Source organism: Equus przewalskii, chromosome X (genome assembly GCF_037783145.1).
Source record: "Equus przewalskii isolate Varuska chromosome X, EquPr2, whole genome shotgun sequence".
Taxonomy (NCBI): domain Eukaryota; kingdom Metazoa; phylum Chordata; class Mammalia; order Perissodactyla; family Equidae; genus Equus; species Equus przewalskii.
The window spans coordinates 83800800-83921539 of NC_091863.1; the positions used below are offsets into that span (position 1 = coordinate 83800800).

General features: G+C 41.1%; 4 protein-coding genes, 1 long non-coding RNA gene and 1 pseudogene across 6 annotated transcripts; 2 read left to right on the forward strand and 4 right to left on the reverse strand.

Moving 5' to 3' along the window:
• The first annotated feature begins 1192 nt into the window (after positions 1-1192).
• Positions 1193-1609, forward strand: LOC139081161 (histone H2B type W-T-like). Its single transcript, XM_070606124.1, has one exon. The coding sequence runs from the start codon at positions 1193-1195 to the stop codon at positions 1607-1609; it is 417 nt and encodes a 138-aa protein (XP_070462225.1).
• Positions 1610-28128: 26519 nt separating this feature from the next.
• Positions 28129-31082, reverse strand: TMSB15C (thymosin beta 15C). 2 transcript variants are annotated; one of them, XM_070606677.1, is made up of 3 exons: positions 30952-31082; positions 29492-29604; positions 28129-28580 (listed from the first exon to the last, which is right to left on the reverse strand). In XM_070606677.1, the coding sequence occupies exons 2-3, from the start codon at positions 29589-29591 to the stop codon at positions 28543-28545; spliced, it is 138 nt and encodes a 45-aa protein (XP_070462778.1). In that variant the 5' UTR covers positions 29592-29604; positions 30952-31082; the 3' UTR covers positions 28129-28542. The 2 variants fall into 2 exon arrangements, with proteins under 2 accessions (XP_070462778.1, XP_008540424.1); XM_008542202.2 differs by lacking the exon at positions 30952-31082 and adding an exon at positions 30157-30745.
• Positions 31083-49843: 18761 nt separating this feature from the next.
• SLC25A53 (solute carrier family 25 member 53) lies at positions 49844-59655 on the reverse strand. The gene is made up of 2 exons (XM_008542203.2): positions 59309-59655; positions 49844-52369 (listed from the first exon to the last, which is right to left on the reverse strand). Exon 2 carries the CDS (start codon positions 52336-52338, stop codon positions 51418-51420), a length of 921 nt encoding a protein of 306 aa, XP_008540425.2. The 5' UTR covers positions 52339-52369; positions 59309-59655; the 3' UTR covers positions 49844-51417.
• ZCCHC18 (zinc finger CCHC-type containing 18) lies at positions 59549-62444 on the forward strand. Its single transcript, XM_070606705.1, is given in 7 exon segments — positions 59549-59940; positions 60113-60226; positions 60869-61192; positions 61195-61358; positions 61360-61651; positions 61654-61836; positions 61839-62444. Coding segments are annotated over 5 exon segments (1203 nt in total). The 5' UTR covers positions 59549-59940; positions 60113-60226; positions 60869-60996; the 3' UTR covers positions 62207-62444.
• A 4886-nt stretch (positions 62445-67330) lies between these two features.
• Positions 67331-107922, reverse strand: LOC139081206 (uncharacterized). Its single transcript, XR_011536333.1, has 2 exons — positions 107742-107922; positions 67331-68819 (listed from the first exon to the last, which is right to left on the reverse strand). It is a non-coding gene; the product is annotated as an uncharacterized lncRNA (long non-coding RNA).
• Positions 81482-83147, reverse strand: LOC139081036 (macrophage migration inhibitory factor pseudogene; annotated as a pseudogene).
• Positions 107923-120740: the final 12818 nt, after the last annotated feature.

Consider the following 120740-nt stretch of genomic DNA (forward strand, 5'->3'; position numbering starts at 1 on the left):
TTTCAGATGTTATGTTGTAGGCAGATAGAAGCACAGCTGTCTTCTGTTTGTCGGTATTGTACCCTGCCACTTTACTGAATTGATTGAGTAGCTCAAACAGTTTTTTGGTGGAATCTTTAGGATTTTCTCTATAGAAGATCATATGATCTCCAGAGACAAGTGAACTTCTTTCTTTCCTCTTTGGATGCCTTTTATTTCTTTTTCCTGCCTGATTGCTCTGGCTAGGATTTCTAGTACTATGCTGAATAGGAGTGGTGAGAGTGGGCATCCTTTTCTCATTCCTGATCTTAGAGGAAAAGCTTTCAACCTTTCACCACTGAGCATCTTGAAAAGGGATATGCTATTAATTGTCAAGTCTTTCCCCTTTATGTTTTGTTTTTCTCCCCATGATAGTTTCTTAGAGAATTAATCATTTTTTTTAACCAACAGTTCTGCTATTAATCCACCAATCCAAGTATGTGGGATACATTTTGGGACCTAAGCAATGGCAAGAAAAGAATTTTAAAATTGGTGACTGTTTAAGTATTTTTCTAAGTATTCCATTTGTGTCTGTGTTCTGTGTTTGGAGACTGCAGTTGTCTTATTTCACCTTTTTCTGTCTCCCTGAGGGTTCTGATCAAATCCAGAGGCAGAAGTTGGCTAATTGCATCCCTTAATTTCCATGAAAACCCTGCTGCCCATGTCAGATATTTCCTGCTCTATCCAGAGTGGCATAGCCCAGGACAACAGGAGATTCCCACAGGGTTGGAGGGAAGGGACCCAAAGTGGCCAGAGTCATTCTGATGGCAACAGGGACTTGGGAGATGGAGGTCGCAGTCTCTCAAGGAGCTAAAACAAATTTCTACAATTTGGGTGCTTTTGGTACGATCTTTCCAAAGTTCCTCTTTTGGGGCATGAATCGGCTGACGTCATCAGATGATCTTTTGCCCTATACGGCATCTTTCAAAAACGTTCTGCTGAAGGTCACAGGTAGTTTAGAAGTTGACAGATTCCCACACTGGCTGGTGGGTGTGATGCCAAGCAGGAGGATGACCGGTCACATGTGACAGGGTGCCAGTTAGCGCGTTGCATTTCATCCAATCACATAGAGAGTTTGCCGATGACGTCAGAGAGGTAGCGCCATGAATGCGCCACCACCTCTCAGCGGCTGCCATTGTTCTTCCTTCAAAACTGCTGCAGCACCAACTCTGACATGGCTGAGCCCGGCTCTGAGCCTTCCTCTGAGGAAAGCCTCGGCACCACGGAACCCACGGAAGCCGACCCGAAGAGTCTGAAGCAGAAGCAGCCAAGGCGCCGCCGCCGCCGCCGCCGCCGCCGCCGCTGCCGCTGCCTCGACAGTTTCGCCACCTATTTCCCCAGGGTTCTGAGGCAGGTTCACGAGGGCCTGAGCCTGTCTCAGGAGGCCGTGAGCGTCCTGGATTCGTTCGCGAAGGACATCTTCGAGCGCATCGCCGACGAGGCCACGTGCCTGGTCCGCTCCACCAAGCGCTCCACCATCTCGTACGGAGAGATCCAGACCGCTGTGCGCCTGCTGCTGCCGGGAGACCTTGGCAAGCACGCCGTGGCCGAGGGCACCAAGGCCCTCATCAGATACATCAGCCGCCGCTGAGCTGCCTCAGGAGCGCCGGAGCATCGCAACCCAAAGGCTCTTTTCAGAGCCACCTCACTTGGCGGGAAAAGAGCTGTCGCCCGAAAAGGAGGGATCTACTCTAGTTTGGTGATCGTGTGGCATTCGGCTAAAAGGTAAAGTATTTTTACCATAAAGGAAATATTATTGGCTATACTTTATATATATTTGAGTACAGTTTATTCCACGGGAAATCCTGGATTTTCCTTGACCTTGTTACGTTTCCCGGCTTTCCTAAACCGTCGTTTCTCTTAGATGTTTCTCTAGGTCAGCCTTAAGGGGGAGTATTTTTGTTATAGTGATATTTTCCTTTTTCACTCTCATTCTCTCACAAACGTACGGTGCAATTTTCCCGAAGTTTGTTATGTGTGGTATACAACAGATAAGTGTAGAAGCAGATATGAGAATCCCTCTGACTTTGTTAGGCCAGTTTGTTAAGTTGATTTTCAAATATCTGAGACAATGCCCGTCCCTAATCATTTAAAAAATTATTTTGTATTTGAATTTGTAATTTCCGTTAATGTAATATAATGGTTCTTCATTATTTTTAAATGAATTTTAAAATAAATTCTTTAAAATTACTCTTTTAATATTTCGGGCAGTTAATACTGGCAGATATTACTGACATAGTAACTCCTGGTGTTTCTATTTATTTCTGAAAGTGTGAAGTTCCCTGAGGCTAAACTGTTGTAGAGTTTTAGTCATTTGCAGTATCATCTGGTCAACTGAAAATATTTAGACTCTTTTTCAGTGTTTAAACTTTTTAAAAATTTAATTGCCAAGTTTTCACAAATAGTTCTAAATCAAAATGCTGATAAAAAGCTTCCTTGTCACATTTCTGACTCTAATAGGAATGATAGTGGCATTTCATCAGCAAAGGTGATATTGGGATTTTGTTTGAGGTCTATGTGCTCAGAATAACAATTTCGGTTTTCTAGGTCTTTTAAATGACTTAATAGCTATCACAATGCCCTTTCAGTGGTTTTGGCAGCTTTGGGAACATTTTTTTCTCTTGGTTTATTTAAGTAAACTATAGTGATAGATTTTCCAATGTTAAATTCTCCTTTAATTTATGGACGGGAACCCCTTAATCGAGGCACTTGGAGGAATTATGTAGCCTAGAGGTACTGTGTGATCTTCTTGCTGAAGCCCTTTAGGCCTGCCTTCCAGTCAGAGGTGATCTGCAATCTATAAGTTTATCCGAGATCTTCCATTGCTCCTAATTTTATCAACATTCACAACTATTTCTGAACCTCATTTAAATGCAAGCCCTACACTAATCACCTTACTTCACTCTCCAGTTCATTCCTCCTTCTTGGAAAGGAGTTGTTGTCACAATACCTGAGTAATTGATTTTGCATCTTCTCACCAGAAGGGCTCCAAGATGCCCTGACTAAGATGAAGAATGTCAATGTGCTGCCTGGAGCTTTCTGCTCTACCTACCTCTAGAAGGTGCTGAAACAGGTTCGGCCCGATGACAGCATCTATTCGGAGGATATGACCCTCATGTGCCCCGCTGTTAGTGATATTCGCCCTCATTGAGTAAACTAGTTTGGGAGCACCCAGTCAGCAGATCGGAAGATTTTTCTTCAGAATCCTGTGAGCTTAGGAAATAAGAATATGGTCAATTAAAGTACTTGTTTTCATGGGAAGACTACTGGTGTGAGATCAAAGTTGACTTACCAGGTTGTTCCTTCTCTCTTTTCCATTTCATTATATGCGTGGTCTAGAATTTTCTTTTTTGACCAAATGTCCTGTGCTTTAATTAGTCTTAACTTGATTTCAGAAAGTTATTTGCTTTTAGATTTTTTTCTCACTTTATTTTACATTTTCATCACATTTTAAAATTCACAGATAACTTGCTTACTAACCTGTGTAACAGATCGTCACGTTCAATTCTTATTAGAACTGCTTAATACAGTCACTTGGGGACTTTGTTTTCCCTTGTTCGCTACTTCTGCATCGAGGCCTTCCTGACTTCCTAATCTAAAGCACTGCTCTCTCCCCCATTGCACACATATATTTTTTCTTCATAAGATTATTTTGTTCATATTTGTTTGCTTATTTATCTGTGAACTTCATGAGAAGACAGACCTTGTCTCATGTGCTGTCGTGTATCAGTGGTGGGAACTGTGTTTGGCACTTTAGCAGAGACTCAATATTTGTTGAGCAACTGTGTGAAGATTGAGGAGAGTGGATTTGCTGGCACCCCACAGCAGTCAGTGATGGGTTGGAGAAGAAAAGCCAAAGTGCAGTGGGTTGAGGAGTGAGTGGGAGGTGCGGAATGGAGATAGAAATAGAGTACTCTTTCACAGAAAAGGGTTACTACTGGTCAGTAAGTAGGAAGACAGAGATGCGGTATCACAGGAGAGTTTTGGGGGATTAGAGAGATCTGAGAATGTTTAGAGGTACTCGATAATCGTGGTGGAATCTCCCTTAATGCTATTGATGTTAGATTTCTATCATCACCACCATACCTCTGCCATACTAATTTCCGTAAAATACCACTTTCATCACCCCAGTGGATCGATTCTATATTCCTCCACCGTGGATGTAAGTCCTCCAGCAAAGTAGCATTCCATCTGGCTCTGTCATTTATAGGCTGGGTGACAATAGGCAGCTGGCTGAATTTCTCTGAAACTTAATTTCTTCATCTGTCAGTTGAAGGGACCCACACCTATCTTAACAGGATAGAGAACGGTAGCTGGGCCCTCTCTCCAACCCCATTCCTGGCAGTCCTTCAAGAAGGCTCAGCTTCCATCGGGCCCTGTTTTCTCCTTCCTACTGCAGAGAGGCTCTGGGCTCCGTCAGTTCTCTATGAGCGCTGACCAGTTAAATGCTCTTTCTGAATCAAATGCTCCTTGCAGATTTGTTGGTTCCAGGCATTGAGAATACAAAGCAACACCAATGGGTAACATTTCAAGAGGATTTACCAGGTGTTGGGAGCGTTATATACATTTAGTTTTAATCTAACAAACAGATAACACTTAATATACTGTAGGAATAGTTCTAAGCACTTCAAATGTGTTAGCTCATTTAACCCTCGTAACAATCCCATGCTACAGATGGGAAGACTAAGGCACGGAAATGTTAAGTATGTTGCTCGACGTCACTTAGCCAGTAAGTGGTAGAGCTGGGATTTGAAACGGGACACCTGCCTCTGGATTTTGTGCACCCCATCATTACACTGGAAAATCCCTCCCTTAAGCTTAACAAGAATCCAGTGAAGCAGGCACTATTGCTATCCTCCATTTTACCCTGAGGATCAGAGAAATTAGGTTACTATCCTGAAGTCACACAGCTAGTAAGTGGTAGACCAGATTTTGGCAAGGTTTGTCTGACTCCTAAGATGATAACTGTTTTGATGACGTGTAACTATTGCAATCATTCCTCTAACAGTTCATGCTTTTTCCATGAGTGCCTATCACCTATACGATTGTTTAAATACAGCTATTTTAATGAACTCGTTTTCAAGATGTTTTTGTATTTTCCTAGCCTTCACATCTACTGAATCACAGATAACAAGGTATTTATATGTTTGTAACTCCCATTAAACTGCATAACTGTTTAAAAAGTCTGTGTGCCACTTAACATCATCTCATGTGCCTGCTGAGGCATGTACACCACACTTTGGGATAGGTTACATTATGTAACACGCTTAACCCACAGTCTACCCTTCATCACCAAAGTTGTGTTCAAACTCCTTTTCCTAAAAAACGCGTGGGATGTAGGTTTCTTTCCTGGAGTCAGAGAGGTAAAATGCATTTAGTGATGTTCCTAGAGGAGTCCCGACTCAGTGGTCAGAACATGGCTTGCATTCCGGTGGATGCTGGTGATGCTTTGTGGGTGGAGGTGGAGAGGCAGTGTGGGAGAATCATTCATCCTGCACAGCAGAGCTGAGGAAAACATTGACCTACTCTCTAAGAATGTTTTACTTTTACTCCGACAGGCTGCTGTGTTAGAAAGAAGGGTAGCAGAGTGGGCTCTATATGTAAAAATGTGCTGGGGCTGGCCTGGTGACATAGTGGTTAAGTTCGCACGCTCTACTTCGGTGGCCCAGGCTTCACAGTTTCGGATCCCGGGCGCAGACCTAGAACTGCTGAAGCCACACTGTTGTGGCATCTCACATAAATCAGAGGAAGATCGGGACAGATGTTAGCTCAGCGACAGTCTTCCTCAAGCAAAATGAAGAAGATTGGCAACAGTGTTAGCGCAGGGCAAATCTTCCTCACACACACGCAAAAAATGTGCTGAAGAATATGAGGGGCCAAGGGGTTGAACACCTGCCTGAGATGTCAGGATAGTCTTGGATGATGCTTCAAAAAAATGACCAATTTCAAATCACCACAATTGGCAGTAAAACGTGTGGCAGGGGCCAGAAAAGCAAGCCCTGTCCAGTTGTTCTGCCAAGGCTAAACCCTCGCTAAAAAAGGGAATGACTGGGGGTGCTTAGCAGCCAACGGGGCCCTTTTTATATCCACTTCAGGTACACGGTTGAAGAAAATTAGCTTGTGGACAGGAAGGCCAGGGCTGGGAGAATGGGCTGACTTCTTGTGTTTGTGGGAGGAATGATACAGATCAAACTTACTGAGAGTTCATTACGTCTATTGTGTTAAGCATTGTGCTTCCATTATCTCATTTAATGCTCACAACAAGCCTGTGAGGTAGTACTGTTATCATTCCCTTTTTACAGATGAGAAAACACAGGCTCGGAGGGCTTCCCTAATGGCACACAACTGGTAAATGGTAAAGCTGGGATTTGTACCCAGGCCTGTCTGACTTCGAAGCGTGTAAAACCAGGCCATGGCCTGCCAGCTGAAATGTTTTGTTTGGCCTGCAATGTTTCCAATGAAACATTTAAAAATTGGGGGGTTTGACAATTAGAAATGTGTATTTCTAGCTTCTCTGGAAAAAACTCAGATGATCTGGCAACATTGGGCTCGTATTCTCCACAGGCTGCTAGAGCTGAGTAGAGACTGCCCTCCTTGGATGGGGCTTGTCTTCTCTAGTTCTTTATATATATTTTATTAAAATATATACATATTATTGAGGGACAATTCACATACAACATTATATTAGTTTCAGGTATATGACATAATGATTCGATATTTGTATATGTTGTGAAAAGATCAACACAACAGGTCCAGTCAACATCCATCACCATACGTAGTTACAGAATTTTTTTGTCTGTGAGGAGAACTTTTAAGATTACTCTCTTAGCAACTTTCATATAGCAAGACGGTATTATTAACTGTAGTTGCCATGCTGTACATTACATTCCCATTACTTGTTTATTTTATAACTGGAAGTTTGTACCTTTGACTCCCTTCACCCGTTTCGCCCACCCCTTACACCCCACCTACAGGAACCACAATTTTGTTCTCTGTATCTATGAGCTTGGCTTTTTTTCTGGATGCCGCAGATAAGGGAGATCATGCAGTGTTTGTTATTCTCTCTGACTTACCTCACTTAGCGTAATGTCCTCAAGATCCATCCATGTTGTTGCAAGTGGCAAGATTTCATTCTTTTTAGGGCTGAATAATATTCCATTGTGTGTATATATACATGCCACATCTTCTTTATTCATTCAACCATCAGTGGGCACTTAGGTCATTTCCACGTGTTAGCTATTGTAAATAATGCTGCAGTGCCCATGGGGGTGCATATATCTTTTTGAGTTATTGTTCTCATTTTTTTGCGTAAATACCCAGAAGTGGAATTGCTGGATCCTATGATAGTTCTATTTTTAATTTTTTGAGGGACCTCCATGTTAGTCGCTGCACCGATTTACATTCCCACCAGCAGTACACAAGGGTTCTCTTTTCTCCACATCCTCGCTGACGCTTGTTATTGCTTGTCTTTGTGATAATAGGCGTTTTAACAGATGTGAGGTGATATCTCATTGTGGTTTTGATTTGCATTGCCCTGAAGTGATGTTGAGCATCTTTTCATATACGTGTTGGTCATCTGTATGTCTTCTGTGGAAAAATATCTATTCAGATCTTCTGCTCATTTTTAAGTCAGAGGGGTTTTTTTTTTGCTATTGAGCTGTGTGAGCTCTTTATATATTTTGGATATTAACTCCTTGTCAGATGTATGCAAATATTTTCTCTCATTTCATTTTGTTGATGATTTCCTTCACTTTGTAGAAGTTTTTTAGTTTGATGTAGTCCCATTTGTTTATTTTTGCTTTTCTTGTCCTTGTTTTCGGTGTCAGATCCAAAAAGCCATCGCCAAGACTGATGTCATGGAGCTTGCTGCATATGTTTTCTTCTAAGAGTATAATGGTTTCAGGTCTCACATTCAAGTCTTTAATCCACTTTGAAGTGGTTTTTGTGTACAGTGTAAGACAGTGGTCCAGTTTCATTGTTTTGTGTAGGGCTGTCTAGTTTTCCCGACACCATTTATTGAAGAGACTGCCTTTTCCACATTGTATATTCTTGGCTCTTTTGTCATAAGTTAATTAACCATATATGTGTGGGTTTATTTCTGGGCTCTATATTTTGTTTCATAGATTTGCGTGTCTGTTTTTATGCCAATATCATACTGTTTTGGTTACTATAGCTTTTTAATATAGTTTGAAATCAGGGAGTGTGATGCCTCCAGCTTTGCTCTTCTTTCTCAATATTGCTTTGGCTACTTGGGGTCTTTTGTGGTTCCATACAAATTTTAGGATTGTTTGTTCTATTTCTGTGAAAATTGCCATTGGCGTTTTGTTAGAGATTGCATTGAATCTGTCGATTCCTTTGGATAGTATGGACATTTTAACAATATTAATTCTTTCCATTCATGAGCACAGAATATCTTTCCATTTGTTTGTGTTTTCCTTAATTTCTTTCATTAATGTCTTATAGTTTTCAGTGTACCAGTCTTTCACCTCTTTGGTTAAATTTATTCCTAGGTATTTTATTATTTTTGATGCAATTGTAAATGGGAGTTTTTTTCTTAATTTCTCTTTCTGTTAGTTCATTATTATTGTATAGAAATGGAACATATTTTTGTATATCAACTTTGTATCCTGCAATTTTACTGAATTCATTTATCACTTCTAACAGTTTTTTGGTGGAGTCTTTATGGTTTTCAATATATAATATTAGGTACCCTGCAAATAGTGACAGTTTCACTTCTTCCTTTACAATTTGAATGTCTTTTTATTTCTTTTTCTTGCCTAATTGCTCTGGCTAGGACTTTCAATATTATGTGTGATAAAAGTGACAAGAGTGGGCATTCTTGTGTTGTTCCTGATCTTAGAGGAAAAGCTTTCAGCTTTTTACCGTTGAGTATAAAATGTTAGCTTTGGACTTCTTATATACAGTCTTTGTTATATTGAGTTATGTTCCCTATATTCCCGCTTTGTTGAGAGTTTTTATCATAAGTGGATGTTGAATTTTGTGAAATGCTTTTTCTGCATATATAGAGATGATTTTATGCTTTTTATCCTTCATTTGTTAATATGGTGTATTACATTTTTTGATTTGTGTACATTGAACCATCCTTGTATCCCAGGGATAAATCCCACTTAATCATGATGAATGATCTTTTCAACGTGCTGTTGAATTCGGTTTGCTCATATTGTGTTGAGAATTTTTGCATCTATACTCGTCAGGGATATTGGTCTATACTTTTCTTTACTTGTAGTGTCCTTGTCTGGATTTGGCATCAGGGTAATGCTGGACTTATGAAATGAGTTTGGGAATGTTCCTTCTTCTTCAATTTTCTGGAGGAGTTTGGGAAGGATTGGCATTAATTCTTCTGTAAAAGTTTGGTAGACTTCACCAGTGAAACAATCTGATTTTGGGCTTTTCTTTTTTGGAAGATTTTTGATTACTGGTTAAATCTCCTTACTTGATATTGGTCTCTTCAGATTTTCTATTCTTTCATGAGTTAATCTTGGAAGGTTGTATGTTTTAGGAATTTATCCATTTCTTCTAGGTATTCTAGTTTGTTGGCACATGATTGTTCATAGTATAGTCTCTCATGATCCTTTGAATTTTTGTGGTATCAGCTATAACGTCTCCTCTTTCATTTCTTATTTTATGTATTTGAGTCCTCTTTCTGTTTTTTCTGAGTTAGTCTAGCTAAAGATTTGTCAATTTTATTTATCTTTTCAAAAAAACAGCTCTGAGTTTCACTGATCTTTTCCATGGTTTTTCTGGAATCTGTTTCGTTTATTTCTGCTCTGATCTTTGTTATTTCCTTCCTTCTGCTAACTTTTGCTTAGTTTTCTCTTCTTTTTCTAGTTCTTTATGGTGAAAAGTTAGATTGTTTGGTATCATTGTTGTTTCTTAATGTAGCTGTTTATCACTATAAACATCCCTCTTAGAACCACTTTTGCAGCAACCCATATGTTTTGATATGTTGTGCTTCCATTTTCATTGTTTCAAAATATTTCTTGATTTCTCTTTTGATTTTTCCTTTGACCCATTTGTTATCCAGGAGCATGTTGTTTAGTCTCCACACATTTGTGAATTTTCCAGCTTTCCTCTTGTGATTGATCTCTTGTTTCATACCATTGTAGTTAGAGTAGATACTTGGTATGATTTCAGTGTTCTTAGATTTGTTAAGATTTGTTTATGAACTGTTGTGTGTTCTATCCTGGAGAATGTTCCATGTGTACTTGAGAAGAAGGTGCATTCTGCTGCTGTTGAATGAAATGTTCTGTATGTGTCTGTTAGGTCCATTTGTCCAAAGTATGATTCAAGTTCATTATTGCCTTGTTGATTTTCTCTATGGATGATCTATCCAATGTTGAAAGTGGGGTATTGAAGTCTCCTACTATTATTGTATTGTTGTCTATTTCTCCTTTCAATTTTGTTAGGGTGCTCCAATGTTTGGTGCATATATATTTATGATTGTTATATATTCCTGAAGACTTGACCCCCTTATTATTATATAATGATCATCTTTGTCTCTTGTTACCATTTTTGGCTTAAAGCCTATTTTGTCTGACGTTAGTTTAGCTAACCCTGATCTCTTTCAGTTTCCACCTGCATGGAATATCTTTTGCCACCCCTTCACTTTGAATCTACATGTGTCCTTAGAGCTGAAGTGAGTCTCTTGTGGGTAGCATACAGTTGGATCTTGCTTTTTTATCTATCCGGTCACTGTGCCGTTTGATTGGAGAATTCAACCCATTAACAGAGTAATTATTGATAGGTAAGGACTTACTAATGCCATGTTATCATTTGTTTTCTGGCTGTTTTGTAGTTCCATTTTTCTCTTCCTTTCTTGATGCATTCCTTCATAAATCAAATATTTTCCATAGTGCTATACTTTGATTCCCCACTGTATCTTTCATGTATCTATTTCAGATTTTTGCTTTGTGGTTCCCATGAGGTTTACACAAAACATCTTATAGATATAACAGTCTATTTTATGCTGATAACAATTTACCATTGATTGCATAAAAAAATCTCTATCCTTTTATTCCCTCTCTTTTATATTTTGTATGCTAGCATTTACATTTTTAATTGTGTATCCATTAACAAATTGTTGAAACTATAGCTATTTTTAATACTTTTATCTGTTAACCTTTATTGTAGATTTATGTAGTTAATACATCACCATATTACAGTAATAGTGTATTTTGAATCTGACTATATGCTTGCCTTTATCAATGTGTTATATATTTTCATGGGTTTTTATTACAAATTAGGATCCTTTTGTTTTGGCTTGAAGACTCATTTCAGCATTTCCTATAATGCAGGTCTACTGGTAATGAGTTCCCTGAGCTTTTGTTTATTAGGGGAAGTCTTTCTTTCACCTTCAATTCTGAAAAACAACTTTTCTGGGTAAAGTATTCTTGATTGGCAGTTTCTTTCTTTTAGTGGTTTGAATATATCATCTCATTCTTTTCTGGCATTTAAGGTTTCTGCTAAAAAATCCACTGATGGGGCTGGCCCCGTGGCCGAGTGGTTAAGTTCGCGCGCTCCGCTGCAGGCAGCCCAGTGTTTCGTTGGTTCGAATCCTGGGCGCGGACATGGCACTGCTCGTCAGACCACGCTGAGGCAGCGTCCCACATGCCACAACTAGAGGAACCCACAACGAAGAATACACAACTATGTACCGGGGGGGTTTGGGGAGAAAAAGGAAAAAATAAAATCTTTAAAAAAAAAAAAAAAAATCCACTGATAGCTTCATGAGGATTTCCTTGTATGACAGACTTTTTTTTTCCTCTTGCTCATTTAAAAATTCTCTCTTTATCATTTGCTTCAGAAAATTTTATTATTATGTGTCTTGGAGAAGAATGTTTTGGATTGAAATTTTGAGGTGACCTATTAGCTTCATGAACTTGGATGTCTAAATCTCTCTTCATGTTTGGGACTTTCCAGCCATTATTTCTTTAAATAAGCTTTCTACTCATTTCTCCTTCCCTCCTTGAGTGTCAATAATTTATATATTATTTCTTCTGATGGTGTCCCAAAATTCCCATAAGCTTTCTTTATTGCTTTTCATTCTTTTTTCTTCTTGCTCTTCTAATTGTATGGTCTTGTTTGATATGTTTTCTGGTGGCTCACAGATTCTCTCTTCTGCTTGTCCAAGTCTTCCATTGAAGCTCTCTATTGAATTATTCAATTAAGTTATTGGATTTCTTCACCTCGAAAATTTCTGGTTTGTTCTTTTTTATGTTTCCCATCTCTTTGTTGAGCTTCTCATTTTGTTGTTGTATTGTTTTCCTATCGTTAATTTGTTTATCTGTGTTCTCCCGTAGCTCTCTGAGCATCTGTAGAACAATTATTTTGAACTCTTTGTCAGACAGTTTTTGAATTTCCATTTTTAGGGGGCCAGTTTCTGGAGGTTTACTGCATTCCTTTGGTGGAAACATGTTTCTCTGATTCTTCCTGATCACTGTAGCCTTGTGTAGGTGTCTGTGCATTTGAAGAAGCAGTCACCTCTTCCAGATTTCAGAAAGGGTAGCCTTTCACTTGTGGATGGAGGCACACTGGATTGTGCTATAACCTTGGGTCTACTGGTGCAGGGCACTAAGTGCAGGAGCATATGGTCATCCTGAGTACAAGGGGGTGTGATGTCTCTTTAGCTCAGGCGACTGGGGTCTGCAGTATCAACAACTGTGTTTCTTGGTGAGCACTGCAGGGGGAGCGCAGTGACTGCAAAGGCTGTTGGGCTCCAAAGCAGTGCCTCCAGGACTGGTGTCTAGGGACCAGGGCATGCAGCAGTGGTGGCCCAAGCCAGTGGTGTCACACTCTCAGCTGTAAGGGCCTACTGCAGGTGCTTGTGTAGTGGCAGAGACACTTGCAGACACACTTGTAGTGATGGGGCCTAGGGCACGTAGCAATGTTCGGGTCAAACTATGCACTCTTTGGCATCTGTGGAGGACCTGGATGTCTGTGTGCTCTCCTGTGGCTTAACACTCTACCACCAGGCATTCACACAGCAGTGGATGGCAGTAAGAGTGTGAGGTTGGGGGATATGCAGCTCCACATCTGAGGGACCAGCTCAGGTGGGAATGGTGTTGCTGGCCAGTGACAGAAGGCAGAATCTGATTCCTAACCACAAGGAACTGCACAGTGGCCCTTGGTGTGTTCACCCTTGGCTACATACTCTCCCTTCCATGCATGCATACTGTACTAGAGGATGATGATAAGCATCAGGCCATGGCATGCAGGTGCACAGCTGGAAGGGCTAGCCCCAAGTGCAGGCAAGCTGGTGGAATCAGCCAAGGGTGCTGGTGTCTTGCACTTACACAGCTGCTAGAAAACTGGGCTGGCTGCCAGCTTAACTCCTGGGTTGTGATGGAGGCATGGAGGGACCCAGGAGGCTAATGTCCTACACTTACACAGCCACAGAGAGCTTTGATGGCTACTTCTGAGGTTCCAGGCTCTGGCAAGTTGGGGAGGGGTAGGAAGGGGTGGGGAGGAAACAGTGAATGAGTGAGGCATAGCTGTCTTTAGCGAACTTAAATACCTCTGGGACAGCTGGTGGGATCTACACAGTCAGAAAGTGACTTTGTCAGTGGTGGAAGCTGCTGAGTTTGTCCACAGAAATGTCCCTGTGAACCATAATCACTCCTGTTTTGTCTTTGCTAATAATAGCCTTTGCTTTTCTCCCTTGTTCCTAGCCAACTTTCTTTGTCAAGCTGGGTGGGGTGAAACTGAAGCTGGACCTTCACACAGTGGCAGAAGATGCTAGAGGAGCTGGCCACCCACTCCACTTTTCCTTCCAGGGGGGAGAAATTCTTACTAGCTGGGACATTCTTTCCTTGCCATGAGCAATGCTTGCTTGGAGGATGGAATGATTCAGGGAAAGCAAACTTGTCTTCCTTCTCTTTTTGTTGAATTGTTCTCTGGGCTTTTGTGATTGTTGTTGTTGTTGTTCCAATGTATTAATAGAATTTCCTAAGTGGAATCTAGAAGTCTCCTGGAGTTGTTTTTGTTCATAGACAGCTGTCTAATCATTGATACTGTGAAAGAATGGGGAAACTGAGATCTCCTAAATCCCCATTTTCCCCCAAAGCTGGTATTAACCCATCTAAGGAAAGAATACTGGGTTTGTATAAAGGAAAGAATTCAGTATGCTAGTCCAAATACTATCATTGGCACAGTAATTGTGCACCCTATTTCTCCTTAAACAAAATTCCCAGTGGTGTATGACAAAATACCTGGATAAGCATCAAGGAGACCCAAAATCATATGGTCTTTGTGTAACTACATCCGCCATGGATTGACATTGTGCACCATGGCCTCTGTAGGAATATCTTAAAGAAGAAGGAGTTACATAACGGACTAATTTCAAATTTTCAGAAGAATCCTGGGGCAGCAACAGAGTATGTGAGGGGTAAACTGGCCATGTCACAACCCTCAGATGGATGCCAGGCAACATGGCAAGGACTTTATTGATGACCTCCTAGAGGGGACTCTTGGTGCTCTCACATTCCACTAATGTCCACCAATGACCCTAGATTTATTTATAAGTTCCCTCCTATAATAGGAAAGAGTAAAAGTCCACTTTTTGAAGCTTAGTCCTCTCCCATCCTACATTCATTCCCCTATTACTCAGTAGTGATAGGCCATGATCAAAGAGGAGGTGGGTAATGATGGATCAGAAATCAGGATCAACCCCTTTATTGGTTCATGCACTGGGAGCTGGGTCTCAATCTTGCCAATTTAATGAGGTGTTTTTATTTTGTCAGGTTCATTTGCTTGGAGATGAAAAGAAAAAAGAAAAGCCAGGGGCTGACCCAGTGACCTAGTAGTTAGGTTTGTGCACTCTGTTTTGGTGGCCCAGGATTTGCAGGTTCAGATCCCAGGCGTGGACCTGTGCACCACTCTTCAAGCCATGCTGTGGCAGCATCCTACATACAAAATAGAGGAAGATTGGCAACAGATGTTAGCTCAGGGCCAATCTTCCTTGCCAAAAAAAAAAAATTATGTTCCCTGAGGAAAAATACCCTGTTGAGTGAGGGGGAATAATTTTAATACTATTAATTGGTACCATTTTTCTAAAATTTGATGGATGATACAGGAGATATGTCCACTCAGTGGTCTGGATTCACATCCTTATCATCATGATTAAAAGCATACAATTAATCAAGGAAACGGACAGCTGGTAAAGAATTATACCAACTTCCTCCTCAATCTGTGAGGCTGAGTAATGCTGGAAAACTTTTATTGGTGCAGCCCAAGACACTTGATCACATATTGGGCCAATGACTGGAGCTGCAGGTTCTTCACTAGCTAATTCAGAGCTTAGTGCACTGATAGGTTTCAAGGCAGGCCACTCCAGAATATGCCACTTCAGCATATTGATTATTTTGAATTAAAGTTACTTGAGAAACAGCCAGTGCAAGAAGAACACTCTGACCCTTCTTTGTTCCCCTGAAACCAGGAAACAAAGCTCCCATGGGAAGGTATCCTCCCTATGCTGGGAGGATGGAGGGCATCCTGATCACCAGAGATAGAGAATTCAGGGTAGAGGAAGCTGTATAAGTAAACTTTGTTACTTCTTAATTAACTTGCTGCATCAGGCCCAAAATGACTTGTTTTGTCAAATCTTCACAAATAATTGTTTCTTTGTCTAAAAGGGTATATAAACAGCCTGCTTGAGCATCATATTGTTATGATCTCCCATACATACAGATTAAATTGTTTTTCTCCTATTAATGTCTTGTGTTAATTTTATGATTAGTCCAGCTGCAAGAACTCAAGAGGAGTAAGGGGAAAATTTCTCCCTCCTCATCAGTTTTTGAAAGAAAGCCAGTGGAATCACTGCTTGGAAAACTTCTTTCCCCTGGGACTACTGAAGAGGAAGAGATCCTGGGATGTCTGAGAGAAGCTGGGAGAAGGTAAGCATTTCTTACCACTCCAGCCTTTCAGATCTCTGTCTACAGGATCTGGTGGGAATGAAAGTGGTAAGAGTCTCTTTTTTTCTTCTCTCCCTCTCTCTCAGTTTAGATTACCAGGAGAAAATATTTTTAGACCTAGTGCCTTGGGCATAGTGGCTGGTAAAAATATAGTATGAGCACTCTTGTTTACCATTGATCCTTTTCTTCCAGAGGTGTTCATTGTTTTATTTTGTCTACTCCGTGACCAATATGAATATTCTCTCTGGTCCCTGCTGGTCAGAGGATACGTATGCATCTGGTGGACAGTCAAATAGGCTGTGGATCCAAGCTTAGGGAATCTTAAAAATCTGGTGAACTTTTGTCTTGGTAAGTCAGCCTATCCTGTACAAAAGGGGAGGAAACATATGATTCCTTGTGTTTTGGAACAACTGTTTAAAAATAGGGCTCCTACCCGCCCCATGGCCTAGTGGTTAAGTTTGGCATGCTCTGCTTTGGAGGCCTGGGTTTGGCTCCTGGGTGCAGACCTACACTGCGTTGGCAGCCATTCTGTTCCAGTGACCAACTTACAAAATAGAGGCAGGTTTGCATAGATGTTAGCTCAGGGTGAATCTTCCTCAAGCAAAAAGAAAAACAAAACAAAAACAAGACCCTTCATAGTTACTGCTTGTGCTTTCTGTACACTAATTCTTGGAGTGAACTGTGTGGATCTTAAGAAGGCTGCATCCTTTTTCCTCTCCTTTGGGGATGACTCTTTCATCCATGGTTAAGCCATAGAAAGGTTTATTGGTTTGAGTCACTGTTAAGAAGATCCTGATCATCAATAGCCAGATGATGGACCCTTTGAATTGGAAAAAGTTTTAAATTGAAAAGTTTTAGAGAGCTCCCATGTGAAACAATTGTTTTAGTTGTATCTGTGGAAAGACACAATTATTAGTGAGTTTTATAGTGTACCTGATTCATGGGTAAAATTTTAAAACAAAAGCTATAAGATCTTTGTTTATGTCTATCTGTGTGTTATGCATGTCTACGTGTGTGTGTTAGAGGTGTATGATTTTTTTCTACCTCTGGATTGTATTGCCAAAACTAATGTGTAAAGAGCTCTATGCAGTTGGCTTAAAATAAATTAAGTAATTTCTAAATCTCATAGATATAATAGAAACTAATCCAAATGGCTTTCCAAGTTCACATGGTCTGAGATAATCTTTGGCAAATAAAAGCTAGCTTAAGTTTGGTTTAATTAAAATAGGTCTGTCTTCAGAGTTATCAGGATTAAAACTAATGCAGATAAGTAACTTTTATTCTGCCTGGCTTTGCTAGTCAAATAAGTTCATATTATATCTTTTACAAAATTTGTCAGCAAGAAAAATCACTTAGGATTATGACTGACTTTGTCTAATATCTAATGAAGTTTTTGTAGGTAATCTAAACATAATTGTTAAGTACAAATTATTTAAATAGATGTAAATGTGAAAAGAATTTCTAGGTGAACCTTTTAGCAAACAGTTTTCAAAATCTTTTGGTTACTCAAAACCTCAAAGTTTTGCGAGTGAAGTTAAATAATGAGTTAAGTCAAATTCATTGGATATCTAGATCATCTCCAAATAAAATAAAATAAAATACTGAAACATTACTAAAAATAGCTTTATCTACTTTTGGCTTCCTGTGAGAGGAAGTAAAGATATTTGAGTCTATTTGTAAACATATTTTCTTCCCCATTGGAAAATTTATTATGAGGAAGAATATACTTCTAAAAATTTTGAAATGTGTGTGTAAGTTTGTTAACCTATGACACAATGCTAAAATATGATAGGCAGTTCTCAATTGCCTGCTTCCTAGTTTTCACTGGAAAGCAAAAATTACAAATAAAAGAACTATGTGAGGAACTGAGAATACAAAATGAACCGAAAGAAAATGTAAGAAAATTTAAACTACCAAGCATGAATTAACTGAGCAAACTGTGTATACTGATGCTGAGAGAATGCAGGCAAAGCAGCAAGTGCCCCTTTGGAAGGGGAGCAGTGGAGCTCCCATAAGAGCTTTCCCTTACTGTGGAAGGATGTACTGTAACTTCTTGTTTTTCAAACTGTGGTCATAGACAGTTGGTGAATTACAATTAACATTTATTTGAATTTAAAATGTACACAGTATCTTTATTTATTTGGGTGGATTGATGATATATATCAAATTCTGTCTGTAATTTGTAAATAGATTTATTATAGATTTATTTATTATCTATATATGAATGAAAGAGAATAATTTCATAAAGTGCAAAATAGAATGCATACATGGCATATACCAAAAATAGGAAATACATGTCAGTTTATTAAACTTTTATTTCAGTTACTTACATGGTTTTATACATGTAAGTGCGTGCTGGGCCATAATATGCACTGTATTTCTTACTGTGGAATGATCCAACATGTTTGAAATACACTCATCTTATACTACAGTAAACTGAACAACCGAAAGTTCTGTGCCTCCAACTGAAAAGGCCAATACAAAAACAACTAGCTTTTCTGTCCTGTACAGACACAATGATAACTCCTCAAGGCCAGGCTGTAATCACTCTTTGATAGGCTCATACTTTTTGTTGCCTTGTCTACTTATTTATTTTTTACTTTTTAATTTTTTTGGTGAGGAAGATTGTACCTGAATTAACATCCGTTCCAGTATTCCTCTATTTTGTATGTGGGACACTGCCACAGCATGGCTGATGAATGGTGTGCAGGTCCACGGCCTGGATAAGAAATCATGATCCCTGGGCAGCTGAAGCAGAGCACACCAACTTAACCACTTCCCCACCAGGTGGCCCCTGCCTTGTCTTTTTACATTTGCAGCCAGGCAGCAATCTTTGTTTAAAAGAACTTCTCCTGAGGCAAGCCCCATGGCCTAGTGGTTAAGTTCAGCACTCTCTGTTTCGGCAGCCTGGTTTTAGTTCCCAGGTGCAGACCTACACCACTTGTCAGCAGACGTGCTGTGGCAGTGACCCACATACAAAATAGAGGAAGATTGGCCACATATGTTAGTTCAGGGTGAATCTTCCTCAGCAAAAAGACAAAAAAAAAAACCAGGAAGATTGGCAACAGATGTCAGCTCAGGGCAAATCTTCCTCAACAACAACAGCAACAGGAACAACAACGAACTTCTCCCATTTCTATGACTATTTCTATGACTGGGAATTCTGGTGGTGGCTTCCCAGATGTTTATAGCTCTGCCATAAGTTTAGAATTTGTTGTCCCATCTTTCAAATCTTTATTCTGCCTACTCAACTTAAAGTAACCCTCTTCAGCAATAACGTGGGGACTCTGTTTCCCTTGCCTGTTCTATCATTCCCAGTCTAGCACATCATTGTCAGGATGAGCCTATAGACAAGAGAGAATCTCATACCGTAATTTCCAAAAACTATATGGTTTATTTTAACTATATTATATAGAAGCAACTTATATTCATTTAATGTAATGCATAGGCAATTATACTATCCTCTAAGAGTAGATCTGTAGTTACTCTAAACAACCGCCTGTATCATTTCTTTTCTAGATAAGCTTTGTAAGTTTTGAAACTGAGAAAATAATACTTGAACTACTAAAGTTGAAATTGTTATCAAAAATAAAAGTAAAAATAAAAATACAGACTGCTATAGAAGTGCCCTTGCCAAAATTGATTTGTAAAAGAGCTGAGTTTGTTTGTTTACAAAACTAGTGGATATAATAAGGGTGAAAGAAAATGACTGTACAGTGGTCCCTCAGTATCTACGGAGGATTAGTTCCAGGAGCCCCTGCAGGTACCAAGTCCCTTATATAAAATAGAATAGTATTTGCATATCAGCTATGTACATCCTCCTATATGCTATGCTTTAAGTAATCTCTAGATTACTTATAATACCTAATAAAATGTAAATTGTATGTAAATAGCTGTTATACTGTATTGTTTAGGGAATAATGACAAGAAAAAAAGTCTGTACATGTTCAGTAGAAACAGAACCATCATAATCTTTTCAATCTATGTATGGTTGAATCTGCAGATGTGGAACTCGTGGATACATAGGGCCGACTGTATATGAAAAGTATGATGTGAGTTATCAGTTGAAGAAGGTATGAGTATTAGAGACACATTTCTGTTAAAGGAAAAAGGATAGTAATTTTGTCCTAAAATAAAATGATTGTTAAAATGATAGGAGAAAACATAAATGGATATAGAAGGTTGTAGAAAGTTTGTTGAAAAGGAATCTTGAGAAAAGAATTTTATGTGTGGGCAAGCTAAAATTAGAATGGATGTATTTACATTAAAGGAATTTTAATATCAAAAGTACACTGGTGCAAAATTAGAATTTGGTTTTCTTTTTCTTAAAAGGACAAAGTTTTCTTGGACTGTTGGTCTGCTCTTGATAAGATATTGTGATAGGTTTTTCTTTACCATTTAAGACATCTGCCTGAAAGCAATGATTTGGTATTTTATCAAAATAATTTCCTGTGCTTTATCAGACTTTTGATTGATTTTGCTCACAACTATGTAACCTTCTGTGTTTGCCTTTGAAAATCTTTTATGGTCACTGTGGGCAAATAGATAATTAAGTATTGTTTCATAATTATCTGTGTTCCTTTTCAGTCAAGTATCCAAACCTTTTTGATATTTTTCACAAAGTGCCTATGATTCAAATTCTAAATGAAATATTTTTTTTAACTCTAAAGCTCAGTTGCTTTCTTATTAGAAGATCAAAACTGGAAAATCTCCTTCCTATTTATTTATTTATTTATTTATTTATTTCTTGGTGAGGAAGATTGGCCCTGAGCTAACATCTGTTGCCAGTCTTCCTCTTTTTTTTCTCCCCAAAGGCCCAGCACATAGTTGTACATCTTAGTTGCAAATCATTCTAGTTCTTCTATGTGGGATGCTGCCACAGCGTGGCATGGCCAGTGGTGCATAGGTCTGTGCCCAGAATCTGAATCAGCAAACTCCAGGATGCCAAAGCAGAGCACACAAACTTAACCACTTGGCCTCAGAGCTGGCCTCTAAATGAAGTCTTTTTGACCTCGAACTAACTTTGGGATTTCCAGAGGGCCCCTGGAACATCTCAAAGATTTGTTTTCCCTCCTTATGAAAGGAGGGACATTACACTAAATAGGCTTATTTGTTATGTTAAATTACATGGGAAGTCTTGTCAAATGAGTGATACTAAACCTTAGATTATATTTGTCTGTATATATGTTATTAATATAAGTAGTCCAGAAATTATATGAAATTCCTAGGAATCTGATATGTCTTAGTATGTTATCACTTGTAACTCTATTATCTTGAAGTGTTGTGTGTCACAGAAATAACCAAATTTGTTTGTCAATTGCAACTCTCATCAGATCTTTACCTGTGGCCATTTTTAAGTCTTTTGCCATTTACTGTTATTGTTTTACTTTGATGCTTTTTAAAAAGTGTTCCTGCAAAAGTGCTTCATCTTCAGAGAGATTCATGGGAAGGACTCTGACAAGTACTCTAGAATACAAGTTTCTGATAACTTTCAGATCATAGCACTGAAGTGGATAAGAATTTATAGAACTCTAATGGAGAAACTGATGGCTTCATAAATCTTCTGACAGAAGATCAGGATAACAAGAATTAGTTACATAGGACACAATAAACTGATGAGGATGATTATAAATTTTATGACTTTTTCTTTGAAATATTGCTGATTCTCTAATCTTTTGTTTTTCCAGATTTAAGGGAAATTTTTTTTTCTCTTAAGCTACCTATGACTTAGAGCAATTTGGTAAAGAATGCTTTTGTGAACAAAGATAAAACAATTACTTTTTGTCCCTGCCTGATTCCTCCAGAATTCAGAAACTCTCAGTGAGTATTCTTAGTTTCATGGCAATGTAGTTGTTTTCCAAGGGTTCATTTAGAATCTGTTCTTGTAACAGGATACAATTGAAAACATTGGTTATGTTACCAAGTCTTTCACTATAATGTCGTATTTAAGAACGATACACATAGACTTGGATATGACAAGACAGCTTTTAGGAACTAAGGTTGATTTTATGGAGCCAATGAAGCCCCTTGGAAATATCGGCCTGATTCCTTGCTTACAAGGTTCTCAGAAGCCTAACCAGGTGAGTAGGCAAGGTCACTTCTTGGCAGATGCAGAAACCTCAGGATATTTGGGAACTTTGAGAAGAGAGGAATTCACCCAAATATATAGGTATTATTGGCAAAGTCTGATGGCGATTCCTTGGCTTGGCTTCTTAGCCTTGACAAGTTTTCAAAAGTTCAATCTGATACTCCTTTTGAAAAATTCCAGCAAAGCAGATTTAAAAGAGCCTATATGGTCGATGGTTATTCTTACTGCACTTATGCAAATAATCAGGCCAAGTTTATTGATGCTAGACTTATTCTGCAAACAGGTGAGTCTTAATTTGGCTATCTTTGGTAGAAATGAGGGTGATTTTAGAAAGAAAAATTATATTTCAGTAGAACGTATAACACATACTTGTGGATCTTAGATTCTAGCATTGTTCATTGTCTGAGATTTTGGAGTGGATCCTGAGTGCTCCTAGTTTCCTCCTATCTGGCTACCACTCCCCAAGCTAACATTTCCAATTTTCTTTCACCTTTTTGACTTGGAATCACTAAGAACAAAACCTGTCCTTTTTACTCAAAACCCTGCAAACTGAATATGAATGGCTTGAGATAAACCAGAGAAATTGCCAGAATAGCTCATGTTAATACAATCTTCATGCCTGTTGCTATATGGGCCATTCTGAAAGCTTGCTGGTACATTCAGTGACATCATCAGAGACATTCAAACTGCAAACCAGGAAAATCTGTCAGATTGTCACGGCCTGCCCTCACTCCATCTGAAGATGCTTCGAGTCTGATATCCAGAAATCTTCTCGACTGTCTACCCTCAGAACTCAGAAACTGGGATTATAGTCTACTCCAATCATTAACCATTGTTTTTGTTTTGTTTCTCTAGAAACGCCTTTTATCAAATACCTGATTGCTTGTGCAATGTAGTCCTAACTTTGGGAGCCCATCTGCATCATTGCCTCCTAAAATGAGTTCAACCCAGCTGACCTATTCTCAGGACTAAGAAACTGGTTCGATGAAATAGTGGAGCAATCTACCACCTCAATTTCAACATGTGAAACTTCCAAGGAAGTTCCGGAGGAGAGAACTAATAGAGTTCATGGTAGGCCATCCCAAAATATGACACTTTGGCATATTGGTTATTTTGAATTAAAGTTACTTGAGAAACAGCCAGTGCAAGAAGAACACTCTGACCCTCCTTTGTTCCCCTGAAACCAGGAAACAAACACCCATGGGAAAGTATTCTCCCTATATCAGGAGGATGGAGGGCATCCTTATCACCCGAGATAGGGAACTCGGAGCAGAGGAAGCTATATAAGTAAATTTTGTTACCTCCTCATTAATTTGCTACTCCAAGCCCAAACTCCCTTATTTTGTCAAATATTCACCAATAATTGTTTCTTTGTCTAAATGGTATATAAACAGCCTGCTTTGGTCATTTCCTTGAGCACTATATTGTTATGATCTCCCATATGTATGTATTAAATTGGTTTTCTTCTCATTATTCTGCCTTGTATTAATTTTATTATTAGTCCAACCATAAGAACTCTAGGGGTAAGGGGAATACTTCCTCCCTACCCCCCGCTATCAGGAGTTGAGCTGCTTGGACTGGACGTTCCTATCATCCTCATGATGCTGATATGCAAGTGATGATGTTTTGCATTTTCAGGAAGAAAATATTACAGGCTCGGAAAGAACAGAATCAAATAAGTCTAAAGGAATTAGAGTAGCAACTTCAGATTCTAGGGAACCTGCAAGAGGTATTGTTTCTTGAATTTTTTAATTCACTCATTTCTCTATTGTGTTTGGGTTCTTACCCATGTTTTCAATGGATTCTGTAATATGGGTAATGTTGAAAAAAGTTTGAATGAGGTATGTTTGCTCCACTGATTCTGTTTTCCCAGTTATTCTTTATAATTTGTTGCTTAAGATATAAATCCCTTGCTCTTAGTCTGTCTTTTTAGTAACTGACACCATTAGATGAGGATTGTTCATTGTCCTTTTTCCTCAATCATCCTCTGAAGTGAGAAAATAAGTGCACTAATTTCCCTTCCCAGTTTTCAAAATCAAATCACATTTATCTCTCTCTCCTTTCTAGATTTCATGTGTATCATTCACCGTGGCATTCCAGTCGTCACAGTCTATATGGTGCAGTTTTAACATTGTTTTACTAATGCTTGTATTTGATTCCTGAATTCACAATTGCAAATCACACAAAGCACAATAAAAGTATCCTAGGGAATTAGATTTCTTAAAATGACTTTTCACTTAATCTGATATGTAAGAGATCAGTGTGCAAGAAGAAGTTAGTAACAGCAATTGTATGTCATACAGGCAATCATTGGGATTTTGAAGCAGCAATAATTAGCATGATAGAAATTAAGTGATTAAGTAAAATACTGTTTTTTTCAAGTGGGTCCACAGTCTGTCTTTGAAAATGAGATGGCTCTGCACTGAGTTTTCCCATATAATTTTATGTTCTAGATGTGTAAGAATATCTTGAGGCACCACCCAAAGAGATTTACCTGCAGTTGTTTTGTGGTAGTATTTACTGGTCTCCTTGGGAAACAAATTATCTTTTCAAATCTTTTCATAAGAGTTTTCTAGGGGGCTTGCCCCATGGCCGAGTGGTTAAGTTAGTGCGCTCCACTGCAGGCACCCAGTGTTTCGTTGGTTCGAATCCTGGGCGCGGACATGGCACTGCTCATCAAACCACACTGAGGCAGTGTCCCACATGCCACAACTAGAAGGACCCACAACGAAGAATATACAACTATGTACTGGGGGGCTTTGGGGAGAAAAAGGAAAAAAATAACATCTTTAAAAAAAAGAGTTTTCTAATATTCCAGAACAATAATAAATATTCCTGATAAGGGAACTCCTTTATCCTAAATCCCTACTCTAATGATCCCAAGGAGAGGTCCAGAGGTATAATGGCCCATCAGAGTTCTTCTCCATTGGACCAAAAATCACAGACTTTTATGCCTCCTGTTTGAAAAGGCATTGCCCCACTTCATGTCTGCACAACTCAGGGAAGATCTCTCTACTGTCCTGCTTTGCTCCCATTCTTTCTCTTTAGCTCATGAGGCTCTGAAAATGTTGAATATAATAAAATTAACACAAGACAGAGTAACAGAAGAAAAACCAATTTAATATGTATGTACAGGAGATCATAAAAATATGCTAATGCCCCAAATATCTAGGCTTCCAAGGATGTACCTGATCAGACCTTCAGTGAACAGGTAATTCTACTCTAATAAAATAGCTCCAGATAATGAAGGGAAAAAACTCCTTTTTGTTTCAAGAAAATATAATACGATGATAAAATCTATTGAAGAAAGCAGGCTAAACAAATTTCTGAGCAATCTCATTTATAAATGAGGATACAAAATCCTACTTCAAATATTATTAGATAAATCTGGTGTCACAATACAGAAAATACCAAACAAAGGAAACAGCTTTACTGCTGTAAATAACAAATCACAAACATCAAATGGGGGTAAATATTATTCATAAAACAAAATATCCCACACAAACTTTTTTCAACATGACCTTTATTGTGGAATTCATTTAAATAAATAATCGAAGACACAAACACAGTCTGGAAATAGCTAAATCCAAAAGTTCATGAAACGGAACCTTTTTCAAGCTTCCTAGAAACTGAAGTAACTAACTCTAACTTGTTCAAATTTATCCGATTCTACTCTTTTCCAGTCTATACTCTTTTGTTTTTTAAAGCGCAGAGCTTCATGACCTGCAAGTATGTATCACTGGATGACGGGAGCCTCCAATCAGAGCACTCCAAGCCCCATCCCCCACTGGCTCAGTCAATGAAGGACCTGCAGAACCTGACCCACAGTCATTGGTTCAAAGCGGGAGCAAGTGACCCAGGGGTGAACCAATTAGTGCCTTCCTTGGTGTTCATCCTTGGAGACTCAGGAAGAAATCGATGTATTTTTTTTTTTGTCTGTTTGTTCAGGGGTCTTAAATCTCAATCCCTGCTAATAGTAAGTTTATTTGGGAAGGAAAAAATCTCTCTCTGGTTAGACAAGGAAGTGATTCTAATGACTAGAAGAGTAGCTCCACATTATATATTTAAGAAATGCTGAGTAAAACCACTCTGGGCAAGCAATTGTTTTTCCCATCTCACATCTGTACGAGTACTCACTTAACAGCTAAATGTCTTTCACCCGCCACCATGTACTTCTCATATGCTCCCACTCAGTTTAACACTTACATTGCTCTGGGTGGAATCAATAAACTAATGAAAATAACGACTACCAAATGGAAGTGAACAATGGGAGTTATTACCCAATCTCAGCTCAGCTTGCAATGTCCATTCTTTCCTTTAGGCCCTTTGAAATGAGCCTAATCTTGTGCAAATACAGCCTAAATAATGTGCAAATGCGGAGGATGCTGACCCTATCTTGGACGTACAGTATCTTTTTCAAATTTGCAAATGGCATTGTTGAAAGGAAAGCAAGTATGTTGGATGACAGAATCAGGATGCAAAGAAATGTGACCATGAGCAAATTTGAGCACATCAGCAACCAGGATGGTTCCCCATGTGTGTAACTTGGATCCAAAGGATCTGGGAAGTGTCACTAGGAGAAGACTTGGGGGTATAGAGGCAGGCACACAACAGCTGACTTCAAATATTGGAGGAAGGATTAACTATGCTGTGTGAGTCTCCAGCACACAGTCCTAGGAAAATTAAATAGCAGCTACAAGGAGGCAGTTTTGGGCACAGTGTAAACAGCCTGTCATGGCAGGGGACTGAGTGAGTCCACTGGATAACTGTTTCAGGAAAGAGGTAAGGTATTGTTGACCACCATGGTTACTTTCAACTCTCAAATCCTCTGGCTACACTAAGCCCTGTGATTGTGTCACCTCACTGACATGTAATCAGAGTTGACCCACCTACTGTTTTGCTTATGGAAGTTTATTATTGCAGAGAAAACAGCTTCCACTTCCTGTAAACCCAGTGATTATGTAAGGATGTCAGCTCTTAGAAGGGGGCGTAAGATAATACTTGAGGGTACAAGTAGACACAGACAGCACAATCCCAATTTGTATGAAAAGATGAATATTAATAGACCACAGTTTGGATGGTTATACACTCAAATGCTAACACTTCTAATTGGTAGGATTATAAGTGATTGGTTCTTATAAGTTTCAAGAGATGAAAGTATTGTTAAGGGCAGGGATCGGAACTTGCCTATTTATATGTATTCCTTATTGTATTAGTCAGCTTGGGTTGCTGACTAATACTATAGACTGGGTGGTTTAAACAACAGAAATTTACTTTTCACAGTTCTGGAGGATAGAAGCCTCAGATCAAGGTCCCACAGGGTCATTTTCCGGTAAGAACTCTCTTCCTGGCTTGTGGATGGCCACTCTCTTGTGTGCTCACATGGCAGGGAGAGAGAGATCTCTGGTATCTCTTCCTCTTCTTCTAGTTCTACCAGATTAAGGCCCCATCCTTAGGACCTCAATTAACTTTAATTACCTCCTAAATACCCTATCTCCAGATCCAGTCACATTTGGAGTTAGGACTTCAACATATGAATGCTTTGGACAGGAGAAACAATTCAGTCCATAGCACTTACACTCCCCACGAACACCAAAAATTCTTGGTTCATAAGACAGTGAATCAAGAACCAGACCAGAGGTTCAGTGCTACAGGTCATTAGCAGGTATTCGATATCTGAGTTTATGCTCAATAGAATATGTGATGTACTTAGCACAGTGCATGTCAGTAAGTACCTCCCGGCCCCTTCCCTATCCAACCGCAGCCCTGGGTGTCCCCGTCCATTAAGTTGAAAGCACTTTCCAGAAAACAGGAGAGCCCAGCTAAAATCTCAGCTCTTATTCACCTTAGATCACTCTGGACCCTATGTTTTCATTGCCTCTCTCAAGGTTCTGTAATTCTATGATTCCATCTCTATGGAAAAAGCACCTAGCATCCCCAAGTCAGAACCCAATGGACCTGAACAGAGGGGAGCCTTTCCCCTGTGACTAATCTGCTAAAGTGGCTTTCCTGCAACCGTTTTGTTTGGCTGAAAAGAGTTCCCTTGTATACTTTCATTCCTTAGAAGACCACCAAGAATGGACCACAGGAGTCTCAACGTAATGATTATATTTATTATTTTATCACTACATTAGAAATGAAAATAAACTGTGAGAAGCTGCAAACGCATGCAACTTCATGAAGATTATGGAGCAATGGAGACGCTCATTGTAGAAGATTAAAAGTGGTTTATCCTGTAGGGGGTGCATGGACTACACAAACAAAGCTCATCGATGGTGAGATTATTGACAGCATCTGCCAGCTGGAACTTACGCACCAATGAAAACTTTAAAAATGAACATAAGGGAAAATTGGCTACCCCTGACCTCTTAGCCAGGGAGCATGGGTGAGAAGACATCAGAAGATGCCTAAAATCTCTACAACACAAAGGTTTACAAAAAAAAAACGAGCCCAAATCCAAGACACTCAGGCAGTGTTGAAATTTGATCTTGGGAGGAAATCCCCATTTTACGATGTTTGAACACACTCTTTCTCCTGTTGGATAGCTGGGGAAAAAACAAATACAAAACATCAGTAAGAGGGTATTTTCCTAAGATTAAGTGCAAAGGAGCCCTTTGCCAAGTCATCGAAGGCTGACATACTTGCTTAACTTTCAAATGCCAAAGAATTAACTACAAATCCTCCATCGGGTGTGTGTGTGTGTTAACCAACTGAACATTCACTAGAATCTACATCAGCTGTTTTTTTCCCCATTTGAGATGCAGATTTATGCTGTTGCCATTTTTTACCATAGATTATTCTGAGACTGAGGAGCAAGTGAAGCATTTTCTTCAGATTTATTTATTGCCATACAATCAGGAAGTTATACCCTTTCAGATAATTTTGACTAACTTTGGAACTTTCAAATAATGCTGCCATGAAAAAATGTGCCCCTTGGGTTGGAGTTTCTCAGTAGGCTATAAGTCAGGAGGGCAAAACTGATCCCTTGATCCCTGGGAGACTTGAGTATACCCAAGATCTAAACTAGTTCTCCCACCGCATCTCGTCATCAGGTAGAGAAGGCCAAAGCTCCAGAGTGTATGGCTCTATAGGGATAAGATCACAGGCCCAAACTGCTAGATGCAGAAAAATGGCAAATAACCAAAAGTTGGACAAAACTTAAGATGCTTCTAATATTAAGTCTAATATTCTAAGATTGGTTTTAATGTGGTTTTTAGTAATTTTCCAACAAAAAACTTTTTTTCATTCCCCCATTACTACTAGGGCCTATTTTGTGAAAAACATGTATATAAGCAAGGTAAGAAGGCAAATATTTGATATTTTTATATGTTGCATTACATACATTGGTACTCTACTTATTGCTTACTTTGTGCCAAAATTTACTGGATGAGTTTATTTACTGAACCTATCAATCTTCATCACTGTTTGCCTCAACTAGAGAGCCCCCATGACTTACTTTCCTTTGAAGGAAGAGTATTTTTTTCTTCAGTATTAGTTTTCTTCAGTTTTGATCTGTCAAACTTCTCCACTTCAGACAAATCTGGCTTATCACTCATCTTGAATCAAAGACTGAAAAAGAAATTAAAAAATTTATCTGGTAGAACTATTATCGGACTAAGGAGTAACAGCCAAAATTCTCACATTTAATATCAATGTGTATTTTACCCGCTGATTTTCAAGAGGAAAAGAGCAACAGATCTTAGAAGAGTTATGTTTTTATTAGAATACTTTTTCTTCCACATCATTACCCCATTTCTGATAGACAGTAAATGCCACTGAATCAGGGTGCACTAGAAACCAAGATGCCCTACAAATCCTGAGCCAATATGTCCGACTCTTTTAAAATCATAGCAAAGGTAAAATGGAGGTGATAGAAACCCAATAGTAAAAATAAGGACTGGGTTCCAACAGCTAATGAATTTGTAACAGTAGATAGCATTATTTGAGAACCTTCATGTTGTATTCAATTACTTTTGGGGCATATTTTCTTGGGGGGGTTGGGAGCAGCACACAAAAAAGGGTGGCATAAGTTGTACTAGTTTCTTTCCATTTTATCAGCCCAAAGACAGTAGATCAAGAAACTACAATAGGAGAGGGAGAGAGAAGTCCCATGGCACTTACAGGTTTGTAAACGCTGTTAAAATGGCACAGCTAATTAGCATCAGACCAAGGACGTCAGCAGAAAGGGGTAAACCAAAGAGTTGAGTTTTATTTCACCAAGTTTTCTCTGCAAAGGGAGAGGCTAGAAGACGAGGTTTGTCCAGAGGAGCCAATGGGAGACCCAAGAGATTGGAAAGCAGGGCTCTCACGCGCGCGCCTGGCCCCACCCTGGCGGGCTAAGACACTTCTAGCGCTCAGAGTAAAACAGAGGCCCCCTAAAGCAGCCAGAAGTCCCCAATATGCTCCCCTTCCGTCGAGGTCACCCTAAAACCCTCCTCTGACAAGAGATCGGACGCCGACCTCCAGAGGTGGGGAAACCGGGACTAATAAACAATAACACAGTTGGGTGCAGAGGCCGGTTTTCTCAACGTTGTAAAATAAGCATCATCGTTGACCGGCGCGCAGCTTAACCTATCGGCCCAGGGGGAGAGCGCGCAGGGCAGCCCCAGAGGGCCCACTCCGGGCGGCTGCCCCACTCCCCATCCTCGCAGCCTCAGACCAGCAGCCACCGCCGACGGGCCGCTCCGGGGGCCGCGCCCTCGGGCCTTCCGGGGACCGACCCGGGAGCCCCGGCGTGGCGCGCAGAAGGCGGCGCCCCGGCAGACAAAGGCGCCGACTGGCCAGGAGGCGCCTCTACGAAACGCCAGTCCCCACCCGGCCCTTCCAGTTCCTGAAGGCGCGACACCCCCGCCCCGCGGCCGCCGCGCCCTCCCGTCCCCACAGTCCTCTGGCTCGGGCGGCGCCGCCTGTCCTCACCCGAAAGCCTGAAGACGCGCGACAAGCAGATAGCTGGGCTGGGAACGCTCCGCACACTAGACGAGGCCGCCTTCCCGCGCTGTACCTCTAGGGCTCCGCCGCGCAGCAGGGCCCCCCCCAGGCCCCGCCCCAGCCCCTCCGATTGGCCGAGGGGCCTCAGGCCCGCCTCCTCGCCCTCCCTCCACTGTAGCCTTGCCGGCCCGAGTCACAGTCTCCCTCTATTCGGGAAGTCAATGGCTGCGGCGGGGTCTTGATGACGTCACACCAGACCCGCCTCCCCAAGACCCCATCCCAGCCTTCCCTGATTCGCCGAGGGATCCAGCATGTCTCCCCTACCGCTCCTGGTACTTTCGTCCTGAGGGTCTGCTTCCCTTCTGCCCAAGTACACTCACTCCTCCACGATGAGTGGGGCCTCTGCCATAAGCAGACACTCCTTGCCCAGTTAGCTTTGACCGTCTGGAACTCCGAGATCCAAGCTGAAGGAACCGTAATCAGGGTCTCTCGGCTGTTTTAGCCATAGGAGCCTAAGCACGCTGTGAAAACCAAACGGTGGTTTGGAAGCGGTGCTCAGCATGGTCTGTTCTAATCCCTGGCCAGGTCGTGGAAGAGGGGTGCTCATGGAGAAGGTGGGCAGTTTAGGGTCATTCACCCTCACAGGTGGACTGTTCTGTGACAGTGGTGCTCTCCTACATAAAAGTCACATTTTCAATTTTCTCAGCCAATGAACATGGTACTAGTCGGTTTAGGGTAATCAGAGGAGAATCCACTGAGGCTATTCATCTTTATTTCCCCAATCCCTAGCGCTTTGCTTGGCCCACAGGAGACACTACATAAATGCCTGTCTGTAGATTGAAGTAATAAATCCATGATAGAGCAGAATTTTTGGACAGCAGCACCACCCAGTGTCTATGTTGGGGGAGAAAAGGGTGGATCTGGTAGTTACTTGAAAGGACTAAATGTTCCAGGTCTTTCTGGATACTCACCCAGAACCTTAGAGGGTTAAGGTAAAATGGAGACAGGACTACGTCTTTCCCTTGCACTCCATGTTTTCCATATGGCTCGTGTATGATGGTAGGTATCTACACAGATCAGCAATCACTCTCTCCACAAGGATTTCTCAAGCTTTCCCTGCTTCTCTCCATTCCCTTTTCTGTGGTCTTGTAGCACGTTGTGTTGTGTTACTCATTCAATAAATAATATTCATTGAGTACCTACAATGTTCCAGGCATTAAATATAATAAACACCAGTGTTTCCACCACTCAGATTTGAATGTTTTTAACATATGGGTATATTTACTTTGGGTTTTTTTAGGGGGATAAAAACATTACAGGAAAACTGAGGTTTCCTTGACCCTTGCCCCATGCCATTCATCCTCCCACTTCCCCAGGAGTAGTCTTATCCTGAATGTGGTATGTGGTTTCTAGTCCATTTTTCTATCATTACAGATTAAGTGATCTCTGTTTCCAGGAGCAATATGCAGCATTGCATGGACCAATGCTTTAGGTCTAAGACTGAACTCCCACATCACTTGGGGTCGACAGGGAGCCCCAGACACCCACTCCTCCCTAGCCCAAACTTAAAAATCTATGTCGAATCTATCTGCCTTGAATACATCAGAACTCATCTAATGATGTTTAGCCCCATTTGTCTCAGTCACCATGTAACCAGGGGCCCTCCAGGCCCAGTTCAACTGACCCCATTTTATCAACAGAGTAATTAAGAGTAGTTTTTGTTTTTTTAAAGATTGACACCTGAGCTAACAACTGTTGCCAATCTTTTTTTTTTCCTTCTCCCCAAATCCCCCCAGTACATAGTTGTATGTTCTAGTTGTGATGTGACTCTGGTTGTGCTATGTGGGACACCGCTTCAGCATGGCCTGACGAGCGGTGCCATGTCCGTGCCCAGGATCCGAACCGCCGAAACCCTGGGCTGCCCAAGCGGAGCAGGGGAACTTAACCACTCTGCCACTGGCCGGCCCTTAAGAGTAGTTTTTAAGGAACTGAGACCCCTTGTCCAGTTCTGCCTGGTTGAAACCACCAACCCATCAACTGGGCACAAATGCTCCATAAGTGACCTTTTTGACGTCAAGGAGCTAAAAACTCCACCCTCAGATCATGGTAACGCTGCCGTTTTGTGAACATGCATCCTATGAAAGAGGTATGAAGTTTGACTATGCTTGTGCAGATCAATTAGCTCACTTCTCCTTACCTCCAGTCATCTATCTCACACTTCAGACTGCCCTGCCCTTCATTCCATAAATTGTGCCCCAAGCCCTGGATTGGGGAGACAGATCTGAGAGCATATGCCCCTGCTCCTTGCAGATCAATCTAGCAATAAAGCTAGTTTCTTTTCCCAAAAGCTGATGCTATAATAATCAGCTTTCTTTTATGCTCATCAGGTCAAAGAACCCCGATTTTATGCTGTAACAACCACAAGAACCCCAAAATCTCTACAACACCCCTCAGCTTCTGTATTCTAACTTCTATAAAGTTGTGACCACATCCCCTGTTGAGTTCACTTCTCACACACACCCCCCCCACTCCTAAAACAATGCACCCGTGATAATTCCACTATATCCTCAACCTCTTCTCTGGACATGCCCTTTATTGTCTTTCCCTGACAGAAACCAAGCTCTTCCCTGAGAACTCTGTGTCCCTGAAGCCCATTTGAGAGGAGCAGATGACTTTTCTCTCTCACCACCATTGTTACCACAGAGCCTGAAGTTCAGGTAAATGTCTTCCTTGCTGCCTTTAGACCATTCCTTTCTCACTTCCCTGAAAACTTCTAGCTTTTGACAGCTAGTTTTCATTGTTATGGTCATCTGCCAAACTTCAGTTTTCTCTTTATTTCTCACAGATTTTAGCTCCTGGAACGTGGTCACTCTCAACAGTAGTAGTCCAGTTTTAACTCCTGGTGAGCTCAAGAATGACCATTCTGACACACTGACTCTTTCAGTTCCTTGAACATTTCTCCTTCATGACGTTGTCCTTGGCTCCACCTCAGCTGCTCACTCACATGGCTATACCCTAGGCCTTGTCATTGCAATTATAGCAACCCCTCCATAATCTCAATTTCAAACATCTTTCTCTCTGACAATCACCTCCTGTTTTTTTGCAGCTCACTTCCTTTGGTACCCAGACTCCACTATCCTTCAATGTCACCAGAATCTCCAGTTCATTGGTCCTACTATATTTTCACCATCTCTTGCTCCCTTATTGTCTTCTCTCTACTTCCCTAGCTCAATCTTTATAATTACTCATTTACATATACCCTCCGCTCTCCTGACCCTCTCTCACTTTGTATTACTTCTTTGGCAAAATCATAACTCTAGCTAAGTCCAACTACACCTCAGGGAGCCTGAACCCACACAGCTAAACCTGGCTGGAGGAAAATACACAACCACATGACTAATTGGAGTCTAAATTTATGACTATGAACCTCAGTTGGGCCCGTAATGCTGCCAGGCAATCACTCTATAGCTCTCCTCTCCCTTAACTTTCCAACTTTTCTAAGTTACTATGACCTTCTCTTTCCTCGAACTGCCAACACCACCTTCATATCCCAACTATTCATTTGTTTATTTCAGTAGGAAATTGAAGCCATCAGAAGAGAACTTTTACAGACTCTTACCACCAAGTTGCTTCACCCACCAGCACCTGCGTCTGTATATATGGCCTTCCTCTTGATATCATATATGATTGTTCTGGGCTGAGTTGTGTCCCCCAAAATTCATATGTTGAAGTCCTAACCCCCAGTATCTCAGACCGCGACTCTTTAAAGAGGTAGTTAAGGTAAAATGAGGAGATTAGGACACAGACAATGCAGACCAAGGGGTGACCATGTGAAGACACAGGGAGATGTCCTGCAAGCCAAGGAGAGAAGTCTCACCAGAAACCAACCCTGCAGACAACTTGATCTCAGACCTCTAGCCTCCAGAATTGTGAAAAAATTAAACTCTGTAGTTTAAAACACCCAGTCTATGGTCCTTTGTTATGGCAACCCTAGCATACTAATATAACATTTCCAGATTCCCCTCTAAAGCAAGCCCCTCTGCTTTCCTATTAGATCTCTTTCTCTCACACCAATTCAATGATACCACTACCATCTTTCTCCCGCTTATCTCCAACATCATCAATGTTGTGCTCTCTACTAGGTAGTTCCTTTCAGGATACAATCATGCTGTTGTTTCTTATCTTCGTATATATATATTTTTTTCATCATTATATGTGCACTATTTTATATATACGTTCTCTTGACTCTACTTCCCCACCTGCTATCACCCCATTTCTTTGCTCCCCTTTGATGCAAATCTCTTTTACAGAAATATGCGATTTACATTTCCATGTGCAATATTTGAACACGAATATTTGAAGGCATCTTTTGAATCAATGTTCCTGGTCTACGACTGCATTCCACTAGGCCTCCTTCCTACATCAATCTGGTGTCAAGAGGGAGCCTCAGACAACCATCCTTCTCTAGTCCCCTACACTCTCTCCCTGTTCTCCACCTCAGTCACTCTGCCCCAGCTATGGCCTTTCTGCTGTTCCTCAAACAAGCTGCACTCACTGTAGCCTAGGCCCTTTTCAATGTCTGTTCCTATCAGGAATGTTCTTCCCCCAGGTATCCACTTAGACTACTACTTCACCCATTCGTAATAGTTGTCTCTGTTCTCTGTTTCCAATTTTTCTCCTCCTATTCTCATTTGAACACATTCCAATCAAGGGTCCATCTCCACCACTCCACTGAAATTGTCCTTGTTGAGGTCGTGAATAACTTCCATGTTGTTCAATCCAACGGTCAGTTCTTAGTCTTTGTCTTACTTGACCTATCAGCAGCATTTGGCAAGCTGACGAGTCACTCCGCCTTGGTTCACTTTCTTCTCCTTCTCAGTCTCCTTTACTGGCTTCTCCTCTCCTCCCAGACCTCTTAAAATGGGAGTCTCCCCGGGCTCAATCCCTGTTCTTCTTCTCAATTCTATCTATACTCCCTTGGTGATCGCTTCCGGTCCAATGGCTGTAGAACCATTTCTATGCTAACAACTCCCAAATTCATGTCTGAAGACCAGATCTGTATCCAAAACTACAGTCCAACTACCTACTCTGCACCTCCACTCAGATGTCTAATAGACATCTCAAACTCAAAATGTCCCAGACTGAATTCTAATTTTGTCTCCCAAACCTACTCCTCCTACAGCCTTTCCCATCACAACTGATGGCAGTTCCATTAGTCCATCTACTCAGGCCAAAAATCTTGACATCATCTTCCATTCCTCCCTTTCTTTCCCACCACACATCTAAACCACCAGGAAATTATTTTGGCTCTATCTCAGAATGCATCCAAAATCCAACCCCTTCTCACTCTCTCCATTGCTACATATCAGGTCTAATCCATCATCATCTACATCATCTTTCATCTGAATAACTGCAACAGCCTTCTAACAGATCTCTCTGCTTTCATCCTTGATCCTGTATGGTGCATCCTCAACATAAAAACTAAAGTAATCATTTTTAAATATTGATAAAATCATGGTACTTCTCTGCTTGAAATCTTGCAAAGTTACCCAGTGCCACTCAGAGTGAGAGCCAAAGTCTCTACAAAACCCCCACATTTCCTGGTACTCCGTTATATGTCTGACGCTCTTCATCCACTCTCTTCCTCACTCACTCTGTCCCATCTGTGGTCTCCTTACTGTTCCTCAACAAGCCAGGTTCACTGTTGCCATAAGGCCTTTGCAAGGTCTCTCTGGAAAGAGTGCTCTTGTCCAAGATATCCGTTTGTTTAAATTTTCTCACCTCTTTCAAGTCTCAAATCTCACCATTTCAATGAGGGCTCCCTGAGCTATTCTGTTAAATGCTGCAACTTGCTCATCCCTGTTCTCTCCATCTGCCTTAACTTGCTCTGCTTTCATCACTATCTAACACTATACAACTTCTTTACTCACTATATTTATTATTTTATTTCAATCTTCTCCCACTGAATTGTAAATCCACAAGGGCAAAGATCTCTGTTTTGTTCGCTGATTCCAAATACTTAGAATTGTGCACAAAATGAATTGTTTCCTGTTTTGTTTTTTAATTCCCTTCCATGCTCAGAAAGACTACTCAAATCCTCAGATGATTAAAATATTTACACATTTTCTTCTGGTACTTTTCTATTTTTATAATTTACATTTAAATCTTTGATCCCTCTGGAATTTGTACTACAGTTGTTATATGAAAATCAGCCTAATTTTTTTCCTCAAATGGTTACTCCATTGTCCCATAGCATTTATTTATTAGCTTGTCATGTTTTCTGGTGATTTTTGCATCACAACAAATTATATCACATTATGTGGAATCTTCCACAACTTGCTTTTTTTTACACAACATTATGATTGTTTAGATTTATCCATGTTTATACTGTAACATACTTGCATCCATTTTAACTGATATATAATATTCCATTATATGGATATGCCATGGTTTATTTATACATTCCTGTTCTTGTGAACATTTAAGTTGTTGCCTTTTTTCTATTAAAACAATGCTGCAATTAATATTCTTGCTGTAGCTTCCTATTACTCTATAAACATGTCTCCTAGAAGTGAATTGCTAAATAACAAAGTATGTGCATCTTCAGCCTCGTTAGACTACCAAATAGCTTGCCACAGTAATTGTACCAATTTACATGCATATCAGCAGTGTAGAAGAGTTCCCATTTTCCCCAAATTCTTGCAAATAAGCATTTTACGATTTTTTTTTTACCAATCTAATGGGTGAAAATGAGCATCTCCCTAGTGTTTGAATCTACATTTCCCAGATTATTTCATGAGGTAAGAATCTTTTTATCAGTTTTCTGGCCATGCATATTTCCTCTTCTATAAATTGCCTTTTGATATCATTTACCTCGTTTTCTGTTGTTTATCTTTTAGTATTGCTTCTTATGGGCGCTTTACACATTCTATATTCTAATTATTAGTCTGCAATATATTTTGCAAAATTTTTTCTGCATTCATATTTTGTTGGTTTACAACAGAGTAAATAGAATAAACCTGTTTCAGGAAAAAATGAATTTTGGTACACATGCAACTCAACTAATGGGAGCCATGTATAAGAAAGTATCCTATTAGGCAGGTTTTCAAAAACATTTTATTTTGGTACAATATACATTCAGAAAAATGGACATATCTTAACAGTACATCTTAATGAATGTTCACAAAATGAAGACATCCATGTAACCAGCTTCCAGCTCAAGACACAGAACATGACCAGCCCCCAGAAACCTCTCTTATGCCCCCTCTTAGTGACTGTGTCCAAGGGCAGTAGCCACTCTCCTGAAAATTAGTTTTGTCTCTTTTGTACTTTAAGTAAATGGAGTCACTCAGTATGGATACTCCTCTGTGTCTGGCTTCTTTTGCTCAATATTAGGTTTGTGAGATTCATTCATGTTGTCATGTGTATTTGTAGTTAGTTTGTTCCCTTTACGTACTTAAAACACTATTCATGCTACTGTTGATAGGCATTTGGGTTTTTTCCAGTTTGGAACTTCTGCAGATAGTGCTGCCATAAGCATACTTATGCATACCTCTTAGTGAACATACATACCCATTTTTCTTGGATATATACCTAGAAGTAGAGTTGCTGGTGATAGGACACATATATGTTCAGCTTTATTAGATATGCCCAAGTACTTTTCCAAAAAGCTTGTCCCAATTGTTACTTGTCTTTTAACTTTAACTTTTTCTTAGGTCTTTTATTACACAATTTTCACTAATCAAACATATCAATCTTTTCCTTCAAAACTTGTGTTTTGTTCAAGAAATTCTTCTCTACTCTGAGGTCATTATGATTTTTGTCTATATATTTAATTGGTTTTAATTTTTTGGTTGTGTAATTTAAGTCTTTTATACATCTGGACTTTATTTTGTATAAGGCATGGATCTAGATTTTTTCCGTAAGGGAGATAGACCAATTGTTAATCATATTTATTAAATTATGCATCCTTTCCCTAACCCCTTTGCAATGCCTCATCTTTGATATACTAATTTCTCACATATACCTTTTCCAATTTTGTAATCAGTTTGTCAAGTTCCACAAGAAAAGGGCCTGTTAATATTTTGATTGGACTATTAATGGATTTATGGATTAATCTGAGAAGAATTGCTAACTTACTGACATGAAATCTTCCCATGCATGAATGTCGTATTGTTAGGAGAGACAATCTACCATGGCCCTGAGCACCCCTACATGTTCTTGCTGAGCATACTAAAAATGCAAGTCCCTAACGACTCTTATCTGAGCCATTTCTCAGGGTCATATTTACAATGAGCAACCCTGAGGGATAAGGAAACATCTCCCCATAGACAAAGAGCAGGCTTGCTTCTGCAGTCTATAAAAGCTGTGGAACCTCCAAACTCATTGTTCCTCTCCTGTATCACAATCTACTGAGGTGCAGTCATACATTGGGGGTCCTTTACATTGCCCTTGTGGGACTTGGGAAGCATTGGGAATAGACACAAATCAACATGAAACTCTGGCTCCTGGTTTTGCCATGAATAGTAAAGTTCTTTGTCTCTCACCCAAGATTCTCATGTCTTATGCCAGAATCCATGAAAATATGTTAGCTACTCTATAGGGTAAAATCTCAGACCCTGTGCAGTTGTTGACAAGTATAATTTCTCCACTTTCAGATATTTTTAAAATTTCCTTTAATACAATTTTACACTTTTATGCATAATGGCGTGTACATCTTTGTCAGCTATCTTCCTAGCTGCCTTACAGATTGTGGGGCTACCATGAATGAGTTATTTATTCTATTGCATTTTCTAATTGGTTGTTGAATTCTACATCCTTTTTACACACAAATAGTGTAGCTACTCATATGGAATAATGTACTGTTTCCTTCAGTAGACTGTTGTCTTCTCTTGAGAGCAGAAACCATGCCTTATTCATGTCTATATTCTTCCAACGAAACATCTAATTCAATAAACATTTATTGAACATCTACTATGTATCAGCTACTAAATAAGGAATGAGAGGTATATAACCATAAATAAATTAGGGTGCCTGCTGTCAAGGAATTTACACACTGTAAAGAAGACAGACACATTCACAAAATATTACCATTAAGAAAGTAACATTAAACAGACACACAGATCAATGGAACAGAATGAAAGCCCAGAAATAAAACCACACATCTATGGACAGCTAATCTTTGACAAAGGAGCCAAGAACATACAATGGAGAAAGGAAAGTCTCTTTAATAAACGGTGCTGGGGAGACAGGACAGCCTCATGCAAAAGAATGAAAGTAGACCATCGTCTTACACCATGCACAAAAATTATCTCAAAATAGATTAAAGACTTGAATGTAAGACCTGAAACCGTAAAACTCCTAGGAGAAAATATGGGCAGTACACTCTTTGACATCAGTCTTAGCAGCATCTTTTCAAATACAATGTCTACTCAGGCAAGGGAAAGTAAAGAAAAAATAAACAAAAGGAACTACATCAGACTAAAGAGCTTCTTCAAAGCAAAGGAAACCATCAACAAAACGAAAAGACAACCCACCAACTGGGAGAAAATATTTGCAAATCGTATATCTGACAAGGGGTTAATTTCCAAAATATGTAAAGAACTCATACAACTCAAAAACAAAAAAACAAACAACTAGATAAAAAACTGGACGGAGGAGGTGAACAGACATTTTTCCAAAGAAGATATACAGATGGCCAACAGGCATATGAAAAGATGTTCAACATCACTACTTATCAGAGAGATGCAAATCAAAACTACAATGAGATATCACCTTACACCTGTCAGAATGGCTATAATCAACAAGATAAAAAATAGCAAACGTAGGAGAGGATGTGAAGAAAAGGGAATCCTCGTACACTGATGGTGGTAATGAAGACTGGTGCAGCTACTGTGGAAAACAGCATGGAGATTTGCCAAAAAATTAAAAATAGAAATACCACATGATCCAGCTATCCCATTACTGGATATTTGTCAAAAGAACATGAAATCAACCATACAAAGAGATCTATGCACCCTTATGTTCATTGCAGCATTATTCACAATAGCCAAGATGTGGAAGCAACACAAGCACCCGTCAGCTGATGAATGGATAAAGAAATGTATATACACACACACACGTACACACAATGGAATACTACTCAGCCACAAAACAAGACAAAATCATCCCATTTGCAACAACGTGGATGGACCTTAGGGCGTGATGTTAAGCAAAAATGAGCCAGACAGAGAAAGACAAATACCATATGATTTCACTCATATGTAAAAGATAAACGAACACATGGATAAAGAGAACAGATTAGTGGTTACCATAGGGGAAGAGGGAGAGAGGTGGGCAAAAGGGGTAAATGGGCATGTATGTATAGTGACAAATAAAAACTAGACTCTTGGTGGTGAGCATGATGCAGTCTATACAGAAACCAATAAAGAATAAAGTACACATGAAATGACACAACGTTATAAACCAATATGACCCCAATAAAATAATTCAAAAAATTTAAAAAGTAGCGTTATGCAACATGGCAGAGATATAAACAAAGCTATGGAAGTCAGGGCAATTCATTGTGACTTGGAAGGTTCTGGAAGTTCTCATATAATAAGTAGTGCCTGAGTTGGGCTTCAAAAGGTAATCAGGATCTAGACTGGTGCAGATGGAAAGGAGATGACTTCTCATACCATGCCTGACATTCAAGGCCTTCCACAATTTAGTCCCAAGCTACCTTTCCAAACCCAGCTGTTAAGTCCTCCAGGAAAGAAAAATTAGCCTCTCATCCATTAACCATCTTCCAAACTCATAATGCTTGAGTTACCACTGTGTTGCTCTGCATTATATCACAATGATGAAAAGCAAAAGATTTAGAATCAGACAAATTTGGATTTTGGCCAAGGCTCTAAAACTTTCTGGCCATGAGATCTCAGGCAAATAAAAACATGTAGTGGTGCTTATCCAATAAGATTGTGTGATAAATTAGATAATTCTTATAAAGCTTTGGTATAGTACCTGGCACACAGCATGCACTCAATAAACATTAACTATTATGAATGGTACCTCTACTTTATCCATCCCTCTGATGTTAATTCTCAAGTCATTTAAAACACACTCATAGTATATCCATTATGTGTAAAAGATTGTATTAGGTATCATGGAGAACACAAAGATGAATAAGACCCTATCTCTGCCCCCAGTGACCCATCAAGTGAAGGACACAAAATATGTCCACAAATAATTAAGACACAAAGCAGATTAAAAGACCTGGATTCTTGCTCTCGCCCTTTATAGCATGAGAAAGTTGGACCACAAGATCACCAAGACTATTTCCAAATCTAACACTTATGACTTCTATGATTGTAAGTGCTACATCAAGTTTATTAAGTACCAGGGGGAAGTGGAAAAGAGGTTAAACCTAATTTTACCTGGGAGTGTTGGGGACACCTGCATAGAGGAAATGACATTTCAATTGTGTCATAATGGATGGCTATCATTTGGTGAGGGAATAAATGGGAGCAATGGAATTCCACACAGAGGGGAAAACAAGAACAAAGAGAAGCACAGGGCACACTCAGGGAATACCTAGTATTCTTTACGGTTGGAACATCAGGAATCATAATGTTTAAGTAAAGAAAAATAAGATGGAAACAGTAAACTGGTGTCAGATCATGGAGAACCTTGAATGTCATGTTAAACAGTTTGGATTTCGTCTAATGTTCACATTGGAAGGTGGTAAGGAGACCCATTAAAAAGAGTTGTGGCAGTTGTTCAGGTAAAAAATAACAAGGTGCTGAACAAGGGCTGTGGGTCTAAAAGTAGAAAAGAAAGTACAGAAATCTTTTGGCTTTTTCACATACTACTTTGTGTGGATTGTTGAATAATTTTCACTCAAACGTTTCTTAAGGGCAGGGACCATCATTCATTCTACAAATATTTATTGAGCACCTACTATGTATGGGACACTCTTCTGGGCACTGGAAATATAGTGGTGAATCAGAGTCAAGACCCCTATATGTTAGGACTCTTTGTATTGAAATTATCAGAAAATGTTGATACCACTGGAAGTGGGAAGACCAGGGATAGGTTGGTAAGGGGACTAGAAAGTTTGATCTTTGACATATTAATTTTGGAATGGCCATAAGACATCTCAGTGAAAATGTCAAGTAGGCAGTTAGATACAGACATCCTGAGCTTTTTGTGCTCCATCCCACAGTTCCTCTCCATTAACACAGTAATTTGTTTAAGGTGTACTGTTTACTTTTTGAAAACTTAATGAATTATTGGCATTCTTACAGATAATAGTATATTATATTGAATATGTCAATATGAGGGATCAACACATTAAACTGATTTCTTAACGCAAGATATATTTTCCCTCTTAAAACAAAACGGAAGAGCATTAGCTATAAGAAACTCATTATAAACCCATTCCTGAAAATCCTGTTTACTGTTAGCAATTTTTTAAAAAATTCAGCTACTAATAAAAATCAAACAAAAAATATGTTAGACACAATGAAAAATACTATGAAACTCTGAGAAACATCAAAATTAGAATCTCTACCATTATTTTTGCATCCATTAAAACTCAACAGTTTCTTTTGCTAAAATTAAATTTTCAGCAATAATTTTTGTAGAAAATAAAATCTCAGCATCTATTTTAGTAGATATTTATAAGAACAGTTAAGAAATTCTTGAAAAACAAAAATGAGGTGGGAAGACTTTCCCTATCAGGTATCAAGACTTATTACAAAGCTGCATGAATTAAGGCAATACCATATTGGCACAAGATTAGACTAATAGATCAATGAAATGGAGAGGCCACAAATAGTCCCAGCAATTTATGAACACTTGATATTTGACAGAGTTGGCATTGTGAATGAGTGGGGGAAGGAGAGATTTTTCAACAAATGATATTGGGGCAACTGGGTATTTATAAGGAACAAAATGAAATTGGATCTCTATTCTCACACACTTGGCAAAACGATATTAAAAACCTAAGTGTAGCTTCTGCTCCATGGTGGAGTGGTTAAAGTTCTGTGCGCTCTGCTTCAGTGGCCCAGGTTTTCCGGCTGGGATCCTGGGTGCTGACTTGCTCTACTTGTCGGCCATGCTGTGGAGGCATCCCACATACAAAGTAGAGGAGGATTGGCACGCATGTTAGCTCAGGGCTAATTTTCCTCAAGCAACAAAAAGAGGAAGATTGGCAACGGATGTTAGCTCAGGGCGAAACTTCCTCACACACACACACACACAAACCTAAGTGTAAAAGGCAAAACTATAGAACTGCCAAATGTAAATATACAGAAATATCTTCATATTCGTATTCATATCAGAATATCTTCTGATGTTAGGGGAAGAGAAAGATTTGTTTGAAAAGGGACAAAAAGCAGCATGCATAAAGAAAAAAGATTGAAAACTTAGACTATGTTATAGTTAAGAATTTCTGTTTATTGAAAGAAACCATCCAGAAAATGATCAAAAAACAGGAGACGAAGTGGGGAAAGATATATGTAGCACATATAAAGAACAAAGGACTAAAATTAGAATTATAAATAACTCCTACAAATTAATTTCAAAAAGGCACACTATTCAATAGAAAAAATTTGGGAAATGTCTTGAATAAATGCATCACAAAATAAGAAATCTTAATGTCCAAAAGGCATATGAAAAGATGCTCAATATTATTTGTAATCAGGAAAATTAAATTATGAGAGACTATTTTACACCCACTAGTTGGCAGAAATTAAAGTCTGCTAATACCGAATGTTAGCCAGCAGGGGGAGCAATGTTAAACACTGCTAGTAAGGACGTAAATTGGTACATGACGATCAGGAAAAGTTAGTCTCTAGAAAAAGTTAGGCACCATCTAGTAATGCTGAAGGTGCCCATACCCTAGAAACCAGCAATTCCACTCTTAGGTAAAAATATTCTAAAGACACCTGTGTTTCTGTTTTGTAACTGTCAAAAACTGGAAACAACCAGAATGTCCCTCAAAGTTATCAAGGATAAATTATGGTATCTTCATACAATGGTACATACAGCAAAGAAAGTGAAATAACCAAATAACAATATCACTACATACCTATTAGAATGGCTGAAATTCAGAACACTGACAACAGCAAATGGTGAGGAGGATGTGGAGTAGCAGGAACTCTCATTCTTTGCTGGTGGTATAGCCACTTTGAAGTTTGTCAGTTTCCTACAAAACTAAACATATGCCTACTATGCAATCTAGGAATTGTGCTCCTTGGTATTTATCCAAAAGAGCTGAAAACTTGTGTCCACACAAAAACCTGCATGTCGATGCTTATAACAGCTTTATTCAGAACCACTAAAACTTGGAAGCAACCAAGATGTCCTTCAGTAGGTGAAAGGACAAATAAACTTTCATACATCCAGACAATGTAATATTATTCAGTGCTGAAAAGAAATGAGCTATCAAGCCACGAAGACGTGGAGGAACCTTACATGCATATCACTAAGTGAAAGAAGTCAATCTGAAAAGGCTACATACTGTATAATTCCAGCTATATGAAATTCTGGAAAAGTTCAAACTGTAGAGACAGTGAAAAGATCAGTGGTTGCCAGAAGGTGTGGGAAGGGGATGAATAGGTGGAGCACAGAGGATTTGGGGGGCAGTGAAACTACTCTGTATGATACTATAACGGTGGATACATGTCATCTGTCCAAACCCATAGAATATACAGCTCTAAGAGTGAACCGTACAGTAAACTATGGACTTTGATAATGATGTCGGTTCATCACTTGTAACAAATGTACCATTCTGATGTTGGACGTTGATAATGGGGGAGGCTATGTTAATGCACAAAATTGTTTTCCTCTTGTCTGATGTGCATAAAGAGCCAATTATTATGGCATCAGCTTTTGGGAAAAGAAAACAGCTTCATTGTGAGATCAATCTGCAAGGAGACAGGCAGCATATGCTCTCAGATCTGTCTCCTCAATCCAGGGCTTGGGGCAAAATTTATGGGATGAAGGGCAGGGCAGTCTGAAGTGTGGAGATAGATGATTGGAGGTAAGGAGAAGTGAGGTAATCCATGATCTGCGCAAGTGTAGTCGAGCTTCATGGCTCTTCAGAGGATGTGTGTTCACAAAATGGTGGTGTTAGTATGATCTCGGGGTGAAGTTTCAGTCCCTCGATATGAAAAGGGTCACTGATTGGGCATTTGCACAGGCCCAGTTGATGGGCTGGTGGTCTCAAGCGGCCTGAACTGGACAAGGGGGGATTCTCAGAGCCTGAAAAACAACTCTTAATTACCCTGTTGATAAGATGGGGTCAGTGAACCGGTCCTAGCAGGCCCGTGGTTATAGCTACGTATGTGTGGAAGCAGGGGGTATATGGAAACTCTCTGTATCTTCTCTCAAACGTGCTGTGAATCGAAAACTGCTCTAAGGAACTTTTCTAAGAGACTTTTAAAAAAATTAATCACAATTTTTAAAAATGAAATAATTACAGCTACCTGCAACAACATGGATGACGCTCACAAATAATGTGGAGTGAAAGAAGATAGTCACAATTCCAGGTATATAAAGTACATAAAGTTCAAATGTCTGTAAAACAAAACTGTGCTGTTTAGGGATGCTTGTATGGAAGATAAACCTATAAAGTAAAGCAAAGAAATGATATCACAATGGTCAGGATAGAGGTTACCTCTAGGATGGGTGGAGGAATGTCATCAGTGAGGGGGCTGGGGGTTGGGGAGTGAGGAGGAGGGGGTTAGCAAGGTGTTCTATTTCTTCTCCGGGGTGGTCCTTCCATGGGTGAGAGCTTTATAAATATTCCTTTAACTGGCAGTTCTCTTGAATGCTTCTCTTTTCTTAATGAAATGGAAAGCAAGGTCACCAGCTGGGACTGAAGATGGGGGAGGAGGCATAGCAGATTAACGAGAAGGAAGATGGTGTGAAAGAAACAGAGAAGTTGGAGAGTGAACAGAATAGGGAAATATAGTATTTTTTAAATCTTATTCTTTTATGAAAACTTCACTTTTCTCCTGGTTTATTATGCTTTTTTCTCTCATATATAACATTATTTTATTAACATTAATATACCATACTATATCAGTTATCCCAAACATGTAAACTACGTTATTTACTATTTAAAAATACATTTCTAAAGCAAAATTGTCTTAATAAACCACATAATTGTGATAATAGTTGCTATACATTAGTTATTATTTTACCTTGATCTTTATAAAAGCTGATGTAGTTTATATTTAGACAGAAATATACAGTGCTTATACACGGATTTTTATTCTTTCAACTTTTTCTACCAAGTAGCTTTAGTGTTACATTCTACATTTTATAAGTTTTAAATAGACATAGGTATTTATTACCTCTTTATTTTATTGACTTCAGGTCCAAAACTCATCGAATGGATAAAAAAGATGTGGTATTTATACACGATGGACTACTACTCAGCCATAAGAAATGACGAAATCCGGCCTTTGTGACAACATGGATGGACCTTGAGGGTATTATGCTGAGTGAAATAAGTCAGAGGGAGAAAGTCAAATACCATATGATCTCACTCATAAGTAGAAGATAAAAACGACAAAAAAAACCCACATAGCATTGGAGATTGGACTGGTGGTTACCATTGGGGAAGTGGGGGGGGTGGTAAAAGGGGTGATTAGGGTCACATGTGAGGGGATGCACTATAATTAATGTTCGGGTGGTGAACATGATGTAATGTATACAGAATTTGAAATATGATGTACATCTGAAAAAATTAAAAATTAAAAAAAACAAAACAAAAAAACAATAATTATTCTGAATGAAAAAAACAGAGAAGAAAGAGTGTGTGCTTTGTGATTCCATTTTCATAAAACTCTAGAAAATGCAAACTAATATAGTTTTTGGAGTGATGGATATGTTCATTATATTGATTGGGGTGATGATTTCACAGGTATATACATGTCAAAATTTATCAAATTGCACGCAAATTATGTGCACTTTATTGTATGTCAATTATTCATCAATAAAGCTGTTTTTGAAAAAGAAAAAAAATGTCAGAAAATATAACCACATCAACATCACAAAACTATTGATATTTACATTTACTAGGTAGAAAACTATTACATCCAAACTTTACTCAGAAGATTTAAGTGGAAAAATTGGATAGGTCTACATAATTTTATAATTTTGCCTAAGTTTTCACATGAACCAATTTGTAAAAATCAATCATTTAAATTATCACAGGCTTTAGTTGTAAATCTGTGTTTAAATTATAATTGCATAGCTTCAAGTATTAACACAAATAATGTAAATTTAAAATTTTTATAAAGGCAAATATAGTAAATTTAAACAATGACCATGAATATAGCTTTAAAACATGCCATGAGTTTTCATTTTCTAATATTCTATAATAACTAACTGTGCCATTGTCATAGAGATAAAACACGGTCTTTTTAAAAGAATTTTAATTTACACATATTGAATCTAGAAATATTAAAATTGCAACTCTTGGATAGTTCAAGAAAAAAATATGTGTGTGTGGACAGAGAATTAGGTGAATTTGGGTAAAGGCTATATGGGTGTTCTCTATACTTTACTTACACTGGCAACTTTTTATAAGTTTGAAATTATTTCTAAATAAGAAGTTAAAATGAAAAAAGGGATATGGACTGACACAGTGACATAAGTGGAAATCGATAGTGACAAATAGAAATGGCAAGCAATAGGATATATTGGAGTATATGCGGAAGTCATTTAGTGTAAACCTAATTCGGCCTTTGTTTTTCCAAAAGGGCCTGACATGGGCATCAAGCATGCACTGTATATCTGCTTTAAACATTTACTGTGGCAAGAACAAATGGCCTTAAGATAAAGGTGCAACTTCCCCCCACATTGGCGTTTCCTTAAGGATAGGCATCTTTCTTTAGACCAGGAACTGATTGCTGGGCTCACTTTTGACCACCCAGCTCACCTGTGACCACCCAGCTCGAGACAACAGACTTGTTTCCTGCTGCACCCGCCTAGATAGCAGACCTACCTGCTGTGTCCATCAATCGCTGTGCCGACAGAGCAGTCTTGCGACTATTGTAAAAGGGGCATTTCAATCGTGTGTGAAACATCCTCTTTGAGGGTATATAACTACTCTGTATACCCCACTTCTTTGGCACACTTCCTTCCTTTAGGAAAAAAGGCCCCGGGCCATGGTCCTCACATTTTAGCTCAGAATAAACTCACCCAAATTTTCATTTATGGATTGCTTATGGATTGTTTTCATCGACAACAGCATACTTGCAAATAAATGTATCTCTTGGATAAAAAAGTGGGGGAATATGGTAGTTTATTCCCTTCTTTTCAGCTTAAAAATCAAAGCCATAGCCAAGTTATGGATTTTTGTAAAGAATATTTTCGTCCTTCTGAGAGCTAGCCTTGAACTATAACTAGTTGCTGTTCTATTTTTCCTTCCCTTGTGCAGACCCCGTGTTCCCCAACCTTGAATCCACAAGCAGAGTTCTGTCCCACCCTGTCCAGGTCTGCACAGGGATTAGATGTGGGAACTGGTCTGCAGCTATTCTGGACCAGCCATTTTCTGTTAACCTCGCTGGCAAACGCTCTCTGATCTCATACCGTCTACAGCTATGTCTTTAATTTCTGTGATATTCAGTGAGGAATTCTCATTACTAGGATCTATAATCAGGTCATTATAAATGACATGTTCAGTTCGATAAGGATGTGCAAGCGGAAGTCATCATCATGATATCAGCTATAAGGGGAAATCTGCAACATGTCATGTTGTAAATCCTCAAAATTCCAGAGTTGAAATGAATGGGACAGTTATGCAATGTTTCTGCTTGTGAAATTTCAGTTCCTATAGTGCTGCTAATAGCAAAGGTGCCATCAATAACACAAACTCATCAAATGTTCCAGTTTAAAGTCATTTTTATTACTGTTATTATTATCAGCAGCAGCATCATTATCATTAGCACAAAACTAAATCCACTAATAAAAGAAAATCACACCCCAAAGGCATGTGTCTTGCTGACAGTGAGTCAACAGTATCTTCATGTACAAGGGACAGCACCCTGAGGATAAAGACCATATCACAGCTTGACAATCAACTCAATAATTCAACCAACATTATTGAGCACCTAGGCACAATGGGAGATTTAAAAATGTGTATAAGAATCCCTGCTTTCAAGGAGTTTGACAATCTAGTAGGAGGTATTGAAGAACACCAAGAAGAACACAGGGCCACATGAGATCAGTGACATAATGGAATCAGTGCCATGTATGAAGTGTTATTGGAGAGATTAACATCACATTCAGTGGGAAATCAGAAGAGGTTCCACAAAGAAGGTGGCACCTGAGCTGGGCTTTGAGGAACTAGAAGGATTTTGGCAGACTGGCATGTGGAGAAGGGAGACTACAGATGGAGAGAATAGTGTGGGCCAAAGCAAGGCCATGGGAAAGTTGGCGGCATGTTTGGGGAGAGAATAGTCCAGTTTGGCCAGTGTATGAGATCTATTTAAGTGGCAATGGTGTATAAAATGCTGTAAGTTATATAGGGACCATATTTTGAATGGCTCTGAATGACAGGCTAAGATTTCTGATCTTTAATGTATGTCACAGTAACTATATTTATTCACAGCAATAAAATATGCAATTATTTGTGAAGAGATATGGTCATTTACTTCCAGATTTCTTAGGGAAACTCAAGTGGTTTCTAGGAAATGTTATCGCATTGCTATCAAAAATGTCCCAGCAGATAACACCAAGCAATCTACAGTAAATTTTTCTATTTTGCATGCAACTACACTCTTCCCTCAAAGTCTATTCTTTCTATCCATCCAGGGACCACACCTCTTCCCACTCCCACCTCCAGCTCCACCAGTTCTTGTGGCACTTGATGAGTTGAGGCAAGTCTAATTTAGGATTTCCAGCCACAATTGCCACTTTGAAACTAGGACTCACAGCCTTGAGAAGTGAGAGTAGTTGGGGGGCAGTAGTGAATAATGCCATGAAAATGCAGCCATCTGAGAAGTTCTATGGAATCCCCATCCTAAGAATCAAGCTTAGTCCTTTGAAATGAGAGTTCCTGGTCCTCCACTCGGTTTAGTCCAGAGGACAACTGGAGGGGTCCCAGAACTCACAGTGCCCCAATTAAAGTCATCTTTTAAAGTTTCCTCTTATTGTCAAGGGATTCCTTAAAGGAATGACATTTCATCTAGGTTACAAGTTATTCAAAGTCCACGTGAGTCTGAGGTTGTTGAAGCTGTGGAGAGACTAGGGTGACTTTCTCTTTCTGACCAAGGAATCCTGTTGGGCTTTGTCTGTGCCCAATAGGCTGGTAGTTGGGAACTTCTCTAGTGCACTGATAGTTCAAAAATGCTATAGAATGGTTGTATTAGGTAACCAAGCCAAAAAAGTAAGCTATGACCAACCTGGAAAAGCTTAGAATAACAAAGTTGCCATGGCCACATTTGCTGTAGCTAGTCAGTCTTTCACCTCTTTCCTGAAATGAAACTTCCTCTGCAGGAAGTCATGGATAGCTGTAGTGAGGCCCCATGTCACACTGGACCTTAGGATGACCAGGGAGCCTCCACGGTAGATTAGGAACACCTTTCGGCCCCGAGTGTCCCACACGTCCTGGGCAGAGGCCCACAGGCTTGGCATGCTCTGCCAGCCAACTTGGGACTGCATATTGGCAACTAGCACAATCAGAGGATACAGAACGAGGCAGATGATTGCTCCATTGACACTCCCAGACACCAAGGCAGGGACCCAATGAGGCAAGCCTTGCTGTGCCAAGCCATTCTGGATGGGGTCCTTGAAGGAGAAATACAGAGCACTCCCCAGGCTGTTCCTGAGAAGGACAGGCCAGAAACCACGATAGTAGCCCAGAGACAGCCGCCCCCAAAACCCATAAGAGTTGAATTCCTTGAGAATGCTGAAGGTGCTGGGGAAGCGAGCTTGCTTGCGACCATCCTGGAGCACATTCTGCACCCTTTCAAAGGGGCTGAGTGCCACAGCCTCCACCACACCAGACATGAGCCCTGCAGCCCAGCGGTGTCCCAGGGAATGTGGCCCAACAGGGGAGAGAGAGTACAGCAGACTGTCATAAGTCCCAAACAGCAGAGTCCCTTGCAATGTCTTGGAGAGAAGGGGTGGGTAGATTCCCCGGTAGAAGTATTGAGGGCCTTCATGCCACAGCTGTCGTACAGCCTCTGATACTGCCACAGCATGGATCTGTTGCCGGAACACAACCTTATAAATAGGAAAGGTCAGAAAAGTAGACATAAAGTTGGAAACAGCCCCAAGGGCGTAGGCCTGGGGGTGCCAGCTTTTCTTTCCTGGAGCCTCTGTTCGTATCCAGTGCTGAAGCTCCTTCCCAGGAGAGTGGTCCTGTTCCCCCATGCTGAGGACAACTGCGTGCAGACGCAAGGAACTGGCAAGAGTGGAGAAAAAGAGGTTAGACGGACCATTAAATTTGTTGGTGAGCATTTTCACTGCTTAGAAACAGAGCCCCAAAAAACTCAGCTCTAAGGAAACGAGCAACTCTCTGGGCCAATTTCTGAGAAATAGGCACACTCTTAAGGAAGAAATCAACCTTAAATTAAAACAAAGGCAGTTAGTTTTTCTGAACAGTCACCTCTACAGTGTTTTGCTGACACAGCAGATATTCTAATATTCAAAGAAGGTTTAAGATTGAAGAAAATGAAATTGGGGAAGGAAGGCTCCAAAACCTATTTTATTCAACTTTCACCACATGAAATTCTGCATTTAATAAACTGCTAGAATAATAACCTGCTATTCTCTTTCCAAAAAGTGGCACTATCTGACAGAAGCAGAAAGGCATTCAAAAGTTATAGCCCGGTACTTTCTCTAAAAGTTGGTAGCAAATTTGGGGAGCAGGGAATCTCCCTCATCTCTCTTTCTGTAGATTCCTAACCATGCTGTAGCTGTTTCATGGCAACGCCCTGCCCCCTACTCCCAACTGAGGAACAGAAAAAGTAGCTGTTCCTGGAAGTTTAGCACCAAAAGACTCCACACCTGGCAATTTTCAAGCCTAACCTTGTAGACCTGTAGATATATGATAGAGCAGGGGTTCCCACCCTTGACACTATTGACATTTTGGGGCCAGATAATTCTTTGTTGTAGGTATCTGTCTTGTGCACCGTAGGATGTTTAGCAGCATCCTGGCCTCTTCTCGTTGGATGCCGGTAGTACCAGTTGTGACCCACTCAGCTATGACAAGGAAAAGATATCTCTAGATATTGTCATATGTCCCTTGGGAGCGGGAGCAAAATTGTCTCTGGTTCAGAACCACTATACAGAGGGACAGAGGGAAGAGGCAGTGTAAGGACTCTAAAGGATTGCTCTCATCCCAGAATGATCCAGGAGCACGTGGGGTAGTATGAGAGGTAAATAGGGAGCCAGGGCACAAGAAGGAAATTTGGGATCAAGAAGAAATGAATGCTTACTGCAGATCTGAGAACCTGAAGGATTTTGTTGTGAAAGAAATAGGGGCTCCACTGGGCTGAGGAAAGAAAGTGCTGCAGTGGGAGATGGTGTGTGGAGGAGAGGAAGCATAGAGCTGCATGGGTAGGGGAGAGGAAGAGAGGAGGAGAGGGGGAGAGGACACGACGACCCAAGACCTGGCAGGGCACTCACATCTTGACTGACAGGTAGCCTGGTAGGAATTGCAGACCCGGAGTTTGCACACAGAATCCTGGGCTGGGTGGTCCTGAGGGAAGGAGGGTATTGGGGCTGTAATTATGCTTGCAGTTGATGGCCTGCTCAACAGGGACAATAGGGTCAAAGGGGTGCCCCAGGCTGAGTCCCCGAGGGAGGGGTAGAAGGCAGGCACTGCAGGAAGCCCACTGCAGCCTTCCCTGGGCTGACACACCCAGGACCTGCCTCTAAGTGCCTCTCCTCCCGGAATCACCCCCACGGGCTCCTCTCTGGCTTCTTGCTCCTGCTCCATCCAAGACTCCACAGTCTGACCTTACAACCCTACCCTCCCTGGAGCCACACTCTCTCTTGGTGGAGGGCTGTAGGCTCAGGCTCCTGTGCTCTGCCATCACCCCTCCCCCACCCTGCATTCCATGTTTGCCTGAAGCCTCACTTCCTTAACCCTCATGGCCAGAAGGAGACTGGGAGGGCCCCTCTGCCTGGGACCCTTTAGCTGAGAACTGGTCAGGAGCAAAGTCTCAAAAGGCCCACTCCCTGCATCCCTCTGGGGCACTTCTGGGCCCCAGGCAGCCACCTCCATCTCTCCAGAGCCAAAGAAGATGTCTCCCTTGCCCCCAGGCAGGAGGCAGATCCACTCAGGCCCCCAAAGCCATGTGGGCCCCCAACATTCCCCAGCTCACCTAGCAAGGGACTTCTTCCCCAGGTTTTACCTGCACCTAAAGAAGGATGGGTGGGGAAGGAAATGTCTGTCCCCTCTTTTATTTCAGAGTGCAATAATGTTCCACTTCCTCCCCACACTTTTCTGAGAAACCTATAAACACGTGTTGACTGACTGCATAAGGCAGGCTTACTTCTCAGAAAGAAAACTGGGCTAAGATTTGGCAGACCAGCATTCCAACTGCCGGTTCTGTTATCAACCTCCTGCATGACCTCTAGAAATTCACTGACATCTTGGAGCCTCATCCACCTCAGTTATAAAATAAGCAGACAAGGTGAAATGCTCTCTAGGCATCCTCATACTGTGCATGTCACAGGGGGCTCACATGGGGGAATTCAGGATAATATTTGATAGAGGAATCGTGCTTTTCCATCCCTGATTCCTTCTGCCATTTTTGCCAATCATTCTCAGGGATTAAAGGTGAACAATAACTTAGAAACACCTTACCTTAAACACCTAATTCATCATTTTATAAATCTAATTCTTTCCACTGAATGGGGGAGGAGGGAGTCCACTTTTCTCCCATGTATTTTTCTGTCAAGAAGCCAGGCTTTGGGGGCAGACAGACCTGAAACTGAATTGTGCCTCCACCACTTAGCTGAGCTGTGTGACCTTACGTAAGACACTTAACTCAGTCTCCATTCCTTCAGCTACAAAATAGGACAAGGGACCTACCTCAAAAGGCTGTTGCAAAGATTAATAAAATAAAACAAGATAAAGTGCTTGAACTCCATGGCATGGTGGCCTTGATAAAAGGTATTAAAAAAAAAAAAAAGATTCTTCCTGACTTCACCATCTCTCTCCACAGAGCACATGCTCCTGCACAACACTCTCAAGCCAGCCAGAAGCGGAAGAAGTGGTATGGTGGAACAAATCCTGTGTCCACACGGGAGGCAGGAAAGGCCTTTCTTCTCTGAATGTAAAGGTGTCATAGAAACAATTCCGGACAGTCTGGCCCCTTCACATGAATTCCAAAGTAGAGACCACAGAATGGGCCTGGAATCAGCCCCGAGCAGTTAGCCCAGCTATCCTAGGATGTGCCTGCCGTATTTACAGCCTAGTAAAGTGAGCCCAGGGATTCCAGCCTCCCCTGGCCAGTCTAGTCCACATGGACAGCCTGTGTGACTCCCCCAGGATCCAGCCCCTCATTCGCCCATTCATTCAGGGCATCCCTCAGCTGGTCCTTTGGTCAGCTCGCAAACACATAGTGATCATCTACTAAGTCACTGCGGGCAAGTCCCTGTGAAGCTAGAGGTGAACAGTACTTGGTGCCTGCTCCGAAGGGCTTGGGAACCTAGTGGAGGAGACAGGTCAACGATGAGCTAAACTATACTGGAAGGCAAAATAAAAGATGCACTAATCAAGGTCAGAGCAGAAAGACAAGAGCAATTTAGTCCACCTGGGACAGGGAGCGCTCAAACACTTTCTCTGAGGAGGAGCATCTGATTTGATCCTTAACTGACCAGTAGGCTCTCATTAAGTTGAGGAGGGAGGGCAGGCATTCTAGACTGAGGAAGAGGCTTACGGCACAGAGGCTTACAAGCATGAGTGGTGCATGGCACTGGGACACAGGCCGTGGGGAGGAGACAGAGCCGTGGCTGACAGAGAGGAGCCAATTTAGAATGAGGGCCATATTTGTTTTCCCCGCTGCAGCCTGTTATAGCATGAAGACACGGGCTCTGAAGTCAGACAGCCTTGGGTGTGAATTTCACTTTGCCACTTCTTAGTTTTGGGACCCTGGCCAAGTCTCTTCACCTCTCTGAGCCTCAGTATCCTTATCAGTAAAATGATTGTCATGAAGGTCACATGAGATGAAGTATATAAAATACTTAGCATAGTACCCAGGATATTAGTTGCTCCATAAGATATATTAGTAGTTTCATTAAAAATAAAATGAAATCTCAGAATCAAGGTAAGATTACAACTACATTGTTTTAAAGGCTGAAATCAGTCTAAAGCACTGGGTCGTCTGCAGAGTGCATTTGAAATTTCTTCTTTGGAAGACAGCAGAGAAGAGCCGTTCCTGGGCTCTGGAGTCTGACAGCCCTGGGCTGGAGTCCCAGGGCCTCCACTTACAAGTTATGTGGACTTATACAAGTTGCTTAACTTCCATGAAACTCAGTTTCCCTGTCTACAAAATGGGATAAAAATGCTTGTCTCAACAGGGTTGCTGAGAAGCTTAAGTGAGATAACAGATAGAAAGTTCCTGGCACAGAGGAGGCAATGAGCAAAGGGCAGCTATTATTGTTTCAACTGAAAGCTTTATCTCCTAACCTTCAAGCTTTTAAGGTTTCTTTGTTGAAATTGGAAAATGTGGTCTCATTAGAGCCATGAATTGGAACACACTCCCACACAAGAGGCCAGAGATAAGGGATGCTCTGTATCCAATTGAAGCCATCTTAGCAAATCCTCCTCCCAGCCTTGCATGAAGAGCCCCTTGCTTTGTTTTAATGGCCCAATCCAGGCACCTTTACACAGTCCATTTCCTTTCACTATCTTTTGCTGGAGCTCTAAAATCTATCCTTTGTCATATTTGATCTCACTCCCACCAGGTCCAACTGCAGATCCCCTAATTTGCCGATAAAGCCAATTTAAATACAGAACAAGAATCTGCTAAGACCCAGGGTCAGATGTCACGGTACTGGAGAGCAGAAGCAAGAGTCTGAAGGAAACCCAACAGCTACTGCTAGCGTCACCCCTGATTGTATGAGTTGAGTCTTCTCTCTACCTCTCACACCCTCTACCCTCTACCACCGCAGCTCTATTCCATCTGCAAGACAAAGGCCACAGTCCTCATATGGAAGGTGCTTCATCTCCAGATTTGAAGTGTTTACTCCAAGGAACTCTAGGTATTGGGGTTGTAAATAAGAAGGCAGAAAGGTGCAGGTAAAGTACCTTGGCAGGCTGAAGACAAACCACACAGCACTCAAAGGGCATCAGATTGTTCACTTGCTTCCAAGCATCAGGAGTCAAGAACAAGTCCCACAAGGGGCCTCCTAGCCACAGTCTACATAAGGGAAGTAAGACTTGCTCTCCAAGAACCGGAATTCATGGAAAATGGAACAGGTTTCCCAGTCACTGGGCTTCATGGCCCATTCACTCCAGACAGCCCTGCATGCCGTTTCCATGGAGTTGCTCCTTCTCTGGGGCCAGGGATGCCAAATCCAGCAGAGGAGAGGTCCCCTCAAGAGCTCACAGAAGGGCAACCTAGCAACCTGTCCTCAAGCCAGGAAATGAAAGAGCTGTATCAGCGGCAGAGAGCTGTGGCTAGGGGGTTAGGTCAAACTGTGTTTCATTTCTCACACTTCTCCCTCAAGTACAAGGTGAATGAGGATGATGTTACCAAGAAAGCTTGTAGAAGGGTGATTCCTCACCATTTCTGGGCCACAGACTTATTTGAAAATGTACAAAGCTACAGACTTAGAAAAATATACAGAGGGGGCGGCCCCGTGGCAGAGTGGTTGAGTTCGCCCGCTCCGCTGCAGGTGGCCCAGTGTTTCGGCGGTTGGAGTCCTGGGCGCCGACATGGTACCACTCATCGTGCCACGCTGAGGTGGCGTCCCATATGCCACAACTGGAAGGACCCACAGCTGAGAATGTACAGCTATGTACCGGGGCGGGGGGGTGGGGGGGCTTTGGGGAGAAAAAGGAAAAAAATACAATCTTTAAAAAAAAAAAGAAAAGAAAAATATACAGAGTCCAAACTCTTTGTAAACAATTTCAGGAAGGACCCTAGGTAGGAACCTCTGCTCTGCAGTTACAATTCCTGACAGATATGCTGTGGACAGATACATCGGCAGCAGGCTCATTCACTTATTACCCTCAGCATGATGTGGTGTTATCACAGTGGCTCACAGATCTCTCTCCACTTCAGAATTAACTACAGCACTGGTTAAAAATATAAATCACACTTTCCACCCCTAGTCCTAGTAAACCAGGATCCCCCAGAGGTGGAGCTCAGGAATCTGCATTCCTAACAAGCTCTCCACAATGATTCTGAGGCATCCAGCCTTGTACTCATACTTCGGTTAATAGCATGGGTTCTGGCGCCAGAGAGACTTGGTCCGAATTTTGGCATCAGTTTGTAATTTCAAGCAAGTCATTTAACCTTTCCAAGCCCTGTCTGCTGTGGGGTCATAAGCTATAGAAATCATGTTTTACTTTTTTTTTTTTTTAATAAACAGGCAGCTTATTGTAGCACAAAAAAATAGCATAAAAAAGAGAAAGAAAAGTGCCTCAGTTTCCTCTTCTGTACATAAAAGTTGTCTACCTCTTCCCCACTCCACTCCCCGTTGCCTTGCCGCCCCCTCCCTTAGCACTACCATCACATCAAGACTGCGACTGAGACAGTTTGAGACCACCAATGTAAAAATGCTCTCTAGGCGGCTCGGCTGGGCAAATAGCTGGAATTTGGAGAACAGACTTGAGTGCATAATCGGATGCTTATACTTCTCTGCCTTTTGATGCAGGGCAAGATGCCTAACTTTTCTGTTTCTTCATCTGTAAAATGGAGATAATAGACCTTGCTCACTAATTCTACATAGTTCCAAATGGGCCCTCCCATCTCCAATTTGGTTTTTCTCCTCTAACCCTCAATCTGAGAGTAGAGAGGATTGTTTACAAGGGGCAGCCTTTGAAATCAGACATGTCGACTTGGGTATGAACTTAGTCTGCACTTCTTAACCATACTGCCTGGGTACTGAAGTTCCCTCTCTGCTAACCGGGCACGCTGCTACCTCCTTCACAAGGCTGCTGAGAAGAACAAATGAGATGTCCCTGCAAGAGCATTTGCGCGCAGAAAGCGCTCAGTAAATGCTTCCCCCCTCCCTTCCCCGTATACAAAGGTGAGGAACTCATTGTTCACTTGATTTCTGTCCCACCTCGTGTTTAAGGCAGCCGGTCTCAAAGCGCGGAGGAGAGTGGAGGCAGAAGGGGAGAGAGAGAAGAGAAGCGAGGGGGAAGCAGCAAACTCACGGGTAAAATGTAAATCGGCCCGGTCGGTGCGTCCGAGCTGCACTTGACACCGCGCCGGCTCCCGCGCCTGTGTGCCGCAGCCCGGGTCGACTGCTCCCCCTTTTGCGAGCAAGGGCCTGGGGCCGGAGGCTGCGCGGGGACGCCGCCCCCGCGCCCCGCCGATTGGCCGCGCCAGCGGGCTCATCACGCTTTTTTGTCTCAATGGGCAGAGACTAAAAGAAGCGGCGGCTGCTGGGAGGTCCCGGCGGGTGGGCGGGGGCGGCCGTGGCTGCCATGGGAACCGTGCTGCCTCTACTCGGCTACCGCTCGCTGGGCGGCGGTACCAAGCTGCTCCTTTAGGCAGCTCTGGGTCGCTTAGCGGCCGAGGAGGCGTTATCTCTTTCCCCTGCAGGGCTGCGGATACCTCAAGGCGGCATCCACGGCTGTCCACACCAGAGAATCCGCTGCCCTCCAGCAGAGCACAGGTAGACAGGGGGCGCGATTGCCCCGCGCAGAGAGGACGGGGAAGCCCCAGCAGTACTGGGCGGCTCCCGGCTTGGGGAATGGATAACTCCAAGGCAGGGGAAGGAGCGCTCTCTTGGCCCGGCTGCCCTGAGAGTGGAGGTGGGGTTCAAATGGATGCTGCTGAATAGGTAGGATTTGCCTGGATTGGGGCAGGGGGGCGTTTTCAGGGGGATGGTAAGGGTCGAGGCTGGGAGAATCGCAAGCTGCCTGCTTTGAACCCCCTTCGCGTTTCCTCATTTCCTCCCGGGGAGGAATATGTGCGTGTGAGTGTCCAACTCCTATTCCCTTTCTCCGTGGCAGGCCATCAAAGACGAATCCGAACTTGAATTCTCTGTGGCTGATTGCAGAGCTGGTAGGCCGACGGTTTCCCCAAGAAAATGTAATGGAGGATTCACTTTGGCTTGTATTCAGAAGGTGGGAGAGGGAATTTTCCGTCTGGCTACAGCGGAGGGTGGGCGAGCAGGATGAGGGAGGAGACACGCTTCTGACCCTTCCCTTCCCTGCCCTCCGGGACCGCGCAGTCTTGACGCCCTGAGGACTGGGATCTACAACCCCCAGTTGTAGATTTTCTCGCGGACGGCACCTGTTACAAAACAGAAAGTGAAGGCGCGCACTTGTTTCCCAGCTCGTCTAAGTATCTAATAACGGGAAATTTTGAGAAGGGGATGTGGTTGAGACCTGACACCGCGAGTCTCAGTTTGATGGAGATCTTATTTATTAACACAAATCTGTTGAGACTTAGACCACTGCACTCTATTTTGAGAGCCCGACATTGGCTCCATACATTATTTCACCTAGAATTTGAAACAACAGTTGCTCTCTCTCCTGGAGGACTGGCAGGAGGGGATGGATGTGGCTCAGAAAAGCACCCTGTTAGCACGGGAACACCCACTAGCTCTGGAACGTTGTGATTGCCAGTCTCCTGCAAGGCATTTTTAGGGTAGTGGGCAAATATAAAATGTACTCCACGGTGTCCAGGAAGGTAGAGGGAGCAAGTGCAGACTGCTTCCCTGCAGTCGACTACCTTATTGACCATTTTTTTCCTTTTCTTTACAGTCCCTTCTGAGATGCAAGGAAGGAAGAGCCCGCGAACATTGCTCTGGGGATTCTTCCTGCACATTAATTAGGCTTTTCTAAAAAGCCTGAACATCTTGTTATATTCATATAGAGCGTCATCGTGTGTCATGGCTAGCATCATTTCACCTGCGGGTAATAGCCAGTGACAGAACACACGCTTGCCGCCTTGGGCCCATTCCATGTTGAGGTCCCTGGGGAGGAGTCTTGGTCCTTTAAGGGTCAACACGGCAGAAAGAAACATGAAGTTGTTCTCCGGGAGGGTGCTGCCAGTCCAAGGGGAAGAAACCTTGGAAAACTGGGGATCTAAGTCAATGGGGTCCTGCCAGATTGGAATATGTCTGAGGAGGAAAAGCTCAAATACTTGATAAAAACCCTTAGGGGCCCCGCCCAGGAGGTCATGCGTTTGCTCCAGGCGGCCAACCCCAACCTAAGTGTGGCAGATATCTTGCACGTGATGAAATTGGTATTTGGGGGGGGGGGGGTCTGAAAGCAGTGTCACTGCCCATGGTAAATTTTTTAACACTCTGCAGGCACAAGGGGAGAAAGCCTCCCTTTATGTGATCCATTTAGAAGTGCAGCTCCAGAATGCTGTTCAGGCAGGGATCATAGCTCAGAAAGATTCGAGCCAGACTCACCTGCACCAGCTCCTTTTAGGAACTGAGCTGAATGGGGACCTGCACTTCAGGCTGAAGCATCTTCTCAGGATGTATGCAGGTGATCAGGAGCATCTTCCTAATTTCCTGGAGTTAATCAAGATGATAAGGGAGAAGAGGATTGGGATGACACTTTTATGAAAATGAGGTGGCCCAAAAGATCTGAGCTAATCAGAAAGAGGGCAGCAAGCCCTGTGGCATTTCAGGGCCTTCCACTAATAGTGATCAGCAGTGCTGACTGCAAAGTGATAGAGATAGATGATACCCTTGATGACTCAGATGAGGGTGTGATCCTGGGTCTCAGGACCCTCCACTTACATCCATGGGTGCCCCTCTCCTCAGAGGCAGGGCCAGACCTCAGGATCAAATTCTGGTCATTGATTCCCCCGACAGTTCCCAGGCTCAAGCTCCTTGCACCAGCGATGGTTCTGGGTCTAAGAATGATGGTCCCGAGGATATACATAGAGCCAGGAAGCGAAAATACATGATCCGCTGTTCATATCGTGGCGAAGAGGGCCACTCAAAGGAAACCGGTGACAATGAGAGCAACAAGGCCGGGGTGTTTGAGAATCTGATCATCGCCCTGTAGGAGCTGACGCATATGAAGGAGGAGGGGTCAAGAGAGGTCCCTGGTGAACACAATGACCCCTCTGAGCCACAGTAAGGTGCTAGACCCAGGCCTAAGTGAACCCTTAACTGTATTCAGAAACTGGTGATGGGAAAAACTGGCGGGGGGCGGTGACAGTAACTAATCTACAAAGTGGCTCTCTTTGGGGAAGAAGAGGTCAGGGATACCAGCAACTTGGAGGGGATGGCCTGACCTGTCCCTGCTCCCTCCTCCATCCACCTGAGGGTCTATTCTCTGTATGTGTCTATTTCCTTGATGAATTTAAACCTTCAAACAGGAAGGAAAATACAAAAACGAAAGTACAAATTACCTGAAACTCTCCTCTTGTGTATAACCATTGTCAGCCCTTTGATGAATGTCCTTCTAGATATTTCCCTATACCTGTGGATACAGATAGATATATGTATAGATAAAAGTGACCAAATATAACTGCTGTTCTATACTGTGTATTTCGTCACCAAACAATATATCTTGTGGACTTCTATGTCAATGAACGTATATAAGTATTAAGTTTAATGTCTCTGTGTGTGATATTACTTTTAGGAATATAGAGGAAAAATAAATAAGAGAACTAAATATAAAAGCTATAATAGGAGGAGATCATACTGCAAAATGGAGTTTTTATCCACTTCATTTACAGATGAGGAAAATGGAAGCTGAAATAGGCTGAATATCTCCCAAAGAGCCCCTTATCACAACTGACCTGTCTCCTCCATAACAGAGTCAAGTCTGCACCTGCTATTGCCTGGGCTGCAATAGAGCACAAGAAAAAAGACAAGGCACAAGAAAACTTTTGAGGGCGACAGATATGTTTCTTATTTTGCTTGTGGTGATGGTTTCACAGTGGTATGCGTGTGTCAAATGTTATACATTTATTTAATATACTTTAAATATGTGCAGTTTATGTCAATTATATCATAATAAAGCTGTTGAAAAATTTTTTAAAAGTCTGCACTCACTAGTTAATAATGTTCCAATGCTTTCTTCTCTAATGCATCCTGAGAAATCTGATGATGGGATGGATGGGAGTGGGGGCAAACATGGGAAATGGGTACTTCAGGGGCTCCATTACATTGTTCAGTTTGGGTAGGGGCCTTCCCTGGGTACATTCGTTAGATTGCTGCTACTGCTGCTTCTGGGCAACACCTGGTGGCAACAACAAGACTGTCCTTTGGGCTGACACTACCTTCTGCCTTATCCCCAGTTACAGAGAAAGCAGCTACTTATGAGAGCTCAGTACCAAGAGGCTCAGCACCCTCCAGGCCTCACCCTAGCTACATGTTAGAGGACACCAGCAGCCCAAGGCCTCCAAGCTAACCTCTCCCGGACACAAACAATGGAAATAGCCAGGGAAGGAAGAAAAACAATCTGGACGCCAGGGCATGAAAAAAAATATGGGAATTAGAAAGCCCACATACCCTTTTAGAACTGAGGGCATTAAGAGGGGAGAGAGAGCACAGAAGGACCTTCCTGGACACCTATGCCTATTCCACCTCATGGTCTCAGATTGGAGGGTGATAAAAAATGACGTGTGACTTCAGTTCTTGAGAGTTCCATGTTCCTTGCAGGTATATCAGTTCCTACCCTTGTGAGCATGACAAGTTTGGTGGAGGGATGATTTCCTTTAAGGCAGGGAGTGAAGCGAAATGAATGCAGACCTGAGGACATTTGTCAGGAAGGAAATAGAAATAAGAGGACAGAATGTGCTGCAGTGGGAAATGGTGTGTGGAGGAGAGGAAGCATAGAGCTGCATGGGTAGGGGAGAGGAAGAGAGGAGGAGAGGGGGAGAGGACACGACGACCCAAGACCTGGCAGGGCACTCACATCTTGACTGACAGGTAGCCTGGTAGGAATTGCAGACCTGGAGTTTGCACACAGAATCCTGAGCTGGGTGGTCTTGAGGGAAGGAGGGTATTGGGGCTGTAATTATGCTTGCAGTTGATGGCCTGCTCAACAGGGACAATAGGGTCAAAGGGGTGCCCCAGGCTGAGTCCCCGAGGGAGGGGTAGAAGGCAGGCACTGCAGGAAGCCCACTGCAGCCTTCCCTGGGCTGACACACCCAGGACCTGCCTCTAAGTGCTTCTCCTCCGAGAATCACCCCCACGGGCTCCTCTCTGGCTTCTTGCTCCTGCTCCATCCAAGACTCCACAGTCTGACCTTACAACCCTGCCCTCCCTGGAGCCACACTCTCTCTTGGTGGAGGGCTGTAGGCTCAGGCTCCTGTGCTCTGCCATCACCCCTCCCCCACCCCACATTCCATGTTTGCCTGAAGCCTCACTTCCTTAACCCTCATGGCCAGAAGGAGACTGGGAGGGCCCCTGTGCCTGGGACCCTTTAGCTGAGAACTGGTCAGGAGCAAAGTCTCAAAAGGCCCACTCCTTGCATCCCTCTGGGGCACTTCTGGGCCCCAGGCAGCCACCTCCATCTCTCCAGAGCCAAAGGAGACATCTCCCCTGCCCCCAGGCAGGAGGCAGATCCACTCAGGCCCCCAAAGCCACAGGGGCTCCCAACATTCTCTGACCCTTGTAGGTTTACAGCCCTTTATTCCTCCTCACCCCTCTCTGAATCTACCCTTAGAGGGGATCTGCCCACTCATCTGTCCTAGATTAAAATCTCATTCCTCTTTCTGCTCACTTTTTCTCAGTTTTACTCTATAAATGCTTGTTGAATGATTTACCCAGATAAGCAGTTTATGCTGTCATAATCTCTTTCTGGGATCAGGTAGAGTAAAAAGAAAAATAAGTAAATACTACCCCTCCCACTGCCCTCCTTTTCACTGGAGTTAGCTTGGGGGTTCAGTACAGACCCCTGCTTTGAAAACCTGTTTTGTGATTCATCCCCTTTTCTGCCCTCCCCCATGCTCTTCTCTGTTGTGTAAACTCGAAATTGTCTAAATTTTTATTTCACCGAAATGATGCAATCTTGAGACTTTATTTCACTTTGTGTGACACTGGCTTTTCCTTTACTCAGGAAATATGTTTTTCCCTATTCAGAAGACATGGGAGACCTGGGCATTCAGATCAGAATAAGAAAGTTAGCTGAAAGAAGGCTTTTAGAGAATTTTGTGTTGATAGCCTTCATTTAAGAATGTGAGTTTTTCCCCTTCCTTTCACCCTTCATTCTCATTAGTCGCCAAGAGATTAAATGAGTCTTTTCAGGAGAAAGTAGCCTTTGAATGACCTTCTTTTGCATTATCTCCCTCCTTCTAGATACTATTTTCCCTGGGTTTCCATGACATCCCTGTCTCATAGTTTCTCTCCTCCAGATCTTTTTGGCAGCTACTTCTCAGTCTCCTTTGCTGAATCTGCTTTCTCTTCCTGATCCTTCTATAACGGCGATCAAAATTAAAATCACCACAACTGTGGTTTACCGAAAGTTTAGAATGTGTCAGGCACCCTTGTTCTAAGCCCTTTAAACGCAGTAGTTCTTTAATACTTGTAGCAACCCCATAAGATCGCTAGTACTATTACTTTCTAATTTGCTATTAATATTAATTTAATTACTATTAATTGCCACATATTTCAGATGAGGAAACAGGCTAGAAAGTCAGAAAGTTACCTTGGGTCATGCAGCTAGTTAGTGGTGGAGCCAGGGATGAGATGCCTGGCTGACTGACTCCTAAGCCTGTGCTCCTTACTCGGGTTAGCTCTCCTGTGCACAGCATCCTGTGATGTAGGTGCTAGCCTATCTGCACTAGACAGGAGGAAACCGAGGTCTACACCTGTGAAGTGATCAGCCAAACGTCATAAAAGCAAGTGGCTTGTGCGTCACACACAAGCACGGAATCTTAATTTAAGGAACACTTGTTTGACAGGAGAGGCTTTTCTACTTTTCTTTTTCTTTCCCTCTGGTTGCAGCTACACCTTCTGCTGTCAGGCAGCGGCCCCCCTTCAGTCATATTATCACATTCCATTCAAGCACCATGTTGTTTCCTGTCTATGCTTTAGGTGCAAATGGTTGTGAATTTAACATATGTAAGAGAAGAGGGCAGCAGAAGTCAGTGGGGAATGGACAAATTGTTCACTTAAGTGGTGCTAGGGGGACTTCATTAGCTGTATGGAAAAAAGATCAGTTTACTTTCTCTCATGACACTAAATAAGAATTCCAGATCAATTTGAGAAATAAATGTAGATTTTATGCAAGTGTGTACTAATTCTTTAATAATATATTTTGTTGTTATGAAAATGATACTGGAGCAACACAAGGCTCACATAAGGGAAGCCATATTGTAGAAAAGAGACCATGTTCTAACTTTGAATGACCCCCGACTAACTAACCCAGCTGGATATGCACCCTCCAGGAGATGTACTTGCTCTGTAGATTTGATGACCCCTACTCATGTATGTACCTCCCAGCTACAGTAAGACAATAACTTTGTTCTTTTGAGTTCCTTAGGAATGTGATGACCACTGGACAGAGATTCTACGTTGGTATCCATTATCGATGACAACTGAAAGATCTGGTGTGGCGACTCCCAGTCTGTAACACCAGAAGGTCAACATTCCTAACCCTCTCCTCTATAACCCACTGGCCTATATAACTGCTTTGAGATTCTGTGCCCCTCTTAAGAGTGTTCTTTAGGACACTAGTCCCCACATTTTCCAATTTGCTAGCTTATCACTTAATAAATGCCCTTTCTCTGCCACCATCTTGCCTCTGGACAATTGGCTTTTGTCTTGTGGCGAGTAGGTCGTGCCCTTTGTGTGGTAACAAAAGGAATAAAAAGAATTAAATGTTCAAAAGCAACCCCTTTTATGGGGCTGGCCCCGTGGCCGAGTGGTTAAGTTCGCGCGCTCCGCTGCAGGCAGCCCAGTGTTTCGTCGGTTCGAATCCTGGGCGCGGACATGGCACTGCTCGTCAGACCACGCTGAGGCAGCGTCCCACATGCCACAACTAGAGGAACCCACAACGAAGAATACACAACTATGTACCAGGGGGCTTTGGGGAGAAAAAGGAAAAAATAAAATCTTAAAAAAAAAAAAAAAAAGCAACCCCTTTTAAAACTGCAAGAAAATAAATATTAAATCTCTGGATTGGAAAAGTCTTTCTATGGTTAAGAGTGATGAAAGAAATTATAAAGGAAAGACCAATAACTCAGAAGATAGCATTAACAGAAATAAAAGACAAACTGCAAACTGAGAAATACTGGCAACAGATAAAAACAGTAATAACATCAAACTTTTATTGTGTTTGGATAGTTAACGTTTATTAAGGTCTCACAAAGTGCCAGGCATATTCTAAGAGCTCTACATGGTTTCATTTCATTCTTACAATAAACCCTGAGCGAGATCCTAATATTATCTCCAGGTTCGAAAACATTCTTACTTAAGGGGGAAAAAAAAAAACAGAAAATGCACAAAATGTAAATATACAGCTTAATAAGTTATTATAAAGGAAACTACCACAAACATCAAGAAATAGAACATTGTCAGAACTTCCGAAATACCTGTGAGCCCCTGCCCAATCACAACCTCTTTCCTCTCCCCTAAAAGAAACCACTGTCATGACAGTATCGCTATTACTTTCTTGCTTTTCATTAGAGCTTTACGACTCAAATAGGAATCCCCAAATACAACTGTTTTCGAACTTTATATAAATAGAACTATAATGCATGTATCCTTCTGTATCGGGCTCATTTCCCTTACAACTATGTTTCTGAGATTCAACATTGATGTATGTAGCATTAGTTCATCATTTTCAACGTTGCATTATAGCATTCCATTCTACGAATTTACGAGAAATTATTTATCCATTCTATTGTTGATGGACTTTTAGGCTGTTTCCAGTTTGGGGCAATTATGAAAAATGTTGCTACGAACATCTTTTTTCTGGTCTACTGGTGCACATGTGTATGCATAGGGTATATATCTAGGAGTAGAACTGCTGGTTCACAGAGTATGTGTATTTTCAGCTGAAGGGGAGGATGAACTATTCCTCTACACTCTAGGTCTTTCTGGCTGGTCTAAGGATTAAATTGACATGAGCCAGAATAACAGCAGAAAATCAAATGAAGTTTAACAACATGTATACATGGGAGAAACCCAGGAAAACTGAGTCACTCATCAGAATGGCTCAAGCCATCACCTTAAATACCATCTTCAGCTAAAGACAAAGGAGGATGTTGAGGGTAGTGGTTTGGGACTTCAAAGGGGAGGAAGGCAATTTACATGGAGATGGAAAAGCAAATGTTTGATAAACAAATGTTTGCTGGGCCATCTACAGACAATGTGACCCAAGAAAGAACTCTGATAAAAATGGGCTTTGTGAAGATCCTCCCAGCCTACCATACCCAGAGTTATCTATGGTGATGGCCAGTTCTGGGATAGACCTTCCATTTTGAATTCTTTTAGGCAATTAGGGGGAAGGTCAAAGTTTCTTTCAGAGTCTCTTGTTCTTAAAAATAATCAAGCCAAAGAGACATATTTTGGGGTGGCCAATTCTGATTGTCCACAGTCCCACCTTTGAAACTTTAGGAAGTTTCACAGTCCAGAAGCTGAGTGGGTAGATTGTTCCATCTCATTGAGTGCGTCTTTTGGTCTTGATAATAGATCAGTCCAGTTAACTTCATTTCAGACAGTGATGCAGGTGGGCTCCCAAAGTTAGGCCAATATTGTGTAAGCAGCAACCAGGTATTTAATAAGAAGAATTTCTATGGAAACAAACAGAAAAACAAAGTTACTGGTTTGAGCAAATTATAAACCAGTTTCTGAGTCTAGGGGATAGACAGTCAAGAAGACTTCTAGATGTCAGGGTCGAAGCATCTTTTGCAGTTTGAAATGTCTCTGATGATATCATTGGGCATTCAGGTATCTCTTTAGTAGCTTACATGGCAACAGGCATGATATCATGGTAAGTTCTCTTAAGTTTATATCAAGTTGCCTAGCTTCAGTTTGCAGGGCTTCAGGAACAGGGGTGGTTTCAGTTCTCAATTCAAATGAAAATGATGAAAATAAAATTGAAAATGTTAGTCTGGAGATCTGTAGGCAGATGTTTCAGGAAACTACATGAATTCAGGATCCAGTCCAGTTTACAGGTAGAAACAAAACTTCAAAGACAATCAACAGTACTAGAATCTTATATCTACCATTGTGTATTATAGTTTCTACTGAAACAACTTTTCTCTTTAAAATCGCCCTCATTTTTACCAAAGATAGCCAAATTAAGACTAGTTGGCTTGGAAAATAAGTCTACTTTCAATAAAAGTTGTCCCAATTATATACATAAGTACAGTAAAAACAGCAATTGATCATACAGGCTTTTTTAAATCCACTTTGCTGGAATTTTTCATATGGAATCTCTGATTGAACTTTATAGGCCTCTTCAGGCCAGGAAAGTTAAGCTGAGGACTTGTCATCAGATTCTGACTGTAATACCTTTAGATTTGGGTGAATTCCTCTCTTCTCTAGGTCCCCAAAATATCCTGAGGTTCTTGCACCTGCCTGGGAAGTGACATTCTTTACTCACCTGGTAAGCCTGCTGGGAATCTTATAAGCAAGGTAACAGGTCAATATTTTCAAGTGGCTTTATTTGTTTCATAAAGTCAGTTTTTGTCCCTTAAAGCTGTTTTGGTCATACCCAAGTCTATGCATGTTTTTCTCAAATTTATGACATTCCAGTCAAAGCCTTGGTAATATAACCAATGTTCCAATTGTGTCTTGTCATAAGGAGAACAGATTCTTGTTGAACTTATGCAAATAACTATATTGCCATGAAAATAAGAATATTCACTCATTAAGATTTCCAAATTTGGGAGGGATCAGGTAAGGAGAAAAAGATAAATGTTTCAATTCTGCTTACAAAAGTATAATTTACCAAATTGTTATAAATCATAGTTAGCTTAAGAGAAAAAGATTTCCTTAATTTTGAAAAAAACAAAACACTAAAAAAAATCAGCAAAGGGCTGGCTCCATGGTGAGTGATTGGCATGCTTGCCATCAGAGGCACGGGTCCACAGGTGTGGATACCGGGCACGGACCTACAACACTCATTAGCTATGCTGTGGCAGTGACCCACATATAAAGTGGAATAAGACTGGCACGAATGTTAGCTCAGGGCTAATCTTCCTCAAACAAAACAATCAGGAGGACTGGCAACAGATGTTAGTTCAGGGTTAATCTTCCTGAGGAAAAAAAACCAGCAATATTTCAAACGAAAAGTCATAAAAATTATAATCATCCTCATCAGTTCATTCAGTCCCATGTAATCAACTCTTTTTTTTTTTAAAGATTTTTTATTTTTCCTTTTTCTCTCAAAGCCCCACAGGTACATAGCTGAGTATTTTCAGTTGTGAGTCCTTCTAGTTGTGGCATGTGGGATGCTGCCTCGGCATGGCTTGATGAGCGATGCCATGTCCATGCTCAGGATCCGAACTGGCGAAACCCTGGGCCACCGGAGCAGAGTGCATGAACTTTACCACTCTGCCACAGGGCCAGCCCCCAACTCTTAATCTTAATCTTCTATCAGTAGTTTCATGAAGTCCTTAGTTTCTCCATTAGACTTTTGTAATTTCTTACTCAGTTCAGTTTATGATCTGAAAGTTTATCAGAAACCTATATTCTAGAGTAAGTGTCAGAGTCCTTTCCATGAAGCCCTCTGAAGATGAAACATACTTCCAAAAGCATCAGAGTAAAATAACTGTCTGTAAATGAAAAAAGACTTAAAAATGGCAATTGACAAAGAAATTTGGTTATTTCTGTGACATACAACACTTTAAGATAATAATTAGAATTATGACTGATAATCAGCACAGGTCAGAATTTTAGGAATATTATATAATTTTTAAAACACTTATATCAATAACATTTACCCACATAAAATCATAGGTCCTATGAAACAATGCTTAGTTATCCATTTAACCCCGGTGAGAAAGATTTTCAGGCAAATGAAGAAAATTAAATAGCTGTAAGAAAAACTTTAGTGCCTGTGATTAAAGACCTGATGGAAAACAATATTGGAAATTTATTTATTTATTTTTAACTTTTTATTAAGATTATGATAGTTTACAACCTTGTGAAATTTCAGTTGTACCTTATTGTTAGTCATGTTGTAGGTGCACCACTTCACCCTTTGCGCCCTCCCCCCATGCCCCCTTTCCCTTGGTAACCACCAATCAGTTCTCTTTGTCTATATGTTCAACTTCCACCTATGAGTGGAGTCATACAGAGTTCGTCTTTCTCTATTTGGCTTATTTCACTTAACATAATACCCTCAAGGTCCATCCATGCTGTTGTGAATGGGATGATTTTATCCCTTTTTATGGCTGAGTAGTATTCCATTGTATATATATACACTACCTTCTTTATCCAATCATCAGTTGATGGGAACTTAGGTTGCTTCCATGTCTTGGCTATTGTAAATAATGCTGCGATGAACACAGGGGTACATGGGACTTTTGGAATTGCTGATTTCAAGTTCTTTGGATAGATACCCAGTTGTGGGATGGCTGGGTCATATGGTATTTCTATTTTCAATTTTTTGAGAAATCTCCATACTGTTTTCCATAGTGGCTGCACCAGTTTGCATTCCCACCAAGAGTGTATGAGGGCTCCTTTTTCTCCACAACCTCTCCAACACTTGTCACTTTTTGGTTTGGTTATTTTTGCCATTCTAACAGGTGTAAGGTGACATCTTAGTGTAGTTTTCATTTGCATTTCCCTGATGATTAGTGATGAGGAGCATCTTTTCACGTGCCTATTGGCCACCCATATATCTTCTTTGGAGAAATGTCTGTTCATGTCCCCTGCCCATTTTTCGATCGGGTTGTTTGATTTTTTGTTGTTGAGCTGTGTGAGTTCTTTATATATTATGGAGATTAACCCTGTGTTAGATATATAACTTGTAAATATTTTTTCCCAACTGGTGGGGTTTTTTTTGTTTCAATCCTGTTTTCCCTTGCCTTGGAAATTTATTTTGATAAAATATAAAATCCCTACTCTTAAGGTAGATTACTCACAGAAAAACTCTTCATAATTTCTTTATCAAGAGCAGACAAAAAGTTTAAGAAAATTATCCTTTTGAGAGAGAAAAAAACAAATTCTAATTTTGAATCAGCATATTTTTTATATTAAAACACATTTGCTTAGTTAAATTCACTTCAATCTTGGCCAACTTGACCATACACAAAACTCTTAGAGGTTTTTCTTTTACAAACCTTTTATAACCTTTTTAACAAAAATATCTCTTTTTTATTACTGAAATCATACATCTTGCTTTTCTTCAATACTAAGATGTTTTCCTTATTAATTTTTAGTAGCTTTAATCACATATATTAATTTCTAACCCTTAGAAACCTTAATTTTTAAGTAAAAACTAAGAAGTAAACAATTACGAACTGTCTTTTACATTAGCATTCTGTGGCTTAGAAAGTTTATAAATACCTTTTATAATTTCTAGAAACATGCTACTTCATTGTACAATCTTTTAATTAAATACAAGACACGTTTACTAATAGACTTAAACTAAAACATCTTTTAGTTTCTCTGTAATAAGAAGCAAAAAGTAGGGGCCGGCCCTGTGGCCAAGTGGGTAAGTTCGAGCACTCTGCTTCAGCGGCCCAGGGTTTCACTGGTTTGGATCCTGGGCACGGACACGGCACTGATCATCAGGCCACGATGAGGCAGCATCCCACATGCCACAACTAGAAGGACCTGCAACTAAGATATGCAACTATGTACTTGGGGGATTTGGGGAGATAAAGCAGACAAAAAAAAAAAAGATTGGCAACAGTTGTTAGCTCAGGTGCCAATATTTAAGAAAAAAAAAGAAAGAAAATATATATGTTAAAAAAAAAGAAGCCAAAAGTAGATAAACCTATATTTAGTAACTAATATCTAATATTTTATCTTATTTGGAAATGACCTAGATATTCCATGAATTTTCTATTATTTAATTTAACCTAGCAAAACTTCAAAGTTTCAAGTGACCAAAGAGATTTTGGAAGTTATTTTAAGTACACATGGCATAAACTATAATGATTGCTAAAAGCAATCATTATATTGCTTATAATTATCTATAAACTCTTATCTCTTATATCTAAATAATTTTCTCTCCACAATTATGTTTAGATAACCCATGAAAACTTCATAAGACATTAGACCAAATTAGCTTATCATTTTAAATTATTATTTTGCTAACAAATTAGTAACAGGGACAACATGAGTTTATTTGACTAGTAAACCCAGGCTGCATGTCTGCATCGTATCCAATGCTGATAATCCTGTAGAGATGACTATTTTAATCAAACCACAAACTTCAACAAGCTTTCATTCACCCAAGATTATTTTATATCATGTTAACTTGAAAAACATTTGGTTTAGTTTCTATTACATTTAGAAATAATTTATATAATTTCTTACTTTAAGCCAATTAAAGAGAGCTCTCTTAGAAATTATACCATCTAGAGGTAAAATATCACACATATATAACATACATACAGACACACATACACAAAGACTCCACAGCTATTGCTTTAAAACTTTAGAACAATGTGCCAAACCTTTAAAATTCTGCACAAAGTGTTTAACAAAGGCCCTCTTTCTAAGTGTACAATTTAACCTTAGGCCAATTTACCTTGGTGGGAGGGCTTTTATTATCTCTTTTATTAGCACCTGATATTAGCCTCCAGTTTTTATCTCATACTGTGTGGACTGAGGCAACCCTATGGACTTCCTTTAGCATGTTTAATTAACATTGTCATTGTCTGAAGGGCAGATTTATACGCTGTCTTACAATATCAATACTGGGGGAATGTTTCCCCCAGTGAGACACAATGTCTATCCCCACAATACAATTTATAATACTGCAAAAGAGATGCAATCATTTCACATGAAGCACATAAATATATCAATTTTTCTACAAAATTTCATCTCAATTCCATCAACTCTTATACCTCTAATCATAGCTTCTATTAGGATTTCATCAACAAGTCTCAGTCTTATATTGGGTAGAGGAAGCATTCCCAGCCAGACACAACATCCATTTTCAAAAAAACACTCAGGCAAAGTTGATACAACCTCTTTATGTAATATTTGCTCAAACATCCCAACCTTTATAATCCTATCAACCTTTACACCTTTAAGGGTGTTTTTTTTTTTTCAGTAATTGTAGCCTGAGTCAGGGTTCCACCAACAGGGTTTTGGTAGATCCTAAATTTGATTAAGTTCTTAAGGCTAGTCATTCTTTCTTTACATTTTCTTTTTAATTTCGTCTTTTCATAGGTACCAATAAAACAATTATGATGAGAGCTCTCTAAAAATTTTTCCAATTTAGACGTTTTACCAATTTAAATGATCCATCTTCTGGCCATTGATGAGTAGGATCTTAATAGTGACTCAAACCAATAAGCCTTTTATGGCTTAACCATAGATGCAAGACTCTATTCGACTGGCTGCCAAGATGTACACCAGTACGTGCATTCTCCAGATGGTGGAGACCAAAAAGCTCACAAAGTCAAGCTCTCAAGACACAGACACAAAGGCAGAGACAAGGAAAAACACTGACCATCTCTGGGATGGAAAGGATCAATAAACTAGGAGTACTCAAACCAAATTTCCTAGAGTTGCTGAGTCCAAGAAGCTAGCTTCACCAATATTTTCTCTTGCTAATCTAAATTTAGACAAGGAAAAAAACCTCACCACTCTCGCTTCCACTGAACCCTGCAGGTAGAGAGATCTGGGAGAGTGACATGGTGAGAACTCTTACTTCCTGCTGGCTCTTGTCAGGTCTCCAGGATCTCTTGGCTGGCATAGTCCAGGAGCAAGTGGCATCCAGCCAGTGAAGTTTTATCCATCCTCATCATCAAACTGAAGGGGAGGAAGAAGTATTCCTCTACCATCTAGGTCCTTCTGGCTGGTCTAAGGATTAAATTGACATGAGCCAGAATAACAAGAGAAAATAAAATGAAGCTTAATAACATGTATACATGGGAGAAACCATGTATACATGGGGGAAAACTGAGTCACTCATCAGAATGCCTGAAGCCACCACCTTAAATACCATCTTCAGCTAAAGACAAAGGAGGATGTTGGGGGTAGTGGTTTGGGACTTCAAAGGGGAGGAAGGCAATTTACATGGAGATGGAAAAGCAAATGTTTGATAAACAAATGTTTGCTGGGCCATCTATACGCAATGTGACCCGAGAGAGAACTTTGATAAAAATGGGCTTGGAGAGGATCCTCCCAGCCTACCATACCCAGAGTTATTTATGATGATGGCCTGTCCTGGGACAGGCCTTCTATCTTGAATTCTTTTCGGCAGTTAAGAGGAAGGTCAAAGTTTCTTTCAAAGTCTTTTCTTCTTAAAAATAATCAAGTCAAAGAGACACATTTTGGGGCGGCCAATTCTGATCCCCCAAACAGCTTTTCTAGATACTACTAAACTGTCTACCAAAGTCATATCAACTGCCACTTCCACCATCAGTGTTTAAGAGTTCCTGTTGCTCCACATCCTCAAAAACACTTGGTATTGTCAATAAAGCTTTATAACTTTTGCTTAAGGTTTTACACCTATTTTATTTAAATTTAGTTCAAGGTACTTGATTTTGTACACTATTGTAAATGTAATATTTGTTTAAATTTCTTTTTTTTTTCTTTTGAGCAAGATTGGCCCTGAGCTAACATCTGTGCCCATTTTCCTCCACTTTATATGTAGGATGCCTGCCACAGCATGGCTTGATAAGTGGTGTGTAGGTCCACGCCCGAGATCCAAACCAGTGAACCCCAAGCCGCTGAAGCAGAGCACACAAACTTAACTGCTATGCCACTGGGCCAGCCCCTAAATTTCATTTTCTAAGTGCTTGTTGATGGTATATAGAAATATAACTGATCTTTTGATATTGATTTTATATATTGACTTTGCTAATCGCTCTCAATAATTAGAAGTTTTTATCTGTAGCTTCTTTGGGATTTTCTACATGCACATGCATATCATCTGCAAATAAACAAGTTTTATTTCTTCTTTTCCAATCTATGTGCATCTTATTTCTTTTTCTTGCCTTACTGTACTGGCTGGGACCTAGAGTACAACAAGTGGTGAGGGAGGACATCCTTGTCTTATTCCTGAACTTAATAGGACCACTTTTAACAATTCAGCATTAAGTATGGCTACAGGTTTTTCGTATATCATTTATCAGATTAAAGATGTTTCCTGCCACCCCAAATGTACTAAAGTTTTTAAAATCTTCAATGGATATTTAATTTTATTGAGTGCCTTTTCTGTATCTATTAAGACAATTATATATATATTTTTTATTTTTGTCTCAACACATTAAATTATATTGTTTGGTTTTCTAATAATAAACCAATCAAGCATTCTTAGAATAAATCCAATTTGGTCTTGATTTATTATAACTGCTATATATTGCTAGGGGGATTCAATTTCCTGATATTTTGTTTAGGATTTTTGTATTTAGGTACATAGGAGATATTAGCCTGTAATTTTCCTTTCTTGTAACGTTCTTGTCAGATTATGGTATCAAGGATTTGCTGGCCTCATAAAACTAGTTGAGGAGTACAACCTCTTTTTTCTATCGTCCTTCAGCTTTCTCCATTTACAAACAAGGAAAAAGAGGTCCAATGAGTTAAAATAGATTTTCAAATCTGCATTATAACCAATTATTTGCTTATAACCATGATTTATTGAATCAGCTTCCTTATATATCCTTGTTTCCAATGTTTCACTGTTATCAACCTGCTGAAAGAGCATCCTCATTCACATACAGATTTGCACATGTGGCCAAATATTTCCTGAGGATACATTCCTAGAAGGAGAGTTGCTGAATGAAGGACTATGTCCCACAGGAACCGGAGACGGAGGTGGCCCATGGCATGACCTACTTTGGTAGCACTGGCTCATACTCAGGGTCTTTCCTCATTTCTTAATGTGCTTGTAATACCCTTTAACTCTGCATTAGTAGAGACTTTGATATGTAATATTTAAAGGTCAGTTCAGTTCTAAGAAATCACCAAATTACTTCAATTTTCAAATGATTTGGGAGTTTGTTTTTTAACTTTTTTAATGGAACTTTTCAAACACACAAAAGTACAGAGAACAGCATAATGAACCCCCATGCTCCCATCATCCAGCTTCAAGAATTGTCAACATTTTGCATAGCTAGTTTCATCTGGAATCTCCGACACTTTTTTAATGGGGTATTTTAATGTAATTACTAGATATACCAAATAGTTTGATTCTTCTGTACTCTAAATATAGTTATATCTCCCCTTTTTCATTCCAAATTTTTTTTTTTGAGGAAGATTAGCCCTGAGCTAACTACTGCCAATCCTCCTCTTTTTGCTGAGGAAGCCTGGCTCTGAGCTAACATCCGTGCCCATCTTCCTCTACTTTATATGTGGGATGCCTACCACAACATGGCGTGCCAAGCAGTGCCATGTCCGCACCCGGGATCTGAACCAGCGAACCCTGGGCCGCCGAGAAGCGGAACGTGCGAGCTTAACCGCTGTGCCACCGGGCCGGCCCCGCCAAATATTTTTTATTGGAGTAAAATTCATATAACATAAAGTTCACTCTTTTAACCATTTTAAAGTGTACAATTCAATGGCAGTAAGAACACATTCAATTTTTTTTTAATTTGTGCATTTCTCTTTATTCTGGGTCAAATTTTCCAGAGGTTGCTTACTAGTCTTTCGGAGAAATTTACTTTTGGTTTAACTGACTTTTCTATTGTTTCTTTTCTTCTACTTCATTTGATTTCTACTCTTATCTCTATTAGAGCCTCTCTTGTACTTTACCTAAATTATTACAGTAGACATTTGTTGCATACAGTTTCAGTCTTTCTTCATTTTAAATATTTGCACTTTGGCTTTAAATTTGCTTTTGAGTACTGTTTCAGGTGCATTATAAAAGCTTGGCTGAGAAGCAGATTTTTCATTATTATCCAGTTCTACACGTTTTATTATCCATTTCCAGGAGATGTAGGCACTTCTCTAGCTGAAGACCAATGGTAGAATGTCTCAAGATGAACACAGGCTTCTGTAAACTTCTAGATCCACAGCCCCAACCACTATACCTTCACCTTAGCCGAATAGCACATCTTGAGGTACTCAACTACGAAAAGGCTAATCTCACTCACTTCTTATGGAATAAGACCACATCACTCCCTTCTTTGTTTGGCTGCCCTAAATCCTTCTTTTATACCCTCAATAACATATTGATGAAAAAGAAGGTAATCACAAATTAATTGGTTTCCAACAGGACATTTTAATACATTGTACCAACTAAGCCATGTTCCTCAATCTAGCTTTTGAGAGTCAGGCACTGGTTGAGTTCTTCAAGAAGTGATATTGTGATTCCAATCTGAATACTGTACGTTGCGTAAAAGTGGCCAGTCAGGTTGCCTGTGGAGGGTTTGGGCGGTTGGATAGAGAGAGGAGGAACTGGATATGGGCATTCTTGAAACTCTGGCTCCTTCCCTTACAAGCTATGTGAACTTGGGCGAGGTAGTTAACCTCTCTGTGCTTCAGCTTCCTCCTTGGTAAAATGAGGCAATAACAGGAAGTCCTTCATACAATTGTGGTGAGAATTAAATGAGAGAACATTTGCACTTTCTTTAAAAGAGTGCCTGGTGCATTGTAAGTTCTGTGCCATAGAATACTATCATAACTGCACCAAATGCTTCTCCTCCAATTCTGAACAGCCTTGACGACAGATTACCTAAGTCCTCCCTCTTAGCCTCTTCACAGGGAATTTCATTAAACTCAGTAGCCTTAGGTTACTTTACCCATGTGAAGGGAGAGAGAACAAAATCTTGTAAGAGCTAACCCAGTAATCCCCTTCAGAACGGGAATTGTCTTTGGGTTAAGAACACACCTGCAGGGATGCCTACTTAGCTGGGGAGGTGAGTGAGGCTCTGTGGACCCAGCTGAGATGGCCAGAGCCTAGAGGAAAACAGCAGCAAAACTTCTCTGCAGAAGGACAACTGCAGAAGGAACTCTGGAGGATGGGAGCTGCTAAGCCAAGGAGGCGAGGGAGCCCAAGGGCCAAGCAGAAGGCTGAATGAAAAAGAAGTTTGAGTGAAACTATCCTGAGACTCTTTTGTGTAATTTGCTGATTGGTTAAATTTTTTATTGGTTGGCCTTTTAAAAAATTATTTTACATTGTTTAGTTTAGCAAATGCTCATTTTAATAACGAAACAGCTTTCAAAGACAGAAGAGAAGACAGTAAAAGTGAAAGTTCCCCCAACTCCTCACAGTCCAGCCTGGTGTGTGTACTTTCAGATGCGCTTTTACACAAACACAAACATTCACGTTCTTGTTCTTATTCTATAAATGTTGGGTCATAGCAGCCACTTGGTTCTGAAATTCTCTTTCCTGTTGTCTGTTGTGTTGCGATGAACATCTTCCACTGTCCCAAACCTTCAGCAAGATCCTGCTAACTACTTTGTGCTGGCAGGTCTTTAGGCTAGCTCCTTGATTTCTATCAACAGTCACTCTCAGTGAAAGGAAGAAATTACAGTTTTACCTCACTACATTCATATAACAGTATTCATACAGCCACTTCTTATGGTGCCCCTACTGTGTCAGGCAGGCTTCCCGGTGCTTTATTTGTATTCTCACAGCATCTCCTCACAACACCCCCTTGGAAGTCAGTCCCACTATTATTGCATGTGGGTTCACAGATGAGGACTCAGGGGGCCTAAAAGCTAAAGAGAGGAAATTAAGGAGGAAAGAGCCAGCCCTGATGGCCTAGTGGTTAAAGTTCAGCATGCTCTGCTTCAGCAGCCCAGGTTTGGTTCCCGGGCACAGAATCACATCACTCATCTGTCAGTAGCCATGATGTGGTGGCAGCTCACATAGAAGAACCAGAAGGACTTACAACTAGAATATACAACTATGTACTGGGGCTTTGGGAAGGAAAAAAAGAGAGGGAGGAAGATTGGCAGCAGATGTTAGCTGAGGGCAAATCTTTCCCAGGAAAAGAAAAGAGAGGAAGATTGACAACAGATGCCAGTTCAGAGTGAATCTTTCCCAGCCAAAAAAAAAAAAAAATGGAGGAAAGTAAACATGGCAGAAGCAGGACTCAGACCTGTAGCATCTCTAAATCTTCACAATGACTTTATAAGGGAGTTGTCACCACAAATGAAGGAACTGAGGCTGCAGAGTTCACAGAGCAAGATGAAATCACTGAGAATCTACCTATCCTCTCATTTCACAGGTATATCCTCCTTTGTAAAACACAGATGCGAGCAAGCAAGCAAATATCTAAATGAATGGAGAGACATACAGTTTTCATTGATCAGAAGACTAAGTATAGTAAAGATGTCAATTCTCCCCAAAGTGATCTATAGGTTTAACACAATTACTATCAAAATCTCAGCAAGATTTTTCATAGATATAGAAAAGCTTATTCTAAAATTTATGAGGAAAAGCAAAGTAACTATGATAGCTAAAACAATTTTGGAAAAGAAGGATAAACTGGGGAGAATCACTCTATCCAATGATAAGACTTATTATATAGCTACAGTAAATAGAGACAGTGTGATATCAGAGGAATAATAGACACGGATCAAAGGAAACAAATAGAGAACCCAGAAACAGAGCAACACTGATTTTTGACAAAGATGTAAAAAAAATTCAATAGACTAGCTTTTTCAAAAAACAGTGCTTGAAGAATTGAACATGCATAGGGAAAAAAATTAACTTCAACCTGAACCACACACTGCATACAAAAATTAACTGAAAAGGAATCATGGACTTAAGTGTAAAATGCAAAACTACGAAACTTTTAGCAGAAAACATAAGAGAAACCTTTGGGACCTAGACCTTGCCAAAAAGTTCTTTGGCAAGTTGCCAAAAAAAATGACATACATAAAAGAAAAATCATTATAACTGGACTTCACCAAAATTAAACACTCGTGCTATAACCGACCCTACTAAGAGGATGAAAAGACAAGCTACAGACTGGGAGAAAATACTTACAAACCACACATCCAACAATGGATTGGTATCTAGCATATATAAAGAACTCTCAGAATTCAACAGTAATAAACAAATGATCCAAGTAGAAAATAAGCATAAGACATGAACAGAATTTCACCAAAGAGGATATACAGATGGCAAAGCAGCACATGAAAATATGTTCAACATCATTAGCCATCAGGGAAAGCAAACTAAAATAACAATAAGCTACCACTGTACACCCATTAGAAGGGCTAAAACATAAAAGAGTAATACCAAAGATGTGGGAAATGGGATTTTTCATACATTGCTGGTGGAAATGTAAAATGGTAAGGCTCTGGAAACGATTCTGGCAGTTTCTTATAAAACTAAACATGCATTTATCGCATGACCTCGCAAGTAGCCTCTTGGGCATTTATCCCAGAGAGATGGAAACATTTTCACACAAAAACCTGTCTGTGAATATTCATAGCAGCTTTATTCATAATAGCAAAGCCAAAAGTCTTTTAATTAGTGACTGAATAAGCAAACTCTGGTATATCCATCTAATGAAATACTATTCAGCAATAAAAAGGAACTATTAATACACACGACCACCCAGATGGACCTCAAGGGCATTTCACTAGTGAAAAAGTCAATTCCCAAAAGGTTATGTAGTATAGGATTCCATTTACATAACATTCTCAAAATGCCAGAAACAAAGAGATTGGGAACAGATGAATCATTGCCAGGGTACAAGGATGAGCAGAGGGGTACAAAAATTAAGGGGTAGCAAAAGAGAGCACTTTTGAGATAATTGAACAGTTTTATATCTTAACTGTAGTAATGGTTACACGAATGTATATATGGGACAAAGCTGTATAGAACTACACATACACACACACAAATGAATGCATGTAAAAAATGATGAAAACTGAATAAGGTCTGCAGTCCAGTTAACAATATTGTCCCAATATCAATTTCCAGGATTTGATATTGATATTGTACTACAATTTCCACCATCGAGGGAGGCTTGGCGACAGATACATAGGACTGTATGTATTGCTTTTTCAACTTTCTGTGAGTCTACAATTATTCAAAAATAAAAAGTTAAAGCTAGTGTGGGATTCCAGATTTGCACAAATGTAGCCTTAGCAAATTCAATGAGTAGAACTGGTCTTTCTGTGTTAGTCACTTTCCATGCAGAGCTGGAGTAGTTTATTTATTTATTTATCTATTTATTTATTTAGTCTGCAAACAATTCATTTCTCCCAACAGGGAGGTGGGAGTCGCTGGAGGCTGGGCGGGCAGAATACTGCAGGCGGTGGGGCCTGGTGCAGTGGCATTGGGGTGGCGTGGCCCTCAGGTGACGGTAGAGCCGTTCTAGCCCATATTGGCTGAATTTATGTCGTAGTATTGGATGTAGATCCTTTTGGGCTGACACGCAGGTACTCGGCCAGCCGGCCGTACAGCAGCTTGCTGAAGGAGCGGTCTGAGCATCTCGGATCTTGCTGATGCTATGCAGGTTGCAGGGCGCGCACGGCGCTCAAGCCGCCGAAGGCCATGATCTGGCCCGGACCACACGCACCGTGATGGACCGTGCCGGCTTGCCTATGGCCTGCACCAGCTGCTGGGTGAACTCGCAGAGGAACTCATCCAGCACGGAGACGCGGGGCACGTGGGTGTCCACCGCCACCATTGGCATGATGGCGGAGGAACGATGGGTCTGGCGCACAGGAACCAAGCGACACGCTGGCCACACGCACGCACGGCCGCAGCCCTGAAACCTGAGCTACGCAACCGCCGCCAGGTACCGTCCTCCATGCTGGCTGCGGCCCCCGGAATAGTTTAAAAATTCCTCCTCCTTTCTAGCATTTCGCAATATATATGTCTATCAAATTGTCACATCGTACACCTTAGACTTAGATAGGTTATATGTCTATAATATCTCAATAAAGCTGGAAAAAATTTAAAAAGACAAAAAAAATTCTTCCTTTTGCAAGTTTTGCAAATGTGCTCAAAGGAGGTACACTAGTGCTTCTTTTCAAAATGCTGACAGTTATTTTTATGATATGTTTTAAAATAAAATTACATGCACATGGTAAAAAAAATTAATATTTTTTAGACCCTAAAGAGAGCTTGTTTATGTAGGTTATAGATCTATCAATATTTACTGTATTGGAAATCAAAACTGAAAATATCTAAAAATATTTATTAATTCATTTAAAATAACAATAAACACATTAACATAAATAACTTATTTTATTAAAATAACTATTTTCCAAAACAAAAAATAATTTAGAGATGTTTTATATTTTTGAAAATCTCTTTAATGTCTGCCTTAATACAAGACAGCTGGGTGCTCATATTTACTTCTGCATTATGATATGGTTGTAGTTGTATGTGTGGTTGTTTTGGTTGAAGTATATGAAGAAAATCCAATCTTATGGAGATAGGTAGCTGGATAAAGGAGGATTTCCCAGACTCTTTGAAAGGGTCGTCAGGTATCCCCGGAGTCCTCAGACCACACTTGGAGAACCGATGTGCTGGACATACATAGTAAAATATTTACAAAGGTAATGTTAAGGATGCCTGCAATTTGCATTAAATACTCCAAAACATATATATACACACACGCCGATTCTCATTATATGTGGTAGTTATGTTCAATAAAGTCATCACAAGCAGTGAATTAGCAAATACTGAGCCATTGCTGCTAGTGGAAATACAAGGTGACGTTCCTGCAAGCGCCTGGTCACAGTCCTGTCAACCACTCAATATATAACCTTGTTTCACTTGTGTTTCTGTTTAAAGACACCTTATTTTATATTTCTTAAAATAACGAATTATATGCAGTATTTTTTTTACAATAAAACACTAGCTGAGTAGGGTTTAACATTTTCCTGACCCTGGGTAACATGACCTTAAATTTCTTTGCTGCTCAGCCTCACAACAATGTTGTCCACTACACTTTCTAAAATTTGGTTGTCAACTCATGAATCCAAAAATTAAGCTGCTTTTTCATCTTCTCCACAGCTTCATCACACACAACAGATGCTACTTTAGTGCTTTCTGGAGCGACATCACATATAGATCAGCAAATTTCCTCTTCCTTTTTCTGGATATACTGTGTTGTTGATTCAACAAATTGAACTCACAGCTACCAGCACTATAACTCATGCCTGAATGGAGCTTATCTAATGCATGCATTTTCTCTGTAAGGCACATCACAGCCTTCTTGCAGTGTTCAGCTACTGAACTCTGTTCACTCCCTAAATTCATTGAGTGATATGGCATCTCAATTCTTTCTTTTCCACCTCCAAATTTTTCCACTATCTTAAGTGATTTTAAGTTTCACATTTTTAGTCATCCAACACACCAGCTTCTCATTCCCTTAATCATCTTATCTCCAATGACCTTCTTCCATGATCATACCTTGAACTTGGCGATCACCTAGAATTCTTTCCCCCTGAAACAATGACCGTTGCTACCTTCTCTCCAGTTCATTCTCACTCTTATTCCCACTGCACCTTTAGCCTTATCAAGACCTCCTTATCCCTCCACTTTTCTCCCAGCATGGCTTCCCATCTCCTTGTTTAGTCTACAACTTATAATCAATCCCTTAAACCTCCATGACCAATATTCTCATCAAATCTTGCCCCCAAGACATCAGCTTTGATTCCACCTAAAGATTGTCTTCTCTATCTTATGCCATTGCTTCTAAGCACTTATAAAGAAAATATCATAGGTGTGATGATGGATGCCATCCCATTTTTGTTGTTTTCAACCTAATAACACTGCCTAGAAAACCTCCCACAAAACTTTACTCAGTTCCTGCTTTCCTTTCTCACAATAGCTCTTCTAAATCTTCATCACTATCCTCAAGCCTGACACCTATTCCTATTCCCAACATTCTTAGTAGACAGAATCAGCTCTTAGTTAACAGAGGAAAAACAGAATTAAAGGGGTGACTTCTAGTCACTTCCTGGTCTGGGTTAAATGAATGAGCCAGAGAAGGTGCCTCAGTCAATCAATTCTTAGGAGATCCATTACTGTCCAACTAACCTTCATATATTCTCTCAGGTCCAGTACATGGGAAAGCTTGACGTTTTTAAGGATCCAGAGAAGGGAATACACCTCCTATTTTAGAGGCTGAAGTGTCCCACTACCCTTGTGTCCAAGATCAGCCCCTCCACTGGAGTTTTGGATCTCATCCCTTCCCTTCTCAAAAATCTCATGAATCAGTCATCTCTCTCTTCTACATCTTCAACCTTCATTTTCTCCTAGCTCTTTTCCCATCAGCATATGAACATTCTCAAGTCTCTACCATTTTTTAAAAAAATCCTCCCTCAATCTTATGAGACCTTGCAGCTTCCATCTGATCTTTCCCTTTCCAAGCTTATTGGAAGAATAGCATGCATTTACAGTCTCCATTACTTCAATGCCCATGTTCCAGCTATACACTGCTATGTAATAAACCACACCAAAACCTGGTGCTGAAAACAACAGCAATTTTATTATACTCATGAGTATGTGGGTGAGAAATTTGGGCAAGGCTGCCTGGACAATTCTTCTGTCCCACGTGGCATCTACTGGAGTCATTCAGTGGTATCTAGCTGGTGGCTAGGTTGATCTAGAGGGTCCAAGATGGTTTCCTTCATGCCTGGCACCTTGATGGGGATATCTGGAACGCTGGGAACAGCTTGGGTGCTCTCTGTCTCCAGGTCATCTCAGAATCTCTCCATGTGCTCTCTCTAGGAGGTTGATTAGACTTCTTTGCTCAGGGCTCCAAAAGACCATGGCAAAAGTTGCAAGGCTTCTTATGACCTACCCTTGGAAGTTAAGCAGCATTATTTCCCTGCATTCTGTCAGTTAAACTTACTTATATGGCCCACAAGATTCAAGAACAGGGGACTACACAGGGTCATGATTACTGGGAATGGTTAATAGGAGCCACAAGTTAAAGTCTACCATGACCATGCGCTCCTCAAACCACTGCAATCTGGTGCCACTCCACTGAAATTGCAATCTCTGAGGTACAGACCTCCTAGTTGTTAAAGCCAACACAGGCTTTTCAGTACTTGCTTTGCTTGCTTTTTCTGCTGAATTGGACCCTATTGACCACTAACTCCTTTGTGTGACTCTCTTCCCCTGGCTTCTGTATACCACCTTTCCTGGTTTGCCTTTCATTTTTAGGGCTGTTTCTCAGTCTCCTAAAGTGACTCATTTCCTATGCTCTCCCCTTAACTATTGGGCTTTGTTATCAGTTCTCTTCTCACTCTGCACATGCTACCTGGTTATATCATCTGCATCTATGGCCTCATCTACCACTTATCTACTGGTGATTCCTCAATATACATCCCCATCCCAGATCTCTCTCCAGTCCTCCAGGCTCACATGTTCTCATCTGACTGGCTGTCCCACAGGTATCTCGAACATGGCCAAAACTGAATTCATCTTCTCCCTTAAACTTGCTCTCTTTCTTATATTCTCTAGCCTATACTGACCATACTTCCAGATGTCTAGGCAGAAACTTGGAGATCATCCTTAACTTTACCCTCTCTCTAATTCCCCCTCGTACAGTATGTCCCCATCCCCCATCATCCAACTTGCTAAAAAGCTTTTCAGGGTCCGGCCTGGTGGCGCAGCGGTTAAGTTCGCACGTTCCACTTCGGCAGCCTGGGGTTCACTAGTTTGGATCCCAGGTGCAGACATGGCACCGCTTGTCAAGCCATGCTGTGGTAGGCGTTCCACACATAAAGTAGAGGAGGATGGGCATGGATGTTAGATCAGGGCCAGTCTTCCTCAGCAAAAAGAGGAGGATTGGCAGGAGATGTTAGCTCAGGGCTAATCTTCCTATTAAAAAAAAAACAAAAGCTTTTCAATTTATCCACTCTTCTCCATCTCAGACACTAGGTCTGGCAGAGGACTGGGTAGGGGTCTTGGCCTGTCATTCTGATCTATAAATTGTACAGAAATTACTGTTTACTGCAATAAACTCAAATAATGTTTTTTTTTTTTTTAAAAGCAGATGTGACCAGGAGATATCAGGATGGGGCATATTTAAAGAGTGAAGCTCCTCCTGGGAAGAGACACTCAGGTTGGTGGCAGTGGGATTCTGTCTCTCCAGAGTGAAGTGATTTCAGCTCATGGGAAAGCCAGAGTGGCGGCTTCTCATCTTCTTACACCTCCAAACCTGTCATCCTGAAACATCTTCACATTTAGTTTCTATGGTTATAAAAACTACCTTTATCAAGCCACATCATCAGGAGCTAACATCTGGATCCTGGGTACAATATCTTACTATCCCACTAGAACATTCTTACTACATTGGCCACAGCTTATATAACAGTGACCAGACAGGTTCTGGCTTCCAGTAAGTGACCAAGTAGCTTCTATCAAAGCCACCTTCCTTCAGATATAAAAACAATACACTCTGGACAAAATACTAAAAAACAACTACCTGAAAGTACTGAGACAAGCAACCCAGAGCAGGCAGAAACTGAAAGCGAATCTATACATAGAATTTAGGACTTCACCTGTCAGGATCTCCCCATTCTAGGATTTTGCGCCCCTACGTTCCAGCTGCTGAAGCCCTGAATTGTGTCCTCTGCTAAAGATTCAGTTTTACCCACTCAGCAGGTCACTGATTGGGGCCTGCCCTGTGACTAAAAGCCTTAAAAAATGAGAATCTCACCTAGTTCCAGTCTTATCTTTTAAGTGTAGATTCTGTCCAAATCTCTGGCCAACCTCTGAACCACACTTGCATGGGGCAGTCTCCAAACAGCTCAGATAAAGTCAAAAGAACTGAGCAGAAATTTCAGCTGCTGATTACTGAAGGGGAGACTGAGTATGGAATTTGAATAAAGAAACTGCCTGCTAAAACGAACAAATCAATACTCTTCTGAGGGACATAAGGTCCTACAATGTCCCTACAATGTCCAGGAGACAAATCAAAATGACTGGACATATTGGAAACAGAAAAATGTAACCCATGCTAAAGAAAAAAGACAGTCAAAGAAAACTGGCCCCAAGACGATTTACCTATTGGAATTAGCAGACAAGAGTTTTTAAGCAACTATTATAACCATGTCTAGGGACACAGAGGAAAATATGCTCACAATGAATAGTGACCAGTTGTCTTCCATCCAGGAAAAGATGACCAGCCTGTAGATATGGGCAACTGATTTAAGGTCTAGAAGAGACATGGTAAGCCCAGTCAGGAGCTACAGTACTCACTGACATTGCCTTAGCTCAGATTCTCATTGTTTCTCACGTAGACTGTTAAAACGGTCTCATAAATCGTCTCCCTGCTTCTGGTTGCTATTTACTATGACCCCCTCACCCCACAGACCCTAAACACATCTACATTGATTCCCAAATTAACTTTTAGAACACAGCTTTAACCAGGACTTTATTGATTGCAAGTAACAGAAACAAAACTTTAACTTGAGCAAAAGAGGGAATTTTTTGGAAGTCTCACATAATTATAGGAAGGGCAAGGATGTAGGTGAGCCTCAAGGACAAATAAGACCAAAGACTTGAACACCAACAGGAATCTACTGCTCATCCTGCATGTTGACTGCATTCTCTAAGGCAAGCTTCCTCCCTGGGGCTATAAAACGGCCACCAACAATTCCTGGCCACACATCTCCCAGCTGTGCCACAAAAGTAGGACACAATATTTTCCCCCATCTAAGTTAGAAAAAAAATTAAAGAGAGGGATTCTGATTGTTCTGATCTAGATCACATGTCCACCTATGAACGACTCAAACCAACTGTGGCTAGGGAAACGGGGTACTATGATTGGAAGTCCCTACTAGAACTGCATGGCTGGACAGGAGAGGAGCAGCACCTCCAAAAGGCAGAGGGTTTTGTTTCCAAAGGAAAAGAAAGGTGCTGGGCAAATATTGACCTAACAGGTTTCCTGTACTCTCTACCTTAATTGGTTGCAACCCCATCCTCCATGCAGTCACCCATGGCAGAGTCCTGGAATTTCTCATGCAGTAGAAAGTGCTAGTTGTCTCCAATATGTGTTCTCCCCTTCCCTCCACCCAGCATTTTGCTGCCTGGAACGTGAAGGTGATGGGTGGAGCTCTATCTTGTACCACGAGGACAAGTGTCACACTGTGAAGATGACAGGATATTAAACCCTTCAGAGTTTAACATGAAAGAGAAATGAATTTCTACCCTGTTTAACCCACTGTTATTTTGGATGTCTGATAACTCACAGCTGAACTTAATCCTAAGTGACACCCTCCCACTCCCCACATCTAATCAAGGCAAAACAATCTAGAAGTTAAGAAGGGGCAGGCAGCGAATCAGGTTAGAATGGGTAAGAGCCACCACCTGGGCTTGAATCTAGGCTCTCTCATGTACTAGCTCTGTGATCCTTAGCAAATTGCTTTCTCTCTCTGTACCTCAGCTTCCTCGTGCATAAAATGAGGTTAACAATATTATCTGCCCTGTAGGTTTGTCGTGAGAATTACATGAGATAATTCACAAAGCACTGAGAATAGTGCCATAATAAGTGCTCAGTGAGTGTTAACTACCGTTTTCACTGCCTGCCAGTTTTACCTACTAAAGATCTTGGAAGAGAGTCCCTTCTTCTACAGCCCAAGTGCCATTTTATTCCACTCCAATGAGCCTTGCCTCCAGTCCCATTCCTCCACAGCATCCTCCACGCTGCCTCAGCCTGACCTTTCTAGAACATCCCGATCTGACCAGGTCACTCCTGTTTGAAACCCCTCAATGGCTCCCCATTATCTACAGAACTAAAGCCTTAACTTCTTAGCCTGGTGACCAAGGCCCTTTTGCATGAGGGCCCAACTGGCCTTTGTGGGCTCACCTCCTGCCACTCCTCTACCATCAACCACACCCTGGCCACACTGAACTATTCTCTATCACCATCTCCTTACCTGCCTCAAAAGCGTCAACCACTCCCACTGCCTCCCTCCTGAACTCTTTCCTCCCTTAGCTGCTGTGGCACCACACACTCCTTGTTTTCTTCCAATCTCCCTGGCTGTTTCTTTTCCATCTTTCTTATGGGCTTCTCACTCTCCAGCCCTTCAGTAAGTGTCAGGGCTCCCCAGGGTAAGCTCCTTAGCTGACTCCCTGTTTCACTACAGGTCCTCTCCCTGAGTGATGGCATCCATTGTCAGGCTTTCGAGTTTCACCTGCACACTGTGACTCCCAGATCTTCACTCCTGACCTCTCGCCTGAGCTCTGGTCTCACACATCCTGATGGATAGTGCGTCCTGAAGGTGATACAGACACCTCAACCTCAACATGTCCAAAAAGAAACTCATCTTCCCTGCCCCAAACTTGCTTCTCCTCTTTACTCTGAATCTATTGGTGGTACCACCATCATTCAAGCCAGAAACCTGGAACTCTCACTCATTCTTCACATCTAAGAAATTACCAAACCCTGCCAAATTCATGTCCTCAGTAACTCTCCAATCTGTCGTCTCCTCTCAGTACTCACTGCCATTGCCCTAGTCTGGCTCTCATCCTCTCTAGTATGGACTCGGTAATGGTCCCCTCTCTGTGTCCAGTCTGTCATGCCTTCAATTCAACTGGCGACCTGAGTTACCTACCTACAGTGAAAACCGTATCATGCTGCTTCCCTGCTTGAAACTCTTCACTGGTTCCCACTGACCAGCCAGACAAAATCACTCCTTTCCCCATAGCTATTAAATACCTACTATGTACAAGGAACTATGCTAGGTACTAGGAATACAATGTTGACCATGAAATGGCCCCTGCCTTTTAAGGAATTTGCCAACTATCTAGGGAGACAGATATATAACCACATACTAATAACATAATGTGATAAGTGCTGTGATAGATATATTCACAGAGCATTACAGGAGCACAAGATTGAGCTCCTTGAGGTCAGGGACTTGTGTCTTCCTAAACTTTATATCCCTAACAACTGGCACCAGGTCTGATTCAACAGAGAATTGCTTTTGAATACAAAACAGATGATCTTCTCTGATCCTCAGTTTCCCCCAGTGTAAAAAGGCTCACAGTTTACATGTCAAATGAATGCAATCCATGGACCTTGTTTGAATCCTGATTTAAATAAACCAAATGCAATTTTTAAAATGAGACAAGCAGGTAAATTTAAACACTGGCTAGAGATTTGATAATGTTAACGTGTCATTGCTTGGTTTTTTCAGCATTATAATGGTACTGTGGTGTGTTCAAAAGTCCTTATCTTTTAGAGTTATGTAAGAAAGTTTTTAAAAATAAAATGATGCAATGAAATATTGTCTAGGATTTGCCAGAAAATAATCTAGTGCTGTTGGGTGGGGGGTATAGCTGATACAAGACTGGCTATGCCTATGTTAACTACTGAAGCCGGGTGATGGATAAAATAAATGACAAAATTAATCTCTCACAGTTTTGTGGCAATTCAATGAAATGATTATATAAAATTTCTGATATAGTGCCTACTGTCTCAAAAAATGTTAGCTTTGCTTCTCCCCTCACCCCTTTAACTCCATCCACAGGGGCACAGCAGGGGAAACAGCAGACCAGTGGTGTGGGAATTAGAAGCCCAACATCTGAAGAACTGGAAACATACCGGGCATCATCTCTCTCCTCTGCCCAGTAAAGACAGAGAGGCTACAGGGCTGGCAGCCTCCCAAGCAGCCTCGGGTAGGAATGGCAGTGCTTCGGGACCAGCGGGACAAAGGGAAAGAAATCTCGGCTTGAACTTTTGTAGGGAGGAGAGAGAAACTGCCTCAGACGGAAACATCAACTCTTGGCTGGAAAGTCTTGTCCTCAGCTGCTTGCATCCCTCTGCAATACTGCCACCTGGTGGCTTCCTAGTATCACTTTATTTAGTTCTCGGATGCAGTTTGTTCTCATAGTTCTGCCTGCACTGTGAACATTCTAGAAGGGAACAGTCCCTCTCAACAAAATGTCCCCTGAACTGCTCAGAGTTGAGCATATCATTTCGCATCCCTCACATCCCACAAAGTTCCTTGTACACAAGCTCTGTTATGGTACCTGTCACTGTATGAGAATCGCTTACCTGTGAGCATTCATTCATTCACCCAACAAACTTATTTCATAAGTGCCATGTCTAGGACAGGCACCAAGTTAGGCATGGGAGACACAACAGTGAACAAAGCTAGTTGAGCATATAAACAGAGAATTAAGCGAATAAAGAGAGAATTAAATTAGCCACTTTCCCAACCACTATAAAAGTAATTATATTTAATATTTGTTGAGCACTTAATATATGCCACGAACTTGTCTAAGTCCTTTAATATATACATCTATTAACTCTTTTAACTCTTCCAACAGCTCTGTGGGGTAGGTAATATTATTATCTTCATGTTACAGATGAAGCAACAGAAGCACAGAAAGGTTAGGTAGATTCCCCAAGGTCACACAGCTAGGAAAAGCAAGAGCTCACATTCAAGCCTGGCCTGGTCCAGAGCCCATGCTCTAGTTAAGAAACAGGGGCCGGCCTGGTGGCGCAGCGGTTAAGTTCGCACGTTCCGCTTCTCAGCGGCCCAGGGTTCGCCAGTTTGGATCCCGGGTGCGGACATGGCACCGCTTGGTAAAAGCTATGCTGTGGTAGGCGTCCCACGTATAAAGTAGAGGAAGATGGGCATGGATGATAGCTCAGGGCCAGTCTTCCTCAGCAAAAAGAGGAGGATTGGCAGTAGTTAGCTCAGGGCTAATCTTCCTCAAAAAAAAAAAAAAAAGGAAAGGAAACACTACTACTAATACTACTGCACACCCACTCTGCTCCAGTGCCTGTCTGATGATTGAATAAATAAAAACCTTGGACCTCTGAAACCCCAGGAAAGAAACACCCAGGTAGTAGAATCTTCTGGTAGGAGGCTAAGCTGGTCCAGAATCCCATCACTCTGAATCTCACCTAGCTCCTGGGGATTCTCCCTGCTCGATCTTTGCCTCTATTTCAGCTCTGCTCCCTCCACCCATGAGTGAGCGCTCCTTTTAATGTTCCGTTTCAAATATAAACAAAAAACACTCCTTATGATTCCTCCTAACATGATGGAAACATGCTGGCAGTTTCAAGAAGATGCTGCCAAATTCTAAAGGTGAACAGAACAGAAATAAGCAAAGCAATTGCAGGAAGCATTCAAAAACAGTTTCAATTCTGACCACACCCACAGTCTCTAGGCTCTGCGTGTTTGGTATCTGGATTTGTGGCTGGACTCATAGATCAAAAATATGGCTGCCTTTTGGAGAGCACTTACTCTGTGCAAGGCATTGTGCTTTGCACTGTTGGTGCATTATCTCATTTAATCTTCTCACCAAACCTGTGAGGCAGGAAGGTATTCTCACTTCACGGATAAAGATCATAGGGTCACAGAAGTTAAGTAGATTGTCCAGGGTCATACAGCTAATAAGCATATAAGCAGAAAATCTGGAATTTGAACTTAAGTCGTCTGACATCAGAACCTGGGTTGTTGACCACTATGGTATATTGCCTCCCTCCTTATTTTTTTGATCATTGCCTAGTCTCTGGCTTTCTCACAGGGATAAACCTGGGATTTATTTTGCTGTGGTTCAGTGAGGGGGATTCGTTACAGATATCTCAGCTGGCTGCATGAAATTTAACTGCTTCCTACTTACCACCTATTTTCTTCAACTAACCAACTCACTCCCATTCTTGAGGGACCAGGTCAAATCCCATGCCTCCTGCAGGAAGACTTCCATGCTCTCTCCAGTTCACAACTCAGTGGTTCATTCAAAAAATGTTTGCTTCCCCTTTTTAATATTGTTCTCTCCCAAATTCCTTCTAAAGGAAAGGACTAAGTCTAATAAACTTTCTGGGGAATACAGTGAACAGTAAAGGGGAATTGGTGGTGCATCTCTGGAGAAGAAGTTTGGCTCAAACTTATCTCCAGGTTTTCAGGTGTCTATGAGCATAGAGAGAAATGGCCTAGTAGGGGCGAAAACAACATAATCTCACTGCTTCCCACAGTTCTCACCTACTGGTCTGCTCACAAACAGAGCCCAGCCTCAGCCCAGGACAGACTTTGAGTCCAGAAGACACAGGAGAATGCCACCTTCAGCATTTTCTTTGCTAGTCCAAATCCTGCCCACTGCTAAGAAGTTCCGACCTAAATATCCACACACCAAGATTGTTACTTCATACGGAGATCAGATCGCACCCTAAATAGAGTAACAATCTACGAGTAGGGGCTTTCAGAATAGAACAGTAAGAACCTCCGGAGATCCACTCCTCCAAAAGAGCAATGAGAACACTGGCAAAAAGTGTTCAAATCAGCTTGTTCAGCACTCTGGAGATGATCCAAAAGCTTGCAACAGTCCGAGGAGCATTTATTCAAGAAAACTACTGAATCTTGCTAAGAACACTGATCTCTGGGGCCTTTTACCTTGCCCCATTCCCATCCCCCTCTCCCCTGCTCAGTGATAGGCCTGAGAAGCAGCAGCTTCACACCCGTGGTAAACTACAAAAACCAGCTGCCTAGTACTCACCTGAGGGGCCAGAACAGCTTGGAGCACCTCAAAAACTCCCACCCCCAGAGCACTGTCACTATTTGATCTGTCAGCTCCCTGAAAAAGCCTCCTTTGCATGGCTTGTAGTTACTTGATACAACTCAGCAGAAAAAAGAGAGATAGTCGGAAAAGCCCTATCTACAGGGCATTTGCCAAACACAGTCAGTGGCGATTGTTTAACATCACAGCTGCCTAGGCCATGATGCCAGCTGAGGAAGACAAGAGACTGGCCAAAAAAGCCTATAGGGTGTGGAGTCCAGATTCTAACAAAGGCAGTCTTGCCCCAGAGTCTGTGCTCTTAATCTGGGCAAGCCCCCTTAACTCCTCCGATGGAGGGGTTCTTATAAACCAGGCGGCTTAGGACTAGACTGAGGCCAAAGTGGGTTTCTTACTCCCACTCCTTCTGCCCCAGATTTTAAATCTTAGAAACCGCATCTTCAGGCACCACAGACAACGGAGGGGACAATTTTCCTATATAAATGTGTTTAAATCACTTTGACCCTGGGGGTGGGAGTCAGGAAGAGGGAAGATTGGAGGAGAGCTAAGGAATGGGTATCTTCTTCACAACCAAATGAGCACAGGCAAGGGAAAAAAAGACCACCGCCAAGGGAGGAAGAATTCAGATTGGGGGTCAGGGGATTCCCTTAGTGAGGCTTGAGGTAGAAGTTACTAGGATGATGACCACAGGCCAGTGAGTACAGGGGCTAAGGGTAGTGGTTTTATCCATGCTATTTCTTGCTTTTTGCCCACATTCATGGGCTCAATTACCTGGGGTCAGCTCCACCGAGACAGCAAGGCCTCTGGAGAAACCCTAGACCCCAGCCACAGTGTGCCACTCTGATACTGGACACCAACGCCAATAAGAGGCAGCCACAGTAATGAGCTCTGCTTTTGCTTTTTTCTTTTTATTTTAATGAAATACTAACTTTCCCAACAAGGCTTTTATATAAAATTAAGACATTTCATGCCCAGAACATCACATTTTTCTTTTATCTGAACACTAATGCAAAAGTTCAGTGGGAGCTGCCTCACAGTCCTCAGAATTGCTACCAGGGAAAGACATGTGGTACAAGAAAGCAGTGGAAAAACACAAGCGCAGAAAAAGCTGGGATTTCCTGGCTTTGTGTTTGTCCTTCCACGCATTGAGGCAGAGCATGAGAAAAGAACCTGTAATAAGTAAACAATACCCATGCCCCTAAAGGTTGTTATCATCCTTGCACATGAATGCCTATTTACATCCATCGCTTATTATTTCAATAAATATTTATTGAGTACCTACTATCTGCCAGGCACAGTTCTAGGCACTGGGGATGCAGCAGTGAACAAATCGGATATAGTAGTCTCCCCTTATTTATGGTTTCGCTTTCCGTGGTTTCAGTTACCTGTGGTCAACTGCAGTCCGGAAGCTGATAATCCTCCTTCTGACATAGCGTCAGAAGGTCAACGGTAGCCCAACGCTACATCACAATGCCTACAGCACTCACCTCACTTCATCTCATCACGTAGGCATTGTATCATGTCACATCATCACCAGAAGAAAGGTGAGTACAGTACAATATTTCAAGAGAGAGAGACTACATTCATATAACTTTTTATTACAGTATAATGTTATAACTGTTCTATTTTATTATTAGCTATTGTTGTAAACCTCTTACCGTGCCTAATTTATAAGTTAAATTTTATCATAGGTATGTATGTATAGGAAAAAACATAGTATATTTAGGGTTCTGTATATCCGCGGTTTCAGGCATCCACTGCGGGTCTTGGAACACATCCCCTGTGGATAAGGGGGAACTACTGTACAAAGTTTTGCCCTCATGAAGCACACTACTCCCTCCTGCTTTTCCTCCTCCCCCTTCCTCTCCTCTTCCTCCTTCATCTAGTGAAGAACATCAAGGTGTGAACTAGGAGACCTGGGTTCTGGTCCTAGCTCTGCCAGTAATAGATGTGTGATCTTCACCAGCATCTCCAGGCTCGGGAGCCCTCTACAGATCCTGATGATGAACAAAACACCTGTCTTGGAGCTGTGGGGAACCCCCAAATCAATCTAATACAGACACTGTTTTCCAGGGGCTCACAGACCAGTAGAAAGGCCATACATGTGCGCAGATAACTATAATGAAAAATTGAAGGTGATAGAAAATAGAAACAGGCAAAGATGATGAAGAGAACAGGAGATCTAGAAGGTTTCCAAACAAGTGGCACTTAAGTGTTGGATAAGATTCGTGTATCTGCGAATGGACAGGAATACTTTTCACGGCAGAATGTACGAAGGGAATATGCAGATTCAGTAGTAGGAGAGGGATGACCAAGGTTCCTGTGGGGGCGCAGAGAGTAGTTGAGTGTGGTTGGAACACACTGAAAGAGTCAAACACAAAATTCACAGGAAATTTTACAATGAAACAAGAGACTGAGACATTTTGTACTTGGCCCATAACAATGAGGTCAGTTGGCGGTTGTAATCAACATTTATACCCAATATCTTTGATTGCTCACCGATTAAACAATTCCAATAGTTACACTACGACTTCTCTTCTAACTTACAGGTAGAATCACTTACCTAGCAAGAGCAACTCATGTATGTAAATTATAGGAACATATGGAGGCTTTAAAAGTGAACTGGATTCTGCCAGATTAAAAAACTGAAACTCCTATACATGTCATTGGAAATAATATTGTTTGTCTTCTCCTCTGACCTCATACAATGAGACAGATGATAGCAGATGTCCCTTACCCTCTGGTTATTAAGTACTGTTACCAAGGAAGTATAAGAGCTAACAGTCTTCACAGACAGTTTCAGCATTAGCACTATCAGAGTAAACACCTGAAATGAGGTAAACTGAGGCAAGCCTTCATGTAACCACAGAAAATTAGAAATTATTTTTTATAAATAACTCAAGATAATTGACTGAAAATGATTAGTGGGATATCCTCAAAGGATTGTTACCATAGGCAACTGTAATATTAAATTTTGTTATTCATTGACTAGTTTGCCAGTGTTAATGTTAATATTACTACTTTTCCCTTAGGAAAAAAAGCCCACACACTTCTGTTAGTTTTAAACAAGATGTTCAGTTAAAGGAATAATTAAATAGTTCAAGATCTTATTTTCAAAGGAGGTGGCATTATCTGCAGAAGTTTCATTTAGCACACTGGATAACTTCTCTTTCTACTCTTCCCTCTTCTGTTCACTTCTGTCCACTCTGGGGTCTCTGGGACCAAAGAGCCCAGCAGCAGCAGCAGCAAAGCTAAATGCCTTGTCACTAGCCTGTTTTCCCTCTACCAACTACTTGCCTTCCTTGCTCCTTTTACTCCATTCCTTTTGTGTTAACCAAACTTTCTACCTCTGTTTGGGTTACTATTGCTTTGTGATAAACCACTGATTGAGCTCAGTGGCATAAAACCATCATTTTATTTTGCTCTCGGATTTTGCAGTTCAGGAACTCAGCAGAGATGGCTTGTTTCTGCTCCATGATGTCTGGGGCCTCAGGTGGGGAGACTCAACTGCTGGCAGCTTTAATCATCTAGAGGTGTCTTTATTCACAGGTCTCCTGGTTGATGTTGGCTGTTAGCTGGAACCTCAGTTGGGGCTGCAGACCAGAGGACCTATAGATGGTCTCACTATGGGCCTGGGCTTTCTCAAAGCTTGGCAGCCTCAGGGTAGTCGGGCTTCTTACACGGCAGCTCAGGACTCTAAAGGTCAATGTGCCTGCAGATAAGGTAGCAGCTGCACTGCCTTTTATGGCCTAGCCTCGGAAGTCCCAGAGTCTCATTTCTCCCTATTCTATTGGTTAATACGATCAAAATCTACCCATATTTAAAGAGAGGGGACATCAATCCTACTTCTCAATGGAAGGGTGGCAAGGACACATTATGGAAGAGAGTGTGGGATGGGAGATACTGCTGTGGCCATCTTTGAAAAATACAATCTTCTACATTCTCCCACCTACTACTCTTGCTTAAGTATACTCTGATCTGACTTGTTTTTAATGAAAAACTACCTCAAGAGACTACTATTTTCACTGAGGCTCCTAAGCTCCATTAGAGGGTACTAGCTGCTTTCATCCACATCCGCTCTCCATTCCTTCCTGTTCAGCACATCTACCCACTTCTCTGTTATATATGGCTCCTGACAGAAAAGGATTTTGGTCTCCTACAGGCTGCTGGACCAGGCAGCAATCACTCTGAGAAGAAAAGCAGCCACTGACCTATGGGAGCTGGCCTGGCCCTCACAGCTAGGCCTTGGGGTTCTCCTGATGAACATAAATAATTTCACAGACCATCAACATCAGAAAAGGCCACCATGTGACCACAGTGTCCAAGACGAAAGCAAGACCACTGCATAATCCTGTCTGAAAAGGGACAAAACATGAACTTTAACCAAACCACAAAACGACCAAACATCCTCCTATCATAGCTAACAGCGAATGCTGCTACTTTACCAATTAGCCTCCTTCTAGTCTATCCTCCTAGGTAAGATTCATTAAGATATCCGAGCACAGAATTACTCCTATGCATATTCTGTTACTTCCTAACAGAATCCAATCCAGAGCAAAGCCTCACTTCTTTAAATCCACCCCCGAATCACCTAACACAAGTCCAAATCCCATAATAAATCCTTTCTAACACCCTCTGAGACACCCCACAAGTTCCCCATGGTGTACATTCTCCCTCAACACCCTGAGTAATCAATCCGACTTGTTCACCCACAGGTATGTCCCTGGTGGTCTTTGGCTAGAGGGCACTGACAACTCCTCTAAGGACCTTGAAATTAGAGAACACATTTCTGGCGAGGTCATTTCCAACCAGAACTCCAGCTTTCAGTCAGAATTTGGATTTGGCTCTTTTACAATGCAGTTTTGGAAGATAATTACATGAATTTTTTAGAGCTCCAAAAGCTATTAAAATGCCTCTATAGTTAAAAAGATATATATATTAATATGAGATTAAGTCCTCCAATTTTACTCATCACCGTACCAAGTGTAGAAAAGTTTTTGTGATAACAGAGGTAATAGCTTCCCTGTCCCCAACACAGTCATAGGACCTAAAGGCAACCTGGCTGCAGGCATACAGATGCTTATGCCTCTGCCTCTGCTGTGAGAAAAGCAATAGGTATGCACCCAGCAACTGGGTCATCAGTTCCAGATACCAGATTGTAGAATATATTTCTGCCTGCTCCTCCTCCTAGTGAGTTCTTCATTTTTCTCTAATCTTATTTTGTAAAGAAAAAAATGTGACACTGATTATGACAATTACTCTTTTTTCCCTGTCCTTTATAGTTCTCACTCACCTGTTGCAAGGACTCACATCCTCAGAAACCATATTCCAAATAAAACAATGATCAGACGTCAGCATCACGGTGGAGTGAGTTCTCTGGTCATCTCTCCCCTCCACCATTCAATGAAAAAGACATTCATACTCCAACAGAGGACATCCACACAACACAGACGACATCTGAGAGACCGACACAGCCACATGTCAGAGGGTGGAGAGGCTGGAGACCCCCTCAGAGGAGGTGGAAGTGGGTAAGAGAAAACTTCGCTCCTTCCCCAAAAGACTGCGATCTGGGACTGCATGTGACCTCTGAGAGGGAAGGAAGGGGGGAGGGGACACTTGTTCACAGGAACATCAAAGATCCCTGAGGTCCCTCACAGCCTAAGGGAAAGCCCCTACTGAGGTGAAAGCTAGTGCCAGGGTGACCTTGTCAAGCCAACCAGAGCAGAGCAAGAAAACCCACAAAGCACACAGAAGAAAGTGCCCCTCCCCTACACCCACCCAGCACGGGCTCCAGCAGAGGGCTCAGAATAAACAGCTCTTGACCCCCACCCAGTGGCGATAGGTGGTAACTGCAAGCAAATAATACCAGGATGCGAAAGAACAAAACCACGTCCTCTAACAGTATCAAAAATTATATTAAATCTCTAGACCAGAGACAAAATGGCAAGTTCCCAGAAATCAGTCCTGAAGACACAAAAATATGTAATCTAAATGACAGAGAATTCAAAATAGCTATCATCAAAAAACTCAACGAGTTAAAAGAGAATGAAGAGAAACAATTCAACAAGTTCAGGAGCTACTTCACAAAAGAGATTGAAACTATAAAGAAGAATCAATAAGAAATATTGGAGATTGAAGACACACTTGATGAGACAAAACAAAATACGGATTCCCTGAACACTCAAGCAGACACCATAGAGAAGCAAATCAGCATAATCGAGGATAGACATATTGAAATGCTCCAGATAGAAGAGGAGAGAGAACTAAGACTAAAAAGAAATGAAGAAAGTCACTGAGAAATATCTGACTCCATTAGGAAATGCAACATAAGAATTATAGGTATTCCAGAGGTAGAAGAGAAGGAGAATGGAACAGAAAGCTTGTTCAAAGAAATAATAGCAGAAAACTTCCCAAACCTAGGGAAAGAAATGGAAATCCATGTGGAATAGGCTATCAGATCTCCTAAATATGTCAATGTAAAAAGACCTACTGCAAGGCATATAGTAGTGAAACTGGCAAAAGTGAATGATGAAGAAAAAATACTAAGGGCAGCAAGGCAGAAGAAAATAACCTACAAAGGAACCCCTATCAGGGTTTCAGTGGATTTCTCTACAGAAACATTACATGCTAGGAGAGAATGGAATGACATATTCAAATCTTTGAAGGACAAAAACTTTCAGCCAAGAATACTCTATCCAGCAAAAATATCCTTCAGATATGGTGGAGAAATAAAAACTTTCCCATATAAACAAAAGCTAAGGGAGTTTGTAGCCACAAGACCCCCTGCACAAACACACAAGAAATTCTCAAGAAGGCCTTCATACCTGAAAAAAAAAAAGGGGGGGAGAAAAGGGTTACAAAGTATGGAATAAGGAGATAAATAGGTAGACAAAATCAGAAAATTGTAGCCATACATCAGAACAAGTTAGCAAATACTCAAGTATACCATTAAAGATAAAGGAAAGGGAAATACCAAAACCAAAGATAATCTTGTCATTTTAACCACAAACTCACAACAGAAGATGCAATAAGATGTGAGAAAAACAACTTAGGAGGGGAAGAGGAAAAGGACTGAATTGGTTTAGTCTAAGGAAATGAGAGGCCATCAGAAAATGGACTATCTTATCTATAAGATTTTGAAGACAAACCTCATGGAAACCACTAAAAAAAAAAGCAGAACAGAGACACAAATAATAAATAAGGAGAAAACAAAGAAACACAACATAAAAAACTACATAACTCAATTGGGAGACTGAAACACACGGGACGAGAAACAAAGGAAATGCAGGAGAACCAAAAATGAGTGATAAAATGGCAGCATTAAGCCCTCATATGTCGATAATCACCCTAAACGTAAATGGACTGAATTCTCCAATCAAAAGACACAGAGTGGCAAGATGGATTAAAGAACAAGACACAATAATACACTGCCTCCAGGAAACACATCTCAGCTCCAGCGAAAACCACAGGCTCAGAGTGAAGGGATAGAAGACGATATTCCAAGCTAATGGCAAACAAAAGAAAGCAGGTTTCACAATACTTATATCAGACAAAGTAGACTTCAAGATAAGACAGATAAAGAGAGACAAAGGGGGCAGTATATAATGATCAAAAGGACACTCCACCAAGAAGACATAACACTTATGAATACCTATGCACCCAACATAGGAGCACCAAATTACATAAAGCAACTATTAACAAACCTAAAAGGAGATATTAATAACAACACAATAATAGTAAGGGATCTCAACACTCCACTCACATCAATGAATAGATCATCCAGACAGAAAATCAACAAGGAAACAGTGGAATTAAATGAAAAGCTAGACCATTTGGACTTAACAGGTGTATATAGAACACTCCATCCAAAAACAACAGAATACACATTCTTCTCAAGTGTGCATGGAACATTCTCAAGCATAGACCATATGTTGGGAAACAAGGCAAGTCTCAATAAATTTAAGAAGATTGAAATAATAACAAGCATCTTTTCCAATCACAGAGCTATGAAGCTAGAAATTAATTACAAGAAAAAAGCTAGGAAAGGGACAAAGATGTGGAGACTAAACAACATGCTATTGAACAACCAATGGATCATCGAAGAAATTAAAGGAGAAATCAAAAAAAACATCTGGAGACAAATTAAAATGAAAATATACCATACCAACTTATATGGGATGCAGCAAAAGTGGTACTAAGAGGGAAATTCATCACAATACAGGCTCACCTTAACAAACAAGAAAAATCTCAAATAAGTAATCTCAAACTACACCTAACTGAATGAGAAAAAGAAGAACAAACAAAGCCCAAAGTCAGCAGAAGGAGAGAAATAATAAAAATCAGAGCAGAAATAAATGCAATTGAAACAAAAAAAAAAAGCAGTAGAAAGGATCAATGAAACAAAGAGTTGGTTCTTTGAGAAGATGAACAAAACTGACAAACCCTTAGCCAGACTTAGAAAGAAAAAAAGAGAGAAAGCTCAGATAAATAAAATTAGAAATGGGGGCTGGCCCCGTGGCCGAGTGGTTAAGTTCGCGCACTCCGCTGCAGGCGGCCCAGTGTTTCGTTGGTTCGAATCCTGGGCGCGGACATGGCACTGCTCATCAAACCATGCTGAGGCAGCGTCCCACATGCCACAACTAGAAGGACCCACAACGAAGAATATACAACTATGTACCGGGGGGCTTTGGGGAGAAAAAGGAAAAAATAAAATCTTTAAAAAAAAAAAATTAGAAATGAAAGAGGAGAAATTACAATGGATATCACAGAAATACAAAGGATTATAAGAGAATACTATGAAAAAGCTGTATGCCAACAAAATGGACAATCTAGAAGAAATGGATAAATTCTTACACTCTTAACAAACTCCCAAAGCTGAACCAAGAACAAATAGATAATCTGAATAGACCAATCACAAGTAAAGAGATTGAAACAGTAATCAAAAGCATCCCAAAAAATAAAGCTCAGGACCAGACAGCTTCCCTGGAGAATTCTACCAAACTTTCAGAGATGACTTAATACTTATCCTTCTCAAGCTATTCCAAAAAATCAGGGAAGATGGAATACTTCCTAACACATCCTATGAGGCCAACATCACTCTGATACCAAAGCCTGACAAGGACAACACAAAAAAGGAAAACTACAGGCCAATATTGCTGATGAACAAATAAAACAATGATCTCCAGAGCCTTGTGGTTATGTGCCAGACCTGAAACCCCACTCCACATACTGATTTAAAGTTGTTTAGGGAATCAGTTGTAGCAAGTAAGAAATGTGGATTGGAAACAATCCTGTCTGAATTTGAATTCTAGAATAATCCTGTGTTTCTTGCTCTGACACACACGGCCCCAAATTCTTTTTAGCATCCACGTGTCCACTCTCAGGGTCTGTGAAATATTGAGTGTTTAAGCAACAAAAGTAAATCATTCCTACTTAGGAATCACTTAGGACACAGTGATGCATAGCTCAAACTAACTTAGATTTGTTTTATTTCCTTTTATCTTCTCACATTTCATAGAAAATTATACTGTCTATAAGACTAGGTGCAGATTAGGTAGAGATGAGGGCTGCTGTGGAGCAGAGGAAGCAGTGCACAAGCATAGGTGAGAGGCTCACCAAGCATATGCAAAATTTGATTAATATCCAAGAATCATGTGTGTGAGTGGTGATGGGGGTCAGGACATGCTATTCCAAAATACAGTACCTTGGCATATTGAATATTTTAAGCTGAAGGAGTCTAAGAAAATGGCAGAAGCAGGAAGGTCACTTTGACCTGCTGCCCCCCTTCTCCCTTGAAACAGGTCATAGAACCCTCATCTGAGAGGTGCCCTATCTACATCCAGAGGAAAGAAGCATCTTTATCTCCAAAGACAAAGGGATGCTGAGAAGGATCCTAACAAACAGGCCTGGCTAAGTTTCCCCCAGTTCACTACACTCACCTCATACTCCTTACTTATCATATTCCTCCATGACTGTCCACTCTGCATCAAACCTAGCATAAAATACTCAGGTCTATTTCTGTAGGTCTTCATTTCCTTATGAAGGCTCCCGTGTCACGTAAAACTTACATTAAATACACTTGTTTGCTTCTCTCCTGTTAATCTGTCTTTGTCAATTTAACTTTCAGACTTAGCCAGGGACCCTAAAAGAGTCCAGAGAAACTTATTCCTCCTCTACAGTGTCCTGCTGACTCCCTTGGAATGTGGGTACAACAGATCCTTAGCTTTCTGAAACATCCAGGGCACCGGTCATCCTAGCATCTTGCTGGCCCCTGCAAAGGCTCATAATAGACCCAGGCCAGTTTGTTTGGACCTTTTTGTGTGTTTTATGTGTCTGCATGTTTGGTTGTAGAGGTGTATTTTTTTTTGTTTTGTAACTGGCCTGGGGAGAGATTTGGGATCCAACACTGACAAGGGTCTAGAATGATTAGTGACATTTCTGAAAATGTGAACTGGCCTTTTTCAGGCTCATGGGAGGGTTTGGAGGGTAGGTAGAACTGTGGACTGCCACCCTCCAGGAGACTGTTTAGGCCAATCCCTAAAAGAAAGTTTCAAGTTAAGCTCTGGAACAGTAAGATTTCTGGTTCCCTCTGTGCTCTAGAGTTCCCTCTGTGCTCTGAGAAGGGAGGGGTTTCATTGAGGGTGAAAAATGAATACTACTACTCATCACACCTTCTCAATTCTGGCTCCTTATACTAATTTTTCTGTATCGTTTAGATTGTCACAAACTGTTTTTTCATTTTTTTAAACTTCAAACGTAATACATTACCAGAAATTAGGAACAACTCTTTTTCTTTTTCTTTTTTTTTTTTTTTGGTGATGACACAAGTGGAGGTGTGACTTTTGATGCGGGGATGGCGAGCCGAAGAGTCGAAAGAAAGATTTCTTGGACTCTCAAGGTCTGGCAGTACTGTTCTTTTATTTAGAGAATAGTGTGGAGTAGCATGGGGACAGGACTCATGGGCAGTCAGAGCTGCTGCTGCAATGTGTTGAGGGTTAGGGCTAAATTTATAAGGCATGGGTACGTGACTTATTTTTACTGGAAAAAGAAAAGATGATGTAAAAAGTCATTAAATGGTTTCAGTGCAGATGGAGTCTGGTTATTGTGTGGTCGTATAACTTTAGATATGAATCCGGTCATATAGATCGGCATGTGGGCCAGGATGCCCTGGGCTTCTCTCCCTGGGGCAGCCTTAAACCACACCATAAAATCCATCGGGTCATATAGATCAGCATGTAGGCCAGGTCACCTTGGGCTTCTCTACCTAGGACAGCCTTGATCCACATCAACTTTCACTGTAAAGAACTAGCTCCTTGAATATAACTCAGGAAGAGATTTGAAAAGAAAAGAAGTTACTTTTTGTTGTTGTTGTTGTTTTACAGTTTATGGTACAAAGAACTCTGACATCTATGAGTGAAGAAAGAACTTGCTTTGTTTAGCTCATGAAGATTCATCTTTGCTCGTTCATTCAAAATATCAAACAAACAACAAAAACAAATCACACCTACTCTGACTTAATTCAGACATGTCTAACCTTTAGAAGTGTGCCTATTCTTCCCTAGAGATGTCTTTTCCAGTTTACTACTATCAGTTTTGGGTAGACCAGTAGTTCTCCAAGTGTGGTCTCAGAACCAGCAGTATCAGCATCTCCTGGGAACTTGTTAGAAATGTAAATTGGGGGGCCTACCCCAGACCCACTGAATCAGCAATTCTGCGGGTTGGACCCAGCAATCTGTGTTTTAACGAGCCCTCCAGCTGATTCTGATGCACAGGGAAGTTTGAGAGCTACTGACTTTGATTGTCTGCTATACAGTGGTCCTGGGGTATCTGCAGGGGATTGGTTCCAGAACCCCTGCAGACATCTAAATCCACGAATGCTCAAGTCTCTTATATAAAACGGCATACTATTTGCACATAATCTCCACAAGCCTCCTCATATATTTTAAATCATCTCTAGATTACTTATAATACCTAATACAATGTAAATGCTATGTAAATAGTTGTTATACTGTATTTTTTAGAGAATAATGACAAGAAAAAAAGTCTGTGCATGTTCGTGCAGATGCAACATTGTAGGCCTTTTGATTTGTTCATTGAATCTGGGGATGCGGAACCCAGCGATAGGGAGGGCCACCTGTACTGTTGTTTCTCTGGTAAACAAAGCAGCATGTTTGATGATTCAAAAGTTTTAAAAGATTACTTAGGATTCCAGTTCGATGCACACAATTCTCTGTGTGAACTGAGTTTGCTGGAAAACTAAAGAACTGGCACAGAAGTGTTTCAAATGCTTAGGCCAGACAGCCCTTCATTCACGCACTGTAATCCTACCCAGAGCTTGCAGGCTCCACAGGCATTGGGAGGCCTTACTCTCCAGTAGGGGTCCTGGAAGTGCCATTGTGATGAAAAAATGCTCTCACCAGGAATAAACTAGGCTGGGCCTGAAGTGGTACTCAGTTCTCCAGGTAGCTGCGCTGAGCTAAACAGGGAGGGAACATGCCTGGGAGAAAACTGCACATAGTTTTGCCCTGCTTATTTTATCTTCAAAATACACGTCAAATCACCACATCAAAGTCCGTCCCAAACCGTGAGTTTGGCGCCCCCCAGCAGCTTTCTCAAAACACTTGATATATCTATCTCTATCTCCTTGCATTGTAACTGCCTGTCTCCAAATGCATATAGTAGCGGACAGGCTGTAAATGTCGAGGATAAAGACTAATTCCTTTCCTCATCCAGAGCCTCTAGGGCAGTGCTCAGCACAGAGCAGGTACTCGGTAATTTGCTAAAGGGAATCAATCAACCCATCAAAAGTAGAATCTGAAACCAGGGGCCCAATAAAATCACTCCAATAAAACCATCGGGCACTGGTACGATTCATATGTGCTAGTGCCCAGCCGGCAACACGTTTTCACCCTGATTTTAACCTCCATTCATCTGTTCGCCACCTCCCCCATCCCCAAATAACCAAAAGACTCACACATCTCAACCACAACACCTACACAACGTAGTTACACGCCCCCTTCCGTCACCGACGCCATCAACTCTCGACGTCGGGTCCACCGGTCTGTCAGTTCCCCCGACTCCTCACCACCACCCCTCACTTCCGTTCCGCTCTCCCTGAGCGGCTGGAGGCAGGACGTGCCTTCCCCTTCGGCCCAAAAGAAGTGCTACAAACCTCCGCCTCGTCCGCTCTCCCGGGAGTGGCCAACAGCCCTTGCCTTGCGCCCTCGGAGAGCCTCAGCCGCAGTAGGGGCCAGAACCCAGACTGCCGGTGGCCCTCACCTACGGTCGGTCATAATAGAGATGCGCACTGGATATTTCCCAGCCGCCCATGGGCGACGTACAACGGAGCTCCCACAGTCCTTTGCGCGTTCGGCCTCTGCACCCGCAACGCCGGCATTAACCCCTTCACGTCCATGTTTATTGCCGCATCAAGGCCCTCTTGCATGCAGGTTGCTTGATTGGGAGATCCAGGTCAAAGATCGGGTGAAAGACCAGTGTTGTTCTCTTAGTCATAGTCGTCTATTGAACATTTTCTCAGTTTGCTTGTAAGTCGACTTGTAAGGTTACCGATAATTTTTAAGTACGAGCTGAACCTAAGTAAGTTTACAACATGAACAGTTCATACTGATGCCTTTAAGCTTCCAGACCAACTCAGACTCTTAAATTTTGCGGTTTCTGACTGTTCACCTTGAACCTGTGCCCTTTCTACCCTCCATTCCCCATCTCCTTTTGGTTATTGTCTGACAAACCGGGCATCTCAATGGTTAAGAGCACAGAAGTTTGTAAACCTGACTTTCTGGGTTTGAATCTCCACTCTGCCACTACCCAGCCGCGGAATCTTGGGCAAGTGATTTAAGCACGCTATTCCTTGGCTTCCTCATCTGTAGAATGGGTATAATAGTAGTACCTACCTCTAGAGTGGTGAGAATTTTAAAAGTTCACATGTGAGCAGCACATAGAACATCGCATGGCATAGAGTTAAACGTTATATTGAAATAGAAATTACAATTATTGACTTTGATGGAGATGTCGTCTCAGCTAAGACTTTCTAGTTAATAAATAATAATAATGCTTAACATTTGAGCGTATATGGACCTGGTACTATGTTCAGTGCTTTAAACTCACTTTTTGGTTGTTACTGTTTAATCTTCACAATTATTGGTGGTAGTTACCAGTATTATCCTTTCCTCCCCTCCTTTGTATGTTTCTAAAGGAGCTAAGAAAATTCAGGTCAGTGAGATAGATAACTCAAAACTTGCCCTTGGTCACAGAGCTAGTAACAAATAAAGTCAAGATTTAACTCACATAAACTCTGATATGTCTTGGTCCTTCTCAAATATCACTGAGAAAATGGCCATAAATTCTTTTCAAGTGCTCTTTTTTTTTTCCTAATAGTTGCCTCAATATCCATGCATGTGGGGTAGGCTTGGTTCTCTTCAGAGGAAGAAGGGCAGCAAGCAATAAAACAAGGGTCTCTCCCTTGAAGGCTGGCAGCAAAGGAGATGACTAAAATAGCAATAGTCATAATCAACTCACTTATTGTGCCCCACTGTGTCACACAGACCCCATTACTGCCTCTACAGCCCAAGGCTACTGGAGATAAAGGTGCAGGATCCCCACCTCACCCCACCATTCTGTAAAGCTTGGATGTTGTCAAAGATTTTGCTTGTTTTAGGACAGCACCAAGAGACTCTTTAGTATACTATTCAGACTCTAGCCCAAGCGGCAGTAATTACACATTAGACGTCTGTAGAATCATATTTTTATCTCAGCCCAAAAACACAGGGAAATCTCCCTTTCCCAGATTAAAACAAAAAAGGACTTCCCTCCTTTCCCTCAGAGCCTACAGTACCCGGGATCTTGTTATTCTTGCTCCACACCCACCCACTCCCACTTCCCAACTTGTCCTCAGGCAGTCCACAGTGGGTTTTTTTCAGGAGAAGGACTGGTGATGGTAAAGGGACTGTGGAAGGCAGAGAAGGCAAGTCCCCAAGTTTGCTGAAGGTAAATCAAGCACTGCCTTGTCCTCAGCCCTGTACCATTTTTTAGCTCCCTGACCACCTTCTTCACTCCTTCCTGGCACTTCAGAACCCATTATCCTGCGTACCAAGGAAAGCCTCTGTGCTTGAATTGCAGAAGAATCAACTTCTATTTTTTTTTTCCAACACCCAACAAGAGCATGCATGTTTGGGCTTGGTGTTCTATTTAAAGTGGCTAAATTTAAAAGGAAAAAGGGGAAAGAGAGAGCAGAAGAAGGCTTTTTACTTAATTTCCCCCATTATTTCTAGCTGTCAAACTATTAGGAAATGTCTGTGTAAGGGTAAAGCCACGAGAAGTTCAATTCCAGAGGCCGGGAAAGATAGAAATCCTGATCAAAGCAAAAGTGTTGACAGAGGAAAAACAAGCAGACAAGGATGTCTCTAGGGCCAGTAGAAATAAATGGGGCAGGGGGAGATTGGGGTGCAGGTCTCAGACACAAACAAGAGACCCTGCCCTTATAGCTCCTTTTACCCTAAACCCCATATCCCCATTCCAGAGACTTCATCTGCCTTAAATTCTCCTAACCAACCCAGTTCTTTCACTGCTGGGCATCTTGCCCTGATCTTAGAAGCCACCACTAGCTGCTACTGCTTAGCAAAGAGTAGGTGAGGAGAGAGTATATTCCTAAACCCAGTGTTAGAAAGGGAGATGTGTTCCCAGCATCGCTAATGGTTCTCATAACGTATTTTTAGAAACGATGTCATACATAGTTTTAGTGTTCAAGTTCTACAGTGCTTTCGTTGTATGTTTCAGTTATGTTTCTTAAGGGCCAGTCTGGGGTCCTAACACATATATGACAGTATTTCTATACTGTAGTGTACATACACTGCTGGCGACAAGTTCAGCCCCCCTTTACAAGGCAGACGGACCCAGCTCCCAGCAACTGTGGGTGGTAGCTGCTGACTACAGCTGCTTGCTTCTCTGGAGAATTGCACTCTACAGAATAAGAGCTTCAGTACTCTACAACACTCCCCACTGCCCACACACCCCTGAAACCTGCAGTCAATGACTGACTGATGGTGAGGGTACATAATGCCAGCCACCTTGCCTCAAGGTGGACCAATTCTGTGGTCCAAATCCTACTTCAGTGCTCTTTGTGGGGTCAGGCTAAAGCTGGTCTTCAACTGGCTTAGTTTTTCCCCTCCGCTCACCCTTGCTTCCCTCACTCCTGCACGTGAGGGCCCTCTCTCAATAAATCACTTGCACGAGAACCACCACCCTCTCAGGCTCTGCTTCAGGGAAGTCTCCCTGAGACTCATCCTTATCTTGTGTTTATCAGAGGACTAAGTAAAGAAGGCCCTCCGCATGTCCCCCATTGTAGGCAGAACAGTCATATCCATCTCTGGGGAAGCCAAGGGTGAGTTAAGGTGCAACTAGACAGGGCCCCTCAAATCAAATTTGGACATATGACCTAACTCAAATGAAAATGAGGCCAGGCCGATTCCTAACATCTCTTATCTTGCTCACACCAACAGACTACATTCTATCAAATTAGAAATGAAGTTACATCGTTCATGCTTCATTGCAATTTCTTCTCACTGCAGAATATGAAAAATTCTTATAATTATTAGGAAGATCTGCGTGGCATTTCTTAAAAATTTGGTTAAATTATAATTATTTTGTGACAGGTATTCTTGCTATAATAGCGTAAATCTTAAATTTATCAGCTGTTGGTTGTTTTATTACTGCTCAGTCTAAACTGTTATTGAAGATGGCCAAAGAATGAGCCCAAGGTTGGATACCTGATAAGGATGCTCTGCTTAATCTAGAGGTGTTAAAAAGCAGACCAGATTACCAGTTTGCAAATAATAAAAGTATATCCTAAATAAATAATTCTGCTATGATTCAGACACATGTTGGTGTCATCATTATAAACCTCAATCATAATATTGTAGAAGTGTACAGTTGTGAGTTAAGAGTAATATTCAGGTTGAGAACAACCCGATTTTTAAAATTTACATTTGCAAAGATGCAAATTCCATAACATCTGGCATCTCATTCAGTTTTTTCTTCCACTATATATATCCTATCATATATCCCTTGTACAGCCGCTCCTACCAATCTCAGCTGACTAAATCCACTCTCTGGGGGCTGGCCCCGTGGCCGAGTGGTTAAGTTCGCGCGCTCCACTGCAGGTGGCCCAGTGTTTCGTTGGTTCAAATCCTGGGCGAGGACATGGCACTGCTCATCGAACCACGCTGAGGCAGCGTCCCACATGCCACAACTAGAAGGACCCACAACAAACAATATACAACTATGTACCGGGGGGCTTTGGGGAGAAAAAGGAAAAAATAAAATCTTTAAAAAAAAATTTTAAAAAAATCCACTCTCTGGCTTACAGTAAAAATGCCAGGGCGATAATTTTCACTGGGATTTTCCTCTCAATTAACTTCCACCTTAATTAGGACCCAAACATATCTGAAAAAATATTTCTGAGTATATTTGAATAGATTCCTTTTGGTGTGACCTCTCATAATTAGTTCCCTTTTTATTTATTATTTTTGTTTATATATTATAGTTTATTATTTTAGTTCTTTTTTTATTTGTTTTTAACAAAATATATTGATTATCTCCTCCCTCCAAAAAATATCAGGAGGATCTTTTAAGTGGTTGCTTCTGACTTGGTAACCAAAAGAAACATTCTCTATTTCATAAGAAAAAAAAATCAGTAGAAATTAAAACTTTCTACTGATGTGAGAAATGGTGATTGTTTCTGAAAAGCCCTTTTTACATTAGTCAAATAAATTGCAATATTTATAGGTCTTGTGTAGTATTTTAGTCATGTACAAGACTTTCAATATAGCATAGGAAGTAATACTCTACTTATGTTCTTAACACACATATACTGAAGAGGAGATATGACTTTCCTAAGTTATCTGTAACAATAGTGAAATGAAGGTTTGGTAGGAGCAACTGAAGAATGGTAAACTACCCATTTATTTAAAATTTTAAAGAACTTAAACATTGGTATGGATAGAATTATACAGGGGAAAAATTTATTTATTTCCTTTTAGAAATAAGAAGAAAATTATATGAGGCAAATATGTAAATTTTATTATAACAGTCTCCTTGATTGATATTTCTCAAAATTTTTCTGGCCATCAACCCTTAAGGAGGAGTGATTGCATATGATTAATATCCCATCATCCATTTCTTTGTTTTGTTTGTTGGGGGGGGGGGTTGTTTTTTGTGTGTGTGAGGAAGATTGTCACTGGGCTAACATCTGTGCCAATCTTCCTCTATTTTATGTGGGAAGCCACCACAGTGTGGCTTGACAAGTGGTGCTAGGTCCGCACCCAGGATCCGAACTTGTGAACCCCAGGCTGCCAAAGTGGAGTGCATGAACGTAACCACTATGCCACCGGGCCAGGCCCCAACACATCATCCATTTCTAATCAAAAACTTTTTCTAAATCCATCATCTATCTTTCAAAATTCACCAGTTTCACCACAGAAATAATATGGAATTTCAGTGTTACACTGTTTCATCTAAAATACTCATCTTTCCTGGCCTAGCAGGCAGCTACTCATAATCTAAAAGCCCAGGTCAAATGTGACTCCCCCTGTGAAGGCCTCCCCAAACTCCTGTCTCCCAGGCAGAACTCCTTTCCTCAAATGTGCACTCATAGGTCTTTACATTTACCTCTTTTAGACCTTGTATCTCATTGTACTGAATTATATGTTGTGTCAGTTACTAATTGCATTTGGCTGTCATGAAGAACCAATTACTTGTCTGTCACATAAAAGAAATCCAAAGGTAGGCAATTCAATATTTTTGTGGTGGCTTCTTTCATCTTTCTGTTTGTTTTCCAAGATCAAGCTCTGCCCTCCTAGCTCAAGTGTTCCTCAGTGTAACAAAATAATTGCTGTAGCTCCAGCCATCACATCTGTGTCCTAGGCAAGGATGAATAAGGTAACACAAAAGGGCCTCCAAGCTTAGCAGCCTCATAGTTACCATCACTCCTCCTCTCCCACCCCAGTACATGCATGTGCATGCACACACACACACACACACACACACACAATACACACAGACAAAATTATGAAGCTTTCGAGGGAGCCCCACCCAACAACTTCTACCCACATACCGTTGTCCTATATTTAGTCATATGGTTATCTAAAAGGAAGGCTAGGAAGTTACATTTTTTTCATCTGGGTACATGGTCACCACCCCTCCCCCCGCAACAAAATCAGGTTTTGTTACTGAGAAAGAACAGGGAGTAACGGTATGTGATAGACAACTAGCAATCTCTGTCACTTTTTCTTTTCTTCCTTTTTTTTTTTTTTTTTTTTTTTTTTTTTGCTATATCTGTTTCTTTACCTAGATTGTTAATCCTGAAAGGTTTAGAGTATGCCACATTCATTGTGTATTTCCAGGGCCCAGCACAGTACAAGACACTCAGTGGTTTACTGCTTATTTCCTTCATCTACAATATGAAGGGTTATTCTGTGCAATCTGCCTAGATAAAAAAGATTCCATCTTTTACCAGAGTAATTTTCTGTGCTGTATGTTGACTTTATTATGTCCTTGATTATTTAAGAAAACAAAGCTCCCTCATCTATGAAAGAACTAAGGTTCTTGATAATCATGTTACCTTGTATTCTTATTTTTAAATGTTTTATTGTTACTTACATATGAATAGCCAAATATCGTTTCTCATCACCAGCTGTCCTACTTTAAGTGTTCCAATAGCCTGACAACTTTTAATTATTTTTCCTTCCTAAGATTGAATCCTAAATGTAAAATAAAGTAAAATAACTTGCTGGATATCTTTGGCACCTAAAGCTATCTTTGAGATTTTCCATAGACCCTCTGGACAATCAGACTTGTTCTTTCACCTTATAAAAAGAGAGGTACTAGAAACCATTATGTTTATTTGATATTACTATTGATGAGTTGCATGGGAAGAGCTGTCCAATCTGAAGAGATGCTCAGCCTTCCCCAGGTTAAATCTGTATGTGCAAAGTGTTACTAGTATAAAAGTTTCAGAAATTGTATGCGCTATGGGAAGTACCTAGAGATTTCTCAATGCCCTCGGTTTCTAAGATGTTTCTATTTATCAGCGTCTTCGTGGTGCTTTGCCTGAGACTATTAGGCAACAGCAGTATAGTGTTATCAGTCATAATTTCAGTTATTATTTTACATGTTTACTTGGCCTCAACCTTACTTCTTCTTCATTTGAATCTAGCATCTTCAAGGGCAGGGGTTTTTAATTGAGGATGCACATCAGACTTACCTGTGGAGTTTTATTAAAATACAGACTTTTGGGGCCGGCTCCGTGGCCGAGTGGTTAAGTTCACATGCTCCGCTGCGGCGGCCCAGAGTTCGGATCCTGGACTCGGACATGGCACCGCTCTTCAGGCCACGTTGAGGCGGCGTCCCACATCCCACAACTGGAAGGACCTGCAACTAGAATATACAACTATGTACAAGGGGGGTTGAGGAGATAAAGCAGAAAAAAAAAAAAAGATTGGCAACAGTTATTAGCCCAGGTGCCAATCTTTAAAAAAAAAAAAAAAGACAGAGCTGATTTATAAATAACTAAATAAATAAATAAATAAATAAAATAAAATACAGACTTTTTTGTGCCTGTTCCGGACTTACTGAATCTCTTTAGTTGCTATTCTTGATATTCTCTCAATATATATTCTTCCTGTATGTTTGGTATATTCATGGTGTAGAATGTACATTATATCTCTATTATTCTATATCTTCAGATTTTTTCCCTTTATAAAAATTACATTCATCTATTCTTTTTGTAACTCAGATGTAACATTGATGTAACACTGTTTTTGTTGAGCATAGGCTCGATCATTATCCTTATAAATATTTTTTTTAAACTTTGAAAATTGGCTTTATTATTGGGATTGTCCCTAATATGACACATTTTGGCCCATTGGTTTGTCCTCTAGGAAAAAGGATCAGTAGATAATTTAATTCAAGAAAGAAAAAGTGAGAGGGAGGCTCTGATTTGAGAACTGAAACTCTAACTACCTTAGGGGAATTCTGGGTTTCTTTTTTCTCTCCTGAGGCTTCTTTATTTCACACTTTACAAGAGGACCCGCAATGTAGACGATGCCACTGCAGTGGGCTGAATGGTGGCCCCCCAAAGGATACTTCTACTTCCTAATGCATGGCACCTGTGTACATTACCTTATCTGGCAAATGAGTGAATATTACCATATACGGCAAAAAATGTGATTAAGTTAAAGATTTTGAGAGAAGGGCCTTATCTTGGATTATCTGGTTGGGCCCTAAATCCAAAGACAAGTGGCCTCATAAGAGTAAGGCAGAGGGAGATTTGACAGATACACAGAAGAGGAGGTGATGTGAAGACGAAGGCAGAGATTGAAGTGATGAGGCCACAAGTCACCAAAGCTGAAAGAAGCAAGGAACCACTTCTCTCCTAGAGCCCCTGGAGTAAGGGTGGTCTTGCCAGATTTCAGAATTCCAGTCTCCAGAACTGTGTGAGAATAAGTTTCTGTTTTCTTAAGCCACCAAGTCTGTGGTAATTTGTTACACCAGCCTAAAATCTGTTACACCAGATAAAGCCACTGAGACTATAAAACGTCTTGCCCCAGAAGTTCATGAAATTGAACAGGCAGTGGTTCAGAATAGAGCTGCCCTAGATGTAAGATTGGCTTTTTGAGGGAGAATCTAGGCTATTTTAACAGTAGAATGTTGTGCTTACATCCCTGCATACCTCTCTGAGATCTCTAATACTACTAAAAGTCTGGGAAGTAAACCAAGAAATCAGAAATTGGGTAAGCTGGAGAAAGACTCATTGCTGGTTCAGCAGACTCTTCAGATTAGGGATGGTATCTATTTCCTTGGTTTAATATGGGCACTCTTGGCTCCTGGCTGAGAAGTGGACTATAAAACCTGACCATAATCAAACATACAAACTCTGATCATAATCTTTCTTTTAGTATTTAGTATTGTCTGTTTTGTGGTTTTAGACTATCATCTCCATCACAGTCACTGTCCTGTCAAATGATCCAGAAAATGGCCATACAGCAGAAAGAGCAGGAAAACTTGACATTTACAGAGATTTAAACAACCACTCCTGGAAACCTGGAGATTGAAACAACCATAGATGAAAACTTGACATATGATTGTGACACCTCAAACAATAGTGAAGTTACAGAATGATCACACCCTCAGATAGTAATTGTCAATCCTTCAGCTTAGCCTGAAGGATGAGCACTGGAGGGACTGAAAACCAACACTGTCTAGCCCTATTCTCAGTCTGGTCTCTGAGAGCCACAACCACACGTTACTGTCTACATTAACGTAATTTTGCTATTCCACTGTCTTCATGAGCATCTCTTTATTTTCCAGGCCTGTCCTGCCCAGGCAAATGGTTTGATTGCTCATCACAAGAACTTCTCCAGGACACAAGGTTGATATACAAAAGTGAATCACTTTCATTTATATCAGCAATGAATAAGTGGAATTTGAAATTAAAAACACACTACTATTTACATTAGCATCCCAAAATTAACTATTTAGGTATAAACCTAACAAAATACATACAAGATTTATATGAGGAAAACTACAAAACTCTAATGAAATAAATCAAACAAGAACTAAATAAATGGAGAGATAGTCCAAGTTCATGGACGGGAAGACTCAATATTGTCAAGATGTCAGTCCTTCTCAACTTGATCTACAGATTCAATGTAATCCCAATTAAAATTCCAACAAGTTATTTTGTGCATATTGATTAACTGATTCGAAAGTTTACATGGAGAGGCCAAAGGTCCAGAATAACCAACACAATATTGAAGGAAAAGAACAGTAAGAGAACTGACACTACTCAACTCGAAGACTTACTATAAAACCACAGTAATCAGGACAGTGTGGTATTGGCAAAAGAACAGACAAACAGATCAATGGAACAGCATAGAGAATCCAAAAATAGACCCACATAAAATGATCTTTGACAAAGGGGTAAAGGCAATACAATGGAGAAAAGATAGACTTTTCAACAAATGGTGCTGGAACAACTGGACATCCACGTGCAAAAAAATGAGTCCAGATACAGATCTTACACCTTTCACAAGAAAGACCCACCAACTCTTCAACGGAAAGCATCAACCAAGTTTGTACCCTAAGATTCTCTGAATCTCTCACCTCAAAATGCTCACCTTGCTGCTTCCACCACTCCTGGACTGTTGTATCATGATTCTTAGTCAATCCTAATCAAGTTTCCACATTGACATCCCCACTTGAAACCAAATTTCCAGTTCTTAATAAAGTCTGTCCTCACCTTTCCCCTCTAAGACACTGTGAAATCTTTGTGGAGGTGGTGTTCTCCCTTGCTGCAATAAATGAACTCAAGCTTTGTTTTATCAGCACGTTGCATTGGTGATATTTGGGGAGCTAATATATACATACATATATATATATATATGATTTTATATATATATAGATGTAGTTATAAATGTAGATATACTCATATTTTGCATCCATCAATCACATGAAAAAAAATCATAATGGTTAGAAGATAGATCATTGGGTGAAGTCCAATATAGTTCTATCCAATAGCAACCAAAATGACATAGGTTAGTTGACAATTCTCAGTCCCTTTCAGTCTCTCCACAGCCCTCCTGCAGCCCATCAGCTCTCTGGGAGGGAAATTATGCGTCTGAAGAATGCAGACCACCCCAGGGTTTCCTTCCAGGCCCGAACCCTCAGAGAAGGTAGGGAACTACTATATCCCTGTTTTCAGAGAAATAGAAATTAGTAAAGATTTTGGTGGAGAACGGAAGGGAGGGATGAATTCAGTAAATCCATTCAGACTAGGTACACCCCAAGGACAAACCAAGCAAACTGAAGTGGGGCCAGAAGGTAAGATGCACAATAGTCATCAATTTCCTAGTGGCTAAGAGCTTAGTAAAGGTACTCTAGTACTTTACTTAGATAGATACTTAGATACTTAGTAAACATACTCTGTATACTGCAGTCAGTATCTATATCAGTGTTTCTCAACGGAGAAATATATAGGAGAGATCTCTTTTAAAGGAAAAATATTCTCTCAGACTCAAGCATTTGTATAAATTCTTTTAATAATAATATTTCTTACATGTAAACAAACAGAAAACTAAATATAAACTCTGCTGTTCGTAAAGCTGTTATACAAATTTAACAGTAAAATAAATTTACAAGTTGTGCACAAATAAAAAATAATGTTAATTTAATGTGGCACATGATGTGGCTGAGACAACAGTGCCCTTAGAAACCTAGACATACTACTGACTGGCCAGGTGTGCTCTTGGCCTTCGACGTGCTGGTAAATGTGTCTTGTGAGGACTCTGCTTTCCCATCACTTTCCTCTTCTCAATTTACCACAAAACCTTCATTTGTATAGCAAGCCATGAAGTGGAGGTTCACCTTATTTTCTCACTAGTTCATGACAATTAAAGTAGTAGTACCTTGTGCCAACTTGACTGTAAAAACAAACTGAAATACGTGTCCTAATTATGTGGCAGCTGTTAGTTATCATGCTGTCATACAGATAGCCCAGAATATGCTTAAAATTAAACACAAAAGTAAAACATATTTGTAGAAAACTCACAGACTCTGTCATTAGACTCAGTTCAAAAAACACTATCTTATTACAGTATATGTATAAATATACATGTTTAAGTTAGACTACTTTGTTAACTTATTAATAGTTTCTGCTGCTATTACCTGAGGACCGACATTATTATGCAGCAGTTGACTCTCCTTTCATTTGGACAATCAAGTCTCCTGTTTGTGGGGACTAAGCCATGGTCCATTCAACCTCACTCTCCCCAGACCCCTGGAGATTGGTGCATTGGGGACCATAGCTCAAACCATCATCATCCTCACTGACACGGTTTTTAAGTTGGCCGGCCCCATCAGATATTAATGAATGATTTTGAAAGCCACATTCACAGTGTAACATACCTTCTTGCAATGAAAAAAGACAGGCATGCTCCACACTCAGGTAAACAAATAACTGAAGCAAGACAATATATACATTCTAAAGCAGCGTTTGAGAGAGTTGTTTTCGTGATAAGCTGCCTTGGTAGGACAAGTCACAGAGTTTCACTGAGGCTTGTTTGTGACAGCTCCCCTCTTCTCCCTCCTTTTCTTGTGCGTTTCCCCCTTTCCACCTACTTTAGTTCTATGCTTCTCTTAAGGTTCCATGTAACGAATTTTTCCGTAAAGCTGAAGATATTTAATGTTTTTTTCTTGAAGATTATGCCCTCATCATTTAAATGAAAATGTGCTTCTTTTTATAAAATAGTAGTAGGTAGTTTTAAAAATTCCCTTCATTTGGAAAAATAAGGATTGGCAATGTTGGCTTTTCCTCCGAATATTTTTAAAAATTGTACGCGCCTAAGATCTGGAACCATTTGTCTAGAATACAGAGAAAACAGAAGACAGAGGAAGAAAGAGGAGTATGTGACACCTAGTAAGTTAATTGAAGTTGAACAAGTTAAGCGCCATAATATATTTCCTACGGGAGCCTTGGCGGGAATCCATAAGTCTCCTTTGGGAGTCAGGGAAGGCTTCACAGAGAAGGCAAGGTTTGAGCTGGGGCTTTAAGGATTAGCAAGAGAGATCGGCAGGGGATTCCGAGCAGAATGCATAATGCGAGCACACAGAGCACAAAAGAGCACGACGTGTCCAGCTGCGCTAAGTAGCCCGGTGGCTGTTGCGTCGAATTCTCGGGGTTAGGTGACCAAGGACGAGGCAGGGACTATTTTTCCCTACTTGGCCCATTTTCCCTACAGCTCATTGCACAGTGCGGAGCACACACCTTGCAGGAGCGCAATAAAAACTTGTTGAATTGGGACAGGGTGATGGAGTGTGCTGGGAAGCGGGGCATCTGGGTTCTTTCTCAGGCACTCGCGGTGTGACCTTGGCCAAGTCCCTTCTCTCAGGGCTGCGGCTGGCTGCTTAGTCACCAGCCGCGGGGAGAGCGAGGAGGAGGGGGCGAAGCGGCGGCCGCGGCAGCGCGCGCAGCCGGGCGGGCGGGCGGCGGCGCTTCAGTTCCTCCTCCGCTCCAGCAGGGGGCACGGGGAGCGGCTTCCCGCCGCCCGCCCCTCCCGGCGGCGCCGGCCGACTGCAGCAGTCGCGAGCCCGAGCGCAGTGG

What these genes read in the sequence shown, in the direction of transcription:
- SLC25A53 (XM_008542203.2), bottom strand. Translation starts at nt 52,338, where the DNA reads ATGGGGGAACAGGACCACTCTCCTGGGAAGGAGCTTCAGCACTGGATA.
- TMSB15C (XM_070606677.1), bottom strand. Translation starts at nt 29,591, where the DNA reads ATGAGTGATAAGCCAGATTTGTCTGAAGTGGAGAAGTTTGACAGATCA. An exon ending in TACTCTTCCTTCAAAGGAAA is followed by an intron (nt 28,581 to 29,491) that starts GTAAGTCATGGG and finishes TTTTTTCCCCAG; the next exon opens with CTATCCAACAGGAGAAAGAG.
- LOC139081161 (XM_070606124.1), top strand. Translation starts at nt 1,193, where the DNA reads ATGGCTGAGCCCGGCTCTGAGCCTTCCTCTGAGGAAAGCCTCGGCACC.